Consider the following 144,179-nt stretch of genomic DNA (forward strand, 5'->3'; position numbering starts at 1 on the left):
CTAAATTATGCGGCGGCAAAGTTACCAGACGTGGTGCAAATTCCGTTGAGGGAATGAAAGTGTTTCAGAGACTTGGCAAGTGGAACCTAACTGAGGAACGCGGTCCGCAAACATTTTATGCGGCCATGATAGAAGCCAACGCAGACACGACAAATTTTACGCTATCCGTAAATCCTAGCCCAGACCAAGTCCAAAATTGAAGAAACGTGGTCCACGCTTGTTTTTGCGCCGGTCGCGAAAGTCCATGCGCTGAGGTGCCCAGTATTTCGCTGACAACGGAACCTCTGTAGGGGTATTTTTGTTCAGTAATTTTAGTTGTGTATAAATAGATCTTTTTCACATTTTTAGGTTATCTTTTGTATCAGTGAGCTCATGAACAGTCGTACTTTACCATTTAGAGCAATTTTAGAGTAGCTTTAGCTTATATTCTTAGATTTTGTTCTTGTAATCAACTTTTATGGCTTATATTTCATTTCCATCTTTGATTTCTACCTTGATTATGAGTAGCTAAACCCATTATCTAGGGTTGTGACCAAACCCTATTGTGGGTATTTAATGGGTCTTGAATTTTAGGGCTTAATTGTTTATGGGTTAGTGATATTTAGCTTGATTCATGCTTTAATTGTAGAATTGGTGGTTGCAAATATTGATTTGTGCCTTTATGACTTAGACTCTTCTTGAGAAAGAGGGACTAAGTCTAGGAAAATTAGCCTAACAAGGAATTGGGGTACACTCAAGAGATTGATAGACCCAATTTAAAGTGTTAAACCTAGAGATAGTAATACCCTACTTGAGCCAATGTCATTTGTTATGCATGAACACCCATTTGGACTTGAGAAAGCCAAATTGGGCAAAGCCACTCAAACTACCGAGAGGTATAAAGTGAGCACTTATGTGTGATGGTTATATCACGACCCTAATCATAGCAAGCTTGCCCTGAATTCTCAATACCCATTAGATATCTACCTAGGTGGAAGTCACTACCCTAGTCCCTTTTATTCCTTGAAAACAACCAACAAAAATATTGTACTTAGATTATATTCAGCAATCAATAGCATTAAACGTAGAATAGAAGCAAATTCAAGCATGGTTAGAAGTGCAATTAAAAGTAACACGCATGGCTAGATTATATAGAAACTCAACTCCTAACCAATATTAACTCCCTGTGGATATCGATCCCGACCCTTCAAGTAAAAGCTGCATCGACCACTCCTCACCATTATATAGTGGTGCAGGGTCAGAGCCGATCAGTAACCCGACTATTTAATATCAGTTCAATTCGAAAGGTAAAGTACCTAGAATGGTTTTCTAACGTAGTAGCAGCGCCTTACAAAAATAAAAATTTAGGATATGTGTTAACTACAAGGATCTAAATAAAGCATGCCCCAAGGACTATTTCACATTGCCAAACATTGATCAAATGATCGATGCTACGGCCAGTCATGAGTTAATGACTTTTCTTGATGCTTATTCCGGGTTAATTCAAATTAGGATGAGCCCAAAAGATCAAGAGAATACTTTTTTCATCACAAACTTCGACACATATTGCTATAATGTGATGCCTTTTGGGCTTAAAAATGTTGAAGCCACTTATCAGAGGCTCGTTAATAAGATGCTTGAAAAACACATAGGTAAGATGATGGAAGTGTATATTGATGACATGTTAGTTAAGTCTCTTAGAGCAGGAGATCATCTGAAACATCTCCAAGAAACGTTTGACATTCTAAGGAAGTACAACATGAAGCTCAACCTGGAGAAGTGTGCCTTCGGGGTGGGCTTCGATAAACTCTCGGGATTTTTGGTCTCACAAAGAGGGATCAAAGTAAACCCCAACAAAATCAAAGCCATCGAGGATATCCCGAATCAGCTAACAAGCATAAAAGAGGTACAAAGGTTGATCTGCAGGTTGGCGGCTCAAAGCAGGTTAATCTCAAGTTCTACAGAGAAGTGCCATAACTTATTTTCACTTTTGAAAAAGAAAAACGACTTCGTATGGACTCCGAAATGCCAACCGGCACTAAAAGACCTAAAAAGGTACCTGTCCAGCCCTCTGTTATTGTTAAAACTGGGGGGAGGTGAGAAACTGCTGATTTATTTGTGGTCTCGGAATTAGCGGTAAGAGCCATCTTGGTTCGTGAAGAAGAAGTACGCAATATTCTATTTTATTACGTTAGTAAACCATTATCAAGAGTGGAGACACGATATCCGAACCTAGAAAAATTGGCCTTAGCTCTCGTGGTTGCTTCTCGAAAGCTTAGGCCCTATTTTCAATGTCATCCAATAGTCGTTGTGACAACCTTTCCCTTAAGGAATGTCCTTCAACAAGCCCGAGTTTTCGAGTAGATTGGCTAAATGGCAGTCAAAGTTAGTGAATTCGACATAGAATACAAAACCAGGACTACAATCAAGTCGCAAGCTTTGGCCTATTTCATGGCCGATTTCAGTACGGGATTAATGCCCTTCGTTGCTAAAGAAGTAGTGTTAGTATCGAGAGTGGTATCAGGAGTTTGGACCTTGTTTACAGATGGGGCCTCCAACGTAAAAGGGTCTGATCTCGGAGTAGTTCTAATCACTCCTTCGGGGGAAACTCTAAGACAGGCCATTAGAATGGTACCATTAACTAACAGTGAAGCCGAGTACAGGCTTTGGTTGCAGGAATTGAACTATATCGGGGACTAGTATCTGAGGTCATCGAGATAAAGTGTGACTCCCAGCTGGTGCTAAACCAAGTGTACGAAATTGTTGACACAAAAGAGGAGCACATGCAGCAGTACTTGAATAAGGTTCAAGCTTTACTTACACGATTCAGAGAGCGGTCAATTGTCCACATTCTGAGGGAGGAAAATAAGAAAGCACATGTATTGGCTAATTTGGGTTCATCCATAGAGATGAAAGGATATGATTCTGGTGTGGTTGTCCAATTTATACATTTGGTGTTAAATGTGGATGGCTACTGCAAAGTTAATTCAAACAACTTAATTTGGGACTGGAGGAACAAGTTTATTGAATACCTCAGGCATGGTAAATTACTCGAGGACCCAAAAGCATCTCGGGCACTACGAACCAAAGCTACTCGTTACTATATTATTGATGGGCAATTATAGAGGAGGTCATTCCAAAGGCCATTAGATTTGTGGTTGGGGGCCTCGGAGACTGACTACGTGATGAGGGAAATCCAAAAAGAGGTCTGCAGAAACCACTCCGATGCAAACTCGTTGGTTCTCAAGTCAGTCAAGGCTAGGTACTATTGGCCTCAGATGGAATAGGACATGAAGACGATCATACTAAAATGCAACAAGTGTTAATGTCATGTATAGTTAGTGCATCAGCCAACGAAGCCTCTACATTCGGTAGTATCACTGTCACAACCCCAATTTTCCACCATAGAATGTCATGATAGCACCTAGTCTCTAAGACTGAGTAAGCCTAATAAACAACATAATAAGAAACAAAGTAACGACTAAAAACAAGATATAAACTGATAAGTCTTATAAAAATCTCAATACTGAACCGCAATACAATATTTCCCAAAATCCGGTGAGACTGAGTCATAAACTCTATAGAAAGTACTAGAATCTCAATATACATCACTGTCTAAAATAAAGATAAATAGTAATAAGGGATAGCAGATGGTGATTTTAAGTCTTGTGAGCATCGGACATGTATACCTTGAAGTCTCCCGAAACAGCTGAATGATCACTAGCGCCCGACATGAGCAGATGTACTTAAATCTGCACAAAAATGTGCAAAATTGTCATATGAGTATACCATAACGGTACCCAATAAGTATCAAGCCTAACCTTGGTAGAGTAGTGACGAGGCCATATCACGACACCTACAAAGATAAGAAAACTGAACAACTATAGTATATTATAATAATGAAAACAAGGAAGCAACAACAATAAAGTAATGCAATAAGGTAAGCTAACAACTGAATTTTAAAAAGTAAAGGCAACAAGGAGTAACTGAGCCACTCGGGCAAGGTATCACTCAGAACATGTCCTCTCTGGCAGCCTCTCAGTCACTCGTCACACTCTCATCACTCAGTACTCACTCTCAGCACTCAGACTCATTAATATCTCATAATAATAGAAATCATAGTAACCGCTGCAGCATGCAGCTCGATCCATAATTTATAGTTGACTATGCTCATTGGGGGTGTACAGACTCCAAAGGGGCTTCTACAGCCCAAGCGTCATATCGTTGCGGTGCGCAGCCCGATCCAATACATATATCGCTATGGCGTGCAGCCAAATCCAATATATATCGCTGCGGCGTGCATCTCGATCCATAATATATACACATAATATCCTCACTATTAGGTTTTCAACCTCTCATAGTCATTAACCTCACAGCCTCTCGGGCACAACAATAGAAATTACGGAAATCAACCCAAAAAGTCCTCACAATTAAATGTAGGGTGATAAAACCAATTTTAAACATTTAAACATGTAAAACGTGACTGAGGATATGCTTTCAACAAGTAGAGTAAGGAAAAAAATAGTAAAAATGCCCCAAAGGGTCTCAACAGGTCGGCACAAGGCCCCAAACATGGCATACATCCCATAATATAGTATAAATAGCTAAAGTACGGAATATCATAAGGTTTCAAATCAAATATGCGGCTCCATAGTCGCTACGGAATGGACCAAGTCACAATCTCTATCGGTGCACACCCACACGCTCGTCACCTAGCATGTGTGTCACCGCCTTTATCAAAACAACTCAAATACCGGGGTTTGTACCCTCAGTTCCAGATTTACAATGGTTACTTACCTCAAACCGGTAAAAATACTACTCTGGGATGCGTTTGCCCCTCAAATTGGCCTCCACTTGCGTCGAATCTATTCAAAATCAAAATCATGGCGTCAAAATATGCTAAGGGAACGAAGCCCAAACGAAAATAATCAAATTATACCAAAAATCCCGAAATTGGCCAAACCCGACCCCTGGGCCCACGTTTTGAAACTCGATAAAAATCATATCAACAGGATCCTTATCCTCCCATGAGTCCATACATACCAAGAACACTGAAATCGGAGTCCAAATGGCCGCTCATATTCTCATTTTCAATTCTCTTAATCTCAAGCCCTAATTCCTAAATTTTAGGCTTAGTTTCCATGATTATTTAGGTGGAATTCACATTAGAATCGAGTTTTAAGTCCAAGAATCTTACCTCTAAGTGATTCTCCTTGAATCCCTCTTCAATACACTTTAAAAAGCTCCAAAAACGACCAACAATGGAAGAAACAAACCCCACATTCGCGGACAAGACGACCTTTTTAACCTTCTGCCTAGGTCTTAATTTCCCTCTTCGCAAACGTGGTCAAAGCCTCGCGTTCGCGAAGCACAAAATAATCTTGACCAACATTCCTCCTACGTGATCACGACAACCCCATCGCAAACGAGATGCTTCACTCAGATAGACCTTCGCAATCGCGAACGCGATGAACAAATTTCCCCTGAAGCTCAGTTGACCTTTTTGCTCTATGCGAACGCGACTCCTCCCCCGCGAACGTGATGCACAAACCCTTAGCCTTTCGCGAACGTGAAGGCTTAAATTCCACCTTCCTCAACTGACTCTTCGCGAACGCGAGGGTCCACTCGCGAACGTGAAGAGTAAAATACCTGCAACAGCTGAAACCAAAATTTGCAATTTTCTTCAACTCAAAATGATTCGTTCAACCCTCCAAAACTCACCCAATCACGCTCCTAAGTCCCAAATCACCTCCCGAAGCTAACCGAACCATCGGAACTCACATCCGAGCCCTATAACACAAAAGTCAACATCCGGTTGACTTTTCCAACTTAAACTCACTCTAAAGAGACTAAGTGCCTCAAACCTTACCAAATCCTTTATGAACTCGATCCAACCGACCCGATACCACATAATACGGATAAACAAAGCATAAAGAAGCAGAAATGGGGAAAACAGAGTGGTAACTCATGAGACCACTGGCCGGCTCATCATATCCTCCTCAACTTAAACAAACGTTTATCCTTGAATGAGTCAAGAAACATACCTGAAGCCTCAAACAGGTGAGGATATCTGCTCCGTATCTCCCACTCGGTCTCCCAGGTAGCCTCCTCCACGGGCCGACATCTCCACTGCACTTTCATTAAAGCTATATCCTTTGACCTTAACTTTCAAACCTGACGACCAAAAATAGCTACTGGCTCCGCATCATAAGTCAACTCATCATCCAACTGAACTGTGCTGAAATCCAAAACATGAGACGGATCTCCAATATACTTCTGGAGCATAGAAATATGAAATACCGGATGCACATTCGACAAGCTAGGTGGCAAAGCAAGCTCATAAGCCACCTCCTCAATCCTCTAAAGTACCTCAAAAGGACCAATGAACCGAGGACTCAATTTCCCCTTCTTCCCAAATCTCATAACACCCTTCATGGGTGAAACCTTTAACATAACATTCTCACCAACCATGTAAGACACATCTCGAACCTTCCTATCAGCATAGCTCTTCTGCCTCGACTCTGTTGTACGAAGCCTCTCCTGAATCACCATCACCTTTTCTAAAGCATCATGTACCAAGTCTGTCTCCAATAGCCTAGCCTCGCCAGGCTCGAACCAACCAATTGGAGATTTACACCGCCTCCTATACAAAGCCTCATACGGAGCCATCTGAATACTCGACTGGTAGCTGTTGTTATAAGCAAACTCTGCAAGCGGTAGAACCTGATCCCAAGACCCTCTGAAATCAATGACACAAGCACGCAACATGTCCTCCAATATCTAAATAGTGTGCTCTGACTACCCGTCCGTCTAAGGGTGAAACGTTGTGCTTAACTCAACCTGAGTACCCAACTCTCACTACACAGACCTCCAAAACTATGATGTAAACTGAGTGCCCTTATCTAAAATGATGGAAACTGGGACACCATGCAAACGAACAATATCCTGGATATAGATCACTGCCAATCGCTCTGAAGAATAGGTAGTACACACAGGAATGAAGTACACGGACTTGGTCAGCTGATCCACAATCACCCAAATAGAATCGAACTACTTCAGATGCCGTGATTTTAGGTATTATTTCAGTCTGCCACAAAGATGCCTCTACATTATTTGATCTTGGTTACACCTTTTCTTATGTGTCATCATACATTTCCAATTATTTGTATATGTCCCGTGAGTCTCCTATTTCACCTGTTCATGTATCTACTCCAGTGGGCGATACTGTTGTTGTAGACCGTGTGTACCGGTCGTGTGTGGTGACCATTGGGGGTCTGGAGACCCTAGTGGATCTTTTATTATTGTGTATGGTGGATTTCGATATCATTTGGGGCATGAATTGACTATCTCTGTGTCGTGCTATTCTGGATTATCATGCCAAGACAGTCACATTGGCTATACCATGTGTGCCACAAATTGAGTGGCGAGGTTTGACTGATTATGTTCCCAGTAGAGTGATCTCATTTTTGAAGGTCTAGCGTATGGTTGGGAAGGGATGTCTTTCGTATCTAGCCTTTGTGAGGGATGTCGGAGCTGAGACTCCTAGTATTGATTCTGTTCCAATTGTGAGGGATTTTCTCAATGTGTTTCCTGCAGACCTGTCGGGCTTGCCACCAGACAAGAATGTTGATTTTGGTATTGACCTGGTGCTGGGCACTTAACCCATTTCTATTCTGCTGTATCGTATGTCACCAACGGAGTTGAAGGAATTAAAGGAGCAGCTTCAGGAACTCCTTGATAAAGGGTTCATTCGGCCTAGTGTGTCACATTGGGGTGCGTTAGTTCTATTTGTGAAGAAGAAGGATGGCACTATGAGGATGTACATTGATTATAGGCAATTGAACAAAGTAACAATTAAGAACAAGTATCCTTTGCCTCGCATTGATGATTTATTCGACTATCTTCAAGGAGTGAGGGTGTTCTCCAAGATTGATCTTAATTCGGGTTATCACCAGTTGAAAATCAGGGACTTGGATATTCTTAAGGCAACTTTCATGACTCGATATGGTCATTATGAGTTCTTGGTAATGTCTTTTGGGCTGACCAATGTCCCAGTAGTGTTCATGCATTTTATGAACAGCATGTTCCGGTCTTATCTCGATTCGTTTTTCATAGTCTTCATTGATGATATTCTGGTGTATTCGCGTAGTCAGGAGGAGCACGCGGAGCATTTGAGAGTTGTGTTGCAGAGATTGAGGGAGGAGAAGATTTATGCAAAATTCTCCAAGTGTGAGTTTTGGCTTAGTTCAGTGGCTTTCTTGGGGCACGTGGTGTCCAGCGAGGGTATTTAGGTTGATTTGAAGAAGCTAAATATGGTTCAGAGTTGGCCCAGACTGTCCTTAGCCATAGGGATTCGCAGCTTTCTTGGTTTGGAGGGTTATTATCGCTGGTTTGTTTAGGGATTCTCATCTATCCCATCGCCCCTGACCAAGTTGACTCATAAGGGTGCTTCAATTGTATGGTCGGACGAGTATGAGGAGAGCTTTCAGAAGCTCAAGACAGTTTTGACCACAGCTCTAGTGTTAGTTTTGCCATTAGCTTCAGGTTCATATACCGTGTATTGTGATGCTTCGAGAGTTGGTATTGATTGTGTTTTGATGTGGGAGGGTAGATTTATTGCTTATGTTTCTCGTCATTTGAATCCCTATAAGAAGAACTACCCCGTTCATGAATTGGAGTTGGCTACCATAGTTCACACTTTAAAAATTTGGAGGCATTACTTGTATGGTGTGTCTTGTGAGGTGTTTAATGATCATCGTAGCCTCCAGCACTTGTTCAAATAGAAGGATCTTAATTTGAGGCAGTGGAGGTGGTTGGAGTTGCTTAAGGATTATGATATCACTATATTGTACCATCCGGGGAAGGCCAATATGGTGACCGATGCTTTGATCCAAAAGGCGGTGAGTATGGGGAGTTTAACATATATTCCAATTGGGGAGAGATCTCTTTCAGTTGATGTTCAGGACTTGGCCAATCGGTTCGTGAGGTTAGATGTTTCGGAGCCCAGTCGGGTATTGGCTTGCGTGGTTTCTCGGTCTTCCTTATATGATCGCATCAGAGAGCGCCAGTATGATGATCCGCATTTGCTTGTCCTTAAGGATAGAGTTCAGCATAATGATGCTAGAGATGTGACTATTGGTGATGGTGGGGTGTTGAAACTCTCCACACTCATAACAACTCCCCGGTGTTGGAGATGGGGACTGAAGGAAACCCCTGGCCCCGAAATGACTAGTAGAAGGACCTGGCATGGAAGAACCCTGAACTGATGGAGCACAGGACGAACTCTGGGCTAGAAGGGCACTAAGTGATGAGTGTCCCTAATGAGAATTGTAAGAACCATGACCCGATGATGCCCCTTGATAACCTGGGCGAGCTGAATGAGCATGTCTGAATAGGCGGCCTCTGCCCTGCTGGAACTGACCCCTCGAAGGAGCACTACTAAAGCTACCAGATCCCCGAGGCCTCTTGGCCTCCCTCTCCTCTCGCTCCTGGCGGCGAACCGACTCAATCTCACGGGCGATGTCAACAACCTCCTCGAAAATAGCACCTATCACCCTCTCCCTAGTCATGAGAATCTGAATCTGGTATGTGAGACCATCAACAAACCTCATTATCCTCTCTCTATCTGTTGGAACCAACCAGACCGCATGACGAGCTAACTTAGAGAACCGCATCTCATACTGTGTTACAGTCATCTCTCTCTGACACAACTCCTCTCAGCGAGACTGCGGTACATACTTCTCCAGAAAGATAACGGAGAACTGCTTCCAGGTAAGGGGCGCTGCACCAACAGGCCTACACCTCCCACCAAGTGAAGGCAGCCCTAGAAAACTGAAAGGTGGTAAAAGCCACACCACTGGTCTCTAGAATACCCGCTGTACGAAGCATCCTCTGGCACTTATCCAAGAACCCCTTGGGCATCCTCGCCCTCTGCATCGCTAAAAATTGGAGGCTCGAGTCTACCAAACCTCTCTAGTCGACGCTGCTCGTAATCCGACATAACTAGTACCACAAACTCCTAAGCTGGTGCAACCGACTGGGCTGGAGGTGCTCCTGGTGTCTGGAGTCCCTGCACAACCTGCTCAGGTGTGCGAGAAACGGGAGTCTGGGTACCTCCCTCGGCCTGAGAAGTAGCTGCGGCTGTGGTAATTGAAACCGCTTGAGCCAGACCGGTACACACTAATAAGATCTGAGCTAAAACCTCCTAAAGGCCTGGAATCACAATGGGCACAGCTGGTACCTGAGCTGGTGTTGTTGTAGCATCCATAACTCGAACTTGATCCTGAACTGGGGCAACTGGTGGATTTGCAAGTGCTGCCCTAGCTGCTCTGCCCCTACCACGGCCTATACCACATCATCGGCTTCTGGTGGCCCCAACTGGTGGTACTGGTGGTCGTCCACCCTGTCTGGTAGCACGTGTCCTCACCATCTATGAGACAATGGAATAACAGAAGTTTAGTATTCGGATCAACAGATTCGCATGACAAGAATTTCAAGGACATGAAGATTTTCTTAAAGGTTCTGCAGCCTCTCGAGGATAAATACAGATGTCTCTGTACCGATCTGCGAGACTCTACTAAACCGGCTCATGACTCGCGAGACCTATGTAACCTAGGCTCTGATACCAACTTGTCACGACCCCAAATACATGGTCGTGATGGAGCCTATCACATTACTAGGCAAGCCAACCCAAACCATTAACTACAATAAATTCCTTTTATAAAACCATTTTCTAACACTGGTTTAAATACCAAATTTCCATAATAAGTGTTTAAAAACAACAAAATATAAGCAGAAGTCAAATAAACATGAACTACACAGCCCCAAATATCTGGTGTCACGAGTCTAGAGCCTCTACTACATAAATGACTGTCTGATACAACAAAAATCTAGAAAAAATGCGGAAAAGAACAAGATAAGAAGGAGAAAACAGGGCTGCGAACGCCATGCAGCTACCTTGAAATCTCCGGCAAACTCTGGATCAACTGAGGACCCTCACTTTGCCACTCGGGCACCTGGATCTGCACACAAAGTGCAGAGAGTAGCGTGAGTATGCCAACTCAGTAAGTAACTAAAGTAAATAAGGTCTGAAAGCAGTGACGAGCAGTTAAAAATCATATAATTGAATAAACAACAGGATAACAAATCCATTTCACAGTTTAAAACAGGTTTCGTCATAAAATTATCAACTTCAGTTTAAAAACTTGAAATCATATACTTAGCAATTATTCCAATAGAGGCTATTTTTAAAAGAAGAGTGAAATCAGTGAAAATATCGTAATTGGGCCCCTCGGGCAAGGTATCACTCAGAACATAGCCTCTCGGGCAGACAATCAGTCACTCGTGACTGACTCTCGTCACTCAATACTCACTCTTAGCACTCAGGCTCATTAATATCTTACAATAATAGAAATCATAGTAGCCGATGCGGGGTGTATCCCGATCCGTAATTTATAGTCGACTACGCTAACTAGGGGTGTACAGACTCCGGAAGGGCTCCTACAGCCCAAGCGTCATATCGTTGTGGCGCATAGCCCGATCCAATACATATATTGTTGCGGTGTGCAGCCCGATCCAATATATATATCGCTCCAGCGTGCAGCTCGATCCATAATATATACATATAATATCCTCACTATTAGGTTCTCAACCTCTCTCAGTCATTAACCTCACAACCTCTCGGGCACAACAATAGAAATTAGGAAACTCAGCCCAAACAGTCCTCACATTTAGAAGTAGGGTGATAAAACTAGTTTTAAACATTTAAATAGGTAAAACATGACTGAGGATATGCTTTCAACAAGTAAAGTGAGGAAAAAACAGTAAACATGCCTCTAAGGGTCTCAACAGGTCAGCACAAGGCCTCAAACATGGCATGCAGCCCATAATATAGTATAAATAGCTAAAGTACATAATATCATAAGGTTTCAAATCAAATACGCGGCTCAATAGTCGCTACGGGATGGACCAAGTCACAATCCCTGTCGGTGCACACCCACACGCTCGTCACCTAGTATGTGAGTCACCGCCTTTATCAAAACAAGTCAAACACCGGGGTTTGTACCCTCAGTTCCAGATTTACAATGGTTACTTACCTCAAACCGATGAAAATACTACTCCGTGATGCCTTTTCCCCTCAAATTAGCCTCCACTCGCGTCGAATATATTCAAAATCAGAATCACGACGTCAAAATATGCTAAGGGAACGAAGCCCAAACAAAAATAATCAAATTATACCAAAAATCCTGAAATTGGCCAAACCCAAACCCCGGGCCCACATCTTGAAACTCGATAAAAATCACATCAACGAAATCCTTATCCTCCCACGAGTCCATACATATCAAGAACATTGAAATCGGAGTCCAAATGACCCCTCAAATTCTCATTTTAAAATCTCTTAATCTCAAGCCCTAATTCCTAAATTTTAGGCTTAGTTTCCATGATTATTTAGGTGGAATTCACATTAGAATCGAGTTTTAAGTCCAAGAATCTTACCTCCAAGTGATTCCAGTTGAATCCTTCTTCAATCACCTTCAAAAAACTCCAAAAACGACCACCAATGGAAGAAATAAACCCCACATTCGCGGACAAGACGACCTTTTAAACCTTCTGCCCAGGTCTTAATTTCCTTCTTCGCAAACGTGGTCAAAGCCTCGCGTTCACGAAGCACAAAATAATTTGACCAACATTCCTCTTATGTGATCGCGACAACCCCATCGCAAATGCGATGCTTCACTTAGATAGACCTTTGCGATCGCGTTCCCGTTATCGTGAACGTGATGAACAAATTCCCCCTGAAGCTCAGCTGCCCTTTTTGCTCTATGCGAACGCGACTCCTCCCCCGCGAACGCGATGCACAATCCCTTAGCCCTTTGCGAACGTGTAACCTTCCTCGCGAATGCGAAGGCTTAAATTCTACCTTCCTCAACTGACTTTTCGCGAACGCGAGGGTCCACTCGCGAACGAGAAGAGTAAAATACCTACAACAGTTGAAACCAAAATCTGCAATTTTCTCAACTCAAAATGATCCGTTCAACCCTCTGAAACTCACCTGATCATGCTCCTAAGTCCCAAATCACCTCCCGAAGCTAACCAAACCATCGAAACTCACATCCGACCCCTCTAACACACAAGTCAATATCTAGTTGACTTTTTCAACTTAAACTCACTCTAAAGATACTAAGTATCTCAAACCTTACCAAATCCTTTCCGAACCCGATCAAACCGACCTGATACCACATAACACGGATAAACAAAGCATAAAGAAGCAGAAATGGGAAAAACGGAGCGGTAACTCATGAGACGACTGGCCGTGAAATACCAAAATACCAATAATGTACGGAAATATATATTACTCCCTCCGTTTCAATTTATGTGAACCCATTTGACTGGGTACGGAGTTTAAGAAAAGAGAGAAGACTTTTGAATTTGTGATGTAAAATGAGGCACATATATTTTGTGTGGTTATATCATTGCATAAAGGTAAATTGTTTCCAATGGAAAGAGGTTATTCTTTTTGGCATGAACTAAAAATAAAATAGGTTCACATAAATTGAAACGGAGGGAGTAGTTTTTTTCATCTTTTATCGTATTGTAAATAATGATGTTTTCGTTTAAACTTTCATCAAGTAGCTAATTGTTCCCACGGTTGAAACACTTGCAAGACCAATTTGGATGTATTCCAGATTAGTTTACAGATAGGTTGGTATGCTTTTTATTCTAGAAAATTTATATAGATGACACTTGTAGCTTTTTAATGTATTCTCTTGTAAAATATTCAAATACAGTGGAAAAATAGTACCCTTGATATCAAATTTTCCATTTGATATTTGTGTTTGACATTGACATGAGGTTAAAATGAGTATTATAGCACATAATCTTTTTTATATTAATTGGAGCAACTTATACAAGTTATAACTTGTAGTTTAATTTTATATATATTATTAAAATAAATTAATTGTAAACTGTGATCCCCAATATCATTCGTTATCCATGACTAAATGGATATAATAATGATTATTTATTTGTCAAAAAATTAACTAAACACTAACAAACAAGAATTTTAAAATTACAATGTTGGGCCCATATATGGGCCCTTACCTCATCTAGTATGTATATATGTATATATATATATATATGTTATGACCGAGAATCCCAACATCGGGGTTGCGATGGTGCCTAACATCCACTTGCTAGGCAAATCGACGTGAGACAATTAAATAGTCGATAACAATTTAAAAACACAATGATGATATAAACGAGAAATAAAAACCCAATCTGATATAGTACCAACATAATTCATGTGATAATATTTACTTCCAAAGATACGGAGTCACGAATACATGAGCAACTAGAAGTTTTACAAACAGAGTCTGAAATATATACAACTATTTCGAAGGCAATGAACAGTAAAAGGGGGAAGAGTAAGGGGACTTCAAGGTCAGCGGACGCCAGAAGATCTACCTCAAGTCTCCGTATGCAAGAATCTGAGCTGACGCACCTCACGTACTGCTGGGACCAATAACAGAATCTACGCAAGGAGTGCAGAAGTGTAGTATGAATACAACCGACCCAATGTACTTCGTAAGTGTCGAGCCTAACCTCGGTGAGGTAGTGACGAGGCTATGACAAGACACCTATGTAATTAAACCTGTACAAGTGTATATAAAGCAGCAAAATAACAAGAAGAGTGATAAAATACTAACTGGGAGAGGACAAAAGGGGAAAATATGATAACTACGACAGTTATGAAATCATGTAGTAGTCCAATAAATCATCAACAAATGAAATCAGATAAACCAATGATATGAAAATGGCACGGTATCGCCCTTGTTAACCACAATACTTACCTCACTCTACAATCAAATTAAAGCTCAATCGGGCCTTTCCTCTAAAATTCGCCTCCAAACCAATCGAATCTAACCAAATATAGTTCAAACAATTCAAAATAAGCTTTAGAAACTACTCACGAGTGACAAAGATTCAATCTTTAATAATTTTGAAAAAAGTCAACTAAAGTCTACCACGAGCCCGCTTGGTCAAAACCTAAGATTCGGACCAAACCCCAATTACCGATTCATTCCCGAGCCCGATTATGTGATTAGTTTCGAAATCTGACCTCAATTTGAGGTCTAAATCTCAATTTTACAAAAATCTGCATTTTTACCTAAATCTCTAATTTCTACCATGAAAGAGCATAGATAAAAGGTTAGAAATTAGTGGGTGTTGATGGAAATGGAAGAAAACGAGTTAAAATATACTAACCTATGAAGTAGAGATGAAATTCTTCTTCAAAATCGCCTCTAGGCCAAGCTCTAATGTGGCGATGGTGAAAAATAGGTTAAATCTCGATTTTTAGAAGTTTAAAATACTAGGCGTCAGGTGTTCATCACATTCGCGAGACACCTGACGCAATCGCGAAGCAGCAGCGGCAGAAGGCCTTTATGTTTGCAAGCTATTCTTCATGTTCGTGAAGGCTTACTCCCACCAGCCTTCACGTTCGCGGTCCTGATGTCGCATTCGCGAAGAGTAACGGCTTAGCTCCCCTCCAAGGCCCCATAACCTTACGGGTTCGCTACTCATACTCAATGCCTTTCTATGCAAGGCATCGGCTACCACATTGGCCTTCCCGAGATGATACAAAATAGTGATATCATAATCATTCAACAACTCCAACCACCTCATCTGCCTCAAGTTGAGATCATTTTTCTTGAACAAATACTATAGACTCCGATGATCCATGAACACCTCACACGATATGACGTAGAGGTAATGCCTCCAAATCTTCAGTGCATAAACAATGGCTGCCAACTCTAGGTCATGAACAGGGTAATTCTTCTCATGAACCTTCGACTGCCGTGATGCATATGCAATCACCCTGCCATCCTGCATCAATACTGCACCGAGCCCAATACGGTATGCATCACAATACACTATGTAGGATCCTGAACCTGTGGGCAACACCAACACTGGCACTGTAGTCAAAGCAGTTTTGAGCTTCTGAAAGCTCAGCTCACACTCATCGAACCACTAGCACCCTTCTAGGTCAATCTAGTCAATGGGGCTACTATGGATGAAAACCCTTCCACGAACAGTAACCCTCCAAACCCAGGAAACTCCGAATCTCTGTAGCTGAAGTAGGCTCAGCAAGTTCTGAATTGACTTAATCTTTGTAGGATCCAATTTTATGCCCTCGGTTGATACAACAAGCCCTAAAAAGGTGACCAAGTCTAACCAAAACTTACACTTTGAAAACTTGGCATATAACTGACTATCTCTCAGAGTCTAAAGTACAATCCGAAGATGCTGCTCATGCTCCTCTCGACTGTGAGAGTAGATCAAGATATCATCAATGAATACGATCATAAAATAATCCAAGTAGTGCTTAATACCCGGTTCATCAAATCCATAAATAATGTTGGGGCATTTGTCAACCCAAATGACATCACTATGAACTCAAAATGCCCATACTGAGTCTAAAAACCGTATTAGGGACATCGGATGCCATAATCTTCAACTGCTGGTAGTCGAACCTCAAGTCAATCTTCGAAAATACTTTGTCACCTTGAAACTAATCAAATAAGTCATCAATCCTCGGCAACGGGTACTTGTTCTTGATAGTGACTTTGTTCAACTGTTGATAGTCTATACACATCCTCATCGAACCATCCTTCTTCTTCATGAACAACACGGGCACACCCCAAGGTGAGACACTAGGTCTTATGAATCCCTTATCAAGCAAATCTTGCAACTGCCCCTTCAATTACTTCAACTCCGGCGGGGCCATACGGTATGGTGGAATAGAAATGGGTTAAGTGTTCGAGCCAAATCAATATAGAAGTCTATATCTCTATCGGGTGGCATCTCCAATAGATCTGCAGGAAACATCTCTACAAACTCATGCAAAACAAGTACTGAATCCATGGAAGGAAGCTCCGCACTCGAATCATGAACATAGGCCAAATAAGTTAGACACTCCTTCTCCGCCATACGTCTAGCCTTGACATAAGAAATAACCTTGCTGGTATAATGGACAAGAGTCCCTCTCCACTCTAATAGAGTCAACCCCCGCATGGCTAAGGTCACCATCTTGGCTTGACAATCCAATATAGCATGATAAGGTGACAACCAATTCATGCCTAAAATAACATCAAAGTCTACCACATCAAAAAGTAGGAGATCTACACTAGTCTCAAGACTCCAAATAGTTATCACACATGAGAGATAGACATGATCTACAACAATAAAATCTCCAACACGAATGGACACATACACAGGAGCACTCAAATAATCACAAGGCACAACCAGATATGAAACAAAATAGGATGACACATAGGAATAAATAGAGTTCAGATCAAATAGAACTAAAGCATCTCTATAGCAAACTGGAACAATACTTGTGATGACGGCGTCAAATGATTCGGCCTCAATTCTAGCCGAGAATGCATAAATATAGGGGCTGGGCCGCACCACTCTGACCTCCGTCTCCCGAACGGCCTCTAGTTGGCTGGCATCCACCTCTAACGGCCTGACCTCCACCTCTAATAGCCTGGCCTCCACCTCTGGAAACATGACCCCTGCCTCTAGCTGGCTGAGCGGGAAGTGGAGCAACCGGTGCCGGAATCATGGCAGGAGAAACTTGTTGGTGCATGCTGCCCTGTGATCAGGGCAAAATCTAGAAAGGTGCCTCAGATCTCCACAAGTGTAACAAGCCCTTGGTTGCTATGACTGCTGACCCTGGAACTGGCCCTATCGACCTGGGTAACTGCTCTGATAACTCTGGATCGAAGGTGCACTAATAGGAGCTGGAGGTGCACTGTAGGCTAGCTGCTCAGGATGAGACATATAAGGACCATGACTGCTCGAAGCATCGTTGGATGCCTGAAGCGCTGACTAAAACGGTCTGGAAGGATGGCCTCTACCAAAAGTACCCCTGCCTCCAGACGAGGCACCACTGAAACCATCAAAATGACGAGGCCTCTTATTAGATGTCGGTCCCCTCTCCTGACCACGAACCATCTCGATCTGTCTAGCAATCGCTACAGCCCTCTGAAAAGAAATATCATCTCCGATATCCTTGGCCATCTGTAGTCTGACAGTGAAAGTGAGCCCATCAATTAATCTCCTCACTCTCTCCCTCCCAGTAGGGAGCAAGATAATAGCATGGAGAGCTAGGTCTAAAAATTGAGTCTCATACTGGGTAACAATCATACTACCCTGTTGAAGACGCTTAAACTGCCTGGGGTAATCCTCCTTGAGAGTGAAAGGAATGAACTTCTCTGGAAATAGCGGTGAAAACTGATCCCAAGTAAGAGAAGGTGAACCAACTAATCTAGTCAACACATAATCTCTCCACCATCTCTTGGCAAAACAGGTCATCTGGAACACTGCAAAATCGACCCCATTGGTCTCAACTATACCCATGTTGCGCTACTACTCGTGGCAACGATCCAAGTAATCTTATGGGTCCTCAGAAGGTGCACCACTAAAATGAACAAGGAAGAGCTTGGTAAACTTATCTAGCCTCAACAAGGCCTCAAAAGACATAGTGGGCCTATCACCAACACGTGCCGCAACAACCGGCTGAACCACCCAAACTAGCTAGAGTGCTGGAGTCCGATATAGGGGAGTCACCTACTCTGGGGTGTGAGTAGTAGGAGTCTGTGCTTCTCCCCCAAGCCGAGAGACATATGGTGCCACCGAAAATGCATCGGTCTGGTCCACACTATCCATAAGGCCCACCAAGCGGACGAGAGCATCCTGAAGCACTAGAGTGGCTATGAACCCCTCCGGGACCTAAGCTAGTCCGACGGGTACGGTCTGAGCTGGGACCTCCTCCTCCTTATGATCCACTGAGGCTCTACTGCGGGTGTTGTTGCCCGACCTCTAGGTTGAGCTCTGCCTCGGCCTCTGCCCCTGGTAGTAGCTACCATATGGGGATTTGGCTCCTGCCCAACTGTAGATATTGTGCGTGTTCTCGCCATTTTCGAGAGAACAAGAATAAAGTGGTTGAATAATCAATAATAGAATAAAATCACATGATAGAGAAGTAAAGAAGTGAAATTTTTCTTAAACTCCATAGCCTCGAGAAGATAAGTACAGAAGTCTTTGTACCGATCCTCCAGACTCTACTAAGCTTGATCATGACTCGTGAGACCTAGAAAACTTAGTTCTTTGATAACAACTTGTCACGGCCCGAAATCTCAACCTCGAGGTCGTGATAGCGCCTAATATCCACTTGCTAGGCAAGTCGACATGAGATAATTAAATAGTCGATTTTAACAGTTTAAACACAATAATGGTACACAATGAGAAATAAAAACTCAATCTGATACAGTACCAACATAAGTCATGTGATCATATTTACTCCTAAAGATCCCGAGTCACAAATACAGGAGCAACTAGAAGTTCTAATCCAACTGTTTCGAAAGATATGAACAGTAAAAAAGGGAAGAGGAAGGGGACTTCAAGGTTTGCGGACGCTAGCAGATCTACCTCAAGTCTTCGTATGCAAGGATCTGATGCACCTCATGCACTGTTGGGACCAATACCATAATCTGCATAAGGAGTGCAGAAGTGTAGTATGAGTACAACCGACCCAGTGTACTCCGTAAGTGTCGAGCCTAACCTCGACGAGGTAGTAACGAGGCTATAATAGGACACCTACGTAATTAAACATGTACAAGTATATATACGCAGCAATAACAATAAGAGAGAATAACAACATACAAACTAGGATGGGACATGCAAAAGGGGGAAATACTATAACGGCGACAGGTATGAAATCATGTAGTAGTCAAATAAATCATCAACCAATGAAATCAGATAAACCAATGAACTAATGAATAAATGAGAAGAATGGCACGGCATCACCCTTCGTGCTTGTACTCTCTTCCTCACCATATAATAATGAATAAATGAGATAAATGGCACGGCATCACCCTTCGTGCTTTTATTCTCTTCCTCACTATGTATTAATCAATAAATGATATAAATGCAATGGTACGGCATCACCCTTCGTGCTTTTACACTCTTCCTTACCATGTGATGAAGATAATATGAATTCGGGAAATAAATAAGGGTGAGAATGTATTTAACGTCAAATATGATACCAAGATACCAAACTTCAACTTTCGAAATACTCAACAATTACGAAATAAGAAATAAATATTGATGGAATAATCAAAGAAGTAATAACCTAATTTAAGCATGGATATCATAATTAATAATGCAATAAAACACAAGAAAATAAGTTCCACCCGCATTCTTTAACCCAACAACAATGCATAAGTATTTGTCACCTCACATATACGTTATTCCCACACATTAAACACGTAGAAAATATACTAACAAGTCATAATCCATCAAGTCAAGGTTAACCATCCGCAATCAAATCAAAGCTCAACCGGGGTCTTTCCTCTAAAATTTGCTTCCAAACCAATTAAATCTAACCAAATATAGTTCAAAGAATTCAAAATAAGCTTTAGAAACTACCCACGAGTGAAAAAGATTTAATTTTTAATGATTTTGGAAAAAGTCAACAAAAGTCCATCCCAGACCCGCTTAGTCAAAACCTGAGATTCGGACCAAAACCAAATTACCTATTCACCCCTAAGCCCGATTATGTATTTAGTTTCGAAATATGTCCTTAATTTGAGGTCTAAATCTCAATTTTATAAAAATCTCCAATTCTACTCAAATCCCTAATTTCTACCATGAAAGAGTATAGATTAAAGGATAGAAATCAATGGATGTTGATGAAAATGAAAAAAAAAACGAGTTAAAATATACTAACATATGAAGTGGGGATGAAATTCTTCTTCAAAATTGCCTTTAGGCCGAGCTCTAATGTGGAGATGGTGAAAAATGGGTTAAATCCCGATTTTTAGAAGTTTAAAAGATTAGGCGCCAGGTGTTCATCGAGTTCGCGAGACACTTGACACGATCGCAAAGCAACAACGGCCAAAGGCCTTTGCGTTCGCAAAGGCTTACTCCCACCTGCCTTCCCATTCGCGGTCCTGATGTCACATTCGTGAAGAGTAACAGTTCAGCTCCCCTCCCAGGCCTCATAACCCTAAGTGGTCGCGAGAGGCTGGTCGCATATGCGAAGGGTAAACCCCCCCAGTGCTTCACGTTTGCGACAAAGCCATCGCGTTCGTGATGAAGGAACTCCACCCCTGTCCCAGTTTCCCCTTCGCTCGCGATCGCAAAACACAAAGTGACAGAAACCAGCAACAACAAACCAGTAGCTATCCAAGTCCAAAAATCGATTCGCAGCCTATCTGAAACTCACCCGAGCCCCTCGAGCTTCAAACAAACATGCACACAAATGTAATAACATCATATGAACTTGCTCTCGCAGTCAAAATACCAAAATAACACCAAGAACTACGAATCAGACATCAAAATGAATGAAATTTTCAAAAAAAGACTTAAGAACTTCCAAATTTACAACCGGACGTCCGAATCACGTCAAATCAACTCCGTTTTGCACCAAATTTTGCAGATGAACCATAAATAGTGAAATGAACCTATTTTGAGTTCCGAAATCAAAATTTGAACTCGTTAGCAATAGTTAACCTATGGTCAAACTTAGGAATTCTTTAAACCTTCAAATTATAAATTTTCAACAAATTATGTTAAATTAAGTTAGGGACTTTCGAATTCAATTTTGGGTATACGCCCAAGTCCCAAATCACGATACGGACCCGCCGAACCGTCAAAATACTGATCTGGGTCCGTTTGCATAAAATATTGACCGTAGTCAACTCAAATTATTTTTTAAAGCTAATGTTCACATTTTCTTCAATTTTTTCTCATAAATTTTCCGGAAAAGGACATAGACTGTCCACGCAAGTCGAGGAGGTCTAAACGGAGCTATTCGAGGTCTCAAAATACAGAAATGAAGGCTAAAACTATAAATGACCTATCGAGTGTGTCTGTATATATATATAAGGGCTAAACGGAGCTATTCGAGGTCTCGAAACACAGAAATGAACGCTAAAACTAAAAATGACCTATCGGGTAGAGAGAGAGAGAGAGAGAGAGAGAGAGAGGAGATATATGTGTTTATTTAGAAATTCAATTTATCATCCTGTTTCTCCACTCTTTTTTCTTTTCTTTTTGTTTTCTTTAATTCATATTTTCTTACATGCATGATAGGGTGTTCAAGAAATAAGGGGAATGTCAATTTATTCAACGAGTCTGGGAATCGGAGAACTAGTACTTGAGTGTTTTGATTGGAGTTTCTTGTTTCACTGGCATATGCAATATTTAAGTTGTTAATTCATAGTTGTATAACAACTGGGGAGAAGGAGAAAAAGAAATGAGAGATGACACGCAAGCTCGTATCTGAAGTTTGCCAACACCATAGCTATAACCTACAAGTTAAATAATTTGAAAATTTAATTTGAATATTGCTTAAATAGTAGGGTGAAGGTTACGGGTGTAATTCCAAGCAGAAATCATGAGTTCCATTTGGGGCATGTTTGTTTTTCACTTAATGAAGATATGAATCTAAATCACTCAAATTTTGCATTAGATGCATTTGTATTTTTCCTTTTCCAAATACTTACTCGATTTTAACTGGTGTGAGTTATTTAGATTGTATACATAATTTTATGATCATTAAGTTATTGTCCATGTAAAATTCTTCTTTCGAACGTAACTTTCTAAAGCTACAATATCAATTATAACATATAAGTTGTATCACTAACCTCCAGCATACGATCACCACTATCAACCACCACTAATAACTATTGTCACTGACAGAGCCACACATTCCACCGATACCACCAATCACCTCCACCATCATAACCACTTACCACTGCCTCAACCAACCACCACTAGGAATAACAACTACCTCCATCATTACTCTCAACAACCTCCATAGCCACTGCCAACCACTCCCGCTGCTAGCCACCAACAACAACAACCTTCTGCACTAACTGCTACCACCATGCAATCCTCACCTCTAGCCAGAGGCAGAGCTAGGATTATAAGTGTATGGGTTCTAAATTATAAATACAGGGTCTCGAAAAAAGTCACTAGATTTTCTTCTACTGTAGCTCTACTGTAGACATATGAAGATTTTCTTCTTAATAAAGGTATAATTCTAGCAGTAAGTGAAACATGACTCTATTCCAACAAATAAGCAAATCAAGAATAAGGGATGATGCAGTTAAACGAGACCCAAATGCCAAAAATGAGTATGTTGTGCAATTTTTACACCTTTGAACAAATGTCAAATAAATCGGGAAATGGGAGTACCTGGTAAGCTTCAAAATCATCAAAATTGAATCTTGATCGAGCAACAGTAAATTCAACATGATCAAGAATATCTTTTTGTAAACTAACTGCATCATTCTTCAAGAACTCATCCATTAACCCAAACATCTTCTCTGCTTCCGCTTTCCTCCCTCCTAAGTTCAACCCAGCTTTCCTCACAACCACTCCTCTCCCACTATTGGTGTAAAAGGGGTTTTGGGAGCTGATTTTTGCTGATTTTTGTGGGAGTTTAATGGAGTTTTGTAGCTGAAGTTTGAGGTGTTTTGGAACTGGAGTTTGAGAACAACTTTCATGGAGAAAAGCTATTGGTTTTCAATTGAGTAAGAAGGCTCTTTAACGGTGGAAAATAGTGTTTTTGTTGTTGGAGAGGAAACAGCCACGATGTAAAAAACAAGAAAACTCTTACCCGCGTAAAGCAGGATAAGCAGGATTCGAACCCCTGTGCTCTCCGAGCAAACCCAAAACTCTTACCATTGAACCCAGACACATTTTGTTACTGGGTTCGGTAGGATATATTTATATATAAAGAGTAAATTTTTCAATACAAATACAGGGTCTCGGAAAAAGTCACTGGGTTCGCCCGAACCCGCACCCTCTACCGTAGCTCCGCCCCTGCCTCTAGCACCACCATATAACCATCAGCCCTTACCGCACAACCGCCATCATCAGTCACCTCGACTAACTACAACCACACTATCACCTTACAATCATCATTGCTCACAATCAACGTCGCTAGCTTTTAGAGTGTATTTCATCAAACAAATAGCTCTACATCACCATAAATTAAGATTTTCTTTAATATTTTATTAATAAAATACGTAATTATCATTTTAAAAATTCTATATTTATAAGTTTTAGTTATACAAATAGATTATATATTTCGTATGCGAGAAAAAAAATAGTCTTAATTATTTGTTGTTCATATTTAAAGTCAATACCTTAATAATCATATGTATATTAAAGTCAGATATATTATTAATTTTAATAAGTCTAATGCTGAAAAGATAAAAGAAGGTTTAAAGAGAAGAAAAAAGGAATTACTAAGAAGGATATATTTATCTCAAATAATTGGGTCAATGATGAAGTCTTGATGGTGGCTTTGGTATAAAGCCATGTGGGGATACCTAATGCTCCACCTCATGAATTCTTACTATTGCTTCAATAATAGCATAATATGTTTTTCTCTTCTTCTTTTCCCTTGAAACAAAAAGGATTGATTTTTCTTGATCTTTTTGTTCTTTTTATTTTTAAAAAACATGTATTGTTTGAGTGTGGCAAATGTGGGTCTAATAAGTGTCCCCTCCAATAATGCAATGGGATATGCATAGTTTCATTCAATCATTCATTCCCAAGAGGAAGCTGCTGCTGCAACTTCAGGCCCTCTTCACATGGCTTCCAACCTTTTTCTTTAGAGAGAGAAATGAATTTATTTAATTTATTAACATATCATATCACACATATCAACCTTTTCAAGAACTTGCAGATTATTGTCATGTAAATAAAACAAAGTATAAATTAATTAAGATTCACTTTGCCAGATGGGTCCATGTGATTACCAAGTAAACTGTGCAAAATTAGTCATGTCATTATTTGGAGGAATGCTGTTTTTATGTACTCGGACAATTATTAATTTTCTCTCTTTATTTTTGCATATAATAGATAGTCATTACAAATTATTTTATATGGGTATATATGTGAAAATGTTATTAAAAAGTACACTAATGAAGAGATACTTCCAACCATTGTACATGCACTAACATGTTTAGATTACATTACAGCCATTTGATTAGGGTCACTTATTTTATTTTATTTTTGGATTCCACTTGAATTTGTTTATTTCAGTTTGTTCTATGAGTATAATGCTTTATTAATATAGTCTACCACTAACCACTATTACCGACGGGCGAAAAGGAACGCAGTTTTTGTTAACTTAACTGCCATAAAACTGAAATTGTTGCATTAAATTTATGAATTATTTTCTCTCGTTTCGTTATTTGGTGCTTTCAGTCTTTAATTTTACCGCTCAATATTTAAACTATTTGACACTTCGAAATTGTCAATGAGCAAGAAAAAGAAAAAAGAAAAAGATTTAGGGTGTGTTTGGTATAACGGAAAATGTCTTCCGTGGAAAATGTTTTCTTGAAAAACAAGTAGTAATCTTATTCATTTTTCGGTGTTTGGTACGCAAATTAAGGAAAATAACTTTTCAAGAGTATTCATAAATAATTTAGATACAATAAACATGAAGCCATAAACTTTCGAACCAACAACCTTCCGAACCCACAAATTTCATAAACTTCCGAACTGCTAAACTTTCGAATCCGTAAACTTTATAATTTCTAAACCCGTAAACTTCCAAACACATAAACCTTCGAACTCATAACTTTGGAGCTTGTAAAATTTCGAACCTGTAAACCGAAAGATGAAAAAACTAAAACTGAAAATATATATAATAAAAAAAAAATTCTGGGGGGGAGGGGAAGGAGTGTTCAGAAAAACGAAAAAACAGAAATTTGAAATTACAAAAAAAAATTGTGCGGGTGTGGTGGGGGAGGGGTTGGCAAAGTGGGGGATGGATGGGGCAGAAAAACGGAAAAAACAAAAATTTGAACTTACCAAAAAAAGAATGTGGGGGGGGGGGAGGGGGAGGAGGGATGGTGATGGAAAAAAAATGAAATATATAAATAAATAAAAAGAGAAGTTTTTGGAGAGGGGTGGGGTGGGGTTGGGTGGGTGGTGTGAGGGTGTGGGGTGGGTTAGTGAGGGTGGAGAAAGTTGAGAAGGAGTTTTGGAAAATGTTTTCCCTTCTCTTGATAAGGAAAAAAACGAGTTCATAAGGAAAATATTTTTTAAAACATTTAAGCCAACCAAACATGGAAAAATTGGCGGAAAATATTTTTCTTCATACCAAACACGGCCTTAACCTTGAAATTTTACTTTCTTTCTTGAATATTTTTTAATGGATTAAATACTTCAGAAGATATTTTTAGTTGTATTACTATTTGAAAATGCGAACAAACAGGAAGTTTTCTGAAAACAAAAATTGATATAGATACATTAAAAAGAGTACAATCATGTTACTTTCTACTCTCCGTGTACGGAGACACCTATACAATATATAAAAAAATTCAAACATCTATAGGTATGTATGTATATGTGTATAGAAAAATTAGATTGACTACTTAAAAATAATGCAAAGTAAACATCAATTTGAGATAAAAAGTAAAATTTTAACATCTCTATGCCCTCGTACCCAACATATTGAGTCATACCTAAAGGCGGTATTACTTACAAAAAATCTTGAGTAAATAGCATTATTCATGGTTGCCCTTGAGTAATCTTGTCCTTCTTCACAACTCACTAATCACCTATCACTAGTAAAAGCATTACATTTTTATACCATTACTTCCTTTATTCACGTTTAGGTGTCCACTTTTAACTTTGTACTCCTTTAAAAAAATGAAGTATGTATTTTACAGTTTTAGTTTTATCATAATAATGATAGCATTTCAAAAAGTTTTGGGAAATAATTTGAAGAATGAGTAGTTAATGATAAGGATAAAACGGAAAAAATTGTCTTTCTCTTGATTTACTAAAATAGACAAGCAAAAGTGAATATATATTATAGTATAGTGGACAAGTAAAAGTGAACGAAGGAAGTAAATTTTAATCAACCATTAAAAACAAAAGATACTATTAGCTCTCTCTCGTTTGGCCATAAAATTTGAGAGCTTTTTTTTCAAACTTCAAATCCCAAAGACAACTTTAGTGTGCGTTTGGACATAATAATAGTAAAATTCCAAAACAGGGTCCAAAAATAATTTTTAAGTGAAAATGGTATTTGAAATTAGAGTTATGTTTGGACATGAATATAATATTTGGTTGTTTTTAAAGTTTATGAGCGATTTGAGTGAAAAATTTTGAAAAACAGCTTTTTGGAGTTTTTCAAATTTTCGAAAATTCCCAAAATGCATCTTCAAAATTATGAATAAATGCTGATTTCGAAAAAAATGCATGTTCAAACATAATTTCAAATTTCAAAACTTATTTTTCTTCTCATCTTCAAAAATTCAGTATTTCAAATTTAACCAAATCTAAGGCCCAACGCTAGCTAAAAGTAGAATTTCCTTAGGTCTAAAATGAGGGGAAAATAAAAGCAGAATTTGATTAAACTATGCTCCTCACAACTCTCTTCCAAACAGACCACAGCACTGACAGAAACTGAAAGAGCAGTGCAGTGATATATAGTATTTATCGACATAGAATTAAAAAAAAAAAAAAAAAAACTGACTGTCATTCAGAATGGTTTGACCTTTGAACAATTATGAGACAAAGTACAAAACAACCAAAACAAGTTAATATTATGTTTTTCATAAATAGGTAAAATAATCACTGAAAACACATTCCTTCCCATGTTTTAATGTCGGTTCCATTCTCAATAACTCCAAAACCTTTACAGTCATTAGCTACAAATCAATAGCTGGTTCAGATCCCATTTCCCAAGACCTCACGAACTCCCCAATTATATTTATTATTTAATTACTAATCCCCCTTCATTAGTGTCTAATCATTACATTCTTACTCTCTAGCCCCACCCCCTACCCCTCAAAAATGAAATAAAAGAAAAAAACATGCATACAGATAGATATGGGTCCCATTTTTAGTTAATCATGATAACTAACTGATTAACACTACTTCTTATGAAATAGTAGTATAAGTTATTTTGGTCACTTTCATATTAGTTTGTTCTCAAGAACCAAAAAAGAATGTTGTACAACTGAATTAACACAGAGAAGAAAATTAGTGAAAAGATCAAACCATGAAAAATCATCTCTTTTTCTTGTTATTTTTCATTGGTTTTTTCATTGTTTCATCAAATGGTGATGAAGTTTCAACATTGTTAGCACTAAAGTCCAGTCTTGTTGATCCAATGGATCACCTCAAAGACTGGAATTTGCCAAACAATGGAAACTCAAGTTCAAGTTCTGTTCATTGTAAATGGACTGGTGTCTTGTGCAACTCCAAAGGTTTTGTAGATAATCTTGATTTGTCAAACATGAATCTCAGTGGCAGAGTTTCAGATCAAATTCAAGGGCTAAAGAGTTTGTCTTCACTAAATCTTTGTTGCAATGATTTCTCCACTGCATTGCCAAAGTCATTGGCCAATCTGACTTCTTTAAAGAGCATTGATGTGAACCAAAATAACTTTGTTGGCAAGTTCCCTTCAGGTCTTGGAATGGCTTCTGGATTAAGATATCTCAATGCTTCTAGCAATAACTTTGAGGGGTTTCTCCCTCAGGATCTTGGCAATGCTACATTGCTCGAAATCATGGATTTTCGAGGGAGTTTCTTCGAAGGTTCAATCCCTTTATCGTTCAAGAAACTTCAGAATTTGAAGTTTCTTGGACTATCAGGGAATAATCTTACAGGAGAGATCCCTCGGGAGCTCGGTGAATTGAAAGCTGTAGAGACTATAATTCTTGGATACAATCAGTTTGAAGGTTCAATTCCAGCTGAGTTTGGTAATCTAAGTAGTCTTCAGTATCTTGACTTGGCTGTTGGCAGTTTAAGTGGTCAAATTCCAGCTGAATTAGGCAAGTTGAAGAATCTGACCACTGTGTATTTGTATCAGAATAGTTTTGAAGGGAAGATTCCAGCTGAAGTTGGAAATATTACATCTTTAGTTTACTTGGATCTTTCTGATAACAACATTTCAGGGGAGATTCCGAATGAGTTAGCAGGTTTGAAGAATTTGCAGCTGCTAAATCTCATGTGCAATAACTTAAGTGGTCCTATTCCAACAAAGCTTGGTGGGTTAGAAAATCTTGAGATACTTGAACTATGGCAAAATTCTTTAAACGGTTCTTTGCCTATGAATCTTGGGGAAAAATCTCCCTTGCAATGGTTAGATGTTTCTTCTAATTTCTTGACAGGTGAGATCCCTCTTGGTTTGTGTGATTCTGGCAATCTAACAAAGCTTATTCTCTTTAACAATTCTTTCTCTGGACCAATCCCATTAGGCCTCTCTAATTGTTCTTCACTCATCCGAGTTAGAATCCAAAATAATCTTCTTTCAGGTGTAATCCCAATTGGATTTGGAACTCTTCCTAAGCTTCAAAGATTGGAATTGGCTAATAACAATCTTACTGGTGAAATTCCTGAGGATTTCACTTTGTCTTCTACACTTTCTTTTATCGATGTCTCCTCGAACCACCTTGAATCATCTTTGCCATCTAGCATTTTGTCTATTCCTAGCCTGCAAACCTTTGCAGTCTCCAATAACAATCTTAAAGGAAACATTCCTGACCAACTCCAAGATTGTCCATCCCTTTCGTCGCTTGATCTTTCGAGCAACCATTTCACGGGGAAAGTTCCTCAAAGTATTGCTTCATGTGAAAGGCTTGTGAATCTTAATCTTAGCAACAATCAATTCAGTGGTGAAATCCCAACTCACATTGCCACATTGCCAACTTTATCTATTCTTGATTTATCAAACAACTCCCTAGTTGGAAAAATACCAATGGACTTTGGTAGTTCTCCAGCTCTAGAAATGCTTAATCTGTCATACAACAAACTTGAGGGTCCAGTTCCAAGCAATGGGATATTAATGACCATTAATCCCAATGATCTAATAGGCAATGCTGGACTTTGTGGTGGCATACTTCCACCGTGTTCTCAAAATCTAATCACCACTTCAAACGTGAGGAAGACTCGTGTGAATCACATAATCGTGGGATTTATTGTTGGGATCTCGGTTATCATAGCTGTTGGGATCATGGTTCTAGCAGGAAGATCAATGTATAACAGATGGTACTTGTGCAACAGCTTCTTCAAAGATTTTCGGTTCAGCAAGAACAATTCAGAATGGCCTTGGAGGCTAGTAGCATTTCAGAGGATTAACTTCACAAGTTCTGATATTCTGACTTGCCTAAAGGAGTCAAATGTGATAGGCATTGGTGGCAATGGAATTGTCTACAAGGCTGAGATTCAGAGGCCACATTCTGTTGTAGCAGTTAAAAAGTTATGGAGAACAAATGGGGACATTGAAGCAGGAGAAGAACTCTTTGCAGAGGTAGATCTTTTAGGGAAGCTTCGTCACAGGAACATCGTTAGGCTATTAGGCTATCTTCACAATGAGACTGATGTCATGATGTTATCTGAATACATGCCTAATGGAAATCTTGGAGCTGCTTTACATGGGAAACAAGCTGCAAAAATGCTCGTGGATTGGTTGTCGAGATACAACATTGCTCTTGGTGTTGCTCATGGCCTCGCTTACCTTCACCATGATTGCCATCCACCAGTCATACATCGGGATGTCAAGTCAAGCAACATTCTTCTTGATTCAGATTTTGAGGCAAGAATTGCAGATTTTGGCTTGGCGAGAATGATGCTTCACAAGAATGAGACTGTCTCTATGGTAGCAGGATCATATGGCTATATAGCACCAGGTAAAAAAAATTCTTGAACCTTAAAATGATTTTATTTCATATTTTAAGACATTCATTTTTCTTTCTCTTTTGTTTTGGCAGAATATGGATACACATTGAAGGTTGATGAGAAGAGCGACATATACAGTTATGGGGTAGTGCTTTTGGAGCTTCTGACCGGAAAAATGCCATTAGACTCTTCTTTTGGAGAATCCATTGACATTGTAGAATGGGTTAGAAGGAAAGTGAACAACAAGGCATCAGAAGAAGCATTAGATCATGATGTAGCTGGTCAATGTAAACATGTTCAAGAAGAGATGCTTCTTGTTCTAAAGATTGCACTTCTTTGCACTGCAAAGCTTCCAAAAGAAAGGCCATCCATGAGAGACATTATAACTATGCTTGGAGAGGCAAAACCAAGAAGGAAAAGCATTTGCCAAAATTGGGGTTATACTAGTAGTGCTAACAAAGACAAGTTAATTTTTGTACATTCACCAGTTGTAGGCCTTCTATAAGTACCAAAAACCTTTTTTCTTATCTCTCTTTTCCTCTTCAATATATAGTATATCTTCATGTTCAAGAGTCAAAATGTAAAGAGTCTCTTTCCTTCCTTTTCTTCTTTCCATTTTCTGTAATCGATATTAGAGAAGAGGAAATTGTATGAATACCACCCAATATTTTCTCTAGCCTAATGATTTCCCATTTGTCAATAACATACCATTCATATAAGATATTATCTTGATATATGATATTGTCGATTCCTTAAAGGAATATGAACGTTGCAGTTAACTAATACATAGAACAAGCATATGAGAATTGAGGGTCTTAATAGAAATTTCAGTACCATTATTCAAGAAAAAAAGTAATACTGAAACTAATATCTCACCAAATAATTACCCAAAAATATATATATATATATATATATATATATATATATATATATATATATCTCACCAAATACCAGAAAAATGACTAGTGTCTCTAAACTATAAGGTAGGTATCAGTTTTACCTTCATATACAACAACAAAAAGTGGGAGTCAGTTATATGAATCACCATCGTCTATGTCGCTCCACTTAAGCACACACATCAGTCAGTTGCCTCTAATCTTATGAATGTGACTAAAACTAAAACTGTAAGTCATTACCAAGTACACAGATGCAAGATAGAATGGATAAAAGAAATACAGCTTTAGAGACTTTGTAATGCAAGTAACTACGAATATGAGAAATGGACAACATATACTAATATTGGCAGAGAGTTGTTGTTCTACTAGAATTCAAAAGTTTAAACTAAATTATGCCAGCAAACAGAAGCAAAACACCGTATCCAGGAGGAAGTAAAACAAAACAAATACTAAACTATCTTAGCCTTCGGATAAACATTCGAGACTTGAAAATTGTCCCCCATGACAGTCCTGAGTGAGTAAAAACTTGGAACGTATTTAGTCACTGCAATGCCACTACCGTAAACATTGACCTTCCTAAACTAAATCTCTTTTGGGCTGTAAGAAACTAGCTGAGTGCCATGTTCTCTTTGCATCAAGATTTCTCCATCTTTCCAAATTATGATTGGTATAAATGTACCCAGGGGCGGCCCAAGGGTCAAGCCACTAAAGCAAAGCTTTAGGCCCCCAAATTTTGAAGGCCCCAAATTTTTCTTTTTGTTTTTTACTCGTATTTGTATTGAGCCCGACTAATCTAGATTCGTATCGCATAAGGCCTAGTAAAAGAGAGAACACGGATTTATTTCAACCACATGACTCGAACCTAATATAAGGTAAGTTGGATCATATACATCTCACAATAATCTTTAAAGGTAGGGTCTAAATATATTGGGTATGTAAAAATTAAAAGAAAAAATTATTTTATAAAAAGTAAATATAAATTTTAATTTAGTATTGATGTAACCGTTTAAGCAAAAATTGGAGAAAGAGAATCACTCCTCCTAAACCGTCGTCGCGAATATAAAACTTTTCATTATTTAAATTTGACTATTGACATCATTAGTGAGGTACCTATATTATTATTCTCTTTTTACATTTTCCACTAAAAACGTGCAATTCAATAGTCCAAGTCTTATTTTTTATCTTTCTCATCAGAAAACGAGTACTACATTGTTATATTCTCTTCTTGATTTCTACAAAAAAAAAAAGCTTAAGTTCTCTATAAGTTATATTGTTCTCTGTAAAAAAAAAAAATTTTTATTTTTCTATAAAAAACAAGAGTTGAAAAGTACCGTTGAATAAAACTATATTGCGCATTCTTTTTTTTCCTTTTTTTCCCTCTCATGTTTCAAGCATTTCAACAAGTATATTAGAACATCAAAAATTATTTTGATATCAAGTTATAAACTTCGTGAATCTAGTTCAATTATCTAAGATCAATAATATCCTAGGAGAGATTAAATTATTTATAAAAGAAATTATTAACAACTTTACATCTTAAAAAGATAGAAAAATAGACTTTCATTAAAAATATAGATGAATTTTTTTTCCTTCTGATAGGCCCCAGATTAAAAATTGGCTTTAGGCCACCAATATTCTTAGGTCGCCCCTGAATGTACCCTGACGGATATCAGGTGGAATGCAATCCATCAAAATACGATCTTTAGTCCATGATTCAGCTATTCCATACTCTTTCATCCACCATATATCAACATGTGTCATAAAACTATACTCTTTCACCCCAAGGAACAAGCTCAAGTTCAAAATATAAATACTAGGCCTAGTGGAGGTGGCACGGGCTTCATCTCTTCTGTCTCTATATTAAAGGAGTAAATGCAGGCGCTGGCACTTTTTTGTGATTTTCACCATCCATCCAATGAAGAAAACCATTGACGTTAACATTGGTAAGTGATCCCCGTGGGTGTGGACGAACTTCGCCCACATTTCTCCATTTCTTATCAACTCCAAGAGTATAAACCTCCAATTCATATAGTTCTGGACGATCCCATACCGATCTCAATAACTTATACTGTCCAGAGGACTCACTAAAGCAAAATCCCCACGCAACATGACATGCTCTTTTATCAGGATATTTAAGCTTGAAACAATCACCCAAAAGAGGATTGCAAATGCAAACCAAACGAATTCTACCATAGGTATAACTATTCATCAAACAAATAAACCCATTACACGAACCAATTATTTCCAACTTTGGTTTACTAGCACGATTAATTGTTCTCGATTCTAGTGGAGGGAGGAGAAATTTTGGGCTCAACAACATGGGTCTATTTAACGGGGAAGAATAATAATCATAATCTGCTTTGAGTTCAAGAAGTGAAACGAAAGAGTGATCAACCGAAAGCAAAATGCAAGGAAAATTAAGTGATCTTGACGTGTGATACATGTTAAAAAATAAAGGATCAGAAGTTAAAAGATTATACCAGAGTTTGCAAACAGTCTTGCAGAAGAAAATGGACTTGATTGGCAATCTTGAAAGAATTTCAACCATAATTACCCTTGGTAGGTCCATAATTGTGACTTCATACATTTTTCTAAGAGCTGTTATCATTGTCACTTCCTTCTCTCTGGTTTCCTTGCATAATATACCTTAATACATACAACATCATATATCTATCAATCAATAGATATCTAGTCACACTTGAATTCTAACATGTCTAACAGAAGCAACGTAGGATAAGGGATAATATCCCTTAAAGTAATGGATTTTTTACGATATCCAGTTTTCGCCGTAAAAATTGCACGGGGCGCCCTATTTGGTCGCTCCCATTTAACGTATACCCATTTTTTTTAAAACTTTCAACTTGTACCCGCTTTTTAAATAACTTCAGCTCTCTTTCTCTTCCTCCTTCTCCTCCTTTGTTTTCTTCTTCAAGTTACAAAACAAATTGGTATTTATCTCCGAAAGCAATGCTGCTTTAGTTATAAGGTCAATTTTTTTTAATTGAACAGTTCGGCAGTTGTACTTCTGCTCCAAATTTACAAGCAAATTAGTCTTAGGAAAAAGTTTAAGTTATCAGTTCGGTTTGTTTTGGATTGCTCACTGTTGGAAAGCGTTTTTGTAGGGCCAATTGTTTGTGTGCCCTTTGGAAATATATATATATATATTTCTTGGTATGATTTTTGTGTAGTATATATTCATACACCTCTCTACTTATTTTTGTTTGTTTGGACAACGTTATTCCTTCTTTTGTCTCATAGGACATATATCGAGCATCTTGTGGCTTTCTTAAAAACATAACTTGCTCATTCTAGTCCACTTCAGCTAACAGTCACTAGCTACAACTAAGGCAAAACAATAAAAATACAGCTAGAAAATTATAATTGACAAATACAGCAAATTAACAAAAACTTCAGCTCTAGAGCTGAAGTTCGCCAGTTACAAAGACAAAAACTTCAGCTCTATCAGTTACAAAGACAAAAACTTCAGCTCTAGAGCTGAAGTTTCCCAGTTACAACACAAAAACTAAGTTTCCCAGTTACAACATAAAAACTTCAGCTCTAGAGCTGAAGTTTCCCAGTTACAACACAAAAACTTTAGCTCTTTCCCAGTTACAACACAAACTAGAGCTGAAGTTTCCAGTTACAACACAACAACTTCAGCTCTAGAGCTACAACACAAAAACTAGAGCTGAAGTTCGCCAGTTACAAAACAAAAACTTCAGCTCTAGAGCTGAACTTCAGGCCCGACTACTAGAATGCTGAAGTTTTGCGTGATTGTCTTTGCTACTTCAGCCCCGTGTGCTAAAGTTATGCGAAAAAATGGGTACGCTTGCAATTTTTTTTGCATAGCGGGCACAAGTTAAAATGTAACACAAAAAACAGGTATAGATGCAAATGCCCCATTTTCGCCGAACAAGTTCTCCAAATTCGTGTAACACTTCATCTCAAAAGTACTAGTATCATCTTGAATATTGCTGTTATTTTTTTTTTAAATATCAATGTACACGTATTGAATGCTTAATTGTAAATTGAGTATTAAATCGAATTTTATAAATTAAATATTATTAATATATGAATTGAATATGCTGATTTTTTTTTTGAATATTTATATTGAGTTAAGTGATGTTTCTACTTCCAATTTTCTTCCCGGAGCTTTGTTCGTATACAATACAGATTACGAGTCAATTACTTAAATGGTCACTCAACTATTCTAAATTATTTCCTAAAATCACTTTTCTTTCGTTTGTAACAATAAAGTCATTGAACTATGCTTTTTGCACTCAGAAAATCACTCAACTAGATTTTTAAAATTTTGGATTGCTAAATACCTATTTTACCATCTAAATTATAAACATTTATATTCTTCTTTTTTTTAAAAAAAAACTTTTTAGTATTAACAACAAAAATTCAAAAATTTATTTACACAATTTAGAATGAAAGAAAATAAAGGTTGTAAAATATATATTCCATGCACGTAATATAAAAATAATTATTTTAATAAAGCTATTTTTGTAATATACATTATATATTCTTGAAAATTATCTCAATTATATTATTATGATTCTACCAACTTTTTGACGACACAAAGTTATGTCACCGAAAAGTAGGGGGACTATCTGTATAGGGTAAAATATGCTATGTTAAGTCGTGTGTGGAATATATATAATATAATTGAACATAATTTTAAAGAATATATAATGTATATTGTAAAAATATCTTTATTTAAATAATTATTTTTATATTACGTGCATGAAATATATATTTTACAACCTTTACTTTTTTTCTTTCTGAATTGTGTAAATAAATTTTTGAATTTTGTTAATCCTAAAATTATTATTAGTAAAAAATTATTCTAATTACTTTTTTTACTATGCTCATTATTTTGTTATTCCAGCATTATATATGCTTTCGGCATCGGGCAGTAAAGTCTCTCCCGGGTCGTTACACTTGTTAGGTTGAACCCGGCCAGAAGCTTTGTTGCCGGAACTATGTTTTCGGCTAACTTTACTTGTTCCAAAACTCTCTATTGAATGATGTTGATTGAACTACCTGAATCAACCAACACATGTTTAATTTTGAAATTTAAAAACATTAACCAGTATTACTAGAGCATCATTGTGTGGTAAAAGAAGGCCATCAGCATCCTTTTATGTGAAGGTGATTTCATCATCTTCTGAAGCTTTTCGGATTCTTTTGTCATGAGCTATCGATATCTTTGTCTTCTTTGCTGCTGAAAATGTTAAACCATTTACTTTGTCACCGCCAAAGATCATGTTTATCGTCAAGCGAGGTGAACCTGCAGCGGGTATTGATGGTTCCGCAACATCTCAATTTTTTTCATAATTATTCTTGGCCCGATCACTTAGAAATTCTCTAAGGTGACCATTCTTCAGTAGCGCTGCAACCTCTTCACGAAGGTGCCGGCAGTCCCCAGTTCTATGTCCATGTGTTCCATGGAATTCACACCATATATTAGGATCGCTTTGATTAGGATCCGATCGAATTGGTTTCAGAAATCTTGCCTCCTTAATATTTCTCATAGCCGAAATTAGCTCAACTAACTGATATTGAAGTTATAGTTGGATAACTGGGGGTATGTTGAATGATGGGATCCCGATGATTCATTCTCATGTAAAGTTCTGCTATTCAGACCACGATCACTGCTTCTATCGAAAATAAACATCTCCGGTGACTGAAATCCTTTACTCCCACACCCATTAACTCTTTCGTACGGCTGAAAACGGCTCTTGGAAGGTCTCCAATCTGCATCAAAATTAGTTTTGATCTTCTCTTGATTTCGAACATGATTACGTCCTTTGGAAGACACCAATTAACTTAGTTGATCATCTTCTATTCTAATCTTTGATTCATAACGATTGTCTGCCCATGTGGTTGCTTGAAATTCTAATAAGCTTTCCTTCAACTTCCTATAGGCATCAGAGCTCAATAGATTGAGACCCTTGGTAAACACTTCAGCTACCCACTCGTCCGGTACCGACGACAACAACATCCTTTTCTTCTGAAATCGGATCATGAATTCTCACAATAGTTCGGTTCTCCTTGGGCGATTCTGAATACATCTACCTTTCTAGCTTGGACCTTTCTTGCCCCTACATGAGCTTTAATGAAAAAATTTGCAAGTATTGCAAAAGAATCAATTAAATTCTCAGGTAAAAGAGATTACCAAGTTAAAACACCTCTCATTAGGGTTTCGCCAAAAAATTTCAACAAAACTGATTCGATCTTGTGCGGGGTCAAGTCATTTCCCTTTACTACCGAAGTATAAGTTGTGATATGCTCTAATGGTTCCAAAGTCCCATCATACTTCTGTATTCAGGCATCTTAAATATTTTTGGAATTAATTTCGAGTCCGCACTTGGTTTGAACGACAATTGTGTATACTTCTTTGAATCTGGTCTCTTTAACATTGGTGGTGCCCTCAGGATCTGATCCATCTGAGCATGAAATTTCTTAGCATTTTGATCTTTTCATTCATTCATTTCCCTCGTGAATTTTATGAGCTCGATTTTGAAAGGATAATTAACATTGATGTCATTCTGGAATCCACTACCAGTACCAGCTGCCTCATTAAAATCAAACTCCTCCTCGGAACATCGTTACCGGTCCTTTGAACTGTTTGAATTGTGGGGATGTTTGGAGGAATCTAAACTCCTCCATTGGAGTTATTGGAAGCAATCGAAAGCGCCTGCTTCAATTCCGTCATCGCACGTTCTATCTTAAGAAGTGATTCATAATTTCCCTTTGTTATTCCCTTAAAATTTTAACTGTCTCAACCACTTGTTCATCGTCCATATCGTCAGGAGTTGGGCTTCTCACTTTCTAAGGATCTTTTCTCCATGTATCAGAGTTGTTGCATTCCCTTTGTTGTGAGTTTCACTTGTTGAAACATCAAAATGGAACACATCCTCGTTGTTTGTTCCACCATTGTAAGAGTTGTTCACATCATTAGCTGCCATACTTAATTTTTCTTTTAATAGCGAAAAGAATCAAAATGCGTTAGTAACAGATAAATAGATCAAAGTAATTATACAATTTGGCCCCATGATGGGCGCCAAACTATTAGCCCGTAAAACGGTACAGTTGAATTTGTAACATGATTTATAGACACGTAAATTAGTTTGATCCAAGAATATAAAAATAAAAGAACATAAATAAGATTATTAAAATAACTTGAAGAAAGTATAAGCCTAGCTATAGACGTAGCTTCTCCGAAAGCAGTATTAAGAGCAATGTAAGAACAAAAAGAAAGAGAGTAATTTTATATAGTAAGAGCGAATTAAAGCCTTATGAGTACAAATAATTTTTCGTGTCCAACTATGGATACAAATATTCCTATTTATAGCTCTATTATGGGAGACAAGATCCCCAAATCAAGCTCTTATTTAATGAGAATAAAACCCCTCTTGATACCTACATGACGACTGATCATTAACATAGAGATTCTTTGTAACAGTTGCTCATTGAATGTTGTCTTTTCCAGCTAATGTCTTCCTTTCAAATCTTCATTCTCGGTTCCTATGCCTTGTGGAATTTATTCAGCACCGATCACATATTTGTATCCGGTGCCAACTATTCGCTGACTCATCTCTTACCTGTCTCCAATTCCACATGTCATCTCGTCATTCATCCACCTGTCGCTATCAATTTTACCCCATACACTCTTGTCTTTTAATTTTCTAAAAGTAGATAAAGAATTTGTTACAGATTATCTAACTCGTTATATGTAAGAACATCCAACCCCTAATTGAAACGACCCAAGGACATCTTTCACAATCCCGGTAAAGATGGTTCGCTAATAGACCGAGGGCTAAGTCATGTTCCAGATCATGAATATTTGGAATTCATATTATGCAAGCCAATTATTCCCTGAAAAAATCTTACTCTTCCTTATTATTTTTTCTTTTATTTATTACTTTTTTATTTTATAAATAAAAAGTTATAAGCAATTCAAAATACTAAATAATCTGAACTAAAATAATCGAAATAAAGTTTCAATAAATCTAACAACCATACTTCGTTTAATATTTAATGGAGATAAAACAAAAATTCTTTAATTACCCTTAAAAAGACTAAAATTGCTCATGAGTATATTAAAGAACAATTTTTGACCAACTTCAAACATGAGGGACCATTTTTTGGCAATTCTCAAAGTATTATCCACGTATACTAAACAAAAGAAATTAAAAAAGAAATCTCTTAAACCCTTCCCTAGCCCTCTTCCTTACCTTCACACCAAACATCTTCTTAAATAAACTCTTCTTACTTTTTTGATTGGTCCTTAAACCCTTCTTAATTCTCCTCCCACTTTCTTGATACAACTCTCAGCCACTTCCGCTGTGCTTAATATTGTTAGCAGCTTTCTACTGTGTTGGGCCTGGCAAAGGTGAGTCCATGAGCTCGACTGTTTATTATATCTTCCATTTTTTCCCCTGGAGTTTTATTCATTTCCTATACTTGTTTATTTATTTCTTGATATAGAGGGTGTCTGTTGGACAGTGTCTGTAAATTTTCCTTGTGGGTTTTGTCTGAAGTGGAAAATATGAAAATTACCTATAGTTGTTGAAGCTCATTTTCTGCATAGAACCCGAAAAAACCTGCCTGCCCTTCGAATAGAGAACCTTTTTTTATTTTTTTAAAATAAACCCTTTATTTAGAGAATCAGTGGAAATAATTCGTAAGTTTCTCTTTCCCGCATTTAAGTATGGTGATATGCTGAATAACTGAAAAGTTGAGCATTTTCTTATTCTGCAGTGAAGGTCATGCGTTATGCCACTTTCAGTTTTGGATGTTCATCAAATGAGAATTGCTATAGCAAAACCAAGAAGATAGCAGTTTTTCTTTCTCAAATTCCTAGGTATAGAAGATGGTACAACAGCAGTAGTGCTGGACTTTCTTCGAGATTTTCCTCACCCGACGCTCATCCAATTCTTCGATCCTGTGGTCTTCAGCATTGGTTCAAGAATTGGCAAGAATTGAGAAAGAATAAACTTACAGCTAGCACTTTTAGTCAAGCTGTTGGTTTTTTTCCTAAGCGCAGACCCCAACTCTGGTTGGAGAAAATCGGGGCGATTGAACCCTTCTCGGGGAATTTAGCTACGTGTTGGAGTAACATCAAAGAAGAGGAGGCTCTTGAGAGGTATAAGCTGATAACTGGAAATCCTGTCTCTTTTACTGATTTTCAGGTATATCGGGAAATGAAGAGAGAGGATGACTGGCTTGCAGCTTCCCCTGATGGCGTGGTTGACAAGTTTGTTTATCATTTGCCATCGAGAGGGGTTTTGGAGATCAAATGCCCTTTCTTCAAAGGCGATATGAGTGCTGCAACTCCTTGGAAAAGAATTCCGATCTTTTATGTTCCACAAGCACAGGGTTTAATGGAAATATTGGATCGAGATTGGATGGACTTTTATGTTTGGACTACCAAAGGAAGCAGTTTGTTTAGGTTGCATCGTGACGAAGAATATTGGAAGCTCTTGAAGATTGCACTTTCTGACTTCTGGTGGAAGCACGTCCAGCCAGCAAAGGAGTTGTACGAGAGATCACAGATCAAAAATCCCCTTGTCGAACTAGGCTTCTATAAGCCAGAACCTCAGCATGAATTGTTCCGGTCTATCATCTATGAAAGCAGGCGTGTGCTTGACAATTCCGTGTTGCTTATGCGTGAAATAGATGGAAAATTACAAAACTGAGATTCCTTTAGAAAGATTGCAGTGTTACTTATTCTATTAGCATACTTGAACTCCAAAATTAATCAAGATACAGTGGTTGGAAGATCACATGCATTGACACGGGCCAGTTGAGCAAATGAACTTCTTCAATAGCCAAAGTGGAGGCAGATGTTAGGACAAAGTTGGCACAAACTCTTATGGAGATAAGGTACATTTTGGGTTTGTTCTTTTTAATTTTTCTAAATCTTAATCTGCACTGTCAACTGTAACCTGGTTTCTCTTTGCATTTAAATTGGTCAGTCAAGTTGGAAATTGCTGTTGTTGACCCAATGACAAACCTTCAAATAGGAGCAGGAAGCAGTGATTGCAGAATGAGAGTCCCACGTGTTGGTATAAGTTGTTCTTTTATCTGTCAAATTGTTTTGTTGATTTTTCCTGTCTATCTTAGTTTTTTATCATCATTGTAAACACCCTCTTTTGATCTGTAAATCAGAATCTGATAAACGATTCCCAAAAATGAGTTGACCTTTACCTTTGTCGAAAAAGAAAAAAAGAGTTGAGCTTTACATGGTTTATTTTTTATCTAAACTATCAGAAGGATAAAAAAAGGATATGTATTCCTGCTTGATGGAGCAATTATATGCTTGTGACAAAAATTCTATGCTTTTTCTCTTTCTTTGTCCCTTCTTTTAGAGTGGTCATGGTGGGTGTCATTCTTTGTAAGCACCCTAGCATAAATGATGAATTCCTTCAGTTGTTAAAATTCCTGGCTTTGCATGCCCTTATCAATTAATTTGATTCATTCGCTGTGGTGTCTCACCCTCTTGTTAAGTTACTTTGTACAGGATGTCTGTTGCTCTCCATTCTACTGAAGATGACGTGTTCTGTGCAGTCATATTGCAGAGCATGCAAAAAATTATGTTGCACTTATGTATAAGTAACGAAGCTTTGTGAAGAAAAATATGTTGGGAGTTGAAATGTCTGGTATGCAGTGCTGCTCTTACTCCCCCAGCATCTGGCTGCATTGCTGGAGAAAGTCATTGAAGCTCAAGATTTGGTGCAGACATTGATTCAAAGTATTCAGATGCTGATGTTGATGACTATATGAGGTATGCTATTTACTAGATAACCATCTAAACATTAAATCCTGCAGCCATTAGGTTGCATATATTTATAATCCCAAAATTTTCTCAATCATGTGGCAGGATCAAGTAATTAATCATTTAAACTCCATATTTCAGTTCTTGAAGTTCCTTTTAGGCAATTCACCAGACTTGTTGTGCGGCAAAATATTTATGTGGAGCCATGTTCCAACTTCCAAGTAGTTCGAAATGTGTGGAATAGTAAGATGGATGAATAGAACATGGACAACATTCAGAAAGAATAATACATTGTAACAAAATCAGCCTTGAGCAGTATAGATAAATTAAGTAACAAAAATCTTTGCTTTTTTGAGGTTTAAAAAAAAGTACTAAGGTTTGAAACTCCTCTACATGACATTTCTGCTACTTTAGTTCCTCCAAGCATGTATGAGTTTTCTAACCACTATGGCTTAGAAATAATTTTGCATGAAATGCACGCTTTTGAAAATTTTGAAGAGTAGTCGAGTTGATTAATCTTGCCATGATTTTTAGGTTCCACATATAGCTTTAGATTTCACTATATAGTGTATAGGCTATGGCAAATTTTTGAGTTCGTGTGCTTTAATTGGGCTTTAGTCTTTAGATACATACATCTTTCTTGAGTTTTGATGTGGCATGTGAGGTGAGGTTCTGTTGAGTTCTTTTGTGTCAATTATGGTCTAGAACTTGCCCCAAGTGTGTTTGGAGGCGAAATCCTAGGTTGCACTTGGTTTGAGAAAAATGATTTTTGGCTTTCTTTGGACCGTTTGTGCCTTAAATTGTCTACCCTTTGTGTGAGAACCTTAGTCACCCCCCCCCCCCCCGAGCCTTTAGCCTTTTCATTGGCAACCACATTACAAGCCTTTCCCCTTTTGTATTAACCCCTTTTGATGCTCCGACCTTCTTGAAGCTATAATTTAGGCTTTTAGCCTAAGTTTTGGGGAGGAAATGGGAAAAATGTATTGTGGTAGTTGAATGAAGTTGATTTGAAGGTAAAAGTGAAGACGAAGTGTGAATACAACAACAATAACAACGACCTAGTGAAATCCCACTAGTGGGGTCTGGAGAGGGTAGTGTGTACGCAGACCTTACCCCTACCCCGAGGGGGTGGAGAGGCTGTTTCCGAAAGACCCTCGGTTCATGAAGACGAAGTGTGAATAAGTTTTGAAAAATATAAAATGGGAAAAAAGTAGCTTTGAAAAAAAAAAAAAAAATGGATATAAAACAGAGAGAGAGTTGTGAAATAAAAGGGTTGACATGGTGATAAAGTTGAAAAGGGAGCATAAAGAGTGGAATTTTAAAAAGAAAAGTGTTTTGAAGTATTGAAATTGTAGTGCTTAGGAAGGTTGTAGTCACTCATTGGTCATTACCTATATTAATGTCCTAGCTCTAACCAAAAGCCTACATTATATTCCCGCAAGTCCTAAATGATTTTGAACTAGGTGGACCTACATTAATTGTGAAAATATCACATAGTGTGTGTGGGAACATCTCTTGTTTTGTGAGGGCACATGGAAACTCTGGTGTGATTGATGTTTCTTTCTCAATCAGAGATGCATGAACAAAAGAAAGTGGCCTTGTGAATTAGAGGTAACTTTAGAAGCTTTTGTGTCATGGCTTGACTTCTTGACTAGCTTGGTGCTTGTGTGTTGGTTTTGGAAAGTGAGATCTTTGGAAGTTGTTGAAGGTCCATGCATTTGAGTATAATTGTTGGTGCCAACCGAAGTCTTAAGTTTCCTGCTTTTTGCTTCTTGGTTTGGTTGCTTTATTTGGACTGTTTACCTGAGTACTAGAGTTCTTGAGAAGTATTGCTTGTAGTTTGATTTGCTTGAGAACAAACAAAAGTTTAAGTTTGGTGGAGTTGATAAGTTAGCCTTTTAGCTAACTTCTTTTACGATTTGTGTAGATTTATGCCCCAATTATGCAGTAGATGATATTTGTGTAATGAGGAGGCGAGCAGCAGCCATCTGTTTCTAACTGCATAGTAGCTAGACCACTCTTGAACTCTTTTTTCAACTTGTTCAACCTGTCATTTGTTAGCCAAAAAAGTGAAGGAAGTGCTGAACAGCTAGGGCAGTGAAGGGATCAGTAAATCACTGAAAAGAATATGGAACACAGAGCCAGCTTGCATGTGTTGGATCTTGTGGGGAGAAATGAATTCCAGGTGTTCTGAAGGAAAACCGAACCTTCTACAGTTTTTAAAGTTCAGATGTCTATGGTTTTTGGCTTTTTGGGTGCAACATACAAGATTGTAAATGATGAAAGCATGCTAGACTACATCAATTCACTATAGGAATATGTTTTGTTTCCTCTGTACAGATGGATTCCTCTCTTTTTGTTTTTGTATAAGGGGATCCCGGAACATGTATTCCACAAACACTGTCTTAGTGTTTGGTTGCTGACATTTAAAAAATCTTTACCTGTTTAAAAAAAGTTGTTTCAGTCAGTTTCATGGTCATTCTGAACTCTGATCTCAATCTCTAATTCAAATCTCACAGATAATTCCAAAACAATAAAGAGCTTTAGTTGTGGTTTCTTCTTCTTTCTGAAATCTCGTAAGGCAAAAAAAAAAAGGAATATATTTTTCTGCTAGACGAAGCATGCTTAAAGGCCTTTTTTAATATGTAACTTGTTTTTATTAGTGCTGTGGGCACCCAGCATCCTGCATCAATTGACTGCAGTGCTCATGGAAGCCGAAGATTTTGCAGATTCTAGCAGCGATACATATTCAGATGCTGATGTAGATGTCCGCATGAGGTATGCTATTTACTCAATCACCACCGAAACACTAAATCCTGCAGTCATTTGTTTGCATATTTTTAGGAGTTTTACCTGATTTCTTCTGAAAGTGTTGAAGAATTTCCTGTACAATGATGGCATTATCAGCCGCTCGTCTATGTTGTTGGAAGCTAGTCTGGGTAGGGCTGATGAGGGTAGGTAGTAGAGGTTTAATACGTTGTACTAAAAGTCTTGTAATTATCTTATAGATTGTGGAACATAGGCCAATAGGGCGATATTAAGTAATCATGGATGCATTATGAACTTTTGGAATGAGACATACATAAGTTTGGTTAATAGTTTCAGGAATTTTGAAAAGTTGAGAATATTTGGTGACTGAAAGCAACGACTTTCGGTCCCACTTCTGTCCAGTTGTGTTGATAAAAGAAAGGGTGTAAGCCATCTGGTCCAGGTGCTTTGAAGGGTTTAAAAGTGTTAGCGGAAACGTAAAAGAAAGAACACAAGATTTAACGTGGTTCGGATCAAAATAATCCTACGTCCACCAGAGAACAATTGCCCTTTTTAATATTAACAAAGGAAGGGGAGATTTCCCAATTACACTTAAGAGAATTTCTCTCTTAACTCTCTACTCACTACAATGTATTGTATTATTTTGGGATGATTTCTACAAGTGAAGGAGTGCATCTATTTATAGAGGTAAAGACCTCCTCTTGATGTCATTGGTGACATCAAACTACCTCCTCTTGATGTCATGGGTGACATCAAAGGAGGAAGCTTCCTCCTAGCATCCACACCAACTCTTTCCACCAACTCTTCCAATTGGCATGTCATTGTTGACTAAACATAAACCAACATTTTCAGCATGCCATTGTTGACTAAACATAAACCAACATTTTCAATCTCCACCTTGGTTTGCGTTTCGAGCGTGTGAACAACTCTGGCCAAAACTTCTAAGCTTACTGGGCAACCCCGTTGTAAGAAACAAGAAGAATCAAACCATTGTTGAACATACCACCTCCACCTAGCAACTGTTCTCTTCGGAGTTGCATCAGTTGATGCACACCCCCGCCAAGTCCTTGCAGTGTGCAAACTTAGCGAGCGGGACTATCTTGGTCAACATGTCTGCAGCATTATCGTCTGTGATAACCTTCACGACCTTGATAGTTCCCTCATCAATAACATCTCGAATAAAATGAAATCTGACATCAATGTGTTTAGTGCGCTCATGAAATCTCTGATTTTTCATTAGATGAATAGCACTCTGACTATCACATCTAAGAGTTGATTCCAGCTGAACCAAACTCAATTCCGCTACTAAACTTTTCAACCAGATAGCTTCCTTTACCGCCTCCGCTGCTGCCATGTATTCTGCTTCTGTCGTAGACAAAGCGACAATCGACTGCAAAGTCGACTTCCAACTGACGGCACTGCCAACGAGGGTAAAGATGTATCCAGTTGTGGACCTTCTTCTGTCAAGATCTCCTGCATAGTCAGAATCCACATAACCGAGAATTGAAATACCTGTACCACTTTTTCGAAAGGTAAGACCAACACCAGAAGCTCCTTTGAGATATCTCAATATCCACTTGACAGCTTCCCAATGCCTCTTTCCTGGGTTGGACATGTATCTACTTACCACACTTACAGATTGAGCAATATCTGGACGTGTGCATACCATAGCATACATAATACTACCAACTGCACTGGCATAAGGAATCTTTGACATATGCTCCACCTCATCCTCAGACTGAGGCATTTGTGACTCTGAAAGTTTAAAATGAGGAGCTAATGGTGTACTTACAGGCTTGCACGTTTGCATATTGAATCTCTCGAGAACCCTTTCAATATACCTCTTCTGAGAAAGATGTACAACATCGTCTTCTCTTGAAATCTCCATACCAAGGATTTTCTTTGCAGCTCCTAAATCCTTCATGTCAAATTCCTTACTCAATAGTTTCTTCAAAGCATTTATCTCTGTAATGTTGTTAGCAGCAATAAGCATATCATCAACATACAACAGTAAATAAATCATTGAGTTACCAGACATCTTCTTGTGATACACACAACTATCAAATGCACTCCTTGAGAATTCATGTGTAGTCATGAATGCATCAAACCTCTTGTACCACTGTCTAGGGGATTGCTTCAAACCATACAAAGACTTCTTTAGTTGGCATACGTGATCTTCTTTTCCCTCAGCTAGGAAACCTTCAGGTTGATCCATATAGATTGTCTCTTCTAGATCACCGTGTAAGAAAGCAGTTTTGACATCAAGCTGTTGAAGCTCCAAGTCAAATTGTGCAACCAATGCTAGTAGCACGCGAATTGAGCTATGCTTCACGACCGGAGAGAAAATCTCATTGTAGTCAATTCCCTCCTTTTGGCTAAAACCTTTTGCAACCAATCTCGCCTTGAACCTAGCATCTTCCACTTCAGGAATTCCCTCTTTCTTTCGGTAGACCCACTTGCATCCAACTGTCCTCTTCCCCTTTTGTCTTTTCACTAAGACCCATGTCTGATTCTTGTGAAGAGACTCCATCTCTTCAGTCATGGCTAACCGCCATTGTGCGGCATCCTTGCAAGAAGTTGCTTCAATATACGAGGAGGGCTCCAGATCTTTAATCTCTTCTTGTGCAGCTACGAACGCATATGCAATCAAGTTTGCTTGATTTATAAGGCGTTCCGGTTCTCGTGTCTGCCTCTTCTCCCTCCCCTTCGCAATTGTGAATGGTTCATTGACAACAAGTTCTTCAACGCCTACATCTTCTGACTCATCTTTAACCTGAGTCTCTTGATCCTTTTCCTTGGCAAGCTCCACCGGAAGCTCCACTTGCTCGTTGTTCTTGTTTCCTGAAAACTCCACGGAAACTTTACGGGGATCAAGTATAGAGGATTCATCGAATGTGACATCTCTACTAACTATAAATTTGAGTAAAGACAAACACCAAAGTTTGTACCCTTTTACTCCATCCACATACCCTACGAATATGGCCTTCTTAGCCCTTGGTTCAAGCTTTCCTTCATTAACGTGATAATAAGCTGGACACCCAAATACTCGTAAGTATGAATAGTTAGAGGGTTCACCTGACCATACCTCATTCGGAGTCTTAAAGTCAATTGCCGATGCTGGAGATCGATTGACAATATGAGCAGCAGTGTGAACTGCTTCAGCCCAAAATACTTTGGACATTTTGGCTTGTAGGAGCATACAACGAGCCTTTTCAAGAAGAGTTCTGTTCATTCTCTCGGCAACTCCATTCTGCTGTGGGGTATGCCTGACAGTCCTATGTCTTGAGAACCCATGAACCTTGCAGAATTCATTAAACTCTTCATTGCAAAACTCCAAGCCATTGTCTGTGCGAAGATACTTGATTTTCCGCTCTATTTGATTTTCAATCAAAATCTTCCACTCTTTAAATGCTTCAAAAGCATCACTTTTTGCCTTCAAAAAATACACCCAAACCTTTCGTGAGAAATCATCAATAAAAATGAGAAGATACCTTTTTCCGCCCTTCGATGGAAGTTTAGAAGGACCCCATAAATCTGAATGGATGTAGTCTAGCACTCCTCTTGTCTTGTGTTTGCCAGTGCTGAAGCTGACCTTCTTCTGCTTCCCTAGAACGCAGTGCTCACAGAAGTCAAGCGTGCTGATCTTCTCACCTTCCAAAAGTTTACGATTGCTCAACATCTCCAGTCCACGTGCGCTCATATGACCTAGTCTCATGTGCCATAGTCTTGCCTTGTCATCATTAGATAACTGCACTGTAGATGCATTTGCAGAGCCAACAATGGTGCTTCCGGCCAATGTGTAAAGGCCGTTCTCCAGCTTGCCTTTCAGCATGACTAAAGAACCTTTAGTCACCTTCATAGTTCCTGCTTCGCTCATGTACCTGTAGCCTTGTTCATCCAGAGTACCCAAGGAGATCAAATTCTTCTTCAGATCAGGAACATGACGGACTTGTGTAATAGTCCTCACGATTCCATCATGGCAGCGAACCCGAACTGAGCCAATGCCAACTATTGCACAAGTTGCATTATTGCCCATTACTACGGTTCCTCCACTTTTCTCGTAGCTGCTAAACCAGTCTTTTCGGAACGTCATATGCAGAGTACAAGCAGAGTCTAACACCCATTTGTTTTCATAACTACTATTATTATTACACGATGTTGTTAGTACATAATCATTATCAAAATTATGTACCTGTTCAACTGTAGATGCACTCGCCTTTTCCTTGGACTTTGACATTGGGCAATCTCGTTCAAAGTGCCCCTTCTTGCCACAACCCCAACACTCTGTATTCTTCTTGTTCACACGAGACTTTGATCTGTGCTTTGATTTGGTCTTTCCCTGTTGGCTAGTCCGGCCTCTTACAAAGAGGCCACTTGCCTGGTCATCTCTATCTCCTTCAATGTGCCTCCGCACATCACTAGAGTTAAGTGCCTGCCGCACTTGCTCAAGCTTGATAGGCTCCTTGCTATACATCATTGAATTCTCAATATCACGATATCCTGAAGTCAATGAAAATAGCAAAGCACATGCAAGCGTCTCCTCCTCCCTTTTAATTCCTGCAATCTGTAAGTCCATGACAAGTTTATTAAACGCATCTAAATGATCTTGTAATGAAGTACCTGACCCCATCTTAAATGTGTGAAGACGCCGTTGTAACAACATTCTTGTTGTCACTGATCGGTCTTGGTATAGCCCTTCTAGCTTTTCCCACAACTGTTTGGCCGTCTCTTCGGTACCCGTACTCACTTCACAAAGCACGTTAGGTGCAAGGGATAGTTGGATTGCACTCAATGCATCCCCTTCAATCTTCTCCTTGTCGGGAGCTGATATATCCGTAGGATACTTTCCGTCAATAGCATGGATTGAACCTTCCCTCCACAGTAACGCCATCATCTGGATCTTCCAGATATTGAAGTTGTTGCGTCCATTGAATCTATCAATTTCAAACTTCATGGAACTCATATTTGCTTGTTCTTTCTCCTTGGATCGTTAAAGAATCTTGTCGCTCTGATACCAATTGTTAGCGGAAACGTAAAAGAAAGAACACAAGATTTAACGTGGTTCGGATCAAAATAATCCTACGTCCACCAGAGAACAATTGCCCTTTTTAATATTAACAAAGGAAGGGGAGATTTCTCAATTACACTTAAGAGAATTTCTCTGTTAACTCTCTACTCACTACAATGTATTGTATTATTTTGGGATGATTTCTACAAGTGAAGGAGTGCATCTATTTATAGAGGTAAAGACCTCCTCTTGATGTCATTGGTGACATCAAACTACCTCCTCTTGATGTCATGGGTGACATCAAAGGAGGAAGCTTCCTCCTAGCATCCACACCAACTCTTTCCACCAACTCTTCCAATTGGCATGCCATTGTTGACTAAACATAAACCAACATTTTCAAAAAGAATTGACGGCGGAAAGGATTTCGCTTGTGGATAAGGGGCGGAGTAGGTCCGCACTGGCTGCTGAAGTAATGGGTGAGGAACATGGGGGGAGGATTGTAGTAGAGTGTGTGGAGTCGGTGGTGTAAAGTGTATTAAAGTAATCGAAAATGGTGTCATGAATCTGAATATCGTCATAGCACCAGTTACTTGCGAGGTCCTTTAAGGCGTGAATACGATTCTTACGACGGCGGTGTAATGTGGAAAGGTGAAAAAATTTGGTGTTAGCGTCACCGTCTTGTAGCCACTGGACACGGGATTTGAGTTTCTAGAATTCTTCTTCAAGTCGAAGTACTTCATCATATTCGTGTGATAAAGTACTTTCTAGTTGTTGTAAGAAATAACTGGTGGGATAATTTGGGGAGGATTGAATACCGCCTAACCTGGCAAGTAGACGACGTTTTCGATGGAAAATATTGCCAAAGGAGTCTTTATTCCAATTACTAATATGATGTTTGAAGGACGTGATAGCATCCACTAGGGTAGGGGATGGGTGCCAGTTGTTGCGAAGAATGGTAATAAAATCGGGATGGGAGGTCCACATGGTTTCGAAACGAAATATGGGTGATTTGGTAAGGTGTGAAGGTTGAGGGGTAAGTAAGAGTGGTGAATGGTCCGAGTGTATGCGTGGCAAGTGACGGACTTGGGCTTCGGGAAATAAAGTGAGCCAGTCATAATTGGCAAAAATTCTATCAAGGCGTTCTAAAATGTTGGAGCCTAACTGTCGTTTATTTATCCAGGTATATTTGCTACCTTTATAGCCAAGGTCGACTAAATTGCAATAATTAATACAGTCCGCGAAGTAGTTAGAGCGTGAATTATTTTTTTGTCAATTACTTTTCGGGTAATCAAATCATTTAGATAAATGCTTAATCTCAGGTGTTTTGCTCGACCATGTAACTCTTGATGTCTTTTTTTTTATAAGGTAAATTGTATTAATCAAAAGGGAGAAAACTCCCCTATACAGGAAGTATACCAAAAAGTAGAGAATTTACATCAGAATATGATTCTCTACAAACGACGCCCAATCTTCTATACAAGTAGGGCTATATAAGTGCACCAAAAAGCGATCAAATATAAAAGACTATTCTTAAGATGTGAAAAAGGAGACTCAATCCCCTCAAAAGCTCTCATATTTCTCTCCCCCCAAACTATCCACATGAGAGCTAACAGGGCAAACTTCCACGCCTTTTGCTTTCTTCTTCGACGGAAACCGGCCCAGCTATATAACATTTCCTTTACAGTGCTTGGCATCACCCATTGAACACCAAAAAGATTCAAGATTGCCCTCCACAAAGCCGAGGACACAGGGTAATGCAACAAAAGATGATCAACTTTTTCCCCTGAGCTTTTACACATGTAGCACCAACTAACAAGTGTAATTCCTCTCTTTCGCAGATTTTCAGCAGTCAAAATCACTCCCCTCGCCGTTAGCCATGCAAAAAAGCACACCTTCGTAGGCACCTTAAGAATCCAAATTGAGGAGTATGGAAAAGTGGCCTCCTCTCTCACCAACATACTCTGGTAAAAGGACTTTACGGTGAACAAACCATCGCCACGCAAACCCCATCTCCAAGAATCATAAGATGGCTGAGGCTTGTCTTGCCCATATAGCAGTGTCAACAAATCTTGGAGCTCCGCAATCTCCCAATCTTGCATATTCCTTCTAAATGAGAGGTCTCATACTACCCCCTTCATGCTCCTTACGAATCTGTTGGACCATCAATTCCTTCTGGTTTGAAACTCTGAAGACGTGGGGGAAGGAGACCCTCGGAGTATCCTCTCCACACCACCTATGATTCCAAAAGCCGATTCTTCTTCCATCTCTCGCCCTATAAGTGATGTTGCCACTGAAGGCTTACCAATTATTCATGATGCTCCTCCGCGTGCCACACCCGAAAGGTGCTGTGATTGCCTTGGTCCTCCAACCCCTTCCCTGGAATCGTACTTTTCTACTATGACCTCCCTCCATAGAGTATGCTCTTCTACCCTGAATCTCCATAGCCACTTCCCCAACAAAGCTCTATTGAATACCCTAAGAACTTTTACTCCAAGTCCACCCCACTTCTTTGGGGAAGTGACTGTCTGTCAATTCACTAAAGGAAACTTTCTAGTTCCATCCGCCGCATCCCAAAGAAAATTCCTTTGAAGCCGCTCCAGTTTTTCTGTGATGCTCACAGGAGCTTGCAACATGGACAAGTAATAGGTGGGCATACTCGATAAAGTGCTTTTAATAAGTACTTCCTTACCGCCTTTTGACAAGTACTGTTTCTGCCAGCTTGCTAATCTTTTTTCAACCCTTTCGATCACTGGATTCTAAACCGTAGTATCCTTATGCGAAGCGCCCAATGGGAGACCCAGGTAAGTAGTGGGAAGGGAGCCCACCTTACATTGGGAAGGGAGCCCAATGTAACTCTTGATGTCTTATCCTCGCTAATCACCCTTCCTTGATTCCCTAGCTAGGATGGATCTGATCTATTGGGCTCATATACCAGCATATCCTCCAATGTCAATATTTTAAGGATCGTATGAGTTGTGACTTCTGTTTATGAGCAAACTCATGATGTTTTTTACCTAGCTAGCTGGTGATGATTGATTTGTCTGTCATGTGATGTTCACTCAACTGCTGTATGTGAAGCGTCAAAAGGTTCAACACAATTTACGTGGCGTTATGTGTTTATAGTCACTTGTACTCTTGTGGCTTTTCTTAAAATATTTACCTTTTCGGCTTTTGTTTAAAAATATCCAATTCAGTAACAAATAATATTTTCCCCTTTTATTTGTTGAAAGAGAAGGCATCAAAAGGCTACCATTAGGTTTGGAAATTCTTTCAAGGACAATTGTGTATGGGTTAAAAACAGATTTTTCAGTTTTCAGAAATTATTTCAAGATTTTTTTGGTTAAACTTCCTGTTGGATTTGCAAAAGCTCAATTCAGCTGCTAGTTTAATGAAGGATACTCCAGCAGGTGGGTGTTGTGTCTAGTTCTTTTAAGGCGGTATCCATATACGACTACTCAAACTTGTCCAATATTTTCATCTAGCTACCTCAACTGAAGCTTATTCCTATTAGATACTCAAACTTTATTGAATATGTGCCTATTAAACACAAAAGCCTAATCAGTAAAAAAAAATATGGTGCGTGTATTTCACACGCATTGACGTGGCAAAAATTATTAAAGGATAAAGAGCCATATGGCTTTTGACTTTAATAAAGTTTTTAAAAACTTTTTAGCAAGAAAAAGAAAAAAAACTATTTAAAAAGAAAAAGAAATCCCTACCCAACCCCTCTGCCGTCGCAGGCGCCGCAAGCCCTCTACGTTGCAGCAAGTCCCGTTCCCCATCCTCCGTTTCTTCTTCCCCCACCCAGTACCCTCCCTTTCTTCTTCTTTTTTCACAAAATCCCTTTCTTCTTTCCCCCACTCACTCCCTTTAAAGGAATTTTGGTGGTGAGTTAAGGAGGAGATCCGATGGTGTGCTCATGGTGGTGATTTGAAGAGAGAGAATATGGATGATGGCTATAGGTGTTTGTGGCGATTGGATTTCGTCGGCGGTTGAATTTCTTGTTGTTGCAGCGGTAACGGAGCATTGAAATGGTGTTGTTGTGTGGGATGTTTGACGGTGAGGAGTGAGCTTGGAGGGGTTCGTTGGTGACATTATTTGGTGGAGATGAAGGAAGAAGATATTTGTGGTAAAAAGGGGTTCTGCGATGGCTCACGAGGTTCTCATGGTGGCCGGAGTGTGGGGTTCTATAAGAAGATGGGGGTAGCTTTAGGGCAAGATGATAGTGGCATAAAGTTAATCCATGATGAAAGGGAGGGGGATTGTGACAATGATGTGGCGGAGATGGATGATGTTCGTCTGCTGCCAAGGTGGTAGGACATTTGTGGTGGTGGCAATGGCGAAGCAATGGTGGTAGGGTGGTGTTAATGGTGGTTTCTGAAAAAAGATTTTTGTTTAAAAAGAAAAAAGAAAAAGTAGGATGTTTGAACTTCTCACGCGTTTAAGAAAAGTTTGAAATACAATTTTTGTCATGTCAGTCTTTTGTGTCTAATAGGCACATATTAAATAAGGTTGGAGTATCTAATAGGAAGAAGCATTAGTTGAGGTAGCTAGACGAAAATATTGGACAAGTTTAAGTAGCCGTATATGTATTCTGCCTTCTTTTAATGATTCTCAGTTACAAGTATTATTATTTGGCCTCCAATTTTGCCTTGATAATATTTTTTTAAAATTTTTTGTGGTGAAGTAGTCGGGCAGTGTGTAATTGCCTTGATAATGAGATCACTGATTTACTGATGGAATCAGATTCATTTGGTGGTACATGGTAAGGACTTCATGGAGATTGAAGCATAATGCCAACCCATTCAAGAGATGACGGAGCTGATTAATGCCACTTAAACCATACTTTTCGAGAGGGGAACCAAACTGCTGACAGTTTTTTATCAACATGACAACAACCATGGTGAAACAAAAAAAAAATTGGAAGGAAAAACTACAGGGAACTGCTAGGGGAAATTATCAACAAGCAACAAGTACCTTCTTTTCGAGTTAAGAAATAATGCAACAAGGTGCCGATCCTAAGTGAATGAAGTATATAAATAGCATCAGAGATTCAGTTTGTGAAGGAAAAATCTCACTTTTGTTGTAACACGCATGGAAATAGGACACTTAGCACCCATTTGGTTGGGGCTGTGGAAAGAATTGGTCATGGTATAAAATTCATCATTTTTCTATACACTGTTCGTTTGACTAGTAGGGAGAATTAATCGTTGTATAAATTCAGCATAGTTTCATGAGAGGAATTGTCATAAAAACCTCCACCAAACTTGAATTGGCCCTATGATCTCCTATTTTCTTTCTCAAATTTCTTTTGGTTTGGAAAATAGCCAAATGAGTGGGTTAAGGTGGTTGAGACCTTTTTAACATTTCCAAAACTTGTAGGTCAGCTATTAAACATTGAAAACCCTTTATTTCCTTTATTTTTTTCCGCCAATTTCTCTTTCTTCACTTTCTTATCTCTCACTCACCCACTCGACCACGGTGGTTTCCGACGGCTTCCGACAAGAATCAAGCTTCAATTATGGGTTGAATCGTCTATATAGACCTAACAAGTACTATATATTTACTTAGAACTTTCCAGTTTTGAGTAAATCCTAAATTTTTATTTTTATTTTGTTTTTTACAACTGTAATTTGGGATTTGTAGAAGGATTCATATATGTGCATTTGCAATTTCAATTTAGTTGTGTATAACCATATCTTATGGCATGGGTGGTTATATTTCCTTGTTCGATTACCTTTGGGCTCTGTATTTTAAATTTTCGTCAGTTTGGCGACCTAATATTTATTAATAAACTCGTGGTCGATTTTCGTCTGGTCATAGCTGTTTGTTGGAACTGGGGCTTATTTTTCTTATTTCGATCATAAGTTTCAAATTATTAAATATGATATTGCATATTTGTATGTAGGTAACATGAAAAAGAAATCAGTTACTACGATGATATGAACAAGTTGAAAATGGTGAAAATGGGTTTGAAAGCGAAACAGATGGAGCAGGTGAAGGTGATCAGGATATTCCATCAATTCTTGTGTTTGAATTGGTCATGAGACAAACAAAAAAAATTGGTGAGCTAGTTGTAATTTGTGATATTTGGATCTACCTTTATGTATTGAAACTATTTTTTGTCGCTTAATTGTTGTTGCTGTAATTTTTATTTTGATTCACTTCCTTTTTGTATACAACAAGCTAGAGATTGCATAATATATAATGTGTTTCATAATAAACTAGCTACTTGGTTGTGTAATAGAAATTTGGTCCATTACTAAACTAGCTATTTAGTTGTGTAATAGACTCAAACTTGCATCTAATAACTTCATCAAATATCATATTACCAAACAAACTGTTTAATATCCTTCATTCAGTAGAACATTACATGATCTAAAACACTTCCAACAAAAAAAACTTAGAATAATTAAACTATTCCTACCAACAACCAATATTCCTTCTCATTTTATCACCCAAGTTGCCACGAATCCGACAATGATGCATAAGAGCATAATCCATTTATTCACTCGTTTTCTTCATCTTAACCATTCCTCCAACATAATCTTCTAGAGGAATATGCCTTGCCTTTAATTTAATCCGTCCATCAACACCATCTTCTACGTGAACAACAATTGCTAAAATATTTTAAGTTCAGCCACATTTATCTGCAGAACTATTCTTTCACGCATAAGATGTCCATTTCATACTTCAAACTGCTAAAAGGTCAGCAATCCTTGGATCTAGCAGGTCATCGTCCCATTCCCAAAACCGAACAAAATCGAAAATATCTTTTATCACTAAACTTAAAATCCTAAAATTAAAAAAAATTAAAAAAAGGATGAAAATGTTAAATTTATCTTACATTAGGTTTCAAATATTTTGAGAATCGCCTACCAGCATTCACTAGAGTTGTAGCTGTAAATTAGCTGGCAGCAATGCGTAGTGACAATTCTTTCTCGACCCAAACGACACACTCGATCCCTGACTCACCTTCTTCCATTGTTTGACTAATTCTTATTCGAAAGTAAAATTGGACTTGAAATGTGAGTAATTTTGATTTTTAGAATGCCAAATGGGTAATTTTCAACAAGTCAAAAAAAAAGGTTTGGTTAGGGATAGACCACATAGACATATTTTAATTCATTAGCAGCGCGTGTTGTCTTTCATCAACCATTAGTCAACAATAAACCCCTTTAATGGTCTATAAACCCTGAACCCTAACCCTTGACATTTAACCTAAATCAATAGACATTCTTAATGGTCGAATGTCAACTTTAGGTTGCATCTTCCACTCTTACTGTGGTCGAGAATAAACACATGATCGAGAATTCACTAAAATAATAATTACACTATGTTCGACCTTGTTTTTTTGATTTCATATCTTTTAAACATCTTATTAATCATCACGGGATATTTAAAGTTATTAGAATTGACAATGTATTTCATACCATTAAGAGTTGGTCACTCTACAACCTACAATAACTCAACAAGCAAGACTTCGAAGTATAAGAGTGTTGTATAGTGAAGTGATGTCAATAATTAATACCTCTAAGTAGTTGAGTATTGTATAATAAATATTGGGCTATATTATTACTATGTGTTGATATTAAGTGATGTTTTTGAACGATTATAATAGGTAATTAGTTATCAAATTGCATATATTGCCTTAACATTTTATTATAATAATGGACATTGACTATATAATGATAGTTGTGTTAACCAATTATTGGCTTAGGTAATTACCGATATGATTGATATGTCATACTACTACATTTAATCCAATTCAAAGTGTCAATTACCTAATAATGATGAATAAGTACAACTTTAGATTATTCACAAACAATTGTCATATTTGTATTAATGTAACTAAATTACTATTTTACACTAACGAACAACTAATTAGATGACCCACACTATTTCTAGTCCATATAATTGATATGCAGTTCTTAATTCTTTAACTTGAGTAAATGAAGGGGTAAATTCAAGTTTTTTTTTAACCCTTCGACCATTGGTGGAGAATATACCTACAATGGAGTTGAGTGTATCCAGCCATTTATTAGTTCACATTAACAATAGAATTATAGACTATCACTGGGGTAGAGTATAGACTGTAGATTTTTTTAAAAATTCACGTGTAAATTTTCAAATTCATTGGCGAAAAATTCAAACATTATAAATTTAAAAAAAAATTACATTCCATGTGTTATGTTTTTCGATTGGAACCTCTTTATTCTGCTTTGGATTTTTTTGTAGGTTAGTATTATAAAATGTCCAAAAAAATACAAGGCAAAAAAATAAATTAGGAACTAAAAGGCAACAAGTAAAATAATTTTTTTATTTATTTATCTCCTTTCATAGTAGCATACATTTTTTCCATACAAGGCAGGAAAATAAATTAGCGAATGTTGCTCTCTTGCCTGACTCTGTCTTCTTGGTTCTCTCGGATAAGTCTATTCAATGACTCCCTGATGAAGATTGCATCCATGTTTGGCCTTGGCCATAGAGGAATTTCTCTGTTAAGTGACTGGGTTGTTTGTTTGCACTACTTTACTTGGGAGAATGATGAATAATTTTGGATAAGATCTACTATATGTATAGGCAGATTTTCACACTAAATGGTTCATTTCCAGATGCCTTCTCGTAATGACGTGATTGTTGAGAGTTTCCATAATCGATGAGATGTTTTAAATCGGCAAAGGACATTGATTGCCAATGCTTATTCACATTGGATATTTAACTAACTACCTAAATCAGCGGTTGTCAATAAACTCGTATGTACCGTCATAACAAGTCCTGTGGCCAAGTTCTTTGTAGATGTAACATTTATTTTTGCCCCTTTTTCTGGTGCCAGAAGAAATATATACAATTGCTGGGTATACTGATATGTATTGTAACCTTTGTATAGGAATTCCAATTCCAACTATTTTGCCTCTCAACCCATTCGTCAGAATAGAAATCGCATACTAATATATAATCTCCCATCAATCTATTATGAATTAGTGGTCTATTGTACACTAGTGGTCGAGTATTGTGCATAGAAAATCTGCAGAAATCCAAATTAATAATGATGAAGAATATGAGATGCAAACACTTATCAAAAGAAGGAATTACACAATATACCACCTAAAATGAATTATCAATCTAATGTACCGCCAATTTCAACCCCATAATCAATAAATTAAAAGAATGAGACTTTGAGAGAAACGAGGAATAAGGGAGATGACCTCTATGTAAGGAATGAAAGAAAAATACGTTGCAATGGAGGATTCAATCGTGGAAAATGCGGACTGGGAAGTGCTGAAACGGCGAAAATCGTTTTTTCTTTTTTAATTCTAGAAATATTACTTTTATATAGGTTGGGGCTAAAGTGTAATAAGTAAAGCATTAGGGATAAAATGTAAACTTCCCCCTTCACTTTATAATTAACCCAAATCCCATTTAAGCAATAATTAAGCAAGAAGGTCATTCCTACAATAATTAAAACTTGAAGGTCAATTTGCAATATCACGTTATAAAAAGGATCAGGTGGCCAGAGGTCCTAGTTTCATTCATTATTTGGGTGCTATTTTGGTTCTCCCAATACCTACGTAAGCTATGCGGGAATTTATATATTATTTGACGTGGAATAAAATATGAAGTATACGAGTATTATCAACGCATGAATTAAATCAACTAAAATGACAAAATATACCCTATTGATCTTATAACTAATTTCTTTATTACAACAAATTAAATATTTCATTACAAATAATTCCTATATTATGATTCTTACATTATTAATATATGCATCAATTCATCCTTTACTAAGTTCTACTTACAATCCTTACATTATTAACTTTGAATCCATACAATTATTAATTCATGTATTTTTTAAAGCTTTATAGAATGTCAGGATAAAACTTAAATAATTTTTGAGGGAATGCCATATCCTTGTAATTTTTGGAGATGTTATATGGAATGGACCAATTGGGTGGTTTAAATTTTTTCCCCCAAAAATTAAAGGAAAATAAATTATGAAAATTAAAGATAATATTAATCTTGTAGCCTATTTGGCCAAGCTTTCAAAATATGCTTATTCTATTTTTTGACAGAAGTGCTTATCGAAAAAATACTTTCATAAAAAAATATTTTGTGTTTGATTACTTAATTTGAAAAGCATATTTGTTAATGTTAGAGCAACAATTTGTGCTTGTCTAAGGTCCTAAAAATATTTATGAGGAAAAACTACTTCTTTTAGCTTTTGAAAAACAACTTCTACTTGCTACTCAAAAACATTTAACTTTTCCTAAAAGTTTAGTCAAACACAAGACCACATTAAACATCATCACAATACATAGGTTAAGTGAAAGTTCACCCCTTGCCATGTCCAACTCTATATTCAACATAGTGTTTGATCTAATGCAAATTTAAGATGGGAAACTTATGTATTATTTTAAGGAAAAATTTCACATTAGAACAATTGGGTTCCATACTTTTTAATTTTATAACCCATATTTCAATTTATAACCAACTAGCCCAAAAAATTCAACATCCAACTCCAATAGGTTCTCAAAATTACTATTTAATTTTTGAAAAGGATTCCTCAAACTTTTAAATTAATTTTCAAATCAGTAACTTTGACTCAAATATTAATTCAACAAATCAAATTCATTTGAGTGGTGAAAATTAGATTTTTAACAAGCTTAAATATGTGAATTTAAATTTTGAATTTGATTTTGTGAAAAATTTGGAGTGGGAGTTATTTAGACATGTTAGAAATAGTATAAGGAGGTTGTATATAAAATTTGAAGTCATTTAGTGGAGATTTGGACCGGTTTTGAAGAAGAATTGCAACTGAAAATCGTGAAAGAAGTTCGTCTACAAACGCTAGTATAAAGGTGTATAATAGTGTATAAGGTGTGTTTCTACACTCATATACACTATTATACAAGATTATACATAATTATGCAAAAAACTGACTTCGTCTTCTTCCTTGCGTCTTTTCTGGAATTTAACTCAAATCTTGCTCAAATTTACTTCAAATCACTTCAAACTTAAATTTTGAACTCCTTTTGATATTTTCCATCAATTGGAACAATACCCAATCCAAACAACTAACAAATTCAAAAAAATCCATTTTCAAAAGCAAAGCTTTGAATGACCTTCAATGGTGGACTTCAACTATTTAATTTTCTTACACTGCAAACAGGTGACACAAGAGGAGAAGCAGAAAATACACGGCACCTTGAAGCATATGTATAAGATGTGAAAAGAAGAGAGTGTGAAAGCAATGGTTGCGAGAACAAAGAATTAACTCCATAGCTTTTAGAAGTAATGATTGTAAGAACACAAATTTTGAATTTGCAAGTGCTTTCAAAATATGTACAATGTGGGCTATGTAGGGTAAAACTTAAAAACATGGACCATTTTTTGTTATGGCGTGGAGTGATGTGTATTTCCTTGTAATTCTTTCTTATTTTAATTGTAATGAAAGAGTTAATAAAATAACGGTTGAACATAAGCTTGATTTGATAAATAATATTGTTAATTAAATTAAATATTTTAAAACTTCTGAGATCGCGTGTAGAGTAAAGTAGAACAGTAGAACGAACCCCAAGATTCCGCTAAATCTCGAGTGCAACGACGTCGTCCGCATCAAACGATCTTTACCAAAAAAAGGCAAAAACCCCGTTTTCTCGTTTCTCTTCTTACCCTGCTTTCAAGGCTCCTCCGCCTAAAATCCAATTAACCAGGAACTGTCCTCCTTCCCTCGATTTTGAAAATCAAGAAAAAGTTAATACTCCGGACAAAGAGAGAGAGAGAGAGAAAATGGAAGATGAAGAGGAAAAGCTCATTGAAATGGAAGAACAACAACAAGATGTAGTAGAAAAGGCTTCTCCTTCTGCGTCCGATGATTCTTTTATTAACGATGATGATGATTCTGATGATGGCAATCAACAATCTCCTCCTGAGGTTTAGCATTACCCACCCCTTTCCATATTTCTTTTTTATTTTTTGGTTTGGACGACTGATATTTTGTTTGCCTTGATTTGGATTGTAGGAACCATTAACTGATAAGGAAATTGAGGAGCTCATTGCTGAGCTTTTAGAAACTGAGAGTAAGGTTTGGCATTTTACTGCTTTCTTTTTTTCCCCTTAAAGATTGAATTTTGTGGGCTGCACTTGTCTTTTAGCTTTTTGGGGTTATGAATGTTATAGGCTGCAGAGGCTCAAGAGGCTTTAGAAGAAGAGTCAATAGCTAAAGTGGAGGCTGATGTTAGGGCTGAGTTGGCACAATCTCTTTCAGGAGATGAGGTACATTTTCAGTCTCCCTTTTTTCCCCATGTATATAAAACTAGCTATAAACCCCTTTAAATTTGGTCATTGCAGTTGGAAAAAGCTGTAGCTGATGAAATGGCAATCTTTAAAGAAGACTGGGAAAATGTTCTTGATGAACTGGAGACTGAGAGTGCTCATTTGTTGGTAATTGCTTTACTGCTTTTCTGTTAAATGGGTTTGTTGATTTTCTCGTTATGAATTAAATCAACACTGAAGGATGACTACAGGCGTAAAAGGAGCTTTACCCGCTTTGTTTTCAAACTGGAATATCTGAATGAACACAAATGAATATCTTTTCATGCTAGTTCTGATAATAGCATGCTTAAGACATTTAGTTTACAGCAATTATGTATTGGGCAACGGGTAAAGAACACGGAAACAAGAGCATTAAAGGATATCGTTTGCTTTTAGTGAAGTTGATAGGGGGACCTAGCAGTAATTTTATAGTAATAATTTTTTATCACCACTACTATTTCTACTACTACTACTACGTCTACTACTATAATTATTATTATTATTATTATTATTGTTGTTATTATTGTTATAGTGCCAGTATTTGGACCAAAGTGCCTAACATTTACTAATACACTAGGTACCTGTACCTCCCACCAACATAGGTATCAAGTAACATTGTCTACAATGCTTAGGCAAATAGGAAGAGTTCACCTAGTGTCGCTTCTGCTGAATCCAAATCTTGGTTCTAAGTTCCCTACTTTTTATTATTTATGATGTTTGGAGCTCTTCATTCAGGTTTCTGCTTAGTTTTGTTCACATGCTGATATTATTAGGAGCAACTGGATGGTGCTGGTATTGAACTCCCTAGTCTCTATAAGTGGATAGAGAGTCAGGCTCCTAATGGTTGCTGCACTGAAGCATGGAAAAACAGGACTCAGTGGGTTGGTTCTGAATTGACAAATGACATCACTGGAGCAATTGCTGACGCTGAGAAGTATCTTCAGATCCACAGGCCTGTAAGAAGGCAAGTGACTCTACCTATCTTAGTATTATTACTAACTCAATGGTAAACAAGTCGTGTGTTCTGACTTCGGCCACTGTCTTTTTTGGGCAGGCGGCATGGAAAAGTTTTGGAGGAGGGTGCCAGTGGTTTCTTGGCAAAAAAACTTGCTGGAAATGATGGCAGTGAGGCTCAGGGAGGGAGCAATGATGTAGATTGGGGCTCTTTCAGCAAATTATGTTCTGATAACTCGTCATCATCCATGGGTACCATTTCATTTGGCAGCAAAGATTGGGCCTCTGTTTACCTCGCTAGTACCCCACAACAAGCTGCTGAACTGGGACTAAAATTTCTTGGAGCGGACGAGGTGAATCAATTTGATTTGATTTTGTTATGATTTGTTGAGGCACGTCCTTCTTGCACGTTTTCACATTTTAATACATGAATAACATTCTTTTATTTAATTTTCCTTGCATGGTTCAATTGCAACCTCTATATCTTACTGAAGTTGCGCCTGAAACTTGACCTTTAATCTTCCTTACCCTCGCCTGGTCATTCTTTATTTTAATACTGCTCTAGCTCACTGGAGTTGCCTCTTTCGTTCTTCGTTACCCTCTTCTACCCAATAGCTTACAAACTATTACAGAGAGTGGCCTTTCCACTTAACACCACATGGCCAAAGGAATGTTGACCACAATTCCCAGTGCCAATGAGCAATGTAAGAAAATTTTGGTCTCATGAGCATAGAGGTCTTTGAGCGAGGATCTATATATAGACCGGAATCATTGATGCTGTGCAGCCAAAAGAAGCGACAATGGAAGGAAAATAAATGTATATTGCTGAATATTGTGGCAGTTAGTTTGAGAAATGCTAAATGCTACAAAATCATTGGTGTAGGGAATTTGACCAGGATTTCCCATCTGGAGGTGTAAACAAGCTGAGCCGAGTCAGAAAAAAAGAAAAGCCAAGAAAAATTTAGCTGGCCCGAGCTTGAGTGAGCCAAATATTTAAGGCTTGAGCTTGACATGGTGCTATATTTGAACATCTCATGTTTCGGTTTCAAAAATATAACACCATCAGTGTAACCAACCAAGGTCTAGCAATTTTTTCAATCAACCATAGTAGAACAAAGACCAAAACTAATTATCTTCTTATCAGCTACTACTAATAAGAATAAAAATCTTAGAATGTATGGCTACTCTTCTTTAATTCAAAGGAGCTACCGTCTTAGAGATTTTGAATATAGATGGTGAAGAAAGCGAGATGCTGGGAGGGACTTTGCATCATCAAAGGAGGCATTTAGTGAGGAGAGGCATGAGAAGGTAGCTCATGGTGTTGTTGTGACGTGCAAAGAGAGGAGCAAATGATGGTGTACTGATAAAAACATGTTAGGTTATTTCTTTCTTTTTGCCTAATCGTAGGAGTCCAACCTTATTTAAAAAGAGGTGCAGTGAAGCAATGAATGAGACTAGGAGTCGAGAAGTTGAGTAGAAACAAGGTCGCTATTATTGTATGATGTGCAAGATTTTTAAGATGAAAGAGATGATGCCTACAGTTAGTATCGTGTTGGGTGTACTCTATCTAATCAAGTACTTTTTGGATTTCTATTTATGGAATTTCTTTTATTTTTATGTATTGAGATAATGATTGGGGAGTTGTTGATTGTGGTATAGAAGAAAGATTGTAATTGAACAAAAAATTGAAGCTCAAATACGCCTATATCCTTTCAACTTCAAACTGCGTATTTTGAGGTTCGAGATGGTTGTATCCATCCTCTAGCAGCTCGAGCTTGAAATGGTTCAGTGCAAGCTTGGCAATCATTCAATCTGACTTGGCAATTTACACCCCTAAGAACAATTTCCTTCAAGGGCTGGTGTATAGTTTGTTAATATGGAAGTGATTAATAACATGACATGTAAAAGAAAGAACAACAAAGGAAGGCAAAAGCAAGAAAACAATAGAAAAAGAAGCACGGGTCTGGAAAAAACATTGTTGATTGATCTCTTCCATACTTAATATCAATGTTCTGCCATATGCTTCATTTCCGTACTGAACCTCCACAACCATTTACAAAGCAAACTTTTTTTTTGTGTAGTTTGAGGTTCTTCACCCCTAACCAACCTACTTCTTTAATACTGCACACTGTACTTCACTTCACTAAATGACTCTTTTTTGCTGAGTAGCCGTCCCATAGAAATTCCCTTCTGATTTTGTGAATTTGCTTCGCCACTTCTGCTGAAATGGGCAATAAAGACGGTAGATAAGCGGAGATACCATCTATCACACTATTATTCAAAGTAAACCTCCTACCAAGAGACAAGTATTGCTGCTTCCAGGGGGCTAACTTCGTCTCACACTTCTCAATAACTCCTTGCCATACACTTCTGTGATTTTGTCTTGCACGCAATGGTAGCCCTAGATAGGTAGTAGGGAACTTCTCAAGTTTTACCTCTGCCAAAACTCCAATGTGAATTTCAGCATTAACAGAGAGGATGAAACTTTTGGACAGATTTACTTTCAGGCCAGTAACAACTCTCAAATTTAGTATTTGCTCCTTGTCTGCTTCACATAACAACATGGTGTCATCGGCATACAATAATTGAGATATTTCTACCTATCTTCCATCTGAAGTAAAACCTTTAATCCATCCCTTTTCAGTAGCATTCTTTAACACACTGTCTAAAATTTCCATCACAATGGAGAAAGAGTATCACCTTGCCTTAATCCCCTTTGTGACTTGAAATATCCTTCTGGACTTCCGCTAACCGAGATTGAAAATCTCATTCTAGAGATGCGCATCTTAATCCATTGAGTCCACTTATCACCAAATTCATCCACTTTAGAATCTTAAAGAGACAAGACCTACTCACGTGATCATAAGTTTTTTCTTAGTCAAGGTTGCATTGATACACCCCAGAGTACCTCTTTTCCAGTTTTGATCAACGTCTTCATTGGCCAATAAGCATCCACTTTCTGTCTTCCCTCAGGAAGCCTTTTGGCTTCCAGACACGAGCTTATTCATTACCTTCTTTAGCCTCTTGGTGAGGACCTTTGCAGTGATCATATATACACTTCTAAGCAAGCTTATAGGCCTGAAATCTTTAATGTTTATAACATCTATCTTTTTAGGAATAAGAGCTATAAAAGTGGCATTTAAGCTTCTTTTGAGTTACCTTTTCGGTAGAACACGTCAAAATTCTTCATTATATCTTCCTTTACTATGTGCCAACATCTTTTGGAAAAAGTCATATTGAATCCATCCGGGTCTGGTGCGCAATCCACCATTTTCACCACCTCTACCTCTTCTTCCGGAAAGGCCTCTGGATTCACATTTTGATGGCCTCCATTTACCTTTTAAGAAAACAAACCTTGATACAAATCTAGGATCTGTTCTTTAATTACCTTTTTATCTTTAGAGGCACTGCCTTGCACTTCAAGTATCTCAATACAATAGTACCTTTTGCGCATTTGGTAATCTATTGGAAAATCTGCATTTTATCCCTTCTTTAATCTACAAAAATGTTGATTTTTGCTTCCATGATATCTCCTCAGCTCTCTTAAAACTCCTTAGTTAATAATGTTTTCCCAGAATTTACAGCAGCAACACCAGCAACAACACCATTTTCTGGTTCCTGCATCTGTTCCATTTCTTCTAAATCCTTCAAAATCTGATTCTTTCTAACTTCCGATCAATGTTTCAAAAGCCGAGGCATTTTATCTATCATAGAGCGAGGCAAAAACCTAGAGACTATTTGCATTAAAATTGTAGAAAATTGTAAAAGTACTAATAATATATATCTGTATAAACATGCTAACATGTGTATAAACTTGATAATTTTTTTCTACAAGGAGAAGTGAAAGGGGTAAAGATGTTTTACACCTATAACTGACTATGATCGAACATACTTAGAGTTGTAAAAATGATACTCTAATTCCTAGTAGGTCAAAAAATTTAAAATAAAAATATTATAAAACCTAAATCTAGAAAACAAATCACGAATACTCATTATAATACAAACAAAACTTCAGGAATAGATTTTCCAAAACAATATCTAAACTAGAGTGATACCAAAATTAATTCTAAAATAAAAAATAACTTTGAAAAGAATAAACTAAAGAGAGCCAAAAAAGTAAAAAGAAACTTGAGGAAAATGAGGCATAAATAAGGATGATGCAAGCGTGGAAGCAGATCAAGCGTTGGAGGACAAAGCTCTTGCTTTTTATAGTTTGTGCTTTGAAGGCAAAAGGCCGAAGAGTATTTGTTACTCAGTAAACGACAAAGAGAAATGATTTTGAAATTAGGGTAAGCAATTAGAAAAAGCCTTTTTCTGAGATGGAATTTCTTTTTTGAGATGGGAGTTAGAAAAAACCTTTGCCTTTTGAGGTTTTCCAGTTTGAAAATTTACTGAGTTAACTTTGAGTTTAAGTATTAATAAAAGGAATTATTAAGCAATTATGGCTCTATTCTGAATAAATTCTCTGGGGTGTAACCCAATGAATGCCCAGAAAGTTGGGACTTACGCCTAAGAAAACGCCCAGAAGGCTGGGACTTGCGCACCCACAAGGCTTGCGCCCCACGTGTATGCCGCATTGCGTTTTTAGTGTGCCTCGCTGTAGGGCTAGCCCGTAAAATGCCTTTTAAAACACTACTCCCAATCTTCCGTAGACTTCTTGATTCCATTCCTCAAATCTTCAATATTTTCTATTTTCTTGCTAAAATCAGATCTTGCCTGCATTGAATATCGTAAGACTTCCACCAACTCCAGTGATTACCAAGAATTTCATGCTCTAGCCACATTTTCTCGAATTTAAAGTATACACTTCCCCTAGAAAGATATTGTTGTTTTCTTTTAATATATTTTTACTGAATTGGGGAGTCCTAGAAAGATATTATTGTACAAAATAGATTAATAGATTGTAAAAACGATTAAAATTAGAGTATAAAAAAATAATGAAAGATCATTTATAACGAAGCAAATGATATCAATTTAATCTTGCAATTTTATAAATTTTTTATTTTCTATTTGATCTCTGTCGGAAACAACTGTCTACCTCACACAAGGTAGGGGTAAGGTTTGCTTGCACGCCACCCTCCTAGACCCCACTGTTGTATTATTTTTTCTTTGGTCTATTTATTTTGAGATAGCCTTGATGCTACTTTGCTTTTGCTTTTCATAATTGTCAAGTGGGAATTTATGAAATTAGTTCCTGATTTATACCAGCTTCATGACAAGTATATCTGTAAACTTACATGGTATATGAAATGCCAAAAAACTTTTGCCGCATAATCACAGTTTTGAGTTTTATATCATTTTCTTTACTTCAGAGGGTCTTTGTTTAATTTGCATGGCCAACTAATTAAAAAGTGCTTTGGTCGTATATGCGATTCAATCTCAGGTTGAGGAGATTGATGATATTGAAGACAGTTCTGTTGATCCATTTGTTGCAGATGCCATTGCAAATGAAAGAGAGCTAAATCTTTCTGAAGAGCAAAAGAGGAAGTATAAGAAGGTCTGTGAATGGTATATTCTAGTTCTTTTCTTTGACATTGATACTTCATTTCTTGAAGATATGGAGCCGGATGAAGTGTTCATTCACCTTTTTTCCCCCTTCCTTTTTACCACTCTTTCTTTTTCTTTTAAGCACCCTTTAAACGACCATTTGTTTCTTCTTCAAATTCTCTGCTGATGAGAGGTAACTTCTGCTGTTATAACTGGGCTGTCGATTCAACTTATGACAATTTTTTTTTACTTCTCTCTCTTCCAGGTTAAAGAGGAAGATGATCTAAAAATTGATTTGAAGCTTCGGAGACGTTTAAAACAAAGAAGACACAGGAACATGCAGAAATTGGTAATGAGCATGCTTTGAGCTCTCTTTTTAGTATCTAATAAGTTTCTTAAAGTGTTATTAGGAAAAGATTTCTGAAAGTGTATCATTCGCGAAGGACTTGAGCCGTTTTACTTCAGGGTGATCTGTTATGAGCTAACAATATGACCCTCTGAAAATTCACTACTGCCGCGGGGGATATCAGATAGACTTTATGTCACGACCCCAACCAGCGTTAAGTCAAGCATGGTTCACCTAGCCACTTGGCCATTTTTGGCACAAAACTCTGATAGTCTCCTCTGTGCTTAGAGCATTCTGATAATCATGTTATTAGCCAATCACAACAACACAAATTTTATGCACCAATATCATTAGCTACAAACCAAAGGTACTAACAATTAATTTTTAATAATCAACTGACACAAGACTCACAAAATCAGTTCTATAATCTCCAAGAATGATTAGTGGAGCATAATTCTAGAGTCTAACAAAATAATAGAAGATACTGCCCACACATTACAAGTTAGGCTTACTTTGATAACTATCTACTAGTTGTCACGCGGTTGGAGTAGTACTAACCATGTCAACTAGTGAATAATGATGATGAGAAGAGGGGGTTAGTCACACTGACAAGTGAGTGGATAACTCAACTATAACCGTTTTATCATGGATAAGTATATACATACATATAACATAAGATTCTGGTAGTAAAAAGTTATTAGTGGATGCCTTTGAATATGCTCCTAGGCACGAGTTCCGTCAAGGAAAATGACAGACCATATCAAAATGGGGGAATGGAGATGGAGGAACAAACTGCTGATGCTTGAATGGTGGTCGCCGACAATAGGCTGTTATTCGGCTGAGGCAAAGCTGGATTGGGTTTGGGTGAGATACTGGTGATTCCTCTTCACATGTGGTCCTAGAAAATCTTCCTCATTGGGGATAAATGTGGGAGATGGATTGAAATGGAGGAGGAAACTTCTCTCAGGAATCATTTAAAATAGGCTCGAATCAAAGTGAAGGGCCTATTCGAAAGAATCCCAAAAGTCAGAGAGGTGGAGAAAAATGGCATAATTTTATGTGCCGATCTGGTGTGAATCGCCGGCGACCTGGTGCAGTGATGAAATTACATCAGAGATTTGAAATTTCTAGGGGTCCTAACCCTAGAAATACAACTATGGGTCTGGAAAGTAAGAGGCACGTGGCTCAAGAGTCACGTGACATTGAGGTGGGACCTTCTTTTAAAAAAGGTTCACATGCTATTGCCGAGTCATCTAACGGGCCTAGTAAAATTAAAAGTCCCTTATTTCTTTCACTAAGCCCATCCCGACTTCTACTATAATAAAAAACAGATTCTCAGTTCTCTTCCCAGGGGATAGACCCGACCCAATGTTGGAAGAACTCTATGCAATTCATAACTCAATGGACATTGTTTTATCAGAAGATCCATCTGAGACAGAAGATCCACCACGTCTCTTAGATGCAACAGAGGAATTGGCTTTGCATGGTGGATTCGAAGAAGAAGGTCAAGCTTTAGAGGGTGGCGAAATCATTTCATTCCTTTCTCTCTTCTACCCAAGAATTCCCTACAATTGTCAACGTATGAAGATCAAGAGCCATTGTCTGATGATGAAGTAGAACCCTTGGACTCTCAATTTCTAGAGGCGGAAATGGAAGCTTCCTTATGGGTGCACAAAAATGTTTTGAAGATGAGCAAAGCATACTGAGTTAACTTTCAGGGGTGCGAGGGAGAAGCTCCGTCTCTCTTCATGAAAATCGATAAGCGCAGATTAGAGATAAGAGAGAAGCTGCTTTAAAGATAGTATCGACTCCAAAAAAGAAGAAGGGGAGCATGGAAGTTCAGAATCTGGTGTTCAACATGAATTTCCAAGTCCAGTACAAGAAGTAGGGGGAAATCTACCTTCAATTATTATCAATGAAGGTAAAAGTTATTTCTTGGAACTTGAGGGGATTAAACCGAAGGGATAACAAATCTATTGTCAAGTCTCTAATTGAGAGTTGGAAGGCCGATATCTACTGCTTACAAGAATTGAAATTGGAAGGAGATGTGAAGAGTTTTGTGAAACAAATTTGGGGGTTCAGGTGGGTCAAATTTGGCTGTTTGAAAGCTAGTGACAATATAGGGGTATCTTGGTTTTCTGGGACAGTAGGTCCTGAAAAGGGGAAGTGATTAATGTAGGTAGTTATTCTATCACTGTTAAGTTTGATGCCCAGGGCTATAATTTCTCCTAACACTTGATTGGAGTTTACTCTCCGCATTGTAGACTTGAAAGAAGGAACGTTTGGTGGGAAGTTGCTGCTTTTAGGGGATCTTTCGATGGTCCATGGGTTGTTTGCGGAGATTTCAGTGTTACTAGGTTTATGGAGGAAAGAAGGGACAACAACATCATATCAAGAGCCATGATTGAGTTCTCCAATTTCATTGAGGAAGTTGAGCTCTTCGACCCTTCGCTTTTAGGGGGAGTGTTTACATGGACCAGGAGCAACAATTCTCATATTCCTTCTAGAATGGACAATTTTTGTTCTCTTCTGATTGGGATGAGAGCTTTAGGAACAAAAGGCAGTCCGTGCTTCCCAAACTTGTCTCTAACCACACCCCCATTTTGCTTAATTGCGGTAACCGGGAGAACTCTAAATCTTATTTCAAGTTTCAGAACATGTGGTTGGGAGTTGAGGGCTTTAAGGACATGGTAGCATTGTGGTGGTCATCCTTCAATGTTAAGGGAGACCCCACTTTATTCTCGCCCAGAAACTCAAGCTCTTAAAAAGCAAATTAAGAGATTGGAGTTTACTGCAAATTAAGAGATTGGAGTTTAACTCAAGTAGGGAACCTATCAGCTTTGAAAACTGATTGTCTTAATAATATCCTGGTACTACAAATTGCCCAGGAGACCAGTAATGTCTGAAGACGAAATGATATAGTTGGCAAGCCTCACTATGGATCCAGAAGAAATTGCAAAGCATGAGGAATTATCCTGGAGACAAAAATCAAGAGTACAATGGTTGAAACACGGGGGGGCAAAAACACAAATTTCTTCCACAATGTGGTAAATGCTAATAGAAGGTTCAATGCAATCCATAGACTCATCATTAATAGGGTTCATGTTTAGGATTTAACTACAATCAAAATTGAGATCCTTAATTTTTACCTGGATAGCGAGTCAGAATTATGGAGGCCTGAGTTCAACTATAGTCAATCCCCTCAACTAAATAACTCAGAAGTGGAGTGGTTGGAGCGGGATTTGATGAGCAGGAAATTTTGGATGGGCTTTTTAAGCATGTGCAGTCGACAAAGCTCCTAGACCTGACGGATACACCATGGGTTTCTTCTTACACCGTTGGGATGTACTAAAAGATCTGGTGAATACTTTTCAGAATTTTCATTTACAAGAATATTTTGAGAAAAGTTTCAATGCTACATATATAGCTTTGATTCCTAAGAAGGTTGGTGCAGCTGAGTTGAAGGATTTTAGACCTATTAGTCTGATTGGCAGTGTCTACAAAATCATTTCTAAGGTGCTGAAAGACCGAAGAAGGTGGTCTCTAAACTTGTGGACTCTCAACAGATTGCCTTCATCAGAGGCAGGCAAATCATGGATGCAGCTGTATAGCTAATTGAATGTGTTGACTCCAGAATTAGGGGGAAAGATCCGGGGCTGCTGTGCAAACTTAATACAGAAAAAGCTTTTGATTACATAAACTAGAATTACCTTATCAAGCTGTTGAAAGATACGGGTTTCGATTGCAAATGGATTAAGTGGATTCACTTCTGCATTAGTAATGTTAGATTCTCCATTCTTGTGAATGGCACTCAAGAGGGGTTCTTTCCATCTCAAAGAGGATTAAGGCAAGGAGACCCCTCTCACCTTTCATCTTCATTATTGCCATGGAAGGTTTGAATAGCATGATCAAGAAAGCAAATCTTGAAGGTTGGCTGAGAGGCTTCAGGGTGCTCAACAATGACAGAAGTAGTCTGGAAATTACTCACTTACTATATGCTGATGATTCACTGGTTTTCTGCGATGCCAAAGTAGAGCAAATTACACACTTGGGGTTGATTCTTACTGTGTTTGAAGCTGTGTCAGGTTTACATGTAAACTGGAGAAAATCCCATTTGTTCACTGTGAACGAGGTTCCAAACATTCAAAGACTAGCATGATTTTTAGGTTGTGAGGTGGGGACTCTACCTACTACATATCTGGGGTCACCTCTAGGGGCTGAAAATAAGTCTCAACAGATATGGAATAGAATTGTGGAAAGGTGAGAAGAAACTATCTAATTGGAAAAGCAATTACTTGTCCCTGGGAGGTAGGGTTGTCCTGGTTAATAGTGTTCTAGATGCTCTTCCCACTTGCATGATGTCTCTCTTTTCCATGCCAGTCAAGGTTAATCGACGCTCTGAGGAGGAATTTCATTTTGGCAAGGAAACAAGAAAGAAGAAAAGTTACCACCTGGTCAAGTGGGAAGCTCTCACATGCAGCAAGAAGGAAGGGGGCTTGGGTATTAGAAACCTAAGGCAACATAACAAGAGTCTTTTAATGAAGTGGTTGTGAAGATTCCCTCTGGAAGACCAAACCCTATCGAAGAAGGTGATCAATGAAAAATATGGGACTGTGGGCAGTGGTGCACAAGTTATGTTACCGGGAGTGAGTGTTTGGAAATCAATAAGTGCCCTATGGCAAGATTTTGCTTCCAACATCAGTTTAAAAACTAGGAATGGCATGAAGCTCTCCTTCTAGAATGACGATTTGATAGGAAATGGCCCCCTCAGGATATTTTCAGCTTAGCACAACAACCTGATGCAACTCTAGCTGAAACTTGGAGCCCACAAGGTTGGAACCTAACCTTTAGAAGATTTCTGAATGATTGGGAAGTGAGTAGAGGGACTGATTTCCGAATGATTGGGAAGTGAGTAGAGTGACTGATTTCCGAATGACTGGGAGGTGAGTAGAGTGACTGATTTCTTCAGTCTTCTACAAAACTTCAGGGGAACTACTGAACAAGAAGATAAGCTGGTGTGGGTCAGAAGCAACAATGGTATCTTTACAGTAAAGTCAGCATACATGAATTTAATCAGATGTGACCTGAACTATGGCCTCTGGCATTGGAAACATATTTGGAAGGCAAAAGTTCTCCTAAAGGTGACAATTTTTTGCTGGTTAGTAGTCAAACAGGCTGTTCCAACTCATGAAAATTTGATGAAGAGAGGAATACAACTATGCTCAAGATGTTTTTGTGCGGCAATAAGAATGAGACAATCAGCCATTTGTTCATTCACTGCCAGGTGACTAGCAGATTGTTGCAGCTGTTCATGAGCATGAAAGGCCTAAGCTGGACAATGCCTAGGAGAACTGATGAGATGATGGCAAGCTGGAATGGCTCCGGGATAATCACATGCCAAAAGAAGTGGTGGAACATTGTCCCAGCATGTATTTGGTGGACCATTTGGAAGGAAAGAAACTCTAGATGTTTTGAAGATGTGGCAAGCCATGAACAAAGGATTAAGATGAATTGTACATTTTTGTTTTATTTTTAGTGTAAAGAAGCACTTGTACAAAATGTAGAATCTCTAGTAGATCTCATAGACTCCTTGTAGCTGTTACAAGATTGGTTTTTGTCTATTTTGGGTCTTGTAACTTGTTACTCCTTAGCACAATCTTTGTGCTAGGGACTAATTTTATTTTAAAAAAAAAGTATATACATACATATATGATATGAAAACATGGTCAATTCGTATCAAAGTAACATGGGGGTACAATTCAACATAACATAATAATTGAGCAACAAAAGTAATACTCTGCAATTTAATTTAAATAATTTTACATCTCAAACTACAGAGGAGTTTCTAAAGCTAGAATAGATATCAAACCGTCAATATGGTTGTCAGCATAGCCGTCTAGCGAAGCCTATCACACTTGTTGCTAGTTCTTTTCATCCTAATAGCGAAGGTGCAACATTATATCATTACTGTACAAGGTGCACCAGGTAACGAAATTAGTCGCTAGATAATGGTCTTTTAATAAGGCAAAATAATTTTATTGATATTGGGAAATTCTAGTATACAAGAAATATACCAAAAAGTAGAGACCTTACAGTAAAACTTGGTTCTCTATGAAAGTCACTCTCATCTATACAGGTCAAAGTTCAAGGTTGCACCAAAAGGAAACTAGAGTCAACAAGCTATTTCTCATATAAACAAAATTATTCTCTACCCCTTCGAACGCCCTTCTATTTCGCTCATGCCAAACTACTCACATAAGAGCTTGGGAGACAATATCCCATTTTGATGGTCTTCTACCGCTTCAAACGCTCTTCTATTTTGCTCATGCCAAACTACTCACATAATGGCTGGCAAATTCTCATTTTGATGATCTTCTTTTCCTACTTTTGAAAGTCAAATTGAATGATGCTTCCTTTGTATCCTGAACCAATTCAAAACCATCCACCACAAGCGCGCTGCATCCGCATCTTCTCTGACTCATCTATACACGGTTTCTCCCTGCTGATTTTCTTGCTGCCAACCACACAAAGAAGCGCCGTTTTTTGGGCGCGATGTTGCTACCCATCACAAGTATCTCAATATACATACATGATACAGACGTATAAACATGTACACGTGCATTCTTTAAAGATCATTTGGCCATAGCATAATAACATAGAATAACCAAAGATCATATCTCATGTGAATATTTGGCACTTTATACATCATAATGGAACTCATACTATCAAAATATTTTCTTTCTCAGCATATCATTAATATTACTGCTTATCCCAATTCAATTAATCACTTTAATGGAGAAAATTTTAGAAGCATATTATAGTTGAAAAACACAAGCTAAGAAAGAGACACCTCTCACATTTCTAGTTTCCTTTGTCATGAACGTGGTGCTAGTAGGCTAACCGTTTGCTTGTTCAGCAATTAATAGTCATTTTGTATGAACTTAAGTGTTATTTATTTGAAAAATATCACATCTACTTTGGACAAGCTAGTCAAATTCCCAATTGTTTCACAGTATATTCCATTAGGGCGAACTACCCATGGTTATTCCAATTTCGACATTAATCCACAGTTTCCTATTCTTGCGTATCCTTACAAAAGTTTTCTTGAATTCTCCCAATTTCATCTATCTGACATTGTGAAATATTCAATTTTAACTCATTATAGTTGATCATATCCATAATCTACTTTTACACATATTAATTAAATAGTGAAACCTCCAGCTTTAATATTATAATTTACCTCTTGATGCCAAGAACCCGAAGAAGCTTGTTATTGAGAATTTGTCTTCTCCCTGAAGGCTGAAACTTTGAAGTAGGTAGGATTTCTGATGGTGGAATCCCCTTTCCAAATCCTAAAGTTTCTTTTTGTCAATGTGATGGTTTGGAATTTGGAATTCTGAAAGGCATGCATTGGACTAACTCTTAGCATTTCTCTCCTTTTTTGATTATCGAGAAATTTACGAGGGCCACTGGTTCACTGTTGGCATTCGGTGGATGGTGGGCTAGTCATTCTACCCTTCTCACACTTAAATACCAAGTTTTTGTCTGTGACAATATTCAAACCCATGACGTGGGCGTAACCCACACATCACGAGTTACGCTCTTACCCTAGACGAATGCTTTGCGACTAGTGTTTTCTCTCTTCTTATCTTCTAAAATTAAGACTGAGGAATGAGAAAATAAGAGTTCTAGAGTAGCTAGCATTATGCGACCTTCGTAATTGGACAAAGGAAAAAGATTGAAAGTTAACCTGAACTTTGTGTTACTCATTTGAGTTTGTATATGAAATGTGTACCTAAGTGATGTTGGTGAAGGTACCGAACTACTATGCATTATGCAAAATCTTCTTTCAAATTGTAACAATAGTTGATTACATAAGATTGGCTATTTAATATTCTTTGATCCCTTCATAGTTTTGTGCTTTTCCTCTTTTAAATTGTACTTCATGTTGTACACTTCTTATGTCCAACCAGGAGGAGATACAGGAAGATACAACAGATGACATGAACGGTTCCTTGTCTCAAGATGTTGACTTTCACACAAATAGGTATTCCACTATTGATGACGGGGATGTGCCATCATCAAAATGCCTACCTGAAACTGATTCTGAGGCCAAAGGGTTGAAACGTGTACATAACTCTGAGGAAATGGAGGCTCAAAGTAAAAAGCCTCGGATCATTACGCTAGATAGTGATGAGGAGGATCTTCCTGGGGAAAAGTTGTCTCCTACATGCAGTTTGAGTGAGATGGGAGATCAGTCCAATCCACAAATGAATGGAGATGATGTGCTTCCCATTAATTCTCTTCCGGCATTTAATGAGAAGCAAAATTTTCGCTGCACGGCTTGTGATAAACTGGCTGTTGAACTACGTGCACATCCTCTTTTGAAAGTTATAGTTTGCCTGGACTGCAAAAACTCAATGAAAGCAAAGATGCAGGTAAAATATAACCATCCCTGCTAAACTATTGAAGATAGTTTCAAATATATCCAAATTATGTGTCAATAGCATCTTGAAAAAATTAGGTGCATTTCTATTTACATGTGTTATGAGATTGCTGTGGTGCTGGCTATTTGCAATCACGGCTAGGCACACCTTTACCTGTTAATTTTAACTAATGTTCTATGACTTTAAATTCTGACAAATAACAAGATGTAATTGTTAGAGTATATACATTCTTCTACGTGTAATTAATTATTTTACTCGTTATATTTCTTGTATTTGTAGTTATCTCTCTTATCTGTAGTTATCCCTTTTCCTTATAGCTGTAGTTATTTTATTTACTTGTATCCTATATATACTTTACCTGTACATCAATGAGAAGATATCAGTTAATGGTTAATTTTTTTTTATCAGTCTTGTTATTTTACAGTAATGATTCACGCTTCTCTCTCTCTTATGTCTTTTTAACGTTGTACAGGATGTTGATTGCTCAGAATGCTACTGCAGATGGTGTGGGCGTTGCAGTGATCTCTTAAGTTGTAAATCGTGCAAAAGGTTATTTTGTAGTGTGTGTGTAAGGAGGAACCTTGGTGAAGAAACTTTATTGGGAATAAAAACATCTGGTTGGCAATGCTGCTGTTGCTCCCCAAGTATCCTGCATCCATTGGTTTCAGAGTTGGAGAAGATCATGGAATCTCAGGGATTAGTAGATTCTAGCACAGACACAGATTCAGATAATTCAGATGCTTCAGATGCTGATGTCAATGGGCATAGAAGGTACACCATATACTTGATAATCATGTAAACTGTGTATCCTACACCCATTAAGTTGCATATCTTTAGGACTCGATCCCAATTTATCCATATGGCATGATCATGGCAATGACTCAATTAAACTCGTGCAAGATTTGTGCATGAGCGGGCTACTCTTTAGTTTCATCAACTCTTAACATGTAGCATATTGATATTACGAAAGAAGTTGCATTCTCTACTCTCTAGATCATAGATTCTTTTGAGCAGTTCCACAGCAGTCTTGGAAAATGCTGTCTCTTGCTAAGCGAAAAGTGACATGGGAACTGCGACAAGGGGAGTAGTAATGCTTGATCTTTCCTCTTCTCCTTCTCTATTTTTTTTCCTGGACAGGTGATGATGCCAATGAGAAAATTGTTACTGAAGCATTTTGTAGCAGTGTTAGTTTGTATTGTTAAAGAACGGGATTTTCTGCCTCATGTATGGAGGTCTAAATACATTGCATCCAAGTGGACTTAAAAGTTTTATCTTTGTGTCTGTGCTCTGTAATGTTTGATTAGCCTCCTTATTTTCTAGCACTTTACCATTTTCACCTCTGTATTACAATATATACCGAGAATAATGGAAGGATTATGTTTTCTTGCACCAGCACGAAGAGACGACGAAAAAAGAAAATTAGAAGAATCCTTGATGATACTGAGTTAGGGGAGGAGACAAAAAGGAAAATTGCAATAGAAAAGGTAAAAGTCCAAGCGATGTGTTCTGTCACTGGTTCCTTCTCAAGGCATCTATTAAAACACACATATTTTCAGGAACGCCAAGAACGCCTCAAATCTCTGGGTGCAAAATATTCGAGCGAGACTATGTTCATGAATTCTGGGGTTTGTTGCAAAACCTCGTATGAAAGTGGTAGCTTAGAAATGCTCGGTGATGTTGAAACTGGTTACATAGTTAATGTGGTGAGGGAGGACGGGGAAGAGGCAGTAAGGATTCCACCCAGCATCTCAGCAAAGCTGAAAGCCCACCAGGTCACCTTCTATGCAGTTGTTCGTCTCGTGTGTGTTAAATTCTTGCTCTCTGAAGTAGTATACGGATTTCACATTGTGACAAATATGATATCTGAATTCTTCTGAATCCTGTGAGTAGTACTTTGATGTGTTGCACGAATGAGAAAGTTGACTCTCTTTTTCCCTTTCTCCTTCATCAACAAGATCTGCTCTCTCATATCTACTTTTTGTCATATCCTTACATATAGAAGATAACATCTCACTTTTGGCATCGTACTTGCTTGTACATCTGTGGATCATGTGGCTTGCCAACATGTCACCCTAAGGGCTCTTAGGTATTCTGAGCATTTCTTAAGGTCGTCTTCCTCTTTTCTGACTCTAGGTCCTGAAAAGAATATACTTTTTAAGACATGCACTCAAGGAACAAGTGTTGTTTGTTTTGTTTTCTTAAACTGAGTGAACTGGATTGCTTTGTTATTTTATTGAACAGACTTCTGTTTTGCATAACCTTCAGTTTATAGTTTCTGACCTGCCCTGTCAATCTCTACTTCCTTTGTCTTCATTGACAAACCCACAACAATCACGATACGTGTACCCTTTTTTCTTTTCTTTTAACTGTAGTTTTTTTCTGATTAAAATCAAAACCAAACCAAACCAAACCAAAATGTATCATTTTTTTTGGTCGATTTGGTTTCCTTTTCGGTCTTGTGTTCTTTACCTGCTAAAAGCTACATTAACCAAGTTCTAGGGCTTTGGTCTAGCGCTAAGAGCGTAGCTTGTGTTGTGTGGGTTAGGATGTCACGGTTTCAAACCTTATTGCTGACATAATTCTTGTGTTTAAGGGGAGAAGGGTAGAGGGACGGGCCCATTATCTACCGAGTTCAAACCTCACACACCAATCCGTGGAAATTTCTCGACTATAAAAAGGAAAGCTACATTAACCAGATCCTTCACTTTGATGACGAGCGTCAGTAGCACGTTTTGATGCCAGTATGGGTTCTTTGTCAGATCCTAGTACTAGTATTGATTTTGTGTTTGATTCAGTCTAGGTCTATGCGAGTTTGATCCTTTGAAGTTTGCCACGGGCAAAGAAGTTGAAGAAAACTAAGATAGTGTAGATGGTGAAAACGTGTTATACCTACTATCTAAGTTGCTCAGACACGGGTGCGGGTGTCCGACACGGGTGCAGAGCTAGATGTCGGATCCTTCAAGATGTAATTTCTAATTTCTAAAATTCGGGGATACGCATCCTAGTATGGATACGGGTGCGGGTATCCAACTAAAAATAATTTAAAAAATAAAATTATCTAGCTTGTAAAGTGGATTTCTTTTTATTCTCAAGTTGTAGATATATAAAGGATTGATTTCCTAGGTCAGGTATGCTATTTTCTTCAAATTTACCCTAGTTTTGGTTCTGATTTCAGGAATCAAATTGTATCTGGTCTCAAAATCTTCCGTCTGTCGTGGTCAAAGTACCCAAAATTGTTTGACTAGATCTAGTACAGATCCCATGTCCACACCCATACCAGTGTTGTGTCGACAGGGGTGCGGCACCTAAACTGCAGTGTCGAGCAACTTAGCCTTTATCCTCCGAACTCATTATATGGCTCTTGATTGTTTATGTATTGTTATTTGTACCATAGAAAATCTCTTATTTAGTATTGGCACCTAACTTTTATCATTGTAGGTTGCTGGGATTCGTTTTATGTGGGAAAATATTATTCAATCTATCAGGAAAGTCAAGTCTGGAGATAAAGGCCTTGGTTGCATCCTAGCTCATACTATGGGTCTAGGCAAAACATTTCAGGTATTACATGGCTGAATCGCATTATTGTATATCTGTGACCTAGCTCCATTTCTTGTTCTGATTCTGACTAATACCTCAGTTTTGTGTCCTAAGGGTACTGAACTTTCAGAAGTTTCTCATCTTCAAATTACTGTATGATCATATGTTTCTTAACACTGCCTTGTGCCACATAGTTTCACTTGGAAAAAATTGGGAGTGACATTAGAAAACTTTGTTTATTGTTTCAATCAACTTGTGTTGATTTTACTTGTTTTTTGCTGGCAAGTTTTAAACTGACAGTCAGTTACACTATCTAGCCATCTAGAATTTTACTTGTGTTGCATTCATTTTTTCTTGTTTTTTGCTGGCAAGTTTTAAACTGACAAGAGTCAGTTAAACATTATCTTGCCATCTAGAACTTCAATGTATCGGATTGACTTTCACCTGAAATATGGAAATGAGAGGGAGTATTCTCGTCAGTTTTTTTACTTTCAACTGATGCTTAAGAAACTGGAAGAGTTCATTATTCTGTTAGCCTTTGTGGTTAATCTTTCTTGTAAATTGTTTCTACAGGTGATTTCTTTCTTGTATGCCGCTATGAGAAGTGTGGATTTAGGATTGAGAACTGCTCTCATAGTCACGCCTGTAAGTGTTCTGCATAACTGGCGACAGGAATTTATAAAATGGAGACCATCAGAATTGAAGCCTCTCCGTGTCTTTATGCTTGAAGATGTTCCAAGGTTCCTCTTCTTTTAAATCATCACGAGGCTTGTACTGGTGTTGTTTTGTCCATAATTCAAGTCATATGATTTTTTCAAGCTTGTTAAATCCTCTGAAATAATATCTTTGAATTAAACTTAGCAGCAGACTACTGTATGTTCTTTTAGGTTTCTATCAAGGAGCTTATGGATGCTGTATGTATTGACGGAGTCAATTTGTCTCATCAGGTTCTGTTTGTTGCTCTCTTGTTTGGCCACTTCTTCGTGGAGCTATCTAGAGGTAGTCAAGTAGTATATAGGCTATTTTTTGATGTTTGGAAGATGGAGTGAGCTGCTAGGCTGCATCTACCCCAGGTTGTTTGCGACGTAGTTCCAGTACACTTGGTTGGATTATCAGCACATGTGGCGTTTCCTGGAGATATGTGTGGGTTTTCTGGATATGTTATATGTAGCATGTATAAAATGTTGAATGTCAAGATCTTGGTGAGCAAAGGTGGAAGGATTCCGGTGTCAATGGTAGTTGATGATGGGGAAATCAGGTAAGTTTGGATGTTCCCGGAACTCTACGTTGAAGCCCTTCATGTGGGAGGAGGGAAGTTGATGGAGAAAGAGGGAGCATGAGAAGGGGTTATGAGGGAGGGAGGGAGTGCGTGAGGAGGGGGGGGGGGGTGAGGGAGGGAGTTCTTATCGTCGGAAATTATGGTGAATCGGCTAGTAACAATTACTTTTTTGAGAATCGTTAATATGAATGATCTATAACAATTATGACTTGGATGAAGCTGGCGGGATCTTTTATTAGGAGAGAAAAAGTTACAAAATAGGCTAAAAGTGCCTTTTGGATGAGGAAACTGATATGGAGGAATAGGTTTAGCAAAGGGAAGAGGGATCATGTGCCTTATGGTTGGGCTATAAACACTTAATTTTGGTTTAAGTTGGGGACTAGGGAACCAATCCCCTTTTTTTGCAGTTGCCAATTGAGAAGGAACTAGCAATTGCCAATTGAGAAGGAACTAGCAATTGCCAATTGAGAAGGAACTAGCAAGGTAACAGGAGACCTGCGATTGTATTGAGAAGGGGGACATGACTGCTCAATCACCTTTAATATCTCATAGTTAGTTGTCACAACTACTAACACTTTTGATTTGGAGGTGAACTTCAATTGATTGACGTAGAGTGGAGAGCAGAGGGTAAAAGAGGGTTCCTATGGAAGGGAGGCTTCAACTACGGGATTCTTTGGAGTGATGTGGTGACAAAGTACGTTGAGAGTTTTCACAGTTTTCTCACCTCTTATCTGCCAACAACACATTAGTTTCTTTTTTGTGATGCAAACATTAATCAATTGGATTTTGTATGACCGTTTCTTATATGGTTCTGGACTTCCAACAAAGACCAAACATGGAACTCGATGATTAAAAGAGTTTAAGAGGGGGCTAATAGAGTGGTCAAGGAGGTACCTGCCTAAAGGTTGGAAAGATGTATTACGTAGGAGTACTCTAAAGCGTTCCAATGTAGTCATGTCATCGCTTCACTATCTCATCATTACCCCACGTATATCGGAGAGGCTCCAAGGAACTTTTTGTGGGACTCAACAGATAGGGTTTAGGAAGCTCCACGTGGTCAGTTGGAGGATGTTGCGTCTCCAAAGAAATGGAATGGTCTACGGATAAATATCTTTGAGTTTTCAGCAAGGCCTATTAGGAAATGGTTATGGAGATTTGAGGTTGAGGACGCTCAATCTAGTAACATGAAAGCAAAAAAAAAGTGGAATTGTTAAAGGGGGACGGAGGATTAAACATATCACCCTTCTATTTGGATAGGGTCTTTGGAGGAATATTATGAAAAGATGGAAAGACTTATGTAGAACATCATGGTAAGGGATGGACACTAGGTCAAGTTTTGGAATCACAATTGGTGTGTGGAAGAGACAGACTCACATTCCATTTCTAATTATAGTGTTTGAGCTAGGAGGTGGTGACATTACATAGAGAACGAGTAAGAGCTCATTGGGACTCAATGATTCGGAGGAATCTGCACGACAAAAAAGTAGATGGAAAAGTAGCTGAATTCTAAGGTCAAGTTGAAATGCCTGACAAGCAAAGTACATCACATGCTAGTTAAGACTCGTGAATGTGGAGAGTGGAGAGAAGTGAATCGTTCTTAGTGAGACATATTATCATAAGATCTTGGTTACAAAGAAGTTGAGTTTTCTGCTCTAATTGGTTTGGATAAGGGTATCAAAAACATATTTTTTTATTTGGCTAGCAGCGATGAAAGCGATCTTGGCAGCTGAGAGTTTGATGAAGATGAGGATTATGCATGTTAAGTGGTACTGCAAATATTTGGGTGAAGATGTGCACGACCTCCTCCTATATTGTCATGTGACAACTAGTTTGGTGGTGGGAGGTTTTAACTTGGTTCACATTACAAAAGGCGATGTAGGGCAAGGTGAATGAGATACTATTCAGTTGGGCTTTTATAAGAAGGAAGAGAAGACGGTGGGCGTGGAATGTTGCTCCACTAGCATTTCATGTGCATTCTGTGGGAGGAGAAAATATGAGATTGTTGAGGAAATAAAAAGAAAATATGTATAGAGTAGCCTCTCAGTCCTAGTTTCTTTTTGGTATATGCATGAGGTTCAATTTTGTATTGTAGATTGGGTGTCGTTTGTGTTAAATCATTTTCTTTATAGATTCTTTACTTTTTAGTATACTACTTGTATACACGAGATTCATCATTGTTACTACAATTATTACCTTATAGAAAAAGGAAACCAAAAGGTTATAAGTAGGACTAAACAATTTTTTCCCTGTTGTCCTAGGAAGTGCAAGTAGCACACATTGAGGATAAAATGATAGAAAGTTGCTTAAGATAGTTTGGTCATGCCTGAATTGACCTCTAAGTGCACCGGTCCGTAGGTGCGGAATGATGGTTAGTGAATATATTTTAAAGAAACGAGGTAGATCTAAAATCACATAGAAGGAAGTGTTCGCGAAAGACTTGCATTCTCTTGGAATCAATGTAGACTTAGGGAAAGATAGGGCACAATAATAAAGAAAAAGATTATATATATATACCAATTAGTTGGGAATATGTTTTCGTTATGTGGTATCTTAGTCAACTTTACTTTTATATGATTTCTTTGCATGCCTTGTTTTTCAATCGGCAAATTGTTAGGATTATTTTTATTGGAGTACTGTAAACATTCTTTTATCAAACCTCTGTCAGTCATTTCGTATGTGGTATCTTAGTCAACTTTACTTTACCTCTTTTTTCAGGGAGAGAAGGGCCGAGTTGCTAAAAAAATGGACATTAAAAGGTGGTGTATTCTTAATTGGCTATACTGCTTTCAGAAATTTGTCACTTGGGAAGCACATAAAGGATCGTCACGTGGCCAGAGAAATTTGTCAAGTCCTTCAGGTAGTGGTTGTCACCTTTAGAAGTGATAATTGTGATGGAGACGAGAGGGAAACATTCTCTTCAGTTACTTCGTTTTCATGTCCTTTTGGTTAACCTTCATGGTGCTCTTTTCAGCTAGTCTGTGTTGAGGTAGCGATCATGTTTGGAGTCTAATTTGTGTGTGTGGATTTTTGTAATTTATCTCGCTGTCCCTACAATGGCCAAGGCCTGTGTGTGACTTAAGCGGGGTTGCTAGCCTAACTTGGCCTCACTTTTAATGCCAAGCTTTGTTCTGAATTCCAACTGTTAGGCAGTAGGAAATGCTGTGCGGATTTGCCTGGGGGTGCGTTTGCTTCTACCAAGAAGCTCTATCAGGTAGAGCAAGCTTGTAGGCATGTGCGGAAGTTGTGTTATCATTGCTCTGTAATGAATATAGGAACCTTCTGATTTTACATATCTAGTATTGAAAAATTATTAATGACGTAAGTTTTATAATTTTATTGTAATAATTGAGGATATAGTGTTTCCTCTCTTTCTTATATATTGTTGAAGACTCAATTAATTGAATAAAGTGTGCTCTATCTAATAGCTTAAGCTTTTAGGTGAGATGGTCACACACTTCAACATGATATTAGAGCAGGCAAAGGCCCTGGGTTCAAGTCTCATCGCTACCATTATAAAAAATGAATTTCCACGTGCTTGACCAATAAAAAAAAAATGAATGAAGCCTGCACGCGAGGGGATGTGTTGAAGAGACAATTAAATCAATAAAATGTGCTCTCTCTAATAGCTTAAGCTTTTAGGTGAGATGGTCACGTGCTTCAACATATATTGATTGTTTTGAAAATTTAGATGTTGTAATTTATTTTGTATTAGACATAATTAGGAACAGGTAATGCTGTAATATATTTCTCCAAATGGTAGCTTCCTAGAAATGGTCCCAAAAGTCTAGAAACAAGAGTGTCATTCTAGTCTATGCTTTCTTATTGTTTCTTTTCACCGAGGCATCTTTGTCCTCTTCTTTTACATTTGCCTATTTTAGGTAGGTCTTTATCATTTTCTTCTGTTTATCTACTAACACAACCTTATATAAAGGGTTTCTCAACCTTTGTGTTGTAGGCAGTGAGGAGTTTTTGAAAAGTTAAATTTATTTTGTATGTCTTATGATATTAAGTTCAGAAGTTTTAGTTTTCTAGAGCAGCATGCATTTTCACTACTCAATCTTTCATCTTATTTAATTTTCATATCAAATACTCCAATATACATGTGTGTATGTATAGGGTTGCTAACCTGTTACATTAGTGTAGCTAGCACCATCCCCGTTTGTTAGTGTGACTCCACCTTGTGACTGCAATGTTAGATGTTTTCAGGAAAGAAACATGGTTTCTCAGAGTAACCTGAATAGCTAGTGGAAAAATGGCATACCCAGCTATAAGGACATTATTTTTAGTGGTAGATCTGAACAGTCCTAATTCTAAGTCTCCCATTGATGAGTCAAGATTATTGATTTTAATAATTGGGTCGAAAATAGTATTCTTAGTACTGGTTGTTGGAGAAATGTTGGGCGAGACTTCAAGAGTGAGTATGGTCACTGAGCAGAAAGGAGGGCAAGGTTTGAATTTGAAAAGATCGGTAGAGATGGACGTCTCAGCAGCATTAAAGTCTTTAGTTTCCATTGGATACATGAGTTTGTGGAGGTGTGGCATGTCGGAGTCTGCGGCAAGGTGGAGTCCACTGGAGATGTGGGTGCTGGAACTGATTCTTTTGGCTATTTGATGTTGCCACTGCTGGTTTTTTGAGGCCATTGAAAGTATCAGAAGCTTTAGGGGCTTTCATCTGTGTTGCTTGTGGAAGCAGCAGGGAAGGACTGCAAAGGGAGAGGGGGGGGGGGGGTTGGGCAATTACCGATTGACTGGGTCCAATCCAGCCCAACATGGCCCTATTTACAAGTTCAATAGTAGGAATCTATCAACTCTCGAACCAATTCTGCCACCATCCCTTGACCAGGTATGTCTTCCACCATGTCGTGGAGGTCAATCAGAGTCAAAGTCCTGTATAAATTTCGAAAACTGCCTCATTGCCCTAATTCTCCTATTGTGCTTTGTCTCTTCATCCCTGTATCTTGTAGTGTTGAAATCATCCATAATGACCCAGGAGATCTGTAGGCCTCTGATTGCTGCTGGCTCTAGCTACATATCTTCTCTTTTACATCTGTCCTGTGGCCACGTAATCCAGAGAATGCCTATCGGAATTCTTCTATCACACTTTCAAATATGAATGAGATGGAGAAGCTGTTGCAGTTTTGTTCTATGCACACCATAGTCTTCTATTCCATAAGACTATAATCCCCTCTCTCTTTCCTGCTGCTTTTTGACACTGCTCTTTGACCCCAGGCTTGTCGAACCATCCATGGTGTCCAATCCTCCAGTTTTATCTGTTGAATCCACAAAAGATTTGGCTGCCATTTGTTGACCAGGAGTTTCTGTGTTTCTACGTTTATATGGATTATTGAGCCATCACATCCCACAAGTAGACTTTCATCTGGGGTTGTTGATTTCTTGTTACCCCTACCCTTTCTCTGAACTTTCATTGTATTTGAATTCCAATTTCTTCAATTCATTTTTGTCGTTTTGCTTATGCTATTTGGTTACCTTGCTCCCAATTGTTGGTTCCGTTGTGCCCTCCTGTAGTCAATTCTCATGCATAATTAGAAGGCTTCTCCTTCAGAACCTTGAAAGTCGATGCTCTTAGCTGCATCATATTTCACTTCATCCATCTAGGGATTCCGATCTTTATTCTCGTCTTGCATGTTTAAGCCAGCTCTTTTGCATGGTAAATATAAGGTTCCAGCGGTGTATATGACGAACACCATTCTTTTTACACAAATTCCAAAGGTACTTCTAACTCCCACTTGGGTTGCATGCCACGAGTTGTATGTTCTGGCTTGGTTGAAATCCCGATGGCTTCTGTAGCACTCTAATCTGGTATAAAACAACTAAGCATTTGTGCTTTCTGGAGTGGTGAGATTGAGATGCAAACGGGTCAGCGTTCAATCTATTCAAATTATCTGCTAGCTGCATATATTATGTGCTATAGATCTCTAAAAACTGGTAGGTAATTTTACTTGGGACTATTAGTGGACTGTCCTCTTTACCTTGATGATTTCTTCTAATATTTTCCTTGTGGACCTCTGTTTTAATATTCTCTATCCATGTTATTATTCTGCCAGTGGCCTGGCTTAACTCCTTTATTTGAGATCTTTTCTTCCTCTTTACCCCTTGTGCAAATCTGATCTTAAGTTCAAATCGTTTGAGTTGGATTTAAGGCAGGCTTCGGGATGTCTACCTGACCTGAGGACATGGCGCCATCTCCATTCTACCTGACCTGAGGACCTGTGGCCGTTATAGTGCTTGTTAATATTCACCATGACCATCGGCATATCCACCTTGATAGGAATTTTTACATCTTCACTCCCCTGCATCAACATTTTTTTTTGAAAGGTAAAACTAGAGCAGGGATGCTTCTAGTTGAAGTCAAGCATACAATATTTTATTCTCAATTAACCCACTTGAATTTGAAATGTTGGTAATGCAAAATAAACTCCTACCGGTACTTTGGAAGTAGAAAGCACCCAAAGCAGAGCATTGGATTCTTCTTTTGCTGTTTGAAATGAATGTAGTTGATTCTTAAGGTTTATTGACTTGGATTTGTGAATGCTCCTCCATGCTCTTAGTGTTACAGTTTTATAGTCCTCTCCATTCCATTCCATTCTTTTTTTTTTATTCCTTTGGTGGAACTTTCTTTTCCTTTTTTGGTTGAACTTCTAGTTGATGCTAAATTTTTTCTCATCTCATGACCTAAGTTGCTCTTACACGGGTGCAGATGTCCGGCACGGGTGCGGGGTCGGATCCTTCGAGATGTAATTTCTAAGACTCTGGAATACGGATCCTAGTATGGATACGGGTGCGGGGATCCAGCTAAAAATTATTCAAAAAAATAAAAGTATCTCTAAATTATGAGAAATTTTGTATACTTGCGTATAGCTTGTAAAGTGTGGATTTCTTTTTTATTCTCAAGTTGTAGATAAGTAAAGGATTGGCATCCTATAAAGTATGCTATTTTCTTCAAATTTATCCTAGTTTTGGTTCTGATTTCGGGAATCAAATTGTATCTCGTCTCGAATTTTTCCGTCCATCGTGGTCAAAGTACCCAATCTTGTTTGACCAGATCCAGTGCGGATCCCATATCGACACGGGTGCGGCACCTAAACTGCCGTGTTAGAGCAACTTAGCTCATTACCTATTTTCTGAATTCATTGTTAAAATATCTTCCATTTGTCAGGACGGGCCTGATATACTTGTTTGTGATGAGGCTCATATTATCAAGAATACCAGAGCTGATGTAACTCAAGCCTTGAAACAAGTCAAGTGCCAGAGAAGGATTGCATTAACTGGATCTCCTCTTCAAAACAATTTGATGGAGTACTACTGTGTAAGGCAATAATGAAGCTATTATATTTGGTACAGACGTTTATATGGAATGTAGTCTCATTATTTTGATGTCATGACAGATGGTTGATTTTGTAAGAGAAGGATTTCTTGGCAGCAGTCATGAATTTAGAAACCGGCAAGGCGTCTTTTCTTTTCACTGCACTTTTTCACTTTCCTCTGTATGTGTTTTGATGATATTACTCCCTGATGCAGCTTTCAGAATCCGATAGAAAATGGTCAACACACCAATTCTACAGCTGACGATGTTAAGATTATGAATCAGCGGTCTCATATTCTCTATGAGCAATTGAAAGGATTTGTTCAAAGAATGGACATGAATGTCGTAAAGATGGATTTGCCGCCAAAAACTGTCTTTGTGATGTCTGTAAAGCTTTCTCCTCTACAGCGAAAATTGTATAAAAGATTTCTAGATGTTCATGGCTTCACAAAGGACAAGGTCTCCGGTGAGAAGATAATGAAAAGATCCTTTTTTGCCGGGTATCAAGCCTTGGCTCAGGTACTTTCTTATTTATATGTTTCTTAATTTACTGGTTCTTTTGGATGAAATACAACAACAATAACAACATGGCCAGTATTATCCTACAACGTGGGGTCCGGGGAGGGTAGTGTGTACGCAGACCTTACCCCTACCTTGTGAGGATAGAGAGGCTGTTTCCAATAGATCCTCGACTCAGGAAAGTATAAGCATCACATTAATGAAAATATAAACAAGAAGGAACAATACCAAAAAGTTCTATAAAAGCAGAATAAAAACAAGATTACAAGGTGATCAACAATGAAATAAAACAACGGTTAGTCATAAAAACTTACTACCAACAGAAAGCGAGACTGCATGCCAATACTAATGTTATAAACACTCTAGACTACCTACTCTACTACCCTAATCCTCGACCTCCATACCTTCCTACCAAGGGTAATGTCCTCGGTCGGCTGAAGTTGCGCCATGTCTTGCCTAATCACCTCTCTCCACCTCTTCTTTGGCCTACGTCTACCTTTGCGTAGGCCCTCCAATGTCAACCTTTCACACCTCCTCATCGAGGCGTCTGTGCTCCTCCTCCTCACATGACCAAACCACCTAAGCCACGCTTTCTGCATCTTGTCCTCAATAAGGGCCACACCCACCTTCTCGCGAATAACCTCATTTCTAATCCTATCTAACTTAGTGTGCCCGCACATCCATCTCAACATTCTCATCTCTGCTACCTTCAGCTTTTGGACATGAGTGATCTTGATTGGCCAACACTCAGCCCAATACAACATCGTTGGTCTGACCATCACTCTGTAGAACTTACCCTTAAGTTTCAATGACACCTTCTTGTCGCATAAAAAATCGGAAGCGAGTCTCCATTTCATCCATCTCGGCCCAATATGATATGTGACATCTTCATCAATCTCCCCATCCCCCTGAATAATAAGACCTTAGGTACTTAAAACTTCCTTTTCCTAGGGATGACCTGCGAGTCCAGCCTAACCTCCCCTTCCCCTCCTTGAGTCTCGCCACTAACTTACACTCCAAGTATTCTGTCTTGGTCCTGCTAAACTTGAAACCTTTAGATTCCAAGGTCTGCCTCCGTAACTCTAATTGCGCGTTCACACCGTTTCGCGTCTCGTCAATCAATACATTATTTTGGATGAAATAATGTATATTAAAAGTCCAAAAGTTCAACCTACCGGTAAAAAGCTGCAAGTGATAGTACCAACCTTTTTCCATTGGGAGAGCTGGACACAGAGCCACTATCACATACTTATCCATCATTGTGCCACAATGGAGGAAAAAAGAAAGTTAAAGCAGGAAGATCCCTGGGAGATGTGTTAAGCTGGCGTTGTTTAATGCATTTATTGATGATGGAGGGTAGTCTAATTTTGAGGACCCTCTACCTTCAACCATATGATTGGAGTTTCGAGTCACCATGGAAACAAAGTGGTGGAAAGGGCCACTACCAGGCACCTGGTTCAGATGGGATTTTGGGAGTTGGCTGGGGGACGGGGGACAGTTTTACCGTATCAAAAAAAGTCAACATCTCTTCTAGCAATATTAATATATGCTTATTGCTCAGTGTTATCAAAAGCAAAAAGTGCAAAAAAGCTCCAAGGTACATCAGGGCTTTAAGCGCAAAGCCCAAATAGAGTTGTGTTTTTAATGAAGTAAGGCGCAAATACAGAAAAATACAAATATGCATGTGTAGTCCAAGACTAATAATTATAAGCATGAATAACAAATATATAGATAAATAAATTAAAGTTTTCTACAATAAAGTGAAATATCAATTATTTAGGTTTGCCTCTTCACGATTACGGAAACGCAGTTACATAAAAAAAAAGCATGCCTTAGAGCCTTGATGACAAGGCTAAAACGCCCACTAAGCAATGCGAAGCGCTCAACATGTTTTGAGCCTCGCTTTAGGGCTTAAGCGCGCCTTAGACAATAGTGCTATTGCTCATGTTAGTGTTGTTCTATTTACTATATTTGCAGATTCTTAATTTTAACTGAATACCGTAAAACGAAATTCTGAGGTCAATTCAGATAATTTTTCTATCTAAAGGTAAATTGGTTGGATCGCCTTTCACAAAGACAAAGGTGGAGGAATCAATTTTACAAGTTTTAGGTTCCTTGTAAGAAGAGCGAGGATCGTAATAATTAGCCTTTAGTTGTAAACACCCTTTTGGCTTCCAGCATAATCTTTGTGCTGAAGATTGTTTTAAAATACTGGAAATGTTACTTTGTCACTGGAAAGATAGAACATTGTCATTCCGTTTGCTGTGGACCCTGGCTGCCAGGCTAAATGATAACTTCTCTGAATATTTATCATACGTTACAAATCTTTACTGGATAAGTCAAAAGTTTTTAAGAATCTTGATCACTATTCATCTCAGAGGCTCGTTATGTAAGATGGAATCTCGTCTAGACAAAGTAGGATCACTTGATTTCATAAATGTATTTCTTGTTCAACACAATCAGAATATAAAATAACTCAATAAAGATAACTACTACCTTTTTTAATAAAGTGAATTATATTCATAGTGAGAATGCTCCTGTATACAAGAGGTTTACCAAAAGTAGAGAATCTATAGCAAGATAAGATTCTGTTCGAAAGACATCCAATCTTATATACAAATAGGAACCTCATGGATGCACCAAAAATACAATGAAAACAAGAGGCTATTCCTTAGATGTGCAAATTAAGCTCATTCCCTTCTGAAACTCTCCAAATCCTCTCTCGCCATGCTACCCACATAAGTGTTACTGGAGTAACATACCCACAATCGACGTGTTCACCTCATCCTCTAAGGTCCAACCAAATAGTGCATCATTCACCATACTTTGTCATTGTCTATTGTATTCAAACCATCATAAAAGCTCCTATGATAGGGGCGATGTTACCTGGAAATGCAGTAAGAGATGATCCCCGTACTTTCGCGAGTGTTATCTCATGAAGCACCAATTGACATATATGATTCTCCTCTTTCTCAAGTTCTCTGCTTTTTGAGTTGCAACCTTAGCCTCCAACCCAGAAAATAGGCACACCTTTGTTGCCTCTCTAGGCATCAATACCGACAAACAAGGAAAAATCAACTTCTCTCTAGCTAGTAACTTTCATCGGTAACTTTTTGCTGTAACTCCCATCTGCAGGAATCTCGGCTCTCTACTAGTAATCTCTGAACTTGTTGGACAATAATATCCTCTGGGCACGAAATTCTATAGGTGTTCGGAAAAGTGACCTTCAACACTTTGTCGCCACACGATCTCTCCTCCCATGAAACTAAGCTTTCCCTCGTGCCCCATCCTAAACGAGATACTTCTACTAAACTCTTCTCGTCACTTCGTAATATTCTTCGGTTGCTGTATCCAATAGGAGCAATGATTTTCTTGGTTCTCCCTCCCCTTCTATGGTACCATATTTGTCCGTTGCATGCTCCTCTGTTCAAATCTCCAAAGCTACTTTCCTAAGAAGGCCTTGTTAAAGATGCTTAGATTTTAACGTTAACTACCCCACACTAACCTGGTAAAGACGTAAAAAATACATAACTCAACGGTGTAGATTTCCTATAAAATCTAGTAATTCTCCATGCAAGCGCAGTGTATGCTTGTGATGATGATCGCAACTAGGATAACTGGATAGTTGTGGTAAGTTGAAGGTTAGCATGAAACCTATTTATTCTTGATGAGTTCTCTAAATCTTGAGTAAGAGGACCTGGATAAAGCAGAGTAATTCCTAGGATTTATATGGCCAATCGCAACTATTTGGGGATTGAGCAGTAGTTGATTGATTGTTGCTTTTTAGCTTCATTTCTTTTTGTTGAAATGTGTCGCCATCTCATCTAAAAGCTTAGCTGTTGCATCAACCATACTTTTATTTACTTAATTGTATCTTAAATATGCCCTTTCATGTGCCAGCTTGATTCTTTTTGATGAGTCAAGCGCATTATAATTCTTTTTGATAATGGGTGGTAGTAAGTCTCGAATCTAGAACCTCTGCTTACTCTGATACCATGTCACGAAATGGAACTTGAGCCTAACTCAACCTCAAACGTTAGCCTATGAGGTGAGGATTGCCCAAAGACCATATTAGGAGGCAACAACCTATCTCTCAACTAATATGGGACATTTAACACTGCGGCATGGTTAGGCCTTCCAATTGGAGCATAGACAACATAACATGGAGGCCCAACATGTGACACACAATAACATGGATGGGTTTGCTCTGAACTTGTTGAAGTTTGTGACCATCTCATCTAAAAGCTTAAGCCGTTAGAGAGAGCATACTTTTATTTACTCTATTATGTTTTCAACACTCTTTCCACGTTTTCTTGAGCCGAGGGTCTATTGGAAACATCCTCTCTACCTCTCAAGGTAGGGGTAAGGTCCGTACTCACTACCCTCCCCAGATCCCACATGTGAGATTATACTGGGTATGTTGTTGTTGTATGTTTTCAACACTCTTTGTAAATAGAATTTCTTATTTATCAAAAAAGAAAAAAGAAATAATAGAAGTTCCTTTTTGTTCTTTTTGTTTCTTGTAATACATATACGACCGACATGAAAGTAGGTTTACCATGGTGAATTCTATGAAACCTGAGCAGATAGTCGGACCAGGATAAAGCGGAGGAATACCTAGGATTAATATAGCCAACTTTAACTATTTTTGGGATCGAGCTGTAGTTTATTGATTGTTGGTTTTTAGCAGCGGTCATCATGTTTTCTTGTTCGTTTTTTATCAGAAAAGAAAAGGAAATAAATAGAAATTTCTTTTTCTACTCTGTTTCTGGTAATGAGAAGCCTCGATGATAAACATCCATCATATTGGAAGCCTTGATGATGAACATCCATCATTTTGTAAGGCTGTGGTTGGTCTAAAGGATCAGCTCCAGATGGATTTCTCGGTCATCAAAAAAAAACATCCATCATTTTGTAAAATAAACAATATAGAGTTTGTTTGAAAATTGAACTTTTTGGTGTTTTTGGTTACTTAGCGGCAGTGGGTCTTCTATATATGCATTGATAGGTTTGGTTATATGTGCGCGCACAGACACAGATAAATATATAAATGTATGTGTGTGTTTGTTGGTGGGATGTGTGGGCTAGGACTCTGGGTATGTGTCTAATGCTTAACTCCTCTCTTTGATTCTGTCGACTAATACTGAATATAGATATGGAACCATCCTGGGATTTTGCAACTGATGCGAGAAAACAGAGCCTGTAGTAAGCCTGAGGATGCTGTTGAGAATTTTCTTGCCGATGATTGCTCAAGTGATGAGAACACAGATTATAATACTGTTCCTGGAGGTACCTTTTGTTTCCCCTCACTCTGGATAGAATGTAACAACTATCGATGTTTTATCTTTCGGTAGTTACAAAATTAAAGGATCTCTTTTATGTGGAGCCACTAGTATTTTGATATGCAGCTGTCTAGGCATCCAGAGGAATCTTTGAATTGAGCTATCGTGCAGTTGGATGTGTTTCTGATAAAAGTAAATTGCATATTAATTTATACTGTGATAGTGTTGATTCAGTAGATCAATTGGCTGTTCTGCATTATATGTTGAATTTGCATACAGTGTCTGCAATTGACTAAAAGTTACGGAAATATTTCACCTGCTCCTGTTCTGATACTAGGAGGAATATCTGGCTTCTATATTTGTTTCTGTGGCCTGCTTTCAATGTGTTCAGGATAATAGATGACATCCGGTCGTATTAAGCACTTCATTAATATTTTATCAAAATGAAAATTAGCCTCTCTTTCATCACATATGGATATCTGCCTGTCAATTCTTGCAGAGAAGCTGAATAGCAACAATGAAGCTCTCAGAAAAAATCATAATGGCTTCCTTCATGGGGTAATTTCCTGCTTCCTATTTGCTAACTTCTGTAATTTTGTTAGTATGGTAATTGATGGATGTGCAGGAAACTCTTGCCATCTGTCTGTAATTTACGTTTTGTTTTGTATCTACAATTCAAGGTATATGTGGTGGTTCCATTTGTTTCTACAGTTTTATTAGTTTTTTTAAATGTCATCATTAATATCTTAGTTCACTCTTTCATTTTACAGGATTGGTGGAGCGATCTTCTAGAAAATAATTGCAAAGAAGTTGATTATAGCGGCAAAATGGTTCTGCTACTCGACATCCTGACAATGAGCTCCAATGTTGGTGACAAAGCACTTGTGTTTAGTCAGAGCTTGTTAACTTTGGATCTCATTGAACTATATCTTTCAAAACTATCGCGCCCAGGGAAAAAGGGGAAGTACTGGAAGCGACGGAAAGACTGGTACAGGTGTGTATGCCTTGTTTACCTCTTGATGAAAATTACCTCATTAGTTTTTTTTTTTTTTGGTAAGTAAAGATTTTATTTACCGGATAGCAATATGTACAAGCTCACAAAAAAAGAAAACAAACTGAGACTGGACATAGCCCCAATCTCCACTTCCTTATCTACTCAACCCCGTCTTACTAGCATTGACTAAGGATAGAAGTTAAGAGCTTCAATCTTCCTAGCTAACTTACTTTTCATGGATCCTCTACACACTACTTCCTAATGATCTGCCTTGTAAGTACCTCAGTTGGCCTATTCTTCCCTTGGAATAGTCTCATACTCCTCTCTTGCCACAAGTGATATGTGTAACCAGCTAGAGCCAGTCTATATATCTCAGTACTTGCAGCATTTCCTTTCACATTCACTTGGGTCCACTGAATCTCGTTCTGCCAGTTCATGGCCTGTCTGACTATGCTTTGCCATTCCAATATTTTACGCCATAGTCTAGCAGTAAAACTTCACAACTAAAGAACAGGTGATTTATAGATTCTTCAACATCACACATAGGGCATGTTCTTTCATCTGTGATCCCCCAGGTAGCCAATCTGTCCTTAGTAAGTAATCTATTTTGGATTGCCAGGGTCATGCAAATCTCCACTTTGGTAGGCCAAGGTTGTTGCAAGTGAGCTACTTCCAAGTTACTTTCTGAAAATAACCTCTCATTGTCTGGTATAACTTCTTAATGGAAAGGACTCCCAGCTTTGTAGAGTAGGCATTGATATACCTGCTCCTCAATGTAGCTTGTTGCCTTTATAATTTTCTGGATTACCCAGGATGCTTGTTTTGGATTAGTTTCCCACTGGCTGCTTCCTCCCATAATGCTCATGTAACCACTGGACCCGCTGTCTTTCTGCAGAGGTTCCACAATAGCTGACAAATAGCTGCCCTATTCCATGTATACAAGTCTAGCACATTAAAACCACCATATGTCCTTTGACAGCAGACTTTCTCCCATGCCAACAAAGCCTTCTTTGGACTATCAATCCCTCCTGTCCATAGATAAGTTCTGCATATAGTCTCTATCCTTTATATTATCTTCTTAGGCAATGCAAATATCTGAGAGCAATATATCTGGATAGCAAGCAGCACAGCTTTGATCAATTGCAACCTGCCTGTATATGAAATATATCTTGAAGTCCAAGAATTGGTTCTACCCAGCATCTTCTCCAATAGTGGTTGGCATTGCATAATAGAAATCCTCTTGGTACTCAGTGGCACTCCCAGGTACCTGAAAGGGGGTTGACCTCTAGAAAAGCACAAGAAATTCAGTATCTCCTGTTGTACCCCGTGACTCACTCCACTAAAGTAGATAGAGCTCTTGTTTACATTTGCTGCCAAACCTGAAACCCCTGAGAAACTTGTGCAGCAGTCATACAGCATTTGGACAGAAATTGTATTTCCTCCTCAGTACTTGATTTTACTGATTCTCTTTGCCATTTGTTGAACGGTGTGACCATCTTATCAAAAAGTTTAAGCTATTAGACATAGCATTCTTTTATTTACTTAATTATATCTTCAACATGCCTTCTCATGTGCGGGCCTGATCTTTTTGATGGGCCAAGCAAGTGAAATTTGTTTTGGTGAAGGGTAGCGGTGAGATTTGAATCCTGGACCTCTGCTTGCTCTAGTACCATGTTGGAGTATGTGATCATCTCATCTAAAAGTTTAAGCTATTAAAGAGAGCACATTTTTATATACTTAATTATGTTCTCAACACGCCCCTTCACGTATGGCTTGATTTTTTTCTTTCATGGGCCTAGCATGTGAAAATTCTCTGCGAAAATGGGTGGGGTACAACTCGAACACATGACCTTTTCCTGTTTTGATACTGTTAGTTTCATTGTATAAATAGTAGTAAATAACCCTAATCCCATATGTATTAGGAGTAGGACATGTATTGTATATATAGGGCTCATTGTAGCATTGTCAATTAATTAATCAATAATATATTTTCTCCCATGCTTTCTCACATGGTATCAAAGCTTAAGTGAGAAAATTATTGTTGTGCGTCATTCCAGCAACTTCCGGGAAGAAAGACCTCGTGTCGTGCAATTTTCCGGCGACTTAAGAGGTTGTCCGTAACCAAAATCACTTTCCGTTGGTGTTGTGCAAAAACCAACACCACCACAGGGTTCCGAGGACTTAGGCGACCAAACCCCACCAAAGGTCTCCGGCAGCCGACCACTCACGCGCCGTCACGCACGGATCGGAGCTCTGTTTTTCCGGCGAGTCTTTCTCCACGCGCCGGCGCGTGTGGCCTTTTCCCGGCCAGATTTCAATTTTTTTTCTTCAGGCAGCCTCTTCGCGTGGCCTTTCCGAGCCTACCCATCAAGTTTACATTAGATTCCGACGACTTTTTTATTTTTCGGCGAGCTACAGTGTTTCAGGTGAACAGTAACAGTCAAACTGTGATTTCCAAATAATTTTCTGACCTTTTCCGGCGTGAACATTATAATGTCATTCTTAGACTCACAATTCGTTGGATCGAATGCATTAAATCCAATCCAGATGGTTTCTTTACCGGATTATATTGAGTTCCTTCAGTACAAAGCACGTAAATAGACATCTTCAGGATTAGCCTCCGTTGTTCCAACGAATAGTAGCATGAATTGTGTCTCCCAATCTTCACCTTCTGAGTCTTGGGCCATTGATTCAGGTGCATCTGATCATATTTCTGGCAACAAATCTCTTTTCACTAGTATCTCATATTCTCAATCTCTTCCGACAGTCACAATGGCCAATGGGTCTCAAGCCATGGCAACTGCAATAGGTCAAGCAAGTCCACTTCCTTCCTTACCTTTAGACTCAGTTTTTTATGTTCCTGGTAGTCCTTTTAATCTCATAGCTGTTTTCCTTACCTTTAGACTCAGTTCTTTATGTTCCTGGTAGTCCTTTTAATCTCATAGCCGTCAGTCGCTTAGCCAAATCACTTAAATCTGTTGTTTTATTTCTTGATGACCTTGTTTTTATACAGGAACGCAGTACAAGGCGGATCATTGGTACCAGACGTGAATCAGATGGACTTTATTACCTTATCCTTGCAAAATTACATGGACTCGCATCTTGTCTTCCTCCAATAACTTCTCCCGTTACTGATTCACCAGATTTATTACATAAACGGTTAGGACATCCCAGTTTGTCAAAACTTCAGAAAATGGTACCTGACTTATCTCACTTGTCTACTCTAGAGTGTGAGTCGTGTCAGCTCGGTAAGCATACCCGCTCCCATTTCCCGCGACGTCTTGATAATCGAGCCGAGTCACCTTTTTCTTTAGTACATTCAGATGTTTGGGGTCCTAGTCGGGTTAGTTCTACCTTAGGATTTCGCTACTTTGTCAGTTTCATTGATGATTATTCCAGGTGCACCGAGATATTTTTGATGAAAAATCGATCTGAGTTTTCTATTTTCCAGACCTTCCACGCTGAAATTCAAACTCAATTTGGGGTTTCTATCCGTACATTTCGTAGTGATAATGCCCTAGAGTATTTGTTTCCCCCATTTTAGCAGTTTATGAACTCCCATGGGATTATTCATCAAACATTTTGTCCGTACACATCCCAACAAAATGGGATAGCTGAAAGAAAGAATAGACATCTTATTGAAATTGCTTGTACCCTACTCATACAATCTCATGTTCCGCTGCGTTTTTGGGGGATGCAGTTCTTACATCTTGTTATCTTATTAATCGTATGCCATCTTCAGCTATCCAAAATCAAGTTCCATTCTCTGTCCTATTTCCCCACTTACCTTTGTTCTCTCTTCCACCCCGTGTCTTTGGGAGTACGTGCTTTGTTCATGACCTTACTCCAGGAAAAGATAAGTTAGCTCCTCGTGCTCTTAAGTGCATATTTCTGGGTTACTCAAGAACGCAAAAGGGATATCGATGTTATTCTCCCAACCTTCAACGATTTCTTATGGCTGCTGATGTTACCTTCTTTGAAACCCAATCATACTTCACAGGTCCAGTTAATCACTTAGATATTTTTGAGGTGCTACCCGTTCCTTCTTTTGGAGATTCAGTCCCTATCTCCCATTCATCTTCCTCTATAGCTTCACCGCCTACAGTTCCAGTTGCAGCTCCACCACCAATAGTTCCGGTGTCACCACCGAGACCAGTGCCACCCCCTAGTCCAGTTCCACCAACTATAGCTCCAGTGCCACCACCTAGTCCAGTTCCACCAACCATAGCTCCAGTGCCACCACCTAGTCCAGCTCACCCTTCTACAACTCCACCACTCTTGACTTATCATCGTCGTCCGCCCCAGCATCAGGCCCAGCTGATTCACGTCCTGCACTTGACCCTGCTAATACTGCGGACTTGTCTCCTCTTAATCAACCGATTGCACTACGAAAAGGTATATGGTCCACACTTAATCCTAATCCTCATTATATCGGTTTAAGTTACCATCGTTTCTCATCATCCCATTGTGCATTTGTGTCATCTTTGTCCTCTGTTTCCATCCCTAAGTCTACGGGTGAAGCACTGTCTCATCCCGGATGGCGACAGGCTATGATTGATGAGATGTCTGCTTTACATACGAGTGATACTTGAGAGCTTGTTCCTCTTCCTTCGGGTAAATCGACCGTTGGTTGTCGTTGGGTGTATGCAGTCAAAGTTGGTCCAGATGGCCAGGTTGATCGACTTAAGGCTCGTCTTGTTGCCAAAGGATATACTCAGATATTTGGACTCGATTACAGTGATACTTTCTCTCCTGTGGCTAAAATTGCATCCGTCCGCCTTTTTCTATCTGTCGCTGTTGTTCGCCATTGGCCTCTCTATCAGTTGGACATTAAGAATGTTCTTCACGGTGACCTTGAGGATGAGGTTTATATGGAGCAACCACCTGGTTTTGTTGCTCAAGGGGAGTCTAGTGGCCTTGTATGTCGGTTGCGCCGGTCCCTCTATGGTCTAAAGCAGTCTCCTCGAGCTTGGTTTGGTAAGTTCAACACATTTATTCAGGAGTTTGGCATGACTCGTAGTGAAGCTGATCACTCTGTATTTTATCGATATTCTGCTTCAAATCTCTGTATTTATCTGGTCGTTTATGGTGACGATATTGTTGTTACCAGCAATGATCAGGATGGTATTAGTAAGTTGAAGCAACATCTCTTTCAGCACTTTCAAACTAAGGATCTGGGCAGATTAAAGTATTTTCTGGGTATTGAGGTCGCTCAGTCTAGCTCTGGTATTGTGATCTCACAACGGAAGTATGCCTTAAATATTCTTGAGGAGACAAGAATGACAGGTTGTAGACCTGTTGACACTCCGATGGATCCGAATTCTAAACTTCTGCCAGGACAGGGGAGCCTCTTAGCAATCCTGCAAGATATAGGCGGTTGGTTGGTAAATTAAATTACATCACAGTGACTAGACCTGACATTTCCTTTCCTGTGAGTGTTGTGAGTCAGTTTATGGATTCTCCCTGTGATAGTCATTGAGATGCAGTTGTCCGCAGTCTTCAGTATATAAAATCAGCTCCAGGCAAAGGCTTATTGTTTGAGGATCGATGCCATGAGCAGATCGTTGGATACTCAGATGTTGATTGGGCAGGATCACCTTCTGATAGACGTTCTACGTCTGGATATTGTGTCTTAGTAGAGGAGGAAATTTGGTGTCTTGGAAGAGCAAGAAACGGAATGTGGTTGCTCGGTCTAGTGCAGAAGCAGAATATCGAGCAATGGCTATGGCCACATCTGAGCTAATTTGGATCAAACAGTTGCTCAAGGAGTTGAAATTTGGTGAGATTAGTCAGATGGGACTTGTGTGTGATAATCAAGCTGCTCTTCATATTGCGTCAAATCTAGTGTTCCATGAGAGAACTAAACACATCGAGATTGACTGTCACTTTGTTAGAGAAAAGATACTCTCGGGAGATATTGCTACAAAATTTGTGAAGTCGAATGATCAGCTTGCTGATATTTTCACCAAGTCCCTCACTGGTCCTCGTATTAGTTATATATGTAACAAGCTCGGTACATATGATTTATATGCACCAGCTTGAGGGAAAGTGTTAGTTTCATTGTATAAATAGTAGTAAATAACCCTAATCCCATATGTATTAGGAGTAGGACATGTATTGTATATATAGGGCTCATTGTAGCATTGTCAATTAATGAATCAATAATATGTTTTCTCCCGTGCTTTCTCACAGATACCATGTTAAGAAAATGGTTCTTGAGCGTCGCTCAACTTCAAAAGCCATCTTATGAGGTGCGGATTACATAAGACTATATAAGGAGAAAACAGTCTACTCCCTCTACTAATCTGGAAAAATCTAACACCATACTGTATGCTCAAGCATGTCAACTAGAGCATGGATAATATAACATGGGGCCGAACATGGGAAAATACAATAACAGGGATGGTTATCCATTGATACCATGTAAAGAAAATGGACCTTTGTCCTAACTCAACCTCGAAAGTTTGTTCATGAGGTGAGGATTGGCCAAGATCAAGAAAAGGACTTCTGCTTACTCTAATACCATGCTAAAGTGTAACCATCTCATTTAAAAGCTTAACCTAGTAAAGAGAGCATAATTTCATTTGCTTAATAATATCGTCTAATAGCGTTGATGTGGAACCCATCTTTTACTGTTGCATTTCTTGCGAATTCATTTCAATATCATTTGAGAAATACAATCCTTGAGAATTTGATTGTCCGAGTTTGTCTTCAAGGAAAATTTGGCCTATTCTTTGGAGAGATAAGATTACTGACCATCTAATCAAAGCAAAGAGGAACCTTTCCTCAGTTGACATGAGAAAGAAAGGAAACAAGCCCATTGATTCACCTATCGTGTGGCTCATACCTCTACATCTTTTATCTATAGTCTGGGGACTGCGGCTCATAACTACTAGCTATCCAAGCGAAGGCTCAAAGAAGCAGACAGTCTTCTTGTTAGCCTTAGTAATTAGTTTGGCTTTTCGTATTCATTTATATCTCATTCTTAGAATGGAGAAAGAGCTTCTGCACTGGAGCTCTTTTTTTGGGGGTTGTGGGGGGAGGGGTCTCTTCCTTTTGATTATGATAAATAGAATATCAAAGTTAATTTGGTAAACTGGACATCAATTAAATAAGTAGGTTTATTTCAAAGGAAGATTTGCCTTAATTAATTTATCCTCAAATTCCATCTGAACTAGAATTGCCAACGTTTCCTCTTTTTTTCACGGATGTCTTCTTTGGAACAAAAGTAACCCATTGGTTTAGAAATTATAGTTTTATAACATAAAATTTCATATTATGCAATATTTTTGTTAACTTCTTAGTCAAAGTTCGTCCGGTTTGACGACCAGGAAGCCAAATATCACTATCTTTTTGGAATAGATGGAGAAGGTTATGATAATGGGATGCTAGTGGTGAATGTTATTTTGCTTAACTTTTTTTTGAGGATGTGGTTTGTCTTCTATTTCTTGCTTTTATGTCACTACAAAAAATTTCTCCTCCTTTTGAACAACAGGATTGATGGAAAAACAGAATCATCTGAAAGGCAGAGACTTGTTGATAGTTTTAACGACCCATTAAATAGAAGGGTTAAATGCGTTTTAATATCTACTAGAGCTGGATCTCTGGGTATCAACCTTTATGCTGCTAACCGTGTAATTATAGTTGATGGCTCTTGGAATCCAACTCATGATCTTCAAGCTATATATCGAGCTTGGAGGTATGTCTTTCAAATTTGTGTGTAATAAAACACCCAGGTTTCATTGGAATATATATTGAGCCAGAATGCTTGTACATCTTAGGTATGGTCAAACAAAACCTGTCTTTGCTTACCGTTTACTTGCACATGGAACGATGGAGGAAAAGATATACAAGCGTCAGGTAAAAAAGAATAATCCAAGAAGAGCTCATGTCAGAATAGCTTTTATTTCATGAATTATTTAAGTGGATAATTTAAGCAGGTAACGAAGGAAGGTCTTGCAGCACGGGTGGTCGACAGACAACAAGTACATAGAACTATATCCAAAGAGGAAATGTTGCATCTTTTTGAATTCGGAGATGACGAAAGCTCTGATATACCTCTGGAGTTAAAGCAAGCAAGAGAACATGCTGGCGAAGCAAACACAACTGTAGATGTTGGAAGTGTTTCGAAACAAAAGTTAACCTTTCCAAATGGAAGCTCTACTTCTGACAAGCTAATGCAAAGTTTGATTGACAGCCATCATCCACGGTATGACGTTCTTTTCTTGCTTTGTCATATTAACAATTTCTTCGGAACATATATTTTGTCGTTTTCTGTGTCTGTTTTTTTCCCTTCTAATAAATTTCACTTTTTTTTTTCCTTTCTGATTCATAGTATAATAGTCTGTTTTCTTTAGACTTTGGAGAAAACATCCAAAAACCTCTGAGGTCGACTGATTAACTTTAATTAGAAAAGGTCCAATTTGTTTTTATTTGTCTAGTTCAGTTTAAGTAAGTACCCCATTCCTATTTTATTTTTTCCTTTTTATGCATAATCCTATCCATATCAACAAACTTATTGCTTGGAGAAACTGGGTGTCTGGAAGTTCTTCATAGTTCTCCTTTATCGCAGTGTTCTTTAAGATCTACTTGTTTATATGTCAACGTTGAAAGAGACCGGTAGTTTCTGTAATCAACTCGGGTGTTGTTGTCTGATTTCAGCCTTGCACCAGCTGAAACAGGAACAAAAGCACATAACAATTCATCAGCTGGAGTGAGAGAATAGGACCGTTCATCACTTTTAAATGTGCAAGTACCTTGAACTTGTTAAACTGACTTTTGTCATCCAATAAATAATATTTCCCTTTTCTACTCTTGTTTAGTTTTAGATTTTTAAGTACTGGATAGAATTACATAAATTTAGATGTGTATCTTCATGCTCATTTTGTTGGAATGTTATTGTATTTAATGAGCTTTGCAAGTATTTTAAGTTAACTATATTTTGTTGTGAATTTTGGTTTCCAAAACAAATTTTTTTCCTTGTTAGATTGATTTTGTGCAAAAAATAGAAATACAAGTTTTACTGGCTCATTTTTGTGACATCCGATAGCTGGAATTGATATATTGGGTTTTTAGGTAACTTGACTGTTAATCGTCTTAAACATTGTGCTTGTTGGATGAACAGGCAAACAATAAAAATGATTGACTGTCTTTCTCGTTTTGGATCCAATATGAGTTGAGATTCCCTAAAAGCTATAATGCAACTGACATAAGTTAATTGCTACTCTTTTTTCAACTCTATCAGATGGCCTTTCATCCAAGAATTTCATCTGGATTCTTTTTATTTGGAAAGAACCATGTACGGACTTTTGGAAAGAGGGTTACTTTTCTCGACTTTTGGCTAAGATGAACCGAGAATAGTTTAGAAAGAGAATTGACTGTATAGAAGATATCTCATTTATGGTTGAAAAAACTTCAACTGCAACTTTATTCCTCTATTGGATTACTTATTTTGCACCTGGAGCTTGAGGCAAAGGGAATAAATATAGGTCTGTAGGTCTAACTTCTCTATTAATTTATTTTGAATTGCCCATTTTTGTGATGCAACTGAATGTGTGGTAATCTAGCTTAAATATCCAGGTCCTCTTGATCTGACTTGACCTACCTTGTCACGATATCCATCTTTCAAAAGTGGAAAAAAACATAGATCAGCTGATTTCTTGGCCGACTGGGGTCACTTTGTTCCTATTTTAGTATTTGACAGGCCCCATTGGACCTTAATATTAGTACAGTGGTCCGGCTAAAAATTATATGTAACTAAATCCAGGCACTAATGCCCCTACTTAACCTATGAAAAAAGAAACGATGAATTTTACCAAGCACCTTTGGTTCTCTCATATGTCGAGCTCATAATGCACTAGAATTTTTGAGCAAATGCTTTTTGTTCTCGGAGATTCTCCATATTTTACTGCTCTAGTTTCGCCAATAATTTTGCAGTTCTTTCACTACTGAGCTGACATGTTGACTGCATATGTTTCCTCCAGAACCAAGTATACCCCACCTTTAATACAAGTGTTAGCTCTCTCTAGAAAGACCCACATTTTTGACTTGGGGTTATATGATGAGCTGCTGCTTCTCCTCTTTTCTGTTTTTACTTTCTTTAGGTGCTCTCTTTTTTATTTTTATTTTTTATATTAATGCAGTGGTTGTCAGCTAAAACCATAACCTACAATGTCTAATGGGTTAAAGGACATCAAGGCATCTGTCCCTACTTGTATATTTGTTAGGATGGTCTTTTGCAGCGAAGCATTCAAGCTTTTGAATTTTTTTCTGGGTGTACTTTTTTACTGGGGCAACCTATTTTAGTCGATAAGTCACTTCGTTAATAAAAGAAGAGCGTTTAATAGGTTACTCGTTTCTTCAGGTGGATTGCAAATTATCATTTGCACGAGAGTCTCTTGCAAGAGAACGAGGATGAAAAGCTATCAAAAGAAGAGCAGGAAATGGCGTGGGAAGTGTATCGGAGATCTATTGAATGGGAAGAGAGGCGAATTTCGCCTGATGAGCCCGTAGCTGAGCGTCAGCATGTCTCTACTTCTGAATCATTGCCAAAGCAAAAGCCAGTGGTTTCCACCGCCAGCCTTTTGCCGCCAGAGGACAGTAATCTTGTATTTTCAATGGGGAGTACAAGATGCCGTTTGGTGCCAAGGAAGTGCACAAACTTATCACATTTACTTACACTTAGAAGTCAAGGAACCAAATGGGGTTGTAGCACTGTTTGTGGGGAATGTGCTCAGGAGATAAGTTGGGAGGGCCTTAACAACAGGGATGGCAGATCAGCAAAGTGATGCTGTCTATGTATTTATACTAATTATCTTCTTTTTGTTTCCAACTTTTGTTGCAATTCAATATAATTTTAGGGGTGAATAGCATTCTGTTTCATGTTTCAGCCATAGTTGGATGAACAATACTCTTTTTTGGATAGGGTAAGGGAAGGGAAGGGAAGTGCCTTTTTGGAGATAGGCCTTTTGTAAAGTTAAAATGTTGTCATCAATTGTATTTTGACCACAGAGAGGAGAAAACAAACTGGTTGTAGCGCTTGTCGTTTTGCAAAGAAGAAAAACCCTCTTTTTCTGCTCCACTTGCAGCAACAGAGCATGTCTGTTTAGTTGTGCATGTTTTCTATTCTATAGAAAGGGAAACTTCTTATTCTGATTTCAGCCTTCAGTGTGCTGATTTATGCTGAATAAATCTTGCGCGACAACTTGAAGATGGATCTTAATTAGTTTGTAGATCTTGAATTTGATTACTGTGAAAAGGACATTAATCATGCAAATGAATGTTTGCTCTTAACATTTAAATAGAATTGGATAATCCATCAATATAGATACAATGGATACCTAAGCTGGGATTTTCATTAACCTCCAGTATAGGAACTACTAGCAGCTTTCTCACAATCCAATGTATGCAAGAAATGGTGGGGATTGGACCAATTCACTAATAGGAGCACAAACACATTGCCTACCCACTACCATCTTTCATCCCCCAACCAATTGTCCTTTTCCTTTGGTCCTGTTGGCCCTGCTTCACCATATAGTTCAGTTGGAAATAACTCAATGAGACTCTCCACAGAAAATCTCATAAAAAAGGGCAGATGCTTGATTATTTTTTCAACTTCTGATCGCCCATCGTATATGATGGTTGGACCCCATTCCCTCATATATTGCAACCATGGTGGTTCTGAAACAACTCCCTCTCCAAGGTATTCAGCAGCAATAATTTGATATTTGCTACTAGAGTCTACATGGTATTTGCTACGTGCACAATCGTTCCTCACTCCAACCCCGAGTTTAGTAGAGCCTTGAAGATAGCAGCCGGCATGTGGGAAACTTGCGTGGCCATTTCTTGATGCATATACAACTGACTTGTTTCCCGCGATGAACTCCAAGTTGCAGGCGTCTAGCCATTCACCACCACTATGCTCCGAGAAATACACACTCGAGAGCTCACCAGAAAAGTTGCTGATACGGAGTGTATAATGCTCCCAATCACCAACATGCTCTCCTACCTTATTCAAAGCAAAACTCAACAACCCAATCTTAAGGGTAGCCGGTCCATTGAAAGGGCAGAATATCCACATTGCAATATCCGTGAAGGTTCCTCCTAAAGCTGGTTTAACATGAACATAGAGCTCTGCACTCTCAATGTTCCCACATTTGACATTGGTTCGATTTGCATCATCCTTATTTGGCAAATCAAGCCAATATTCACCATCATTTTCTCCACCAGCAGGCAAGTTTGAGCCTTTAGAGTCGATGGCTGTACCACTATTCCTCCCATCTTCGTAGAGGAGAGCTCCATTAATGAAGAACCACGGGACTGAGGAGGGCAAATAAATCTCATCTGGATGAAGATAAACTGTCGGTCCATAGTGCTTGATGAGCGCATGGATCTGCTCAAGATTGGGCATGGCATGTAGGGAAGAGTCGAGATTTTTCAAGCATGCAATATTATCGAGTTCATCTCCAAAACTGAAGGTTGTACTGCAGAAGAATGTACCAACAGAAACCCCTTTACACAGCATGCCCCTCTTGCAAGGTCTTGTTTTCCAAACTTGAAATTGGTCCCTCGGGAAAATGGAATCTGAACTAAACATCATCTCACATGCCTCACATTTTGCTGTCAGGTCAGCACGGACACATCTAACTTCATCAGGATCAGGTTCATTAGGCTCAACAGAAGCCACGAATCCCATAGATTTGTAACCAACTGGTGCATTTGGCATCCAAATATAACCGCTTCCATTGTATTGGGAGTCTGAACTCCAAATCAAAGTATAGCTCAGAGGTTTTTGAAGAGCAGGAAGCTTTGAAGATGAATCTTGGACATTGTCTTTTGGGTTATGATTCACAGATAAGTCTTTGGCAGCAAGAACATAGCCAGTTAAGTGCTCACCATCTGGCTGACAGTAGTGACCGAGGCTTGAAAATCCTTGTGGAATTTCATCCGGCTTATAAAAGGAGAAGCAATTTGATTTCCCAAATGATGGGCTGCAACCCCAAATTTTCTTGAACTTGGTGATTTGAACAACTTCAATTTCACCTAAGCATATTCTTCCTGTAGCAAAACCTTTGCCTACAAAAACAGCACCTGTCCATTAGCAAACTGAGCAATTGTTGCAGCACTTCCGCATAAAGCTTTTTTCATGGAATCCCCTTCTCTCTATTCTTAAGAGTTTTTCTTAATAATGTTTATAATATGCATATTAGAAGGATTTTCTTCAAAACAAATGAAGAACCAGCTGCCATTAAAAGCAAACAAGAACAAGAAATCGACCCCCATCCCCTGAGCCGGCTGAAGCAAAGAGGAATCAAAGATCAAACAAGAATCTAGAATCAAATAATGCTCATTCACACCTATATAAGTCCATTACTAGTTGGATTTCTTATCTGCAATAGCTCTAGTTTTTTGTCTAATATCATTCAAACGGAACATATTGTTAGTTAAAAACATAGGAAAACACAATCAATGTTTCCTAAAACAAGGTCCTAAAATAAAAAAATGGAGCAGAACCAAGAATTTAATCCAAAATTTGGAGGGAAAAAAACATAAAACTAATTCTTCAGCGTGCAGATTTGAACTTCCAAGTACTCACTATTCCCATTCCAGCCAAACCTTTGACCAAGTTCATGAATAAAACACCATATTTTTCCCATGGTTTGACCAAGTCTTAAAGAGAATAAGCAGGAAATGAACAAAGACTTTCTTTGTCCAAAGTGAACCTTCTTCCCAATTAGTCAAACTCAGAATTAAGAGGAAGAAATAGAAAATTAGAGCTCCTGGAGCAGAAATTTTGATAGTTAAAAGTGATAATTTCATTTTCTTGAAACACCTCCTATTAGTGACATGATCTTCTGCTTCAACTAAAATAATGAAAGAACATAAAGAACTCTACAAGAATTGAGTTAAATTAAAGTTAAAGGAACCATCTTTTTTCTTTTTCAAATAAATGATCAATCATCAAATCCACCATTTCTTGAAATGTTTTAACATACAATGCAAAGAGTTACTTATTTCTGTGTGTGAAAGAGAGAGAGAGGAGAGAGAAAGGTCAACGGAGAGACTAGTGACAAACATACAGCTTCTCGTGAAAGAGAAAAATAAGATGACAAAATTGAGAAAAATACAAAAATCATTTGAAGCAGATATACCTTGAGGCCATTTAGGAAGGGGTGAAGGCAAAGAAAATTTCTGAGGTTCAACTGGATAATGATCATCAGTGTCATTGTAATTGTCCCAACACCAACACTCCCTCCCAAACATACTTCTTAGCTTTTTCCTCCCTCTTCTCAATCACAACACAAAAATGGAAAAAAAACTCCAGAACCCCACAAAAATATTTTATCAAGAATTTGCTCTCAGCTAATCAAGAAGACATAAATAAGAGAAAATTCAGCTTGGTTTGGGGTGGTAGAAAATTCAGCTTGATCAATAGAGCAGTCTTTCTCTCACTCTTTCCAAAGCCTGTTTTATGGAAGATCAAATTCTCATCTTTGTATGTTTGGCAACAAAACAAGAAGATGGTTTTTTCGGTGTAGGGGTTGAGTAAGCTGGAAAAAAAAAGGGAGGGGGTGTTGGAGTAAGAAGAGAGCAAGTGGAGAAGACAGAAAATATAGAAGTTAGGACTAAAATAAAGAGGAGAAAAAGTAGTTCTACTTGCCTTTGTTTGACGTTGCTTTGTACCTGAAAGGTGTTCCAATATGTGGGGGTGGAGAGGGGGTGGGTGTAGTTAATTTATATAAGTATTACTCTATTTATTATTTTCTCTTTTTGTCAGAGGTGTCAGTTCACTTTATTTGTAGCTATCAGGAAATATCTTCTCCTCGCTTCGGCTTATTTTGCTTGGTAGATTTAAAAAAAGACTATATAATTTGGGATCCTTTAATACTCTTTCCATTTCAATTCAGATGGTGCAGTGGGATGTCGCACAAATTTTAATTTTTTTTTTTGAAACATATGATTCTAAAAGCTTAAAAGACAAAAGTTTTGCAGGACCATAATACTTATGTGGCTATAAAAACTTTTATTTAAGGATAAAGTGGGTAAAATGAAAAGTTTAAAATTAAATGGTTTCTAAATATAAAAATGTGTTACTCTTTTCGGTTCATAATAAGTGATCAATTTGTTTTTAGCACGCCCATTAAGAAAATACAAAATTCTGTACAAAAATACCTACTATGACTAAACTACCCCTAATTAAACATTTAATGCAAGGAGTAAGAAAACTTTTTAGGGATATGTACATAGGGGTTATTTTGTAAAAACAAATTGAATTCTTTCTTGATTACATAACTGGACACTTATTTTGAACCAAAATGAAAAAATAAATTGGTCACTTATTGTGAACCGGATGGAGTATTCTTTTTGAAATGGACTAATAAGAAAAGTATGTCATTTAAATTGAAACGAATGGAGTATAAGTTACCTGGATTAAATGTGTTATAAATTTTTTTATTTTCTTAAGTGCAAATGTTTTTCATATTTGTACAGGTAGACAAAACAAGAATTGGGAGATGTGATTAGATATGACATGACAGATTTTTTGCTTAGCAAGAAAATGACCCAAGGTATGAGAGCATGAATGTCGAGGATCAGGATAGAAGATTAGTAGGTAGTTGAATGATTTTTCTCTTTCTAAGATGGAGCATGAATCTAATTGCTGCGCGGCGTAGCAAGCCAGATTGGCTTTATATATTATTATTATTATTATTATTATTATTATTATTATTATTATTATTATTATTATTATTATTATTATTATTATTATTATTATTATTATTATTATTATTATTATTATTATTATTATTATTATTATTATTATTATTATTATTATTGCGTACAGGTAGAGGAAGGTAGTGTCTACGCAGACATTATCCCTATCTTGTGAAGCTAGAAAAGTTGTATCAGATAAACCCTCAGCTTAATAAATAGGAAGAAACCAACAATAACAACCAAAAAAGACACTATATATAATAACAAAGATCTAAAAATAAGAAATACAAGAATACTGCTAACAATATTAGCAATAATGACACAACATGGAATAACAAAGATCTAGAATAATACTAATACTACTGATAAGATTAGGAGAAACTCTCGACTACCTATCAACCTACAATCCTAAATCTCGACCTCCGCACCTTCCTATCGAAGGTATGTCCTTGGTAAGCTAAAGCAATGCGATGTCCTGCCTAATCACCTCTCTATAATATGTCTTTGGCCTACCACTATCCTTATCAGATCCTCCATAGTCAACCTCTCACACCTCCTAACCGGGGCATCAATGTCTCTCCTCATTACATGCCCGAACCATCTCATCATCGATTCCCGTAATTTATGTTTCATAGGGTCCACTCCCACCTTGTCCCCGATAACTTCATTCCTAATCTTATCTTTCATGGTTTGCCCAAACATTATAACAAACTGATCGGTCATTTTGTGTATTTGAGCTCCATTTTCCCTTTTGAAGATTCCCGTATGTGTATTTGTGGTTTTAGGACTTGCGAGGTTGGTTAGTTTAATTTTGGGAAGGTTTTGGTTCGATTTAGAGCCTTTGGTTCTTGATTTAGAAGCCTAAGTTTGAAATGTTGACTGAAGTTTGACGTTTGTGAAAACGATCCTAGAACAACATTTTGATTGCTCTGTTAGGTTCATATCATGATTTTGAACTTGGGCGTATGTTCAGAATTGGATTCGGTTGTCCCTAGGTTGATTTGACTTGTTCTGCAGAAAGTTGGCAATTTGAGGTTTAGAAGTTCCCCTAAGTTTGATCATAGTTTGACTTTATGGCTACCGGGTTTGGAATTTGGTTTTGGAACTTGGAGTATGCCTGTTTTGCTACTTGGAACTAGTCTGCTAATTTGGTGTCATTCAAAGTTAGTTTGATAGGACTTAGACGCTTGGTTACAATTCTAGAATTCTTGAGTTTCTTTTTTAATTCATGTGTTTTGATGTATGATTCATGGTTCTAGATGTTATTTTCGTATTTTGATCATGCTAGCGAGTTCGTACGATATTTTTAGACTTGTGTGGATTTTTGGTTTGGAGCCCCGAGGACTCAGCTGAGTTACGGACTTGTTTCAGAATGATTTGGACTCAATTCTCGGTTGCTGGTGTGTTGATGCCTCAGGTGTCGCAATTGCGAGCACCAGTATCGCAATTGCGATCATAGATGGGGGAGGGGTCTCAGGTGTCTCATTTTCTCATGGATCACATTTGCTAAGAAGTACTCGAGCTAGGTAGTTTTGCATTTGCGACTTCCTCATTAGGCTGTCAGGTACCGTAATTGTGAGTCCATCTTCGCAATTGCGAACCCAGTATGGCAATTGCAATATCTGCACCTAAACAAAAGGGCTGGGAAGTCGGGATTTTATTCTTATTTTCATCTTTTAGAACTCTAAATTTGGTAGGGGGCGATTTAGAGTAGAGATTTTTACATACAATCATTGGGTACATGATTTTGATTAATTTTTAATTATATTACATGATTATACATATATTATATTTAACATAAGAATTTTGAGAATCAAAGAGAAATTTTGGTTTGTTCTATGTTTTGAAAAAATAAAAAATTTAAGATTTGAGAGTCGAATTGGACTCAGATTTGAAAACAAATCCCATATATGAACTTGTGGGGTTATGGGTATTCGAGATCTATCCTTGAATTCTGATTTTGGTCGGGCGAGCTCGGGGTTGGCTTTTGGAAAATTGTGTAAAAATTATTGCTTTATTAATCGTAATTGGTTTCTCTTGCATTATTTGAGGAAATTAAGTCGTTTTTATTATATTTAAGCCGCGGGGAGGTGAATTTTAAGGGAAAAGCTATTTTTGAGTGTTGGTTTGGCCTAGTTGAGGTAAGAATCCCGTCTAACTTTGTGTGGGAGAAACTCTCCCTTAGGATTTGGGTTGATTGTACTATTTGAATTATGTGGAAGATGTGTACACAAGGTGACGAGTGTGTGCACGGGCTTATATGTGATATTTGACTGTTTTAGCTTCTTAGGTTACTTAAAGCACTTAATTGAAATCATAATTTTTTCCCTATCTTTCGTGGTCACATTTATTCCTACGTGCCTTATTTGAAGTTGTTATTACTTGTCCTAGTTTCCATTGTCGAGGTTTTCCTAATGTGCCTTTATTCGTAGTTGTTGTTATATGCTATTCTTTCCATTGTTGAGTTATTCTCATGCATTTAGTCGTAGTTGCTATTTCAAGCTTTCCCTTTTATTGTTAAACTTACGTTACACACTTGAATTGAAAGTTTTCGTTTCATTGGAATACCTTCAATGTGAGTTATTGAAGTTGTAGTTGTGACAACTATAAATACATTGAGGTTGAAACTGTTAGTTACCGATATATCTTTCCTTGTTGAGTTATTTCTCATTTATTTTGTTGTTATTGAGATTTTTGTACACAGTGTGGTTGAGTCGTGGGCTATGTGTTGTGGTAACATTGGTATTATTAATTTTTGCAATATTATGGCATATGAGCACGTGTGGTGCGACTTGATTATTGTGTTGTGATATTGATGCGCATGCGGTGGTATACAGACAGGGGTTGAAATGCATGCAGCGAGATAAGGTGGGATTTATATGCGTGTTGCTAGTAAGGGAATTACTTGTATCCACGCAGTGCGGTAAGGGGATTTAAGCGTGTGTAGCTATTTCAAAAAAATATTTTAAAAAATATAAATACAAAGCTCACACAGCGATATAAGAAAGATTGTAATTGTAAATTGTGAAAATATGGATAAGAGGTGTGTTGCCTCGGTTGTGATTCTCGTTGTACATTTTGTGTTGAAAAAGCTTGTTGATGGAGCGGGTATTGTTATTTCTTCATTTGTTTTACTTTCATTTTGACTGTATTTGATTACTTGTTGTTCTTATCATATGCTCATTCTTGTTGTCCTTTATTACCTAAATATCCTTTGTTAGCCTTATATCACTGTACTATTTTGTTGTTATTTATTTCTCTGTCTTCTGTTATTAGATTGCATTAATACTTTGTCCAAATTTCTATGTCTAGTAGGTGTCATGACCTGACCTCGTTATTACTCTACCTAAGTTAGGCTTGATACTTAATGGATACCATTGTGGTATACCCATGCTATGCTTCTGCAAATTGTTGTATAGATTCAAGTACTTCAGCTCGTGCCAGACACTAGCGATTTGTCCAGATATTCTAGAGACATCAAGGTATACCTGTTTGGCGCTTGTAGGCCTCGGAGTTGCCTTCCGCCACTATCTTTTCTACTAGTTACTTCATATCAAAATAATTTTGTATTAGAGATCCTTAGTGTACATCTGTAAAGCTTATGACCCAGTTTCACCCGTTTTTGAGATTTTTGTGATTGTTGTTCAGTATTGATGTTATCATGAGATTTATCAGTTAATTTACTACTTCTAACCGTTGTTTATGTTAAATTCTCTTATGTGTTAGGCTTACATTGTCTTAGAGATTAGGTGCTATCACGACTACCTAAAGTTGAATTTTGGATTGTGACAAATTGGCATCAGAGCTCTAGGTTTATAGGTGCTACGAGTCATAAGCAATTTAGTAGAGTCTTGTGGATCGGTACAAAGACGTCTGTACTTATCTTCGAGAGGCTACAAAACTATTAGGAAAATTCTAGTTCTTTGATTCATTATCGTGCATATTTGTTGGTTTCAAAATATGAGCCTTTGTCTTTCTATTCTCTTATAGATGGTAAGGATACGCATTGCTGTATCAGTTGATTAGACACCTGTTGTAACGAGCCGACCATTTGTTTTGAGCTTTTGCACTTTGCTCGCCAGTTCTCAGGCATGACTTGCCCCGTGTGATGTGTTATGACTTATGTAAATCGTTGGTTTTGGTTTTTAGGGGTAATCAGAATGAATTTGGAAGAACAGTTCTCAGTTTGAAGCTTGAAATTTGAAAGGTTTGACCAAGTTTTGACTTGTTTGTATATGACCTCGGATTGAAATTTTTATAATTTGGTTAGCTCCGTTATGTGATTTGGGACTTAGGAATGTGATCAGTATGCATTTTGGAAGTCCGTGGAAGGTTTAGGCTTGAATTGGCGAAAATGAGATTTCGGCATTTTCTGGTTGATAGGTGAGATTTTGATATGGAGGTCGAAATGGAATTCCAAAAGTTGCAGTAGTTTCGTTGTGTCATTTGGGATGTGTGTGCAAAATTTCAGGTCATTCGGACATGATTTGGTTGAGTTTTTGATCAAAAGAGGAATTCGAAAGATTTGGGAATCCTAGGCTTGAATTTGATGTGATTTTGGTGTTTTAATGTTGTTTTGAGCATGCCAAAGGTTGGGACGAGTTTGAATAAGGTTATGTGACTTGTTTGTATTTTTGGTTGAGGTCCCGAGGGACCTCGGAATGATTTCGGATAGTTTTCGGGAAGGTTGAACTTGAGAAAATGCAGCTGATGTTGCTGCTTCTGTCATATCCGCACCTGCGGATTGGGGACCGCAGGTGCAACCTCCGCAGATGCGGAAGAAAGGCGCATGTTCGAGGAGGACCGCAAGTGCGGCTTGGTAACCGCATCTGCGATACCGCAGGAGTGGTGAGGCGACCGTAGATGCGAGGCCTGGTGACATAAGTGAAATCCACAGAAGCGGAAGCGCAAATGCGCTTATGGGATCGCAGGTGTGAAAGTGCTGGGCAGGATATATAAAAGGCCCCTTCGCCATTTTCAGTCATTTGTTCATCATTTTTGGTGCGATTTTGGAACTCCAAGCTGTGATTTCAAGAGGGAATCTAGTGTTGATAGAGAGGTAAGCTACTTGGGCTATGTATCTTTTGTTTATGGTGATTATTTTATTGTTTAATCATGAAATTTGTGGGAAAAATTAGAGAAAGAGTTGGGGAATTAGGGCTTGAAATTGGAGAGTTAAATTGGGGATTTGAGGGGCCATTTGATGTTCAATTTTGATGATCTTGATATGTATGGACCCGTGGGAGGATGTGGATTCTATTAATGTTAATTTTATCGGATTCTGAGATGCGGGCCCTGGGGCTGGGTTAGAGCAATTTCGGGATTTTTGATGTAAGTTGGATATTTTCGAGTGGGCTTCGTTCCCTTAGCATATTTTAATGATTATGTACATATTGTGGCTAGATTTGGAGCATCCGGAGGTCGATTCGTATGGGCTAAGGTATCGCAGGCTAGAGTTTGGACCGGATCAAGGTGAGTAATTATTGTAAATGTTGTCCTGAGAGTATGAAACCCCGGATTTGCACATCGTTGTGCTATATTGAGGTACCACACACGCTAGATGACGAGTGTAGGGTCATGCACTGTTGGGGATTGTGACTTAGTCCATCCCGAATGACTGTTTTACTGCGTATTTGATTGAAAACTATTTGCTATCATCATGTTTTGGGCTGAATGCCATATTTGGGCCTCGTGCTAACTATTTGAACCCTTCGGGGATTTTTATTGATATTTCCTCACTGTTTTGGAGAAGGGATTTTTATTGATATTTCCTCACTGTTTTGGCTTTAAACTTGTACTCAGTCATGCTATATTCTACTGTTTTCAAAACTCAGCCATGTTTACTATGCTTTAACACTTGAAATGATATTCTAAATAATATTTTGGGCTGAGCATCATGTTTTACTGTTGCCCGAGTGACTTATGTGATTTTTGACTAAGTAAGGCCGATGGTATGTGTTGTGAGGATACTTTTGGGTCGTGCTGCACGCCGCAGTGGTGATACACTAATTTTGATTATGAGGCCGAGGTCCTGAGATATGTATGCCACGAGGTGGCTTGTTGATACGAGGCCGAGAGCCTAGAGATGATGCCACAAAATGGCTTGATATTGCGCTTGGGCCGTAAGGGACCCTTCCAGGAGTCTGCACACCCCTAGTGAGCACGGGTACCCATTGTAATGTAAGATATAGCCCGAGGGGCTGGTGTTGTTCTATGTTGTTTCCCGAGGGGCTGTTCTATTGGCATTTGTGCCCAATGGGCAAATTTTCTGTGCTTATTTGTTCTAGTTGCTTTGCATTTAATTGCTTAACTGTTGAAAAGGTATTTTTAAAGAAGTTTACACTGAGCTAAGATGCTTTAAGAGATTTCACAACTTCAATGCTTTTCCTACTGGTTTTGTACTGCTTCTATATATCACGTTGATGTGCTTTTCATGATTTCTTATCGCTCAGCCTTTATTTATGATTATTACTTACTGAGTTAGAGTACTCACTTTACTCTCTGCACCTTGTGTGCAGATTCAGGTATTTCTGCACCCGGTAGCGGGTACTGGTTGAGCAGAGGCAGAGTCATTGGAGTTTAGTGAGGTAGCTGAACGACGTCCGCAACACTGCTTTCTCCCTCTTGATGTCATTAGACTATATTTAGCATATTTTCAAAATCTAGTTATATTTTAGACCTTAGTAGATGCTCGTAACTTGTGACACCCCGATGTCGGGCTGTATCTATTTCCTCACTGTTCATTTAAACTTACCTTATGCAATATCTGATTGATTAAAAAGGCTTAAAATGACTTATTAAAATTGTTGAAATAGATTTGGGAATTGTGTTGGCTGGCCTTGTCTTCACTAGAGGCGTTATCACGACCGGGTCTGGTTTGGGGTCGTGACAAGTTGGTATCAGAGCCTAGGTTGCATAGGTCTCACGAGTCATGAGCAGGTTTAGTAGAGTCTCGCGGATCGGTACAAAGACGTTTGTATTTACCCTCGAGAGGCTGCAGAACCTTTAGGAAAAACTTCACATTCTTGAATTCATATCGTGCGTCCTTGATTCAGCTTGAAAAGTAACTCTTTGAATTCCTTCCACGCATTCGTATGCGCGCATGAGCGCTCAATATCAGATGTGCATCGATGGCTTGTGATTTCCCTGATCGAGGGGCAAGATGTGATCTATGTGTATTGATGTTGGGCCAGTTTGGAGGACTCGAGACCGGATTTTTGCCTATAGCTTGAGCACCGAGGTGTTGATTATGTGAGCACGTGTTTTTGAACTTATATGTTCGATAGTATCCCTATTAGTAGAAGTGATGGCTGGATGGCTATGCGATGGGTATGTTATGACCGCGAGATGTATTCATATGATTTGGAAGCGACGAGAAGGGTCTGCTGGAGGATAAAAGAACTATTGGGTGCTTGATTTCCATCCTGATTTGAGGTATAGCCCCAAGCTATGGGTGTGTGAAGAATCTTTTTATGTGTCCCAGTTAGGAGTGAAGTAAATTTCATGTTGCGATATGAGCTCAGACTCCGTAAGATTAAGTGATTGTGTATGTCTATGACAGTGGAACAGTATAAAGAGATATTAGTTTAAGGCAAAACATGTGGGTTATCTCCTGCGGATTATTCTGAAGTTGTATGATCCTTATGTTGTCTGTTAGAAGATCTCATTTACAAGTGAAATATATAGGTTGAAATTTAAATCTGGGCCACTTAAGAGAGTGGGTTAACTGTTACAAGGGTGAATGCGAGATTTGTAGAAGATTTAAAGTACTTGATGGTTTGTGTTCCACGAGTTTATGAAGGATTGAGTTTGATCTCATTGTGGTATTATGGCAATAGAGTATAAGCATTATGAGTTATTGTGTGTGTTTTGATCTATGGTTTCAAGCCAAGTGAGGGAGTCTGCTATTGATTAGTTAGCTACACGGTTATGTGCTATGTTGGTTCCAGTTTGAGGCGTACTGGTGAATTAGTTATAGCCAATGGAGATTGAGACCGAGGATGGCTCGAGTAAAGGAAAATTCTTAACAAAGGTTATAGTATGCTTCATAGGTGTGTGAAAATCACGGAATGTCTTGAGTTGTTGTTGGTAAAGGATGCTCGGTGCATAGAGCAGGAAGTTGCTTGGTTGTACTGGAATGAGGTTACATTCTGTGGTGTTAGAGTGCTAATGAGGCACAAGCTGTTCGGTTCGTTTGATCAGGCTAATTGCTATTTGAGTAGAGTGAATGACTCTCGAGAATGGTTCTAATGTGTTCAAGATTGTACATGTAATAATTGGAAAATTTTCGAGTGTATGATTTGGCTAGAAACTGAGGTTTGCGCTGGAGGGTGTCAAGACTTGTGTCATTTCTATATCAATTATGGGATTCTAGATATCAGTATCCGGAAGGTGAAGGTAATGGCTTTGGATTTGCAGGAAGTCTTTTTAGAGTAGGTATTTTGAATGTGGTACTTTTGGGAATATTTAAGAGAGTATTCAGCGGCTTATGAGCCTTAGACGAGATGATTTTATGCTTAGGTCTCGTGTGGTGAGTCTGGGTTAAGGAATAGTGGCGTTATAGCAAGAAGGAGTATCAAGTTGAAGGTAAATCAGAAGAAACTTGGGTAGATGGGATAGCTTGGTAGTAGGACAGATCGGTATGGTAAGGATATGATTAGTTCCTTGGTTTCTTACAAGGTAATGAGTTTCTACAGGTGTTTCACGACAATGCTCTTGGGGTTTTAGTGGCATGTGTAGCTTGGCTGAGTTAGAAGGATTTAGTCCTGACAAGTTTGGTTTTGTGCAAAAGGGAGTCGGGGAGTTCTTGATGATTTCTACCATAGTTAGAGGTGTATGTTTTCCACGAGCGTGAGGAGCATGAGATGTATAATGATTTTCTTCCAGATGGGCTCAATGGAAAGTTCTTGGTTGGTTGAGTACATAATTGCTTGTGGCTCGGAAGGGATATGGAGTTCTCATGTTATCCTACGATGGTATGCTACATGCGGTATGTTGTGGAGGATTGAGAGTGCGTGTGTAAGGTTATGGTTCAATTCTAAAAGGAAGGTCACAAAACTCTTAGGCAGCGGGCAACTTCAGATGATTTAAGAAATGAGCTTCAGATGATTAGGGAAATGGTCTTCAGATGATTAAGGAATGGTATTGCTAGTTGGGGTGATTTGACGAGGGTATATGTTTTAGAAAAGGCAATGTGATTAAGTTGATGGTACTTCGGTAGTATTGCAGCACTCTCTTGTTAGGTCGACTGCGGATATTCGAGGTTGCTTGGTGGCACAGAAGAATTTTAGAGTATCTCTCATGGAATGATTGAGTATTAGAGGTGTGGTATGTATTTAGACGGCGAAATTGGGATCAGGTATGGTGATTCATGTGCTATATGGAGTTGGAGACTGGGAGTTTTCATATTCAGGCTATGTTGTGGTTGTGGGTCGCATGTACCGGCACTGTTTAGTGACTATCGGGGTTTGGAGATCCGAGTGGATCTTTTGTTGCTTGGTATGCTAGATTTTGGATGTGATATTGGGTATAGACTGGTTGTCTCAACGTTGTGTCATTCTGGGCGATTGTGCTAAGGCGGCGATGTTGGCTATGATGGGAATGCCATGGATTTAGTAGCGAGGTTTGTCGGATTTTGCTCCAGTGGGGTGGTTTTGTATTTCAAAGACCCAGCGGATGGCTGGGAAAGATTGTCTTTCTTGTTCGGACTTTCGTGATGGATGTCAGTGTAGAGACTCCTACCATTGATTCGGTTCCGGTGGTGAGGAACTTTTCGGATGTGTTTCCTGTGGCCGGGCATGTCGCCGGGCAAGGTTGTTGATTTCGGTATTTATTTGAGGTCGGGCACTGTATCGTATGACATCGACAGAGTTAAAGGAATTGAGGGAGCAATTTCAGGGAATTCCTTGATAAGAGGTTCATTGGCAGGCCAATGTGGATGTGTGTTCTGCATCGAGACGGCCTTGTTGACTTCGAGTTTCTATTGGCGAGGGATGTGTTGAGTCGGTTGTTATTGAGCAATTAGTGTTCTGAGGTGATATACGAGTTACTTTTCTGTGTTGCGAGGCGTTATGATTTGTTGGTTATAGGCACATATGGTGCGGTTCCATTGGGGTTTCATAGTGAAAGTCGAGCGGAAAGAGTATTGGGTATTGCTCGGTGGATATCGGTTATGCCCTTTCGGGTTTGTGTGGTGTTATGTATTTGCTTCACCGTGGTTGTGATGATTTGCTTTGATTCTAGACATCAATTGTGTGTGGTTGTCAATTTTGAGTAGAGCGACTGGAGGTGTTTCATATGGACAAGTGTTTGGATGAGGCCGCGCATAGGAGCGAAGCTATGTGTAGGTATGATCCTGCCAGTTGGATTCGTGTGTCTGTTTCTATGATGTGTGATGGGTTCTCAGCATTGTGTTGTGGTGGTACTGGTGAGATTGCGGTACAACTCTTTCATTTGAGTCATTTTCATGATTTAGGTATGTTCGGATTATTGCTTATCAGAGTGCGGATTGCACAAGTTGTGGCTTTAGCGTGTACTGATGTGTCATGTCACCAGAGTAGTATGTTGGATTAGATGAGATAGTTGGGGTCTTTAATGAATGCGAACGGATTCAGTTTCAGCATGTTAGAAGGATAATATCGAGGTTCGGCTTAGAAATTTGCTATGGTCTTTGCCAAAGGAGAAGTTGCTTCATGAATGGTTGATCTGAGAGATGGTTATAGTTTACTGCGTGTTTAATTTATCATTGGTAGTACATGGAAGTGTTGAAATGAGACTTTAGCTTATAAGAGGTTTTCTACCGGTATTCGGGTGTTGTGTGCAGCTGCCGTGATTAGAAGTTATCGCTACAAGTGTTTGAGTTATGTGGTATATCATGTAATTGCACCTGAGGTTGTAGGTATGGGTTATTACAGTTTGTTCGAGCTTATTCAGAGTATAGATGTGAGATTCTGATCTTGTGGATGATTTCGGAAGTGGAAATGTGGTTCTAAGGTTTATGGACTAGGTTGGATTGTGAAATTTCAGTTGAGTTATGTTATCAGACCTGTATGAGATAGGGTGACGTGGGATCACCCCCGGGTATATGCATGGTAAGGTTATTCAATGATTGGTTGGCTTTTGGAACAACTCTGGGCACGTTCAAGGACGAACATATGTTTAAGTGGGGGAGGATGTAACGAGCCGACCGGTCGTTTTGAGCTTTTGCACTTTGCTCGCCAGTTCTCGGGCATGACTTTCCCCGTGTAATGTGTTATGACTTATGTAAATCATTGTTTTTGGTTTTCAGGGGTAATCAAAATGAATTTGGAAGAACAGTTCTCAGTTTGAAGCTTGAAATTTGAAATTTGAAAGGTATGACCAAGTTTTGACTTGTTTGTATATGACCTCAGATTGGAATTTTTATGATTTGGTGAGCTCCGTTAGGTAATTTGGGACTTAGAAGTGTGATCGATATGCATTTTGGAAGTCCGTGGAAGGTTTAGGCTTGAATTGGCAAAAATGAGATTTCGGCATTTTCTGGTTGATAGGTGAGATTTTGATATAGAGGTCGGAATGGAATTCCAGAAGTTGCAGTAGTTTCGTTGTGTCATTAGGGATGTGTGTGCAAAATTTCAAGTCATTCGGACGTGGTTTGGTTGGGTTTTTGATCAAAAGCGGAATTCGAAAGATTTTGGAATCCTAGGCTTGAATTTGATGTGATTTTGGTATTCTAGTGTTTTGTTTGAGCGTGCCAAAGGTTGGGATGAGTTTGAATAAGGTTATGTGACTTGTTTGTATTTTTGGTTGAGGTCCCTGGGGCCTCGGAATGATTTCAGATAGTTTTCGGGAAGGTTGAACTTGAGAAAATGCAACTGATGTTGCTGATTCTGTCATATCCGTACCTGCGGATTGGGGACCGCAGGTGCGAGCTCCGCAGAAGCGGAAGAAAGGCGCAGGTGCGAAGAGGACCGCAAGTGCAGCTTGGTAATCGCATTTGAGATACCGCAGGAGCGGTGAGGCGACCGCAGATGCGAGGCCCGATGATATAAGTGAAATCCGCAGAAGCGGATGTTTTTCTGCAGAAGCGGACGCGCAGATACGCTTATGGGATCGCAGGGGCAAAAGTGCTGGACAGGATGTATAAAAAGGCCCCTTCGCGATTTTCAGTCATTTTTTCATCATTTTTGGTGTGATTTTGGAACTCCAAGCTATGATTTCACGAGGGAATCAAGTGTTGATAGAGAGGTAAGCTACTTGGGCTTTGTATCTTGTGTTTATGGTGATTATTTCATTGTTTAATCATGAAATTTATGGGTAAAATTAGAGAAAGAGTTGGGGAATTAGGGCTTGAAATTGGAGAGTTAAATTGGGGATTTGAGGGGCCATTTGAGGTCCGATTTTGATGATCTTGATATGTATAGACCCGTGGGAGGATGAGGATTCTATTGATGTTAATGTTATAGGATTTCGAGACGTGGGCCTGAGGGCCGGGTTAGATCAATTTCGGGATTTTTGATGTGAGTTGGATATTTTCGAGTGGACTTCGTTCCCTTAGCATATTTTAGTGATTATGTACATATTGTGGCTAGATTTGGAGCATCCGGAGGTCGATTCGTAAGGGCTAAGGCATCGCGAGCTAGAGATTGGACCGGATCGAGATGAGTAATTATTGTAAATGTTGTCCTGAGAGTCTGAAACCCCGGATTTGCACATCGTTGTGCTATACTGAGGTGACGCACACGCTAGATGACGAGCGTGGGGTCATGCACTGTTGGGGATTATGACTTAGTCCATCTTGAATGACTGTTTTACTATGTATTTGATTGAAAAATAATTGCATCATGTTTTGGGTTGAATGCCATATTTGGGCCTCTTGCCAACTATTTGAACCCTTCGAGGATTTTATTGATATTTCCTCACTGTTTTGTCTTTAAACTTGTACTTAGTCATGCTATATTCTACTATTTTCAAAACTCAGCCATGTTTACTCTGCTTTAACACTTGAAATGATATTCTAAATAATATTTTGGGCTGAATATCATGTTTTACTGTTGCCCGAGTGGCTTATGTGATTTTTAACTGAGTAAGGCTGAGGGCCTGTATTGTGAGGATACTTTTGGGTCGGGCTGCTCGCTGCAGTGGTGATACACTGATTTTGATTATGAGGCCAAATGCCTGAGATATGTGCGCCACGAGGTGGCTTGTTGATATAAGGCTGAGAGCCTAGAGATGATGCAACGAGATGGCTTGACATTGCGCTTAGGCCATAAGGGGACCCTCCAGGAGTCTACACACCCCTAGTGAGCGCGGGTACCCATTGTGATGTAAGATATAGCCCGAGGGGCTGATGTTGTTCCATGTTGTTGCCCGAGGGGTTGTTCTGTTGGTATTTGTGCCCGACGGGCGGATTTTCTGTGCTTATCTGTTCTAATTGCTTTGCATTTTATTACTTAATTGTTAAAAAGGTATTTTAAAAGAAGTTTACACTGAGCTATGATGCTTTAAGAGATTTCACAGCTTTAATGCTTTTCCTACTGGTTTTGTAATGCTTCTATATATCATGTTGATGTACTTTTCGTGATTTCTTATCGCTCAGCCTTTATTTATGATTATTACTCACTGAGTTAGAGTACTCACTTTACTCCCTACACTTTGTGTGCAGATTCAGGTATTTTTGCACCTGGTAGCGGATACTGGTTGAGTAGAGGCAGAGTCATTGAAGTTTAGCGAGGTAGTTGCCCGACGTTTGCAACTCTGCTTTCTCTCTTTTGATGTCATTAGACTGTATTTAGCATATTTTTAGAATCTAGTTGTATTTTAGACCTCAGTAGATGCTCGTGACTTGTGACACCCCGATGTCGGGCTGTATCTGTTTCCGTACTGTTCATTTAAACTTACCTTATGCAATATCTAATTGATTAAAAAGGCTTAAAATGACTTATTAAAATTGTTGAAACGGATTTGGGAATTGTGTCGGCTGGCCTTGTCTTCACGAGAGACGCCATCACGACCGGGTCCGGTTTGGGATCGTGATACCTGCGCCCCCTACTAGAGCCACAAGAGGCCGAGTCTAGGGTAGAGCCGAGGAGGAGCACATGCAGCAGCCATAACACATGCCAGAGAAACGACTAAGGAGCCACTAGTAGCTCCAGTTGGTGACAAGCACCTGAGGCACGTGTTTTTACCCCTGGACTTCAAAAGACCCTAGCAAACTTCTTGAGCATGTTCGGTTCTTTAGCTCAGGAGGGATTGATTCACGTTGCTTTAGCTACTTCTCAGGTTGGGGGAGGAGCTCAAACTCCCACGACCCATACTCTAGAGCAGCGGGTCCGTGTTGATTATGTTCCGGGAGTTATGCTGTCATAGCCTGTTATTTCGGTCCGGCCTGAGGTCAGGCCAGAGGCATCTTAGGAGGAGCAAATGACACTTGAGAGGTTCAAGAAATATCACCCTCTTACTTACAATAGTGCAATTACTGAGGTTTTCTAGACAAGTTCCACCATATTCTCCGCACTGTAGGTATTGTGGAGGCTAGCGGAGTTGCCTTTACTACATTTCAGTTGTGAGGAGCAACCTATAAGTGGTGGTAGGATTACGAGGAGGGTAGTCCAGCTGATGCCACATCACTCACTTGGACTCAGTTTTCAGATATGTTTTTGAGGGAGTTTGTTCCCCAGATCCTCCAGGATGCATGCCACACAAAGTTTGAGCAGCTATGCTAGGGGACTATGATAGTGTCAAAGTATGTCATCAGATTCAACAAGTTGTCTCGACATGCACATGCGTTTTTTGCCACAGTAGAGATTGAGTTTACAGGTTTATCGAGGGGCTTAGTCATTGTATTAGATTTAGCATGGCTCGGGAGTTGGAGGCAAACATTCCGTTTTAGTAGGTTATAGAGATCGCTGGCAGGTTGGAGCGTATGCGAGGCCAGGAGAAGGAGGCCAAGAAGCCTCAAGGTTCTGGAGGATTTAATGGTGCCCATGCAATAATTTCAGCCTGTCATGACATAGGGTATGTGAGGCGCCAAATTCGTTCAGCACTTCCAACTACTCGCAATGCTCCTGCTATTCCGAGGTCTTATGTCACCCATTATGCACAACCACTTTCCAGTGCACCTCCTACACGGGGTGCCTTCGGCGGTCAATCTAACAACCAGGTCAAAGTTATTTTCAACAGCCATGCCTACCAAGAGCTTGTTTTGAATGTGGTGACACCAGATATATGGTGAGGGACTGTCCTAGACTTAGGAGGGTTTCACCTCCACAGACTCTACCGATTCTATATGGTCCACAGGATTCACATGCCAGGGTTGCTGCTTCGTTGCCGCTCCATCTGCATTGCTAGCTAGGGTTAGAGGTTGCCCTAGAGGGAGGCTAGACTCATTTCTATGCTTTTTGGGGTAGGACGAAGGCTGTTGCATCGGATGCCGTCATCACAAGTATTGTTCCGATCTGTCATAGGGATGCCTCAGTTTTATTTAATCTGGGTTCCACATACTCATATGTGTCATCTTACTTTTCTTCTTGTTTGGACATATCTCGTGATTCTTTGAGTGCTCTTGTATATATGTCTACGCTTGTGGGAGATTCTATTGTAGTTGACCTTGTTTATCGGTCGTGTTATTTCACTATCGGGGGTTATGAGACCACAAATCTTCTATTACTCAATATGGTAGACTTTGATGTGATCTTGGGCATGGATTGGTTTTCGCCCTATCACGCTATTCTAGATTATCACGCCAAGATTGTGACACTAATATGCCAGGTTTGCCGTGGTTGGAGTGGAGGGGTACATTAGATTATATTCCTAGCAGGGTTGTGTTTTTTTTGAACGCATATCAAATGATTGAGAAAAGGGTATGAAACATATCTAGCCTTTGTGAGGGATGTCACTGTTGATACTCCTACCGTTGAGCCAGTTCCGATAGTGAGAGATTTCCCAAATATGTTTCTAGAAAACCTACTAGGCATGCCGCCCTATAGGGATATCAATTTTGGTGTTGACTTGGTGCCGGGCATTCAGCCCATTTCTATTCCACCATATCGTATGGCACTAGAGGAGTTGAAGGAATTGAAGGAACAACTTCAGGAGTTGTTTGATAAGGGTTTCATCCGACTGAGTGTCTTGCCTTGAGGTGCTCCAGTTCTATTTGTGAAAAAGAAAGACAACTCCATAATGATGTATATTGATTACAGGTAGCTGAACAAAGTTACATTTAAGAACAGGTACCCACTACCACAGATTGATGACATATTTGACCAACTTTAGGGTGCTAGGGTATTCTCAAAGATTTTTTTGAGATGATGATATCATCAGCTAAAGATCCGGGACTCAAACATTTCGAAGACAGCCTTTCAGATTTGTTATGGCCACTATGAGTTTTAGTGATGTTATTCGGGCTGACCAACACCCCAACAAAATTTATGCACTTGATGAACAATGTATTCTAATAATATATTCATTCATTTGTCATTGTGTTATTTAATGACATATTGGTATCTTCTCACAGCCGGGAGGATCATGAGCAGCACTTGAGGATCGTGCTCCAGACCTTGAGGGAAAAGAAGTTATATGCAAAAATTTCCAAGTGTGAGTTTTGGCTTGATTTGGTGGCGCTTTTGGGTTATGTGGTGTCTAACGAGGGGATTAAGGTGGATGCGAAGAAGGTGGAAGCAGTTCAGAGTTGGCCCAGACTGTCTTCTACTACGAAGATCCAGAGTTTTCTAGGATTGGCTTGTTATTATCGCTGTTTGGTAGAGGGTTTCTAATCCATCGCAGCTCCCTTGACCCGATTTACTCAGAAGGGTGCCCCTTTTGGGTGGTCTGACGAGTGTGAGGAGAGCTTTCAGAAGCTCTAGATTGCCTTGACCACAACTCCAGCTCTAGTTTTTCCTTTAGCATCGAGTTCATATACAGTTTATTGTGACGCGTTGTAGATTGGCATTTGATGCATATTGATATAGGAGGGTAAGGTAATCGCTTATGCTTCACGTCAGTTGAAGTCCCATAACAAGAACTGCCTCGTTTATGATTTAGAGTTGACTTCCATTGTTCACGCATTGAAGATTTTGAGGCACTATCCCTACGACGTGTCTTTTGAGGTATTCGCAGATCATTAGAGTCTGCATCACTTGTTTAAGCAAAATGATCTAAACTTAAGGTAGCGGAGGTGGTTAGAGCTGTTAAAAGACTATGTTATCACCATTCATTATCATACAGGGAAGGCCAATATGGTGGGCGATGCCTTGTGTAGAAAGACCGAGAGTATGGGTTGCCTTGCATATATTTCAGTTAGAGAGAGACCGCTGGCATTGGATGTTCAAGCTTTAGCCAATCGATTCATGAGGCTAGATTTTTCGGAGCCCAGCGAAGGATATGCTATGTCATGTGTTATGGATTTCAGAGGTTTATGAGATTAGTTTCTACCTCTTGCAGAGTTCGCCTACAACAACTACCAATTAAGTATTCAGATGGCTCCTTATGAAGCCTTATATGAGAGGCAGTGTCGTTCTCCAGTTGGTTAGTTTAAGCTGGGAGAGGATAGATTGTTGGGCACTGATTTGGTTCAGGATGCCTTGGAGAAAGTCAAGTTGATTCAGGATCGACTTCGTACAAAACAGTCTAAGCAGAAGACTTATACTGATTGTAGGGCTCATGATGTAGCATTTATGGTGAGAGAGAGAGAGAGAGAGAGAGAGAGAGAGAGAGAGTTTTGCTTAGAGTTTCACCCATAAAGGGTGTGATGAGATTCGGGAAGAAGGGCAAGTTGAGCCCTAGGTATATTGGTCCTTTTGAGATCCTTGAGAGTGTTGGTGAGATGTCCTACAGACTTGCATTGCCGCCTAGCTTATCGATAGTTCACTCAGTGTTTCATATTTCCATGCTCCGAAAGTATTATGGTGATCTGTCACATGTATTAGATTTCAGCTCAGTCCAATTGGACAAGTATTTAACTTATGTTGAGGAGCCGGTGGCCATCTTGGACAGGTAGGTCCGAAAGTTGCGGTCATAGAACATTGCTTCAGTGAAAGTTCAATAGAGGTTCATCCGGTCGAGGACTGACCCTGGGAGACCGAGCACAACATGCGGAGTTATTATCCTCGCTTTTCGTCACTTCAGGTAGTCTCTATACACGAGGACAAACGTTTACTTTAGAGGGGGGGAATGTAACGACCCAATCGGTTATTTTGTGTATTTGAGCCCCGTTTTCCTTTTGAAGATTTGCGTATGTGTATTTGTGGTGTTAGAACTTGCAGGATTGGTTAATTTTGTTCTGGGAAGGTTTTAGCTCGATTTGGACCTTTTAGTTCTTGGTTTAGTAGCATAAGTTGGAAATATTGACTAAAGTTTAACTTTTGTAAAAAGACCCCAGAACGACATTTTGATGGCTCCGATAGGTTCATATCTTGATTTTGGACTTGGACGTATGTCCGAAATTTGGATTCATAGGTCCCTCGGTTGATTTGACTTATTCTGTCGAAAGTTGGCAATTTGAGGTTAGAAGTTTTCTTAAGTTTGACCGTAGGTTGAATTTAATGCTATCAGGTTCAGAATTTGGTTTTGGGACTTAGAATAGGTCCGTTTTTTCTATTTAGAACTTGTTTGCTAAATTTGGTGTCATTCAAAGTTGGTTTGATATGATTCATACCTTGGTTGCAATTCTAGAGTTCTTGAGTTTTATTTTGAAATTCTTGCGTGTTGATGTTCGATTAGTGGTTTTAGATATTATTGTTTTGATCGCGCGAGCGATTTCATATGATCCTTTTAGACTCGTGTGTATGTTTGGTTTGGAGCCTTGAGAGCTCGGATGCCTTTCAGACGTGTTTTGAAATGATTTGGACTCAATTCCAGTTACTGGTGTGTTGTTGCCTTAGGTGTCGCAATTGCGAGCACCCAATTAGCAATTGCGATCATAGTAGGGGGTATCAGGTGTCGCATTTGCGATACCTGGATTGTATTTGTGAAGAAGTACCTGGGCTGGGTAGTTTCACCTTTGCGACCATTTGGCCGCATTTGGGAGGTGAGCAGACTTCACAAATGCGAAATCCATGTTGAATTTGCAACTTCCTCATTAAGCTGTCAGGCGTCGCATTTGCGAGTCCATCTTCTCAATCTCGAAGGTTCCCAGTTGCAAACCCAATGTCGCAATTGGGACATCTGCACCTGAATAAAGGGCTGAAAAATCAAGATTTTAATCTCATTTTCATATTTTAGATCTCTAGAATCGGTAGGAGGCGATTTGGAGAGGGGATTTTCACATACGTCATAAGGTAAGTGATTTTTATAAATTTTTTAACTATATTATATGATTATATATTATATTTAATATCAAACTTTTGAGAATCAAAGAGAAATTTTGGGAAATTTTTGTCTATGTTTCGAAAAAATAAAAATTTGAGATTTGAGAGTCGAATTGGATTCGGATTTGAAAACAAATCACATATATGAAGTTATGGTTTATGGGTAGTCAAGATCTACCATTGGAATCGGGTTTTTACTGAACGAGCTCGGTGTTAACTTTTTGTTGAATTTTGGAAAATTATGTAAAGATCATAGCTTTATTAATTGTAATTGGTTTCTCTTGCCTTGTTTAATGATATTAAGTCGTTTTTGTAAGATTTGAGCTGTGTGTAGGCAAATTTTAAGAGAAAAGCTATTTTTGAGTGTCTGATTTGGCCTAGTTGGAGTAAGTATCTTGCCTAACTTTGTGTGAAAAAACTATCCCTTAGGATTTGAGTTGATTTTGCTATTTGAATTATGTGGAAGACGTGTACAAGAGGTGACAAATGTGGACACAGACTTATATGTGATATTTGACCGATTTAGACTCTTAGGTTACTTTAAAAACTTAATTGAAGTTGCAATTATTTGCCCTATCTTTCGTGTTCTAAGTTGTTTCCTACATGCCTTATTTGTGGTTGTTATTACATGTGCTAGTTTCCATTGTCGAGGTTTCCCTTATGTGCGTTTATTTGTAGTTGTTGTTACATGATATTCATTCCATTATGGAGTTATAATCATTCATTTAGTCGTAGTTGCTATTTCATACTTTCCCTGTTATTGTTAAACTTATGTTACGTACTTGAATTAGAACTTTTCATTTCCTGGGAATACCTTTTACTGTGAGTTATTGAAGTTGTAGTCGGACAACTAATAATACATTGAGGTTGAAGTTGTTGGTTACCGAGATATCTTTCTTTTTTGAGTTGTTTCTTATTTATTTTGTTGTTATTGAGATTTTTGTACATATTGTGGTTGTGCTGTTTTGAGCACCCAATTTTTGCCCACATGGAAATTAATCCCAAAAATATACTAAAAATAATTTTAATGGATTTTAAGAGTTTTTCTTTATTTAGTTGCATTTCATGCATATTTAATATTTAAAATCATAAAAAATTGACACATTTTTCGTTTCATGCCATCGTAAGTTTAATATACATTTTTAGAAATTAACTACTCTTTAATTGTTAGAATTAATACATAAAAATCAAACAAAATAATTTTTAAATTTTACATGCATTTATTAATAGATAAATAGAATTATTTTTTGCTAATTAGATTTTAGTTAGGTTTTAATTTAGAATTTAATTTGTTAGAACTTAAAATCAAAAGAAAACATAGATTTGATCTTTTAATTTCGTTTGGGCCAGCTTAATTTGAAGTCCAAATAACTTGATCCATCAGTCCTTTTAGAAATAAAGATAATATCTCAGCCATTAAAACTATTTGAATTCAAAGGGTAAGTTTTATTTTCTCCCTCACCTATAAAATACACATTACCCCCAAACCCTAATTGAATACCTACACACCCTAGAGACCAGCCTAACACACACACAAATGAGAAGTTTTATTTTGTGTCTCATACAATTTACACTAGTTGTATGAGTCTCTTTTTTGTCTCACAAATTTGTGGACCACAATTTTACACTTTTAAATCCATAGAAATCTAGGTTTTCAAAACTGTGAGACAAAAAAATTACCTTATACAACTAGTGTCAATTGTATGAGACACAAAATAAAATTTTTCCCGCTCAAATACAATGGAAAGGAGCGCCGCATCTTCTTCTTCTTGAATCAGGAGACTCCTCCAACTTTTCGAAAAAAAAGAAAAAGGACTCTAAAAAGGATAATCTCCTAAGAAAGCTAGCAACGCACCCCTCCATTTTGGACCTCTCATTCTCTGATTCAAGAACGACACACCTTCCTCCTTGCGGCTTTGGCTTTTCTTTGAAATCGATTTTTTGAAATGGATAGGTTTGAATTCGAGTTGGGACAGACCTGATGGACATAAACAGAGGGATGTAAATAGTTACGAACCCCACCAGATTGCGGCCAAAAACTGCTCAGATTCTGCCGGTCTGGCGATTTTCCGACGATTCGAGTTTCGATTTTCCGTCGAGGCTGCCGCCGGCAAAGGTTTATGTTCGTGATCGTTATCTTGGCTTGATATTGAGTAGCAGAAACTCTAAGACTTGGATTCAATTAATACAAGGTCTAGTTTGACTTCTCTGACCAATTTCTATAATGCTACATACTTGTCTTTGTTTCTTTGTCTATTAAGCATGTGAGAAAGATTTGGACTTAATTTTCAGATATTTCTTTTATTTGTTATTTGTTTTTTTTGTGTGTGTCTTCGTGTGTGTCAAACGACGATCAATTGATGGATTAAAGTTATAGTCTCTAAATGAGAGCAAAATTCGTTGGATGCTGAGGGATAAACTAAAGTAATGGGTCATAGAAAGTATGAACGCATTTGTAATATTTCCTGCTTCAAATCTGCACGTTTAACTCTTATCATATTGTGTTTGCTTGTAGTTATATGCTGGTGAAAGAAAGATAGGTGAAGTTGCGTTGGGTTTAGGTATTCTTATCATGTTTAAATCCAGAACACTCGAACAGATCTTCTATCCTTCTCCCACATATCAATATTCTTAATTATTGGCCTTCACAATAATCTCAAAGATTAGAAAAATTCAAATGCGCTAGTTCTTTAGGCGCTCTATTAAATAAATCATCGTGACTATGGATATGGTTCCCGTGGTATAGTCACGATACGTAATCCCTAATTCGAGTGTGCATTTCAGGTGACTCGACCACAACTTCGAACGATAATAAAAATAAACATGTTGTAAATCGCGGGTGCATTTCATGTAGCGCGATTTGCAATGTGTATCAAAACGGCAAGTGTACGACAATCGTGACTTGTTCCAAAAATAATTCCATAAATCCTAAAAAGCGGCTAAATAAATAAAAGCGGTTATAAAGTTAAAAATGCACAATTTTAAAACACGTAATAAATTAGATAATGAGGCCAATTATTAATAGTTGAGCGACCGTGCTAAAACTACGGAGCTCGAGAATGCCAAACACCTTCTCCCAGGTTAATAGAATTTTTTACCCGGTCTTCTGTGTTTGCGGACCAAAAAATAGAGTCAATTTTCCTCGATTTGGGATTTAAAATAAGCCGGTGACTTGGGACACCAATAATTATCCCAAGTGGCGACTTTGATTAAAATAAATAATCCCATTTCGAATAATGTCACTTTAATTTGAAAAATATCCTTATACCCCCTTTCGGATAAAAAGAAAGTGTGACAGATGTGGGCTATGTATTGTGGTAATATTGGTATTGTTGATTTTGACAATGTTGTGGCATATGGATTCGTGTGGTGAGAGTTGATTATTGTGCTGTGATATTGATGCGCATGCGGCAGTATAAGGATAGGGGTTAATGTGCATGCGGCGACATAAGGTGGGATTTATATGCGTGTTGCTAGTAAGAAAATTACTTGAAGCCACATTGTGAGATAAGGAGACTAAATCGCATGTAGCTATTTCAGGAAAAATCTTTTAAAAAATATAAATAGTAGGCTCCACGTTGATATAAGGAAGATTGTGATTGTACATTGTGAAAATGTGGCCAAGGGTGTTATGCCTCAGTTGTGATTCTCATTGTACATTTTATGTTGAAAAGGCTTGTTGATGGAACGGTTATTGTTATTTTCTTTACTTAGTATTTTGACTGCATATGATTACTTATTGTTCTTATCATAATCTCATTCTTATTATCCTTTATTGCCTAAATAACTGTTGTTAGCCTTACATCATTGTACTGTTTTGTTTCTATTTATTTCTCTATCTTCTGTTATTAGATTGCATTAAGGTGTCATGACCTGACCTCGTCATCACTCTACCAAGGTAAGGCTTGATACTTATTAGGTACTGTTGTGGTGTATTCATGTTATTCTTCTGCACATTTTTGTGCAGATCCAAGTATTTCAGCTCATGCCGGACACCAGTGATTTGACCAGATATTTTGGAGACTTTAATTTATACCTGTTTGGCGCTCGCATGTCTCGGAGTCATCTTCTGCCACTGTCTTTTGTACTGTTTACTTCATATCAAAACAATTTTATATTAGAGATCCTTAGTGTACATATGTAAAGCTTATGATTGAGTTTTACCCGTTGGGGATTTTTGTGATTGTTGTTCAGTATTGATATTATCATGAGATTTATTAGTTAATTTACTACTTCTAGCCATTGTTTATGTTAAATTCTTTTATGTGTTAGGGACTAGGTACCATTACGAATACCTAAGGTGAAATTTTGGGGTCGTGACATACATCCATCTCAATATCCTCATTTCTGCTACTTTCATCTTCTGGACATGTGATTTTTTGACTGGCCAACCCTCAGCATCATACAACATAGTCGGTCTAACTACCACTATGTAGAATTTGCCCTTAAGTCTTGGTGCCATATTTTTATCATACAAAACACCAAATGCGAGCCTCCAATTTATTCACCCCGCTCCAATAAGATATGTAACATCCTCGTCAATCTCCTCGTTGTCTTGGGTAACAGACCCAAGGCACTTGAAATTATCTCTCTTGGAAATGACTTGTGTATCAAGCTTCATGTCCACTTCTACTTCATGTGTCCTCTCACTGAACTAGCACTCCAAGTATTCTGTTTTCGTTCTACTCAACTTGAAACCTTTAGACTTCAGGGTTTGTCTCCAAACCTCCAGCCTAAAGTTAAACCTGCGATGTGTCTCGTCAATCAACACTATATCATCTACGAATAACATATACCATGAAACCTTCATTTAGATGTGTCGCGTCAGCACATCTATCATCAAAGCAAATAAAAATGAGCTAAAAGCCGATCCATGATGTAACATTATCTACACTTAAAAGTGTTCCGAGTCTCCTCCCACAATTCTCACTCGAGTGTTAGCACCATCGTACATATCTCTAATTACCCTAGTGTACACTAATGGGCTACCACTAACCTCCAAACCTCTCCATAGAACCTCCCTAGGACTTTGTCGTAGGCTTTTTGTAGGTCAATAAACACCATATGAAAGTCTTTCTTCCTTTCCTTATACTGCTCCACTCATCTCCTCACAAGATGAATGGCTTCTATAGTCGCCCCAGTATGAATCCAAACTGGTTCACAGAAATAGACATACTTTTTCTCACCCTCCTCTCTACCACCCCCTCCAAAACTTTCATAGTATGATATCCCTTTGTAATTTTGGACATGTAACGATCCGACCGGTCGTTTTGATAGTTGTGGACTTGTTCCCCCATTTATTGCTCATTTTATGCTTAATAGTTGCTATGTGACTTGCCGGGGTAGTTGGTTTGGTTCCGGGGATATTTCGGAATGAGTTGAGACACTTAGTCTCAAGGTTGGGAGCTTTAGTTGAAAAGGTTGACCAGATGTTGACTTATGTATGAATGACTATGGAATGGAGTTTTGATGGTTTTGTTAGCCCATTTGGTGATTTTGGACTTAGTAGTGTGTCTAGATAGTGATTTGGAGGTTCGCAGTTGAATTAGGCTTGAAATGGCGGAAGTTGAAAATTTAGAAGTTTGACCGAGAGTTGACTTTGTGGTTACCGGGATTGGATTTTGGTTCCGGATATTGGAGTAGGTCCGTGGTGTCATTTATGACTTGTGCGCAAAATTTGAGGTCAATCGGACTTGATTTGATAGGTTTCGACATCGAATGTAGATGTTGGAAGTTTATAAGTTCATTAGGCTTGAATCAATGCGCGATTCGTGGTTTTAAAGTTGTTTGATGTATTTGAAGCTTCAAGCGAGTTCGTATAATAATTTAGGACTTTTGGTTGAGGTCCCGAGGGCCTCAGGTGGATTTCGGATGGCTAACAAATCAAATTTTGGACTTGGAGATTTGCTGAAATTTTCTGGTGCACTGATCTGGTTTCCTTATATGCGATCGCCTAGACAAGTCCGCGATCGTGTACGCTTAATTAGGCAGTGGAGGTCTTTGTTATACGCATTCACGAGATGGGGACTGTGATCGCGTAGTTGTGGGATGCGGTGAATCACGAACGCATGGCTAAGGTCGCGTTCGCGTAGAGTATAGGAGGCAGCAACTATGGTCACGCGTTTGGTCTCCGCGATCACATAGGTTGAGGAAAGCAGTTCTTCGCATTCACGTGAGGATTGACACGTTCACGTAGGGTTGAATATCTAGGCAGTTGAGTTGTGCTTCGCGATCACGAAGCAATTTCCGCGATCGCGATTGTGAGCACGTGATTTTTTCCCTATATGAATTACTCCCATAAATTCAAAACAAAATAATTTCTTTTCATTATTTGTAAATTTTGTGGATTTCGTGGCATTTTCTGATAATTGTTTGCATTTGTCTTTGCATGTTTATTCTATTTAATTCATGAAAATACAAAAACACACTGCATTTGCGTTAGAATTAATTTTCATATTAGTTGACAAATTAGTTGTTTTATAAAAATGGAAAAATCACAAAATAGTAACTTATTTTTGCATTTTTAATTTTAGTTTCGAATTTTGGTAGTTTTTCTCTAAGTTGGCATTTAATTAGTGGTGGTAAGCATTATTTAGAGTTAGTTAATTCAATTTGACAGGATAATTTGATTAGGAATTAATTTAGGTTTTATGTTAATTTGAAAAGAAAAGGAAAGAAATTGAAAAAGAAAAAGAAAGAATTTCAACAAGAAGTCTGTTTGGGCCATTTTTATTCAAAATTCCTCAGGCCCAAACAATTGTGCCTGAAACCCGTCCAATCACCCGAAACCCGGCCCTGTTGCGACCAAAACACTCACGCAAGTGCACGCGATCAACAAGTAATATAGTAGTAAGTAGAGTATCGTTCCCACGAGGAATTGTGATCAACTTATCGACTGATGTAGACTCAAACAATTATCAATTCAAGTTAAATTATCACAAATTATATAAAGAACCAATTTACAACGTACTTAATAATTGTACAATAATTCAACACAAAATTACTACACCAATTTCTCAATATTTCGATAACAATTTGGATAAATATATTCCCGGGTCATGGACTTGCTAGAAATCATGCTACTATTTTAGCTTTAGATTAATTAATTGAATTATCCGGGTTATTGATTATAGGGTTAATAATATTCATAAGAATCTTTCGAGTTCTTATGCATCTATTCAAGTTAAACTAATACCTATATGTCTATGATATTAATATTAGGAAGAATGCATTTACAACTCCTATTTTTCAACCAAACAAGGCAATTAAGTATATGTCTATCTTAATTGCAAATCTTTCACCCGATGCCCAGGATTCGGATCTTGCTCTATTTGATTCTATATGCAATCAAGAATTTCCTTTTTCAAGTTTAACTCAAGATTCGTAAATAATATTTCACTGTTAGCTACGCAGTAAAATAATTAGAAGCAGAATCAAATAAACAACCCATAACGATAGATTCAAGATCTTCAATCTAAGCCTCAAATAACATAATTATCTAACATCCATGACCCAAGAATATTAGAGTATTTAGCTACTCATATTCACATAAAAATCAACAATAAAAGTCTTAAATATAATATAAACAACCAAATAGAAGAAAGTTTAGAAGAACTCTTTGAATCCTTGCTCCAAGATGTTGTTCTTCTTCTCCTTTCTTAGCTCCAAGATGAAGCTCCTCCTTCTTCTATGGCTTTTTTTTCTCCCTAAAAATCTGATCTTCCACTCTCCATCCGCTTAACTCCAATAATGGAGTTCTTACTTTATGTAAATTGAGTGGGATTAAGAAGAAATTCCAATTTTACCCCTTTAAACAACCTTTCCCGAAATCTGGACTAGCGCGGCCGCGCATCTAGCCGCGCACCTGACCGCGCTAGTCCAGTTGTCCCATATTCTTAATTCTTTTCTTGTTCTTCCACCATAATTAATTCCGAGAGGTTTTTCATTTATTGCTCCAAAATGATTCCAATCATATTTGATTTACGTAATATACGCTTCTTTACTTGAAATGTATACAATTCACTATTAAAGCCCATAATTCATCAATTAATCACAATATATCATTGGAATATCATCAAGCAGAAGCATAAACAATAGCTAAATCACCCAGATTTCGCTTATTATCAACACCCCACACTTAATCCATTGCTAGTCCTCGAGCAATCAAACTATTATATTAGAACTATCTCTAAAGATCCCTTCACTCAACTATTTCCCCTAACGCATTACACCGAGAACAATGTACATATGTTGCTCCTAGCAGTGAACAATCCTAGCTTTAAAGTTGAATCTCAAGTGCCATGCATATTCAAACTTCCTCAACTTGCTCTTCACAGAAGTCAAGATTTTCTTTTCTATCACAAGTCATATGCCCTCACCATCATGCCAATAAGAAATATTTGGTAATTACTCCTCACATTCCAGTCATATACTTATAATAATCAATTAAAACACTCACTCTCACAATAAAAGTTACATGCATGCAATTGGTACCATAAGCTTGCCCTTAATGTAAATCTCTACTAATGTAGGCTAGCTCAATCCAAAATCAATTAGGACTGTTTCATGGTTGTAATGAGGGCTAAGGGACGGGTAAGATGTATTTAGGAATAGTGACTCAACCCCTAAGCACTTTAACACATCACACGAGCAATTTTCCAGCATAAATTCTTCAACCTACTTCTCATTTATACACAATGTCATCCCACAAATACGCCCTTCTTCTTTAAGCACTCTATTAATTCATTCCCACTAACTAGAGCAAAACACAATGTAATTTTTCTTGTCACTCAATTTCTGTTAGTGGTGTATTCATTTACAACATAAATGCACCTTTCATCCTTTTATTGGTTCCACTCAAAAGCCACCCCACACTTATTTCCTTCTTACTTCTTTTGGCGTTCTTCTCACAATTAAAGTGCTTTAAGAGGTAAAAGGATCAAAACACTGTCAATTAAGAACAAAAGTGTATAGGCTTGTAATGCGGGTGCCAAACAAAAGTCTAAAGGCTCAAAAGGGTTAACTAGGGACAATTTTTATTTGTGATAAGCAATTAAGCTCAAAAAGGTCAAAGAAAGCCTAACATCATTTTTCAAATCGAGCATCGCCTTATATTTCGCTTTAATTCACATACCGGGAAAGTTCTAGACACAAATACAATGCATGGACTACACAAATACTCACCACACATGGCATATGACTCATTCCAGATCAGCTCTTCAAGACACTCCATTACGAGCATTCAATTCAGTACAAACATACAATTTAAGGCACTTTCGGTGAGATTCAACAATTAAGACTAAGCGTTACACTCTAAGTTCTATTGTGTTTAGGTGTGTCAACGCTATGAGTTCTCTTCTATATATGCTCACTGAAAAACTACATATGCCCGGTTCAAAATAAACCCTTGGAAAAGAACCGTGGCTTAAAGAAAAACCAAGGGAGATTTGTTATACTACCTAAAAATACCAAAAATAAAAACAAAAATCTTTTTGTTGTTTTCAATAAGCTCAGTCCCTCAAGAACTCCTATCCAAAAGAATCCGTCATCGGGCCGCGCCAATATTACTACTAAAAAAAATATGTTTTAAGAACAATTACTCCAACAATACTAAATCACCAAAACATTTAAAAACAAAAGTGAAATAATCACGCAATCCCAAAACATTATATATTGTACCACACCACCAAAACATTCCAACAATCCAAAACCATTAAAACAACCTAAAAATCCATAATAATTACTACCATCCTTCCACCCCACACTTAAACGATAGGCATGTCCCCATGACTTTCATTTCTAAAAAGAAAAGAGGCAAAGATGCTTCCCCGAAACTTCATTCCTGATCTGAGACAGTGTCAGGATTCACATTACATGCATACCCCAATGCTCTGAGCCAACCCATAAATGTTTTCTCCGACTTGACTTGTCGGTCAGCTATCTCCTCCACACGGTTGCCCAACCCAGTCATAGTGGTGCGAAGATCCTCCACCTCTTTTTCCAATGTGTTTTGACGAGGCAATCTGGTAGATCGGGAAGATGAAGCTGCTCGTGATAATGTTGCTGCTGGTGCTGCTTGTGATGCTGATCTTGACAGTCTCGCAGCTGATGATAGTCTTGCAGCTGATGCACGGGGTGCTTCTGGCCGCGCCTCACTTTCAACATTCATTGCCTCATTTTCCTCTTCCTCATCATCGTCGTCATCATCATCAGAGCTGCTTGATTCTACCACCTCTACTACCTCCGGCTCTTTCCCCGTTATCACTTTATCAGCTCGGAACTTGCTTTCCTTTTCAACCAACCCATCAGCAGGTTGATATTCTGGCACTCTAGCAGCCCTGCATAGTTGAGTAACTAGTGAAGGGAAAAAGAATCCATACCTCTTGATTTTGCAGCGAGTGAACATCTCATCATACATGATTTTAGCTACGTCAAAGTTGTGACCATTAACAAAACACCAGACAAGACAAGTTCGGGGTCCATTGACTTCCGTTTTATTATGTGATGGGATCAATCGGGCGCATATGAGATGCAACCAGCACTTTGCTTCAAATGTGAGTGCATTAGAATGAAATTTCTGCCCATAAGTCATCCAGGAAATTTCCTTGCCAGGTGCCAAAATGGTCTCAAAGAATCTTTCCCAAATTTCATATGTGGGTGCCTTACCATAGTTGTAGAAGTCATTATGCTCCTCTGGAGGTGCAGGCAGCTGATAAGCAGTACGAATTGCCTCAAGTGAAGCATTCACTGCTCTTTGGCGCACTGTGACTATTCCATTTGTATGCTCTGGAGCATTGGCATAAAATTCTCTTACAACCATGAGATTTGCCTCACCTGGTTCGTTGACGAATGTGTGTAAGCCCCTTCTCAGCAACTCATCGTGCATATGAGAGCACAACCGCTGAAGTTTTCTCATGTCAACACCTCTTTCAGGAATTGGTTTCTTTTCAACTTTTTCTACAAATCGGTCCTGAGCTTTGGCCGAAACAAACCTTGTATTATCAAATGGACATGCAATTGCTGCCTCTCGTGACCTAGCTCTGCCTGCTTGGTTCTTGAGGAAGGACCTGTGGTACGTCTTTTTCTGGAGTTAGTCATTATACCTGCAATACAATAACATATTAACATAGCCCAATCCAAAATTCGCGGCTCAATGGGGTTACTTAAACTTCACACTCATCATTGGTCACAAACTACATTTTCTTATTCATGGGGGCTTTTTCACAAACACATTGCATGCATTGTATTATCATAACCCCTTTTTCACTTGTTAGAGCAATAATCACCCTTATTCACCCATAAAACATCACCAATCAAGTGGTTCTCCACCCCACACTTATCAACCAACAATACCCCCAAGTATTTCACTAATTTATACATACAATTTATGTACAATTAACACAACATATGTATAAACACTTCAACAGAAATTCGAAAAATAACAATAAAAATAAAAATAAATTATCACTAATATTATTCTCTGTATAAAAGAACTATACGAGAATAGTTCACTATTATTACACAATACCCATCAATACTATCATTATATTTACTTAAAACATAAAAACAAAATTTGAAAAATAACAAGAAAAATAAAAGAAGAGAAGAACTTAGAACTTAAAACTAATTTCTTACTAACATTTCAACTTATAATATCAACACCATTCTTAGAAACCAACTTTAACAACTATAACTACTTTATTTTCATATAAACAAAAATCTGAAAAAAAAAATAGAAAAATAAAAGAAAACAAAACAAGAATTCATACCTTTGTTGGAAGAGAATGGTGAAGAAGATGAATGTGAAGATAGAGAAGAAGATTTGATGGGGATTGTTTGGGAGAAAATGGTGAAGCAAAAATGGTGGAAGAAAGGTTTGGAGAAGAGAAGAGTTTTGAAGAGGGGAAATTGGTTTAGAAAGAGAGATAATTTGTTGGAATGGGGGTTTTTGGGGGAGAGGGGCGTTCAGATAAGGGTAATTAGGGGGGTAGGATAGTAATTTAATTAACAAATTAAAACAAAAACAAAAACAAAAACAAAAAGAAACTTAAAAAAAAACGAAAAATTTCACTGAACTAGCGCGGTCAAATGCGCGGCCGCGCTAGTCAGGTGCGCGGCCAAGACAGAGAGCCACTGAACTAGCGCGGTCAAATACGTGGCCGCTTTAGTCAGGTGCGTGGCCAAGACAGAGAGCACCCCAAAGTAGGGCGGTCAAATGCGCGATCAGGTGCGCGGCCGCGCATCTGAGCGATTTCTGATTTTTTTAGATACCTTAGCATCAGCCCTCGTTCACCTGTATTTATTAGTACACAAAAAACATCATAATCAAAAATACCATGATCGTTGGGTTGCCTCCCAACCAGCGCCTTATTTTACGCCGCGGCACGACACCATATTGCATTATACATCAATTAAATCTACTGAGGTTTTGTGACGTTGAATGTCACCACCCCAATAATGTTTAATTCGTTGCCCATTTACCAAGAAAGTACCACTTGAATTTGTGTCTCGTAATTCAACTGTTCCATGAGG

At 38.4% G+C, this 144,179-nt stretch overlaps 4 protein-coding genes, 2 long non-coding RNA genes and 1 pseudogene across 15 annotated transcripts; 4 read left to right on the forward strand and 3 right to left on the reverse strand.

The window, feature by feature from the left end:
* Positions 1-19,294: 19,294 nt before the first annotated feature.
* LOC107792326 (uncharacterized) lies at positions 19,295-24,304 on the reverse strand. Its single transcript, XR_012696575.1, has 2 exons — positions 23,248-24,304; positions 19,295-19,535 (listed from the first exon to the last, which is right to left on the reverse strand). It is a non-coding gene; the product is annotated as an uncharacterized LOC107792326 (long non-coding RNA).
* Positions 24,305-27,967: 3,663 nt separating this feature from the next.
* On the forward strand, positions 27,968-31,424 carry LOC107792327 (uncharacterized). Its single transcript, XM_016614536.2, has 2 exons — positions 27,968-30,716; positions 30,798-31,424. Exons 1-2 carry the CDS (start codon positions 28,085-28,087, stop codon positions 31,208-31,210), a joined length of 3,045 nt encoding a protein of 1,014 aa, XP_016470022.2. The 5' UTR covers positions 27,968-28,084; the 3' UTR covers positions 31,211-31,424.
* Positions 31,425-32,050: 626 nt separating this feature from the next.
* Positions 32,051-34,209, reverse strand: LOC142165876 (F-box protein At3g07870-like; annotated as a pseudogene).
* Positions 34,210-39,845: 5,636 nt separating this feature from the next.
* LOC107792328 (uncharacterized) lies at positions 39,846-56,331 on the forward strand. Of its 8 annotated transcripts, none has more exons than XM_075225139.1 (7): positions 39,846-40,005; positions 40,374-41,498; positions 41,591-42,399; positions 44,318-44,575; positions 45,054-45,168; positions 54,914-55,318; positions 56,076-56,331. In XM_075225139.1, exon 2 carries the CDS (start codon positions 40,382-40,384, stop codon positions 41,309-41,311), a length of 930 nt encoding a protein of 309 aa, XP_075081240.1. In that variant the 5' UTR covers positions 39,846-40,005; positions 40,374-40,381; the 3' UTR covers positions 41,312-41,498; positions 41,591-42,399; positions 44,318-44,575; positions 45,054-45,168; positions 54,914-55,318; positions 56,076-56,331. The 8 variants fall into 8 exon arrangements, with proteins under 8 accessions (XP_075081240.1, XP_075081237.1, XP_075081242.1 ...); XM_075225136.1 differs by lacking the exon at positions 56,076-56,331 and having other exon boundaries at positions 41,591-41,680; positions 42,183-42,399; positions 54,914-55,587; XM_075225141.1 differs by lacking the exon at positions 54,914-55,318.
* Positions 56,332-61,785: 5,454 nt separating this feature from the next.
* LOC107813964 (protein CHROMATIN REMODELING 20) lies at positions 61,786-107,734 on the forward strand. 3 transcript variants are annotated; one of them, XM_075225145.1, is made up of 26 exons: positions 61,786-62,104; positions 62,193-62,255; positions 62,351-62,446; positions 62,522-62,614; positions 63,259-63,449; positions 63,540-63,792; positions 68,823-68,936; positions 69,192-69,275; positions 77,246-77,710; positions 78,192-78,490; positions 79,113-79,203; positions 79,276-79,491; positions 81,158-81,277; positions 81,830-81,996; positions 82,144-82,203; positions 85,251-85,392; positions 89,713-89,862; positions 89,942-89,997; positions 90,075-90,378; positions 95,532-95,667; positions 96,160-96,218; positions 96,431-96,654; positions 104,150-104,353; positions 104,436-104,514; positions 104,595-104,863; positions 107,018-107,734. In XM_075225145.1, the coding sequence occupies exons 1-26, from the start codon at positions 61,961-61,963 to the stop codon at positions 107,439-107,441; spliced, it is 4,503 nt and encodes a 1,500-aa protein (XP_075081246.1). In that variant the 5' UTR covers positions 61,786-61,960; the 3' UTR covers positions 107,442-107,734. The 3 variants fall into 3 exon arrangements, with proteins under 3 accessions (XP_075081246.1, XP_075081245.1, XP_075081244.1); XM_075225144.1 differs by lacking the exon at positions 107,018-107,734 and adding an exon at positions 105,899-106,100 and having other exon boundaries at positions 61,821-62,104; XM_075225143.1 differs by lacking the exon at positions 82,144-82,203 and having other exon boundaries at positions 61,822-62,104.
* A 141-nt stretch (positions 107,735-107,875) lies between these two features.
* On the reverse strand, positions 107,876-111,306 carry LOC107812490 (hypothetical protein At1g04090-like). The gene is made up of 2 exons (XM_016637615.2): positions 110,805-111,306; positions 107,876-109,728 (listed from the first exon to the last, which is right to left on the reverse strand). The coding sequence occupies exons 1-2, from the start codon at positions 110,914-110,916 to the stop codon at positions 108,122-108,124; spliced, it is 1,719 nt and encodes a 572-aa protein (XP_016493101.1). The 5' UTR covers positions 110,917-111,306; the 3' UTR covers positions 107,876-108,121.
* A 22,189-nt stretch (positions 111,307-133,495) lies between these two features.
* LOC107812488 (uncharacterized) lies at positions 133,496-135,877 on the forward strand. Its single transcript, XR_001654125.2, has 2 exons — positions 133,496-133,840; positions 135,616-135,877. It is a non-coding gene; the product is annotated as an uncharacterized LOC107812488 (long non-coding RNA).
* Positions 135,878-144,179: the final 8,302 nt, after the last annotated feature.

The sequence above is a fragment of the Nicotiana tabacum genome, chromosome 11 (genome assembly GCF_000715075.1).
Source record: "Nicotiana tabacum cultivar K326 chromosome 11, ASM71507v2, whole genome shotgun sequence".
In the NCBI taxonomy this organism is placed as follows: domain Eukaryota; kingdom Viridiplantae; phylum Streptophyta; class Magnoliopsida; order Solanales; family Solanaceae; genus Nicotiana; species Nicotiana tabacum.

What these genes read in the sequence shown, in the direction of transcription:
- LOC107792328 (XM_075225139.1), top strand. Translation starts at nt 40,382, where the DNA reads ATGCGTTATGCCACTTTCAGTTTTGGATGTTCATCAAATGAGAATTGC.
- LOC107792327 (XM_016614536.2), top strand. Translation starts at nt 28,085, where the DNA reads ATGAAAAATCATCTCTTTTTCTTGTTATTTTTCATTGGTTTTTTCATT. An exon ending in ATATGGCTATATAGCACCAG is followed by an intron (nt 30,717 to 30,797) that starts GTAAAAAAAATT and finishes TTGTTTTGGCAG; the next exon opens with AATATGGATACACATTGAAG.
- LOC107813964 (XM_075225145.1), top strand. Translation starts at nt 61,961, where the DNA reads ATGGAAGATGAAGAGGAAAAGCTCATTGAAATGGAAGAACAACAACAA. An exon ending in ATCAACAATCTCCTCCTGAG is followed by an intron (nt 62,105 to 62,192) that starts GTTTAGCATTAC and finishes TTTGGATTGTAG; the next exon opens with GAACCATTAACTGATAAGGA. An exon ending in AAATTTGTCAAGTCCTTCAG is followed by an intron (nt 85,393 to 89,712) that starts GTAGTGGTTGTC and finishes TCCATTTGTCAG; the next exon opens with GACGGGCCTGATATACTTGT.
- LOC107812490 (XM_016637615.2), bottom strand. Translation starts at nt 110,916, where the DNA reads ATGTTTGGGAGGGAGTGTTGGTGTTGGGACAATTACAATGACACTGAT. An exon ending in CCTTCCTAAATGGCCTCAAG is followed by an intron (nt 109,729 to 110,804) that starts GTATATCTGCTT and finishes CTGTTTTTGTAG; the next exon opens with GCAAAGGTTTTGCTACAGGA.